General features: G+C 36.5%; 4 protein-coding genes across 6 annotated transcripts; 2 read left to right on the forward strand and 2 right to left on the reverse strand.

The window, feature by feature from the left end:
- Positions 1-2,911: 2,911 nt before the first annotated feature.
- On the forward strand, positions 2,912-34,140 carry LOC127640732 (BTB/POZ domain-containing protein 10-like). 2 transcript variants are annotated; one of them, XM_052123448.1, is made up of 9 exons: positions 2,912-3,074; positions 3,895-4,053; positions 17,718-17,920; positions 24,082-24,331; positions 24,580-24,682; positions 28,863-28,983; positions 29,375-29,572; positions 30,461-30,571; positions 32,130-34,140. In XM_052123448.1, the coding sequence occupies exons 2-9, from the start codon at positions 3,944-3,946 to the stop codon at positions 32,444-32,446; spliced, it is 1,413 nt and encodes a 470-aa protein (XP_051979408.1). In that variant the 5' UTR covers positions 2,912-3,074; positions 3,895-3,943; the 3' UTR covers positions 32,447-34,140. The 2 variants fall into 2 exon arrangements, with proteins under 2 accessions (XP_051979408.1, XP_051979407.1); XM_052123447.1 differs by lacking the exons at positions 2,912-3,074; positions 3,895-4,053 and adding an exon at positions 11,524-11,712.
- A 1,421-nt stretch (positions 34,141-35,561) lies between these two features.
- On the reverse strand, positions 35,562-51,813 carry LOC127640374 (aryl hydrocarbon receptor nuclear translocator-like protein 1). 2 transcript variants are annotated; one of them, XM_052122890.1, is made up of 19 exons: positions 51,696-51,813; positions 48,223-48,279; positions 47,946-48,093; positions 47,086-47,106; positions 46,925-46,963; positions 46,784-46,816; positions 46,538-46,695; positions 46,081-46,160; positions 45,868-45,960; positions 45,674-45,791; positions 45,220-45,369; positions 43,735-43,981; positions 43,321-43,427; positions 42,984-43,134; positions 41,370-41,458; positions 40,992-41,100; positions 40,808-40,901; positions 39,239-39,332; positions 35,563-36,802 (listed from the first exon to the last, which is right to left on the reverse strand). In XM_052122890.1, the coding sequence occupies exons 3-19, from the start codon at positions 48,083-48,085 to the stop codon at positions 36,645-36,647; spliced, it is 1,881 nt and encodes a 626-aa protein (XP_051978850.1). In that variant the 5' UTR covers positions 48,086-48,093; positions 48,223-48,279; positions 51,696-51,813; the 3' UTR covers positions 35,563-36,644. The 2 variants fall into 2 exon arrangements, with proteins under 2 accessions (XP_051978852.1, XP_051978850.1); XM_052122892.1 differs by lacking the exon at positions 46,784-46,816 and having other exon boundaries at positions 35,562-36,802.
- A 3,332-nt stretch (positions 51,814-55,145) lies between these two features.
- LOC127640648 (BLOC-1-related complex subunit 5) lies at positions 55,146-57,710 on the forward strand. Its single transcript, XM_052123331.1, has 5 exons — positions 55,146-55,372; positions 55,481-55,570; positions 55,709-55,852; positions 55,989-56,146; positions 56,229-57,710. The coding sequence occupies exons 2-5, from the start codon at positions 55,513-55,515 to the stop codon at positions 56,454-56,456; spliced, it is 588 nt and encodes a 195-aa protein (XP_051979291.1). The 5' UTR covers positions 55,146-55,372; positions 55,481-55,512; the 3' UTR covers positions 56,457-57,710.
- Positions 57,711-62,874: 5,164 nt separating this feature from the next.
- Positions 62,875-102,400, reverse strand: LOC127640453 (centrosomal protein of 290 kDa). Its single transcript, XM_052123037.1, has 53 exons — positions 102,364-102,400; positions 101,795-101,926; positions 101,161-101,238; positions 99,820-99,889; positions 99,145-99,191; positions 98,566-98,709; positions 98,152-98,205; positions 95,869-96,015; positions 93,875-94,057; positions 92,048-92,137; positions 90,369-90,491; positions 86,805-86,928; positions 85,576-85,748; positions 83,835-83,997; positions 83,545-83,645; positions 83,372-83,438; positions 82,932-83,044; positions 82,548-82,632; positions 82,331-82,464; positions 80,844-81,008; positions 80,601-80,750; positions 80,350-80,465; positions 80,159-80,261; positions 79,444-79,674; positions 78,990-79,163; positions 78,797-78,908; positions 78,433-78,638; positions 77,869-78,020; positions 77,276-77,387; positions 75,268-75,723; positions 74,624-74,788; positions 74,401-74,508; positions 74,038-74,172; positions 72,474-72,737; positions 72,239-72,346; positions 71,811-72,010; positions 71,476-71,689; positions 71,240-71,377; positions 69,889-70,110; positions 68,853-68,981; positions 68,497-68,642; positions 68,205-68,360; positions 67,907-68,030; positions 65,429-65,563; positions 65,233-65,319; positions 64,985-65,149; positions 64,698-64,820; positions 64,420-64,592; positions 64,156-64,297; positions 63,925-63,998; positions 63,737-63,831; positions 63,566-63,624; positions 62,875-63,478 (listed from the first exon to the last, which is right to left on the reverse strand). The coding sequence occupies exons 2-53, from the start codon at positions 101,888-101,890 to the stop codon at positions 63,290-63,292; spliced, it is 7,320 nt and encodes a 2,439-aa protein (XP_051978997.1). The 5' UTR covers positions 101,891-101,926; positions 102,364-102,400; the 3' UTR covers positions 62,875-63,289.
- Between the last annotated feature and the right edge of the window lie 1,243 nt (positions 102,401-103,643).

The raw sequence follows: 103,643 nt of genomic DNA on the forward strand, positions 1-103,643 counted from the left end.
TACATCCCTGCACGTTGCTGGTTATTGCATTAAAACTCAGATATTGAGGTACAATCTCTAATTTACACACTGATGGGTTGTTTATTCCCTCATATATCATCAGACTGCCTGCTCCCTGTCGTCATACCCCTTTTTTCTCTTGTCAGAAGCAGCAGGCATACTCAAAGCTGGGAGAGAAACCCTAACCACACCACAAGGAAAGATCTATGGATCTATATAACATGTTAGGGTACTCAAACACACTCTCTGTGTCATGACATGGGCCATTCCTGGGCTACATTTAGAAAACTTCGCTCATAGTTACCTAATCTGTCATCCAGTGCCCATAAAAGTGGGACAGGGTCCTCCACCTCCCCGGGTGCCCCTTTGGACACCTGTGACTGCTGGAGCAGGTCTTTGGCTCACAGACTAATGGAGAAGACATGTAACACATGATCTTACAATCTGTACATTTCTGATTTGTGAGGAAATTTGGAAAGCATTTTATTGGTTTTAGTGCACACATTTTTATTTCAGAGAAGGATAGTGTTATTGTATTATTATATTTATGTGTGTGTGCGTATTTGCATTTGTGTGTGTGTGTGACGTGTGTGTGTGTGTGTGTGTGTGTGTGTGTGTGTTATTGTAAATGTTATAATATTTGTTTTACAATGTCATTGCATTGCTGTACTCATTTGAGTTGATTCTTGTGAGTTGTTAATTGACAATCTAAAAAGCCAAAAGTAGGCCTGTAGATATTTTTTTGAAAGCAGCCTAACAGCAACAAGCACATTACATAAACAAAACACAAATGTAAGACTTAAACAGCATTGAGAACTAAAGCTGAACTAAGAGTTATAAGCAAAAATCTAATTTTGTTGACAACTATTTAGGATAAAAATAGTATGCTATTATCTCTGACTCTCAATTACCTATTTTTGAGCATAATATATGGCAATTTATTGACACAAGAATTATGTAATTTTTAAGAAATAGCATATGTTGCTACTTGATTTCTATGTCTGCACACTTCTGAAGGGTTGGTAGTGGTTTTCTACTAAAAGACTAAAAAACACAACTTCGGAGTATTGCTGAATATAATTGCTTGTGTAATTATTGGTGGAGGTGATTAAGAAAATCAAAGGCTCTAATTTACTGTTCAGAAGTTCAAATTTAGGGACGAATAAGTTAAGGTGACGAGAGCTACATTGTAGAAGTGTCACCCGCATGCTTCATCAAGGGAAGGTGGTGACATCATCACCAATAATGAAGGCGGCTCATCAATGGACAGAGAGCTATAAAAGGATCTCAGAGTGAACAACCCTATGTGAACTGATGCACCAAACTCTGTAATACACTACCCGACCAGCAGTGGTGAGTATATTTCATTAAATTTGCTCTTATTTCGTGTTGAAATAAACTATTGTAAAATCTATTCTTATTTGGCTATCATTAATTAAATATTATTTTGCCACAAAGAAATACTATTAGACTAGAATTGTAAAATCAACATGACACATGCCAAGTTAGTTTAATTTATATGTTAATTTTATTTATGTTAAAAGTTATATATATATATATATATATATATATATATATATATATATATATATATATATATATATATATATATATATATATTATTATTATTTTAATATATACATGTAAATATATATACAAATTATTCACAGGTTCAAAATGGTTTTCATCACTCTTGGACTTTTGGAGAAAACAGCTGTATATTTCTCCATCTGTATATTATTATATGCAACAAATGCAGAGAGCAAGCCATTGAGGTTAGTAATTAATTCATATATTTATATATATCTTTTAATTTCTATCTATAAATTATATTTATGTAGTTTATAATTAGATTTTTCGTTTTAATAAAAAAGCAAAAGAGCTATCAATGAAGTTCAGCTTATGCACAACCTTGGGGTGCACAAACACGTGGAGCTGAGGCAAGACTGGCTTCAGATGAAACTGCGGGACATTCACACAGCCTCAATCAAGATCGATACGGAGAGGACAAGACTCCTTTCAGAGATTATTCCCAACACCAAAGACCTAAATCCAAGAGAAGCTGATGACATCATTACTGTTCTGGAAAAACTTATGAACCCACAGTGAACAGAAATGTGTGTAAATGTACTGATGTAAAGCCACACTGTTCAACATTTATAAGCTATTTATTATCCTATTAACCATATTTATTTTCTACAGAGTATTTCTATTTCTATTTTTATCTAGCGTAGTTTTCATATTTTAGCGGCATCAAAGCTCAACGCTCTTATCTAAGCTATTTATGAGTTATTTGATCATGAAGCTTATTTGCTGAAGCAAAAACAATATATTAACGAGTTGGACCAAAATGTTCCTTAGAGAATAATAGAGAATGGCGTTTTTATTTATTTTTCTCATAGTGACAGTTTAAATTAAGCAATAAATACTGTTTTTTTACCCACTTGTCTGAACATTGTATGTGTTATAGCCTAAAATTTGCTGTTTTAATGTTATCAAAAGCAATGTATATCTGAATGTTATCATAATCGGTCTTCTAATGTAGGCTGTTCATAATTCATTATGTAGGATTGCGAACTGTACTATTAGGGAGGTTACATTTATTTTAACATGCTGTTATATTAATTAATTACTGTCTTTTTCATTTTATTGACACTAATAATGAATAGCTAAACATTATAAAGAATCGATAAGGGCGTTATTCTTTTCAGTAGTTAGACATTTTACAGCTACGCCTATAAACGAAATATTATTTATAAAACCATAGAAAAATATTCTCCCCATTCTGTTTGCTACAACGCAATGTATCAAGCCTTTTATGGAATACATTTCAAATGCTGCGCTATCAACAGTTGGCTGTTGCTATGGAGACATCCGCGTGTTCTCGCGATATTTGCTGCTTGGTAAGCCATGTAGCTTGGGCAAATCTGTTACAGTCCTATATCCTAGACTAGAGATGATGAGCAACAAGCTGAAGTAGATTCATGGAAGTAAATAACCTGCCAGATATGAACATTTGTAAGAGAGTTCACGTGTATACCTTGTGGCAAACATTCAGCGTTAACCAGAGACAGGTGAGAGATCGTCACTGTACCAAGCTAGCTAGCAAGCTAACTGATTAGCTAGAGTGAACTTGTTAAAATGTGGTAAAACATTTGGTGTAACTGTCCAGAGAGAGTTCTCAGTCATTCTCAATAAAAGCTGGAATTCTTGAGGAAAAAAAATGGACATGAATAGTGCAGAATACTTTTTATTTTTGTTATATTTCTTAAAAAAAAAAAAAAAAAGGAGTGAAACAATGGTGTTTTGAAATATTATTAATATTTGAAACCTTTTTGTCCACCAAATCAAAGTCATGTGGTATAATCAACATGTAGGTATCCATTGTGTTGTTTATATGGACAAAAATCATAAAAGAGAGAAGACCCATTTAGACCAATGACAAACAAATGACTGTTTGATTAAAAAAAGTATATAAATATGATTATTTTGAAATTTTTATGATAAGGCACATTTTGTTCCGGTGATTTGGTATAATCCTAAGAAATCATTGAAATTAATGATTAAGTTGTATAAACACATGTATTGAAGGTGAAAGACAAGTACTTCAATACCTTTTACTTCATGTAAAAATATATATAAAAAATATATCAAACCAAATTGGACACAAAGGTTACATTTCTATGAACTTGACACATGTTTCTAAACTAGATTTAAAAGGTTTGATCATTTTATCACCCTGGACAACCTTATGTCCTTAATCCAAAATAAAAAGCAAACATTGTTTTAAATGAATAATGTGAAGCAGCAATTGGAAAAAGTTAACAAATACAAAGTAACATGTCACAGTATCAAACATAAAAACACATTTGACGCTTTATTTTGCTCTGTTAGGATATGAAATCTGAAGTCCTTTAAATACTGTAATATCAACTTGGTTGAGATGGCAGCACGCCCCATCTCTCATGACAGCCTGCACTTGAGTGACTCTGAAATTGAAAATTGGAATCAAAGGACAACTTGTCAGTCAAGGAGAGTTTGCAGATACTCAAGGTAAGACAGGTTGATAAAAAATTTTCTAGTCATGGGAGTGTGGCTAGCTGTATAAGTTTTAGTTTAGTTTGCCTCAACCCTAGGTTGTAGGTACCAGGAAAGTTGGTCGGCTTTTAGCGGTTTCATGGTCATAGCAACTTACGCTACATGGCTAACCTGCTCCATAGCAGGTTTTGTTTTGGATTACAGATCGCTAACAGATGCTGAACCAATCAGCTGTGAGTAAAATAGCATCTCCGACAATCATCACTCCCCTGTGTCTCTTAAAGCACACTTTACAAATAAAATCTTAGAAATCCACAAAATCTCTTGTGATAAATTATTTATTTGAGAATCTACATTTTCAGCAGATAGAGTGTTATATTTTATTTAAAATGTAATTGCTTTTCATTTTTCCACTTTAGCGATAACAAAAAATATCTTAACCAATCAGTGAAAATACAAACGTAATATATTAGGCTATCTATAAAACAACCATTAATATGGATTAATATGATACCTGCAGAAAATAATCGTTTTTAATATATTAAAAGCTCAAGATTACTATGGAAAGGGGTGAACGCCACCCAAAACCCTTCTTTCTTTCATGGACTCGAGATGAACATACAGTATTTTACTATAAGTTATAATAATTTAAGCAATAAGCAATATAAGCAGTACCAAAAATATGTCTTTTATAAAAAGAACAAATACGTCTTATTATTGCATACCAATTTTTTTGCATACAGTATTCCAAGTGCTCACTTTGTAATTGATCAATAGCAACCTTGTTTATGCTATTTATTTGTGTATAGTGTTTTTGTATTTTTTTAAATTTTTTTACTTAAGACAATGTACAAATTGTACATCAAGAAAGAGAAATAAAAAACACTGTTATTTTTATAACATATCAAATAACCATTCACAACATATTCTATAAATAACTTGTGTAATTAATTTACATGTTATATTTTATTTCAAATAAAGTGGAAAATAAGTTCAGGCATCACCTCCATTTTTTGTAAATATTAAATGAGATGGGACATCATACCTCATATTTTAACTAATTTTGTTCAAAAATCAAGAATGTGAAGGAAACAATCTATCAGAATTAATTTATATTATTTTTAAACAAATTCTGTTTATGTTCACATTCCAGACTTGTATTATTTATTTTAAATGTTACTTTGTCCATTTGGTATATTTCCAAAATAATTTCTCTTCATCTTTGAAATTGTGAGTGTTCTGGGTTAAGCCAGTTTTTTGTAATCTGTTTCAAAGTTGCTTTTCTGATTACCCTAATTATATTTTGTTCAGTTTTATTTCTTAAGTACAATGGCATTTTACCCAAAACAAGTAATACTAAAGTAAATAAATAAGGATGAAAATACTATTGTGTAGTTAACCTGTCTTCTCATTTCATTCCTATAAGTTGTCAATTTAGAGCACTCCTATAGAATTGGACTGTAATGAGCCTTTTTTTTTCTCCTCAATTTCTCAAACAATCCCCTTTCATCATGGTATTGTATTTACTTTGAATAACAGGTGTTATAAAAATGTTTTTATTGATATTATTGATCATAAGTCAATCATTGGCATACAGTTCACAGTAATCCATTTCACAAGTGAATTTGTCAATCAGTTGGAGATTTATTATGAGAGCTTATTTAAGGACCCGTCAGACATTTTATTTTATTTTTTTATTAATGCTTACAAAACATTTACATCAAGAGCCAAGAGGTATATTAAAACAAACAACAACAAAAATGAAAATAAATGTATCAAATTGTTTACATATTTCAATACACTTCACAGCTTTCTTGTTACTCAAATTGGAAATTGTTTTTAGGTATTGCTGAACCTCTGAATTAAAAATTAAAACTAATGGTTTATAACCACCATACTTACATTTATGAATACTGAACTTGCCAACAAAAGCAGAACATTAATCAAAAAATATTCATTATGAAGAGACATGTCATAACTAAAAAAAAAACAGGAATTAAACATTTTCAAAACAAAGTTGAAAGCTGGGAATAATATGATCTCTAACAATCTTGCAGAAATCAGACCAAAAACAAGTCGAGTCGGGACAACTCCAAAATAAATGAAAAAAAATGTTTCCTCCTGCAGACCACAAAATGTACAGAATATATCGACATCACAATTAAATCTCTCGACAAGTAAATAATTAGTGAGGTAGTACTTATAAATAAGTTTGAAGGAAATTTCTTTGATTTTATTCGTGATTAAATATTTATGGGTAATTTCCAAATCTTGCACCATCTCAGCGTCGAGACACTACATGCTTGTGTAGCGTCTCGGGTGCGTTGCATCATAAACATAAAATGTTTAGGTCACTGTGTCAAGTTAAATATAGTTTAATACTCAATCTTTAAGGACATCTTGAGATCCCTTAGTTCGCATTTGCGCTCCTTCAAGTGTTTTGAACGCAAGAACATAACGCATGTTTGTGTTGTTCTGCCTACTGAAGTGTTTTCTTCACTGAATAAACTGTGCGTTGCTCATACAGCTGAAATTTCATTTACTGCCCTCTGGAATAAACAGGTGGTACTATAAGCTTGCATTTTCAGGACTCTTCCTTATTATGGTCTGGGGGAAGTGAGATTATTTGCGTTAATTTTTTAACGTGTTATTTTTTGTAAAATTAATCACACTGAATTAACGCATTAAATCGACAGCTCTAGTTTGAATTTGTCAACCTGAAACCAATCTTGAAACCCTGAGTTTGTTCAGTGATCTTCATGGTACAGGTGTCTGCTGACATATTCCTGCCAACATTTTCTGTAGTCTTCCTGGGGGTTTAGTTAATGTGCCTGTGCACATGAGTGAGTGACGTGAGCAAGGAACGGCCAATCCCGTGAAAGACAGAGAAAGAGTGCGATTCATGTTCACTTCTCGCGAGAGAGACAACGGGATTTAAATCTGAAGGCGGCTCATTATGAAAATATGAAGAATTCAAATACATTTAAACAGCACAAGATATTGTTATGATTTACACAGCACAAGGGATCAATGTACAATTATGAAGTAATTAATGACATTTACACCTCAATATGAAACACTGTGGCTGCTGCGAGAGCTTAAGAGGACTGTTGGTAACAAATTCTAAATGTGAAAAACATATTAAACAGCTGATATGCTTAAGTGCATTCATATATCATAACCAGAACACATGTTTATTAATTTTAAAAGCATAAAAACATTATTTAAAAACATAATTTTAATTGAAAGCTTAATATAATGTTATACAGTTACAAATGAATAAGCTACTTTTGACTAGGTAAATTAAAAACAATTATAGTGTATTTAAATAAAATACAAGACTTGATCTGCCAAAAAAACTATATATATATATATATATATATATATATATATATATATATATATAATTTATCATAAAGTGTCGATTCTGTGGATTTTTAAAAAGTTTTATTTTTTAATGCACTTTAAGACACACGGGGGAGTGACTTAATTGCGTCAGAGATGCCACTTTACTCCCAGCTGATTGGTTCAGTAGCTGTAAGTGATCTGAAGAACAAAACCTGCTATGGAAGAGGTTAGCCGTGTAGCGTAAGTTACTATGGTGATGAAGCCGACCCACCTTCATGGTACCTAAAACCCAAGGTTGACGCAAACTAAACTGAAACTTACCTGGCTAGCCACCTAAACCAGCTTCATGGTACAGGGCCCTGATGTCTCCGAAACCCTGAATCATCAAATGATTCAGATTCCTGAGAAGTGCACAACATAACCAAATTAACAAAGCAAAATAAAAGCAGAAACACAACCAAAATAAGCCACAACGCAGTGAAAGAAAGCCACAATACAATGAATTAAAGCCCCAACAAAACAGAAAAGCCACAGCACAACAGAAATAAGCCACAACACAGCATAATTAACAAAAAATAAAAAATTTTAAGCTCTGTATTTTAAGTCATGTGGCAGTCTAGATCATGAGGCTTCTCGTCACACTGCGAGTCACTACAAGAGTTCCCTGGTCAACACGTAACAAAAGAGTGTTGACCTGGGATCTGAGCATTTCACCTGAATGCTTTGCTGTCTGAGCGGGGGCTACAGACTGAATATAGCCAATTTTCGTGAAATCAGGACACCTTACAAAACCTGCCGGTACGCAAGAATAGCTGCAGTTACTGTGACTTCATTGCCCGGTACAGATTCTAGCAATGTTGATGAAGTTAAGTGCATTAAAGGAATAGTTCATCCAAAAAATTTAAATTCTCTCATTATTCACTGACCCTGATACCATCCTGGAAGTGTATGACTGTCTGTCTTCAGCAGAACACAAATAAAGTTTTTTCAGGTCCTTTATAATGCAAGTGGATGCAAGCACTTTGACGGTCCAAAAGTCACAATTAGGCAGCATAAAAGTAATCCATGCGACTTCAGACAATCAGTGAATGTCTTCTGAAGTGAGTTGATACGTTTATGTAAAAAACAAGTTGATAATTAAAACATATTTAACTTTAAATTGGTGCTTCCGTCCAGGGCTCTGATGCTGTTTGAAATGGCTGAATTCTCACATGACGTTCATTCTTCTGTTGTAAATAAGCGCCGCTTCCAGATTCTCGTGTGAACTCGCTGACGTGCTTACGTCACAGAACAGCTACATGTTGCATCAACTGCTGGCAGGAAGCACATTTTAAAAGTTAATAACTTTTTAATTATCTATTTATTTTTTTACACAAACGTATAGATTTGCTTCAGAAGTCATTAATTGATGGACTGGAGTCGTGTGGATTACTTTTATGCTGCCTAAATGTGTCTTTTGGACCGTCAAAGTGCTGGCACCCATTTACTTGCATTATAAAGACCTGACAGAGCTCTTCTAAAAATCTTTATTTGTTTTCTGATGAAGAAAGACAGTCATACACATCTGGGATAGCATCAGGGTGAGTGAATAATGAGAGAATTAAAGTTTTTGGGTGAACTATTCCTTAAAGAGATCTGGAAAGTCTAACCAGGTATTGGCCAGGGCACTTAAAGGATAGTTAACTGAAAAATGAAAATTCTTTCATTTATTCACCCTCGTGCCATCCCAGATGTGTATGACTTTCTGTCATCTACGGAACTGAAATTAAGAATTTTAGAAGAATATTTCAGCTCTGTAGGTCCATACAATGCAAATAATGGGTGCCAAAATGTTGACGCCCCAATAAGGGGCTTCAGTGTTTTAATCCATATTTTCAGAAGCAATATTATAGGTGTGGGTGAGAAACAGATACATATTAAAGTCCTTTTTTGATAGGAATTATTTTCCCTGCCCAGTAGGAGGCGTTATGCATGAAGAATTTGAATCACCAAAAACACAAGAAAAAGAATAATGTGAAAGTGGTCTGTTTCTCACCCACACCTATCATATCGCTTCTGAAGATATTGATTTAACCACTGGAGTCTTATAGATTGCTTTTATGCTGATTTATGTGATTTTTGGAGCTTCAAAATTTTGGCACCCATTCACTTGGATTGTATGGACCCACAGAGCTGAAATATTCTTCTAATAAAATCTTAATTTGTGTTCTGCAGAAGAAAGTAAGTCATACACATCCAGGATGGCATGAGGGTGAGAAAATGAGAGAATTTTCAATTTTGGGTGAACTGCCCTTTATGTACAGCTATTTTTTTCTGATAATATTTTAGTTTTGTGTCTTATCAATTTTGTCATGTTGTAGATTCATTGTGTTTGTTGTAGCTTATTTTAATAGTGCTGTGGCTTTTCCACTGTGTTTTCAGCTTTTATTTGCTTTGCTAATTTAGTTGTTTTGTGCTCCCCTCGGCCACCATACATTTAGCATTGAACAGATGATCTGCTATGAATTGCATATAATATTGATCTTTTACTGCAATTTTCACTGCAGTTCAATCAAGTCAACCCATTTCTTAGATATATTTATTTGCCTTCATATTTTATGGGTTCCTTTGGTGGTTTTTGCTCTGTTCTAATGGATATATTTGTTTCCAGGGATTTTTGTAAATGTGTTGTAAAGAAAATTGCTGTCTTTACTCTCTTGTAAATTTGACTGTGTTTAGTATTGAAGCTGTTGGGGAAGAGTTTTCTTCCTTCAACTTGTGTGGTGTGTCAAGTTTTGTTTTTTCACCTCCCATGGTCATGGAAAGCATCGAAATATCAGTTAATTTTTAAATTGTGATTTCAAGACCTGGATAAGTAATTGGGTCTTTTGTAGTGGAGATGCATTGTTCTAGTTATAATATTTTGTTATCTAGAAAATGTGTGCGTGAAAACATGTAAAGTATAATATGTAAATTGAGTTTTAAAAATCCTTATCCAATTATAATGAACGAATAAAACAGTCATTGGGACAAAAGTTGTGGGAACCCTGTAACTTACAGTCCAGTATGTCTTTGTGGACAACTGCGCCACCTGCTGGCCCTTAAAAAGTATATAGTTTTAAGGATGTTGTCGGAAACCATGGCATTAAAGCCTCATGTTTATGAATGAAAGGAATGGTTAAGGAAAGCAGATGGGAGGCACTGTCAGTATCATGGTAAAGGAGCGATCGTTTAGAGGAAATAAAAAGTACGTTTCGCAAATTACTGGAGTAAAATATGAAAGAAAAACGGGATATCACTGTTCTTTATCTGGTTTTATTCCAGGACGCCCTTCATAGTCACAGGGATGCGTAAATGGTAGTCATTATAAAGGGATACATTGATAATTGATTTCGATCGAATATATCGTCTGACTCAATTCAAATCAAATCCCTTTATTGTCACTCAACCATATAGACAAGTGCAACAGGGTGAAAGTCTTGGCTGCAGTTCCGAGCAACATAGCAGTATGACAGTGATGAGACATACCAATCTACAATAAACATCTGATTTACACAACACAATTGACATATTTTACATATCTAATATACACATAATTACACACAACACACTATACAAATAATAATATACAATATACAATACAAACAGTATAGAATACACAGTATACAATACAAATCGTATATAAAAATATACAGTAGGTTGTATATCTTGAAAATCATGACAGGTATGAATTGAAATCATGACAGGTTTTGCATTACCGCAAATACCTTACATTTGCATCACGATCGGAATAAGAGGTCATAAAAGTCGATCTTCGTCTAGTACAGCACTGTAAACTTTCTTGCCATTGATGCACATGCACTTTAAAATGTCAATGTGAATCAAGGACATTTTCTATTGGCCTCACTTCCATGCTCCATCCCTCGTCTCCTCCATCAGCCCTTTGTGTCATCAAGCATCAGAGAATCTACAGTATCAGGAGATGTTAGAAAGGGTCGGGCTACGTCATCAAGGCAGCCTCCGCGTGCCACAGTAGCGGAAAAAGCGACCAGCCATTCATGCGAGCGTCTCCGTCAGGTTACTATGCTACCGTCCTTCCGTGAGTCGCGCCGATGCTACCTGAGGGCGTCCTTTATTTCGGGAGAGCACAGTTTTGAGGCTGTGTTCATAGCGAACAAGTTTCACAGGAGTCCTCGAATTATGCTGAAGTTTGAAAGTAATGCCCGAGGATGCTAAGTCGGCTGGCAAGCCCCCCTTGTCCGAAGGAGCGCGCGTCCTTTGTGCTTTCATTCCTCAGTTGCTGCCGTGCTGCTTTGTCTTCAATTTAAAGCCGCGCGAGACAAGCGGGTACGTACCCGCGATTCATTTGTGAATGAGACTTAAAAGAAACAAAGTATTGAGATTGAAATAAATGACATTACACCTTTCTGTTTTTTTAAGAGACGTATATTACTATTTAGTAAGCTGTTCTCTTATCAAATATTCTATCGCTTAAAAAAATATTGGAACCTATCAGTTTGTTTAACGCATGTCTGGATGCTTTGTGCTTCGGAAACGCATTGTCCTGCTGTTTAACATTAGCAGAGCGGCGTCAGCACTGCAATGAAATTTTGATGCTACTTTCTCTGTAAGTAACAGAACGCTTTGTGCGCCCTTTGTTACTTGGAAAAAAAAAATTAAGTTATGCACAGGTCTTTCTTTTCTATTTTCTTCTTTTTTTTTCTCCTTTTTTCTCCATGCATCTCCAATTGTCTTGTCCTGTCAAGAGGATGATCTTGTCCCTCGGGGTTTCGGAGAAACCACAGACATGCCATCATTCTAATTCTTAGTGAGCCTTTTCTGCCTGTCATATTTCTGGGCTGATGCAATAGAGAAGCAAAAAAGTATCTTGACGTCTAATTCTAGTATAGCTTTATGAATTTGTATATTTTTTCAGGTGGATCTATGAAATTGTCTATATATAGTACAACATTCAACACCAGACATCATTTTGTGTGCTGAATGAATTTCTGTAGGCTGCCAAGGAGTCATCAGACTGTTGAGATGTTACTGAAGGGTGCTGCTGAAGTTCAGTTTCACCATTTCTAATGGCTTTGATCTTGGCTGCTTAATTATCAAACAAAAACTGAGACTGAAGAAGCTTAGTATGAAGGTTTGCATAGAGAATAGAAATATCCACAAATATATATGTATATTTTTTATTTATTTTACAGCTGGTACAGATTATTTGTTACTTGGTAATGCTCAGTAACTGATGTGCAGAACCAATTTAGATATTTGTCTGCAATAAAAATTTAATAATAATTGAACTACAACAATACAATATTTTATTAATAATAAAAGTCCTATATTAATAATTAACTAACATATAATTATTATAATTTTTACCATCAGATTTCGGCAATTTGTTTTGTAAGATCAAAATGCAACTCGTTTCTTACAAGAGTGAATGACTATTATGTAAACAGGAATTATGCAAACAATACATAAGTTACTTTACCTGTGAATACCATTGTTGCCTGTCAAAGGAATATTCCAGGTTCCATACAAGTTCAGCTCACTTAATAGAATTTGTGGCATAATGATGATTTCCACCAAAAAATGATTTGACTTGTCCCTCCTTTAAAAAAATAAATAAAAGAGTGAATATGGTTACAGTGAGACACTTACAACGGAAGTGAATGGCCAGCTAGTCCAAATGCTAAATAGTTTCAAATGTATAGCCACACCGGTGTAAATATTATACATGTTAACATGATTTTGTGTTCTAAACTTAAATTGACCCTGATTTTATCTTATTTAAATGTTGTGTGCTTGCTCTGCAGCATGTGGAATAATTTAACTTATAGCAAAACAGATGCAGCACTTATTGAACTTATCGAATTTGTCACTGTTGTTGAGTATGGTGGTGCCGTGGGCTTTGGTCATGCTCGGGTTGGTTAATGGGGTCACATAGCTTGTGGCTGGTGCAATCTAGAGAGCCAAAATAAATCGAGGAGTCCAGATTTGACAGCACTTTCACTCAGATAAAACAAGCCCTATTTCCAGCCTATTCATCATTTATTCAAACAGAATATTCTGCACGCTTGAATGGACCATTTTTCCTTTATTCTTTAGTGCAGGGGAAGAAAAAGGCACATCAGTTCTGTAAGAAAAACAGAAAGGTCTGCACTGCTCTCCATTCTCCTCTATTCAAGGGCATCTGCTTTGTAATGATCCTGTTTCCGCCCCCTGGGGAATGAGTATTATTGCCAGAAAATATTAACAGCACCTGGTCTTTACCGAGACTGTCTGGAGGTTCATTTTAAATTAGCTATTTAAGATGCGAGTTCAGAAATCAATTCTGTGTACATGAAGGATTTATATGAAATGTTCTATATGAAACATCCATTTGAGTTCATACAATTCACAGACTAAATGAAATACAGTGTGGTTCAAAAGTCTGACTCCACATTGAACATCTGGGATTCAAAATGTTACTAATTTAAAGGGATAGTTCACTAAAAAATGAAAATTCTATCATTTACTCACCCTCATGCCATCCCAGATGTGTATGACTTTCTTTCTTCATCAGAACACAAACAAAGACATTTTTAGGACACTCTCTGCTCAGTGTTGCATTGTATGTCCATACAATGCAATTGAATGTTGATCAGAGCTTTGGAGCTCCAAAAAGCATATAATGGCAGCATAAAAGTAATCCATAAGACTTCGGTGTATATAAATCCATATATTCAGAAGCAAGAATATTAGAGGTTGCCCGATATTGGGTTTTGCCGATACTAATAACTAAGGTGGGTAAAACAGGCCGATAGCCGATTAATTGGCTGATAGATTTTAAAATGTATAATTGGAATACAATTTTTGCACTCAATGTACAATAGTGCTGATCTTTAGTATTACTTTCCATGGCAACACTTTAATACATTTCTCCCACAATGGTACCTTCTTCAAAGCCTTTGCCATCTGAAATTAATTAAATATTACAGGTCAAATGTTTTTGTTGTTCAGTAGTAACATAAAACACTGCCTTACAAAGCCAAACTACTGACAATGTTTATTGTTTTGTTTTATTGTGGTTTTAGATCCTTAAATGATGTACAAGAAAGGGAGACAAAAAGGGACAGAAATCTTTTTTAATTCAAGTCTTGTCTTTTTAAAGGTAATTAATTTTAGAATGGCCTTGTCTGTATTATATATCCATGTGCCCTCACATGAACACATTGTGTTATATAATAATGTTCTCTCTCATGAATATCACATTTATTTCAGATGGATATATTTTACCATGCTCTAAGTTTTTTGTACATAACTACATCATAAAATTTGGAAGTTTAGACAAGTTAATTTTGTCAGAATGGAGAAAAAACAACATTAAACAAACTTTATAGTCAAACGGCAAACTATAAAACTGTTCCTGTCACTTTCATTCACACAATAAACCGTGCTCATGCTTTGTCTTCTGAAGCAAACTAACGACTGAGCAAAACAAAATATATATATATATATATATATATATATATATATATATATATATATATATATATATATAATTGAAGCAAAAAAAGTTATCCAGCTCCTATTTCACCCATGTGAAAAACAAACTGCCCCGTTAAACTTAATAGCTGGTTGTGCCACTTTTAGCGGCAACCAAAAGTTTCCGAAAACTGGAGATCAGTCTTCCACAACGCGAATGGTGGAATTTTGTCCTGTTTTAGGTCCTGCCACAGCATCTCAATTGGGTTCAAGTCAGGACTTTGACTAGCCTGCTCCGAAACTTTAATTTAGCTTATTTTGAGCCATTCAGAGCTGAACTTACTCCTATGCTTTGGATCATTGTCTTGCTGCATAATCCAGTTGCGCTTGAGCTTCAATTCACGGACTGATGACTGGGTGTTCTCCTTTAGGTTTTTTTAGCAGAGAGCAGAATTCATGTTTCCCTCAATTATTGCAAGTCGGCCCTGAAGCTTACAAAGCATCCCCACACATCACACTACCACCACCATGCTTGACCATAGGTATGATGTTCTTTTTGTGGAATTCTTTGTTTTATTTACGGCAGAAGTAACAGGACCCCTGTCGTCCAAACAGTTCCACTTTCTACTCATCATTCCACAGAACATTCCCTCAATAGTTTAGATCATCAAGGTGTGTTTTGGCAAAATTCAGATGAGGCTTAATGTTCTTCTGGGTTAGCAGTGGGTTTTTGCCTCGCCATTCTTCTATGGATGATATTTTTGGCCAGTATCTTTCTGCTAGTGGAGTAATGAAACGCCCTCAGGCGTTTAGTGAAATAGAGGACGCCCTCAGGTAACATCGGTGCAAGAGAGGCCTGCAGTTCCTTGGATGTTGTCCTTGGTTTTTTTGTGACTTCCTGGATGAGTCTTCGCTGTGCTCTTAGAGGAATTTTGGAAGGTCGGCCACTTCTGGGAAGGTTCACTACTGTGCCAAGTTTTCTCCATTTGGAGATAATGGCTCTAACTGTAGTTCTTTGGATTCCCAGAGCCTTTAAAATAGCTTTGTAACCCTTCCCAGACTGATGTATTTCAGTCACTTTTTTCCTCATAATTTCTTGAATTTCTATATGTACAAAAAGTCTATATTTTGATATGTGAACAGATCCAGAGGGAGTGTATGTAGTCGTCTATTGTATTATAACAGTATGAACATGTATTAGGGTTAATAAAGCCCATATGGTAAAGCTTGTTTTTGGTTATGTGTACCCGGTGTAATATTTTGTATTGTAATAACTGAATCTTGGTATTGCATGACATTTAAAAATGTATCTTTGTTACATTTCAGGAGATCATGATCTGTATATTAAGAATTTAGGTCCTAATTCCATTTATCTGTAGGTAATGAGATTGTTGGGTTTTGGGAAGCAAGGATGTTGTACATTTGCTACTGTTAGTTTAGTGGAATGTAGAAGGTAATTTTTTCATAGAGTGGAGAGTTGTGGCTCTTAAAAGTGCTACTGTTTACTTTTTCTTTTCTGGCTTCCTTTAATTGTATGTACTGGTAGCGACTGACCATGTTAACCACTTGAACGCACCTCTATGCCTTATCTTAAATGACTGGAAATGTCAGATTTATTTGCTTCCTTTGAAACACACAAGATTCTTAAATCATCCTGGGATAACATGGATCATCATGTTTTACAGAAAATGTGCCTGCAAATTAATAACTTGGTTTCAGAATTAAATTGTAAAAAGAATTAAAATTTTAAAGGTGCTCTCAGTAACGTTTTGCTCATATCATCTTGGACTGACACCTAGTGGTGTGGATGCAGCATCATTCAAAATCAATAGTTTTCTTTTCAGTTACAGATGCCATTACAGAAATTCACTCTTCACAATCAGCCATGATTAATTTAATACAAGAGTGAAAGTGTCCAATAGCAAGATGGTTACTGAGATTAAGCGAGTAGTTTTCAGCTGGTCATGTGATTCTAAAATGGCAGCCCCCATGAGGAAGCCCCTGCCCCTGTAGAATAAAACTTTTATAAGATTATGGACATGACTTGAGTCCTCTTCTCATGTGAGTAGTCATGATTTTATATATATGTTTCAAAATTACAGTTAGTTTCTTTAGGATTAAATGTCCTTGTAAGAAAGTTTTTTGGATGGGTGCAAGGAGGAAGCAGGAGACTGCGAAATTCAACAAATGGTACTTTTATTTTTATGCTTTTCAGTATTTAACACACTCAGTGTTTGCTTTTCAACAGAACTGGTTTCTGGTTCACACACGCTGTAAGCTCAGCTCTCTCTCTACCGGGACTGGCATCTGGCTCGCTCTTACTGCAGTGAAAAACAGCTGTTAGACACAATCATTGCCAGGTGATGATCCCTATCATTCTCATCTCCTATTCTCACTCTCCATTCACAAACCAGTGCTTAAACACGCCCCCACAACCACACTCTTTTAATGGGGAAAAAAATACGGAGTGTACCTTTTAATATAGGCCGTTTCCTAAAAGAATTAACTTAAAATTAAATCTCAGTCACACTTTTACAAGCAAACCATGCGTGGTGAATGAAATGGAGACAAAAGGGAATGAATCATCTGTGATTACAAAGGTAAATACTGCAGACAGATTAGGCTTCACTAAAAAGCAAACCTGCCCTGCTGTGCTTTTTTTTTTCATGCAGCAGGTATTCAGTGAACGGTGAGAAATTGTGCTTTGCTGTCTCTGCACTTCTTGCTCTCAGGAAAGAGAGCACATCTCTTATAGAGCCCAGAGTTCATCCAAGTTTATTGCAGGTGTTCACTGTGTTCCTCACGTTGTGGAGATGCACTCAGACCAGCTGACTGCTCACGTGTGTATCTTACTGTGTCTTCTCTCTTCCTGCCAGTGGTCAGCCACGTGGAGATCAGCTAGACGAAGAGTTGGTGAAAATGAGCCTGCATGGAGCCAGTGGAGGAGGACCCCTGGATCATACCAGAGAGAGACAGCGGTCTGGAGATCGCTCCAGGGACTCTTCACATGAGAGGGGTGAAGGACAGCTGACCCCATGCATCAGGAACGTCACTTCACCCATAGGCCAGCATCTAAGTGGTAGGTTTTTGTTTCTGATTAACTCGGAAACCAGTTTATCTGTTGATTTAAAAAGACATATTTTAATTTAAATGTAATTTTCATTGGGCCCTATTTTAAGAGTGCTGTGCCTTAAGGCAAAGTCTCACTTGCAAGTGAGTTGGCCATCTTTGGAACACTCTCGGAAGGCTATTTTCAGTCATGCATCTCGTATCTACTTGAATGGGGGAAAACCGAAATCTCAAATATGGTTGGAACATTTCAAATCAACAATAAAATCTGACAATACTGGTATCATAAATTGTGGTTCTTTAACTCAAATTATGCTAATACACACAATTTTCTTGTATAGCTAATGTGCATTCACTTTGAGTTGATTGACAGGTGATGTCTGTATCTAAAAGGTGATTGGCTCTTTTACCTGTAATGCGGGACTTCCTTTCTACATCCGATGACCTTTGGGTGCTAGAGCTCCTTGGTTGGGCATTCCAATTTCTCCTATTCATTTAAATAGAAGTGGCCAATCTCGCTATTTGATACATCATACGTGGGCATCAGATGACATATGCAAAGTCAGTGGGCATATTCAGAGTAAAATAATCTGAAATTAATGAATTTGTTTGTACCACTGCTACAGGGTGTCTATAAAGCAACTTAATCCAAACAATAAATGTACTCCCGAACCCATACATTTCCAAAATCTTAAAAAGATAATCCCATTCTACCACATCAAATGACTTTTCAGCATCAAGTGAGATGGCAGCATCCGGAAACTGATTATTTTGGCTCATTTTGGGTGGCTGTGGCTCAGTTGGTAGAGCGGGTCGGCCACTAATCACAGGATTGGTGGTTCGAATCCCGGCCCACATGACTCCACATGCCAAAGTGTCCTTGGGCAAGACACTGAACCCCAACTTGCTCCCAATGGCAGGCTAGCACCTTACATAGCAGCTCTGCCGCCATTGGTGTATGAATGTGTGTGTGAATGGGTGAACGAGTCAACAGTGTAAAGTGCTTTGAATACCGAAAAGGTTAAAAAGGCGCTATATAAGTGCAGACCATTTACCATTTACCATTCGCTACTGACCTCATTATATTACTCACATGAAACGCCTAGTGTTATCAGAAGAGCTACGGCCCCGAATAAACCCCACCTGATCTATATGTATAAGAGATGACATAACTTTACTTAATCGGCTAGACAAAATTTTTTACAAAATTTTAACATCTAGCTGAATCTGGGAAATTGGTAATTTTTACACTCGCTTGGATCTTTGTCCTTTTTATGAATCAGACTGATCTGGGCTTGTGTCATGGTTGGCGTAAGCTTTCCATTTTTTAATGATTCCATATAAACTTCTAACGATAGTGGGGCCAACTCTGTAGCATAAGATCTAAAAAATTAAGCGGCAAAACCACCTGGCCCCGCAGCCTTGCCTGTAGGTAAGGCCTTAATCCCCTCTTCAAGCTCCTCCAAGGTTATCTCAGAATCAAGATTTTGTTTTTTTTGCTCAGTCGTCAATTTAGGGAGTTCTAATGGTTCCAGAAATTTCGTAATATCTTATCTATAGAGATCAAGATAGAACTCTTTAAAGACATTATTAATATCAATGGCCGAGGTAAGCAGATTTCACTGAGGGAATGGTAGAAAGACTCTCTCTGCTTTGTATATCTAGCCAAAAGCTTCCCTGCTCTGTCCCCCAACTCAAAGTATGACTGTCTTGCCCTGAATAACCAAAACTCCACTTTCCGTGACAAAATAGTATTATATCTGTGTAAAGTGATCAATGGAAAGGAGGAGGCGAGAACCGGCTTTTCAACATAAATAATATTTTAATAATAAACTGAAACAAAGGGCAAACACACACATGATGGACATGTCCGTAAACAATCTCTCTCTCCCACACGATCCTCTGCAATCAACCTTTATCCCTCACGGAGGCTTGATTAGCTTAATATGGGACCGGGTGTGTAGGATCACGACCCGGCCCCACCCTCCGCCCTGCTACAATCTGTATTTTAATCGAGTCAATTCTCTGAGGCCATCAGATGACATTCTGCGCTTCAGCTCTGCTTGGGCTCTTTTAATATTCTCTGAGTTCTCGGGTTTTGGAGGCATGAATGAGGCATATTGTATGATCCGACTCCTAAGAACCGCCTTAAGTGCCTTCCAAGCCTAGCACACAGAAGATGCTGAGGACCAGTTGATCTTCATATAAACATTGATTCTGGTCTTTAACATTTGTTGGAAATCAGGATTTTGCAAAGGGATACACTAAAGCGCCAACTCTCTGTATGTGGCAACACCTCTAAACTCACCAGGGCCTGATCTGAGACTAAGATATTTCCAATTGAGCAATCAACAACAGATTAGGGCAGTGGTGGCTCATCGGTTAAGGCTCTGGGTTACTGACCAGAAGGTCAGGGGTTTGAGCCCCAACACCACCAAGACACCCCTGTTGGGCCCTTGAGCAAGGCCCTTGAACCTATCTGCTCCAGGGGCCGTATCATGGCTGACCCTGCACTCTGACCCCAGCTTAGCTGGGATATGTGAAAAATAAATAATTTCACCATGTATATGCAGAAATGTATGTATAATGTGTGACAATTGATCAATTTATTTAGATGAAATGAGAGACTTAAATATATATATATATCTTATGAACTGATGAAAAGAATGTATAGTCCCACTCAGATGGGTTCAAAAGTCACCTAATATCCGCTAGACCAAGATTTTTACACATCCTGTGAAGCATCAATGTTGCTCTAGGGGTCTTACACTCTCTTGCTTCACTATGATCAAGGACTGAGTCCATCAAAAGATTAAAGTCTCCTCCCAATAATATATCCCTTCAAGATCAATAAAAAAGCCCTGATCATCAGCGTTAGGTGCGTAAAAATGAGCCAAAATCAACCTTTGCCCCTGAATTTCTGCTAAACCAATAATGACTCTTCCTAATTTATCTTTAATCTATTTGAGATATTGGAATTGTAGATGTTTATTTAACAATATAATGACTCCCCTGCTTTTATTGAGCCAGCAGTAAAGACATGTCCACCCCATATCTTACCAAATTTTTCAGCTTCCTGTGGTGAAAGATGTATTTCTTGAAGAAACACAATATCATATTTCTTACGCTTAAGAAAATTAATAACCTTCCTTCTTTTTATGGGGTGACCCAACCCATTCACATTCCATGTGGAGAGAGATAATCCACTCATATTAACATTTGACATTTTGACATATTAGAAAAAATGTATTTTGTGTCAAAAACAAGATTATACTGACCACATACTCCATTTGTGCAACAATCAAACCCCGAACTTCCCCCCCGACCAAACAGAAAAAAGAAAAACGTGCGCATTAACCCTGTGCATGACAGCGCCAAACAGCGTCAATCCCTCTAAACTCAAAAGGTGCATGTATGCCTACGAGAACCCCCATGACAACTTTGCCATCGGATTTCTCGAAAATTCTTTCTCACAAATTAGAGAGGCAAACAGAAAATACTTTGTAAAACAAACCCAGCCAATAGCCAGAATAAACACACAGAACTTGTAGGTTCATTCTTGAAATTCCAACCGATATAAAGCTGTTCAATTTCCTCGGACAGACAAACAAGTGTTCAGTGAGCCGGCTGTCCATGAGCGCAGCAGATTACGCAATCATTCATATGTCTCGCAAAAATACTCCACAAATCAAACTCCATCCATCAGGAGGCATAAGCACAAGGAACGATTCATCCCCAACTGTCTCGAAGCAGTGTATTCCACAAAACAAACTCCAGCTGCTAGGCGGAACCAACACAAAAAGAAACAAAACAGGCGTCCTGGTTCCTTGGATGGTCAAGAGTCAAATTCTGCATAAAAATAAATAAATAAAATAAAAAATACACCATGACTTACTCAGTCCATCCACTTTATAAAAGACATCCTTTGTGTGGACATGTATATATTTTGCGTTCATCCATAGTGTCTATTTACAATCTGGCCGAGAACATCAGTGTAAAAGCAATCTTCCATCAATGCAAATATTTTATCAAGGAAAAGTGTTATTCCACAAAACAAACTCCAGCTGCTAGGTGGAGTCAACGCAAGAAGAAACTAAAATGGCGCCCAGCTTCCTCCCGACAATAGATTCAATGTACAGTGAGTCAATCCACTTACATGAGAAACATCCAATGGTTTACTCACCCATTGTTTGTATAAAAGACAGTGCTTGTTTGGGACATGTAAATACTTTGCAACCATCCTTCACATCTATTCTCAGTCTGGCCGGAAACATCAGTGCAAAAGAGATCTTCCGTTGATGCAACAGTTTCTGGCATTCCTTGAACTGATCGTGTTTCACTCTTGTCGAATTCGCAGAATTCCGAGAGTCCGAGAATAAGAAAATATTGTAATTCTTCCAAGAAAGCTTGCCTTTGCTCCTTGCCTGGAGTAACACAAGATCTTTAACAGATGATCTCAGATATTTGGCCATAATTGAAATGAGGCCTTTCTCCCTCGGCTAATCTGCGAGCCTGGACTCTGTGAGCTCGCTCGATTTCCAGTTTATGCCCTGTTATGTCGAGCAGACACTGGAAGAGCTCGTCCAGGAATTTCACCCTATCTCTGCTTTCTTCATGCTCAGGAATTCCAACAATCGGTACGTTGTTCCTTCGGCTCCTATTTTCCAAAACGCTTTCCACATCTATTTTGGTAACGGGGAGATTAACGGGTAATCCCCTTTCTGATGACTCCAGATAAGAATCCAGATTTTCTCGATCCATTTCTCAACATCTGCCACTCTTGTAACCAACTCAGAGAATTTTATTTCCATTACCGTAATCAATCGACGTATTACAGCGAGATCCTCCAAGTTAGCAACAACCTTCGTTAGCATCACCGATATGTTGGACAGTTGACGCTGAATTTCCCCGGCTGCACCATCCAAATCGAGTCCCTGGTCTGCAGTCCTGTCAGAGCTTTCATCTTGAACATTTGTGTCTTTTAATGTCTCCGAAGCCCGAGGATTTTGACTTTTTTGCCATGATTAGCTCAAAGAGCAAATGTGTAGCTATCGAATTTCACCGGAATATAGCATGGAAACAATTAAAAAATTAGCAAAGTGCGCAGAGCTGCCGCTCACGCGTCTGCTTCTCGAATGGCGTCCTGTACCTCCCCCGTTACAGCACCTTCTGAGTCCTATTATATATTCTATTTCTTGTCAAGCAATGTTGCTATAAAAACTGCCTATAGACTGCCTATTAGAATTTGGTAGTGTAAATGGGCTGTATGCAATACATCACCTGCTGTGTGACTACATTGTCACATGTACTGCTCCAGACCGTGATATATGTTCTCTATCTGCCTCTCTGGGTCTATTGGCTTTCTTCTTGCTCGCCCGTGTCTCACATGCTTGAAATATGTTTTTCTTCTCTCCCATTGTTCATTGTTTTGTAATATATATTTGTTCAAGGTTTCGATGTTTAATGTTTAATTTCTGTACAGCATCCTTGAGTTTGGAAAGGTGCTATATAAAATAAACTTATACTAATAGTTATATTAATAGTCACATTTATCTACAAACAGACAAATCATGTGATTGATAGCTCTTTAATATCATCTGCTGATGGAATCCCCAAACGGCAAATTTAAGAACTGATTTGAGACTTTTCACAGAGATTAGAAGTGGTTCTCAAAAAACGCAATTACTTATTTCTCAGGAAAATAGCAATTTGCACTTTGCGCCACTACAGTGCTATACAATATGCCCACAGTTTGCACACATTCACCATCAGATAGCACAAACACTCCCACCCACACCAACTTGCAGTTTGTGCTGGCACAAAAATTGTGCTTAGAATTAGTGACCTCACGAAAATGTATTAAGACGAAGTGTACGCTCTTTCCTCAGTCAGGAATATAGAGCCCTTTCAATTTCACGCTAAGTGTTGCTGATTTTCATGAATTGGTTGCACAGATTGTTGGAGTGGAAATCTTTAGACACCTTATGATTTGATTCTATTTATATTCAGGGAGTCATAATTCCCTTTAAATGATGCAAAACACTAGTTGGTTTTTATGCTTGAAAATACCCCTACCGTATTGGCTTTTAGCACTAAAAGATGCACAAGTCTGCACTGAGCATGTTTACTTAATGATATTACTGATATTTTACGCCCTTGTCGATTTCATAGACCGCGAACGGGAGTCTGGTTACACATCACGCTCCACGAGTCCCAGGCCTCAGAAAGCATGCACCTCCAGCTTGTTCTATGGCAACTCCTTTGGCAAAACCCAAAGCTCACCTGACATGATCTACATGTGCGAAAAGGAGGGCCCTCGCAGTTTGAGGACAGCCGAGAGAGTTACACTGATTGTGGATAACACACGTTTTGTTATCGACCCATCCATCTTCACTGCCCAACCCAACACCATGCTCGGCAGGTAGGATAAAGCTTAATTTTGAATCTAATATGAACAGAGCAATGTTTTGAAAGCACCACAGAGACTAATTGTTTCCAATTTTGGGGGTAATCAACCTACAAATGGCTGTCCTGGTTGTCTGCATATTAATGTGGGATAGGACAAAGTATCTAACACAATAAATGTTTTACACATGTCACTTATAAGTTTGACTTATTGTATTGATTGTTGACTTAATAATACATGACTGGTGTGTTTTGTTTTTTAAGGATGTTCGGATCTGGAAGGGAACATAACTTCACGCGTCCTAATGAAAAAGGCGAGTATGAGGTTGCAGAGGGAATCAGCTCCACTGTGTTCAGAGCTATTTTGGTGAGTGTACTAGGGATGGGCGATATCTTATCGTTTGCGATATATCGTTGAAAATTCTCCTCACGATAAAAATGTGTATCCTCACGATAATAACGATAAGTCTAGTTGATGACGTAGTTTTGTGTAGGCCATGCGATTCACTGTTCACGTCGCGGACATTCTCTGTGCGGAGTGAAAACAAGCATGGCGGAAGGCGGACGTGAGGCTGAGGAGGAGCTTGTTGTTAGCTGAGAGCTACCTCCACGTGGGCCACTTGCAGATGGTGAAAGCAATCCCTTTACGTGGTGGAAGGTACATGAGGTGAATTTCCCTAACATCAGTCGTTTGGTGAAAAAGTACTTGTGCATCCCGCCACTAGTACACACTCAGAGAGGGTGTTCAGCTGCTGGAAATGTAGTGACATGCCAAAGGTCTCTTCTGAAACCAGCTACAGTGAATATGTTGGTCTTCTTGACCAAAAATCTTAAGGTGTGAGCCCTGTTCTCTTTTTGAAAGCTACTGAATCACACTAGTATGTGTGTTATGCAACTTGCACTACCAGACATGTTCATGTCAGCCTCATTTCTATATTTTGCAAGAGTATATCAGTGTTTACAGTTTAATTACACTTTTATTTAAATTTAATTTATTGATTTGTTTTTTAATTTATCATCTTGTTTTGCACTATTTTGTAAACTATCTGAAGACATAGTTGGGATCATTACTTTTTGATACAGTGTTTGCACTATTTTTACAATTTGTTCCATGGGACAAGAGTGTTGATAATTTAACTACCTAATTGGTGTTAGCATGTTCCACTTACGTATTATATTTACATTCTAAGAGTGTGTTTCACTCTGAACTTCTTTACTTTATCAGGATTTATTTGCAGTTGTACTCTGTTGTAATTTTGAAACACAACTGAAGACATGGTTGGTTATTGTTACTTTTGCTGTTTGCTTTGCACTATTTTTCCACAATGAGAGTATAAATAAATAAAGAATCTGTGTTTACATTTTAAACTTGTAATTGATTTGAATTATTATTATTGTGTAATTGTTGTTGTGTGATGTTTTTCAGCACAGTCACTGGAACACAACTTAAACATAACATAATCTGATATTTTACAGAAGAAAATAATTTATCGTCATTTGTATCGTTATCGCAATAAATCCCTGAAATTATCGTGATACATTTTTTATGCCATATCGCCCATTATTAGAGTGTACTATGCTTTAAAAGCTTTTTTGGGGTTTTAAATATCTCTTTGGCTTAGTTTACCGTGTATTGATTGTGCTGGATTAGTCTGCAGTATCAAAACCTGCATGACTTCAGCACAAAACGCTACTGTTTTGTTCCACCTAAATGCACATATGTCTCACATATAAAAATGTCAAATCTGCACAATATTTTCTCCACTGTCTCGATTCTTTTGTCTCCTCTATCTTCAAAGTCTGTCCCAGCACTTTTTTTCCAGCCATGTCTGGACTGATCACTGCACTGACCTTGAGATAGAATTATTTATAGATTTTATAAAATGGATAGTTCTGGTTCTGGATGCTGATTATTCATTTCAATATTCCTGTGATTCTAAAGTTCACAATATATTTAAAGGAATATTCCAGGTTCAATACAAGTTAAGCTCAATTGACAGCATTTGTGGCATAATGTTGATTACTACAAAAATGTATTTCGACTCATCCCTACTTTTCAAAAAAAAAAAAAAAAAGAATTTAGGTTACAGTGAAGAAATTACAATGGGAGTGAATGTGGCCAATTTTTGGAGGGTTTAAAGGCAGACATATGAAGTTTATAATTTCATAAAATCACTTACATTAATTCTTCTGTTAAAACTCATGTGTTATTTTAGCTGTAAAGTTGTTTAAATTTTACAGTCATTTAATATAACTTTAACATAACATATAAAGATAACTTTATACAGAAAAGGTTAATAAGCGATTTCATCACACTCAAATCATGTTTACATGCATATTGTTTGTCTTGTGGCTATACTTTTGAAAAAGTGATTTTTTTGTATTTGTAATTGTTGTTTGATTTTTAGAGTTAAAGACATTTTCTTGACTGGTTTAGTGAGAATATTCTAGCAAAAGCTTGACGCTTTGAATTAACTTTTTAATAAATGTTAATGTGTTAATGAAAATATGTGCCTTCCATATTCACTCACATTATGCACTGTATATTCTCTTAAAAATCCTTCATTTGGAGAGTAGAATGTGATTAGAATTTCAAGTGCTCAATAATCGCAGTTTCAACAAGTGATCACGATCAGGTGATATAATCATCGCAACAGGCCTCATTTGTGTTTTTTGTTTTTATTGTTGGTCTACAATTTTAAACTTAAAGTTAACTTGTCTAAGGCAGAATATGTAAATATAAAAATAATTAAGGGTCTTTCATAATTTTGAGACCAAAACAGAGCAGAAGAGCGGCATAGTTTTTTCCTGTGGCTGTCAAATTCAGCAGTGGCACAATGGCGCCCTTAACTGACAAACATTATGAATCATAACCTCAAAGTCTACAGCTGTCACGGAGACTGGTGAGATGTCTCCGGACACTTAATTCATTAATATCTTTAAGGGAGTAGGAACATTTTTTGCATACTTTTCTATGACAAAATCACTTAAAGGAATGTTCCGAGTTCAATGCAAGTTAAGCTCAATCGACAGCATTTGTGGCATTATGTTATTTACTACAACAATTTATTTAAATTTGTTCCTCCTTTCATTTAAAAAAAAGCAAAAATCAAGGTTACAGTGAGGCACATATAATGGAAGTAAATGAGGCCAATTTTTGAATGTTAAAATACCGTTTCAAAAGTATAGCCACAAGACATAAAGGATATGCATATAAACACAATTAAAGTGTGATAAAATCACTTTCAAACCTTTTCTGTGTTAAGTTATAGCCAATTTTACACCTTTGTTACCATGACGATGTAACTTTACAGCTCAAATAATACAAGTTTTAAAGGAAGAATTAAGCAAGTGCTTTTAGAAAATGATAAGCTTCACATTTTTGTTTAAACCCTCCAAATATTGGCCACATTCACTTCCATTGTAAGTGCCTCACTTTTATTTAAATGAGGAATGAGTCAAAATAAATATTTGTGGTAATCAACATTATACCACAAATGCTGTTGATTGAGCTTAACTTGTACTGCACCCGGAATATTCATTTAAATGTATTGTATTTTTGCATGTAGACTCTTCATAATTTTTAACAGCATCTTCAGTTGTTATGCAGCAAAATAATTCTAGGCAATTGCACTTATACTGTCATTGACACAAAGTATACTATGATATTTCACTGCAAAATAACAATTCAGTTATTTTGGCCTGCAATAGTCACGAAACAAACACGTTGAAATCCTGGGGGGAATGATGCTGATGCATTTACCAATATGACAATGACATTTTATTGAGCTCTGTGTATGTTTTGAACATTGCGTGGAACACTTTCAAAATCTTGTGATTATTCGCAATTAAATATTTTAATTGACTGACAGCACTATTATAAGTATATTAGATTTAGCCCCTTGCAGTGTGTAATGGTGTTTTCCGGAAGTGAAGAACCGTGCTACATATAATTTGTGTTGTGTTGCGCATTACGGCTTTACAAATTGCGAATACTAATGCAGCACATGCAAGCGCTATGATTTTTACACTCGTGCTCTACTGCAGTCCAAAGTAAACTATAGCAAACATAACAGGAAGTTAATCATGCATATAATAATAATAATAATAATAATAATAATACAAAATACATACATGGTCAACTGTCTGTAACAAAGTAAATATTTCCTTATTATTATTAGTATTAGTCATACTCTGTGGTATTGAAATGGTTAAGCTTCTACCACATGAGGCTCCACTCAGTGGAAAAATCAGGACAGCGCACATTACAGAGCACTACAGAAATAACAACCATTTTGAAATGGTTTTTATTTTCTTTTTTGGGGGGGGGCAATTCGGTCTCTTGATGCTATGTGTATAGCGGAGCTCTTTCCATGTCTGGCTGGCATTAAATGGATCTGCATGTGAGGAGAAGGAAAAGCAGGGGGGAGTGAGTGTGTATGTGTTTGTTTTGCATCAGAGCCATTTGCTTCTGTTTGGAATAAGTTCTGCTTCAGTAATGGCCGCCTGTATGTTTTTCCTCTGCGTTTCTCCCTTTTTAACGGCAGGATTACTACAAATCAGGGTTAATCCGCTGCCCTGATGGGATCTCCATCCCGGAGCTGAGAGAGGCATGTGACTATCTTTGCATCGCCTTCGACTACAGCACCATCAAGTGCAGAGACCTCAGTGAGTATTCATTAACATGACAAATGCACTGCAAGGATTTGGATTTTTGTGCTGGAAAACCCACTGATCGCCATGGCAACTGGTAAAATGAATGATATTCTGAGGGGTTTGGATGACTGAGGACGGAAGATGCGAGAGATAGCGAGTGAAAGTGAAAAGTGCAGAAGTAGGTCAGTGGCGAATCCGATGCGATGGCCAGATATGGGTCACTGGACGCTATCATTGGGGCCTCTTTACATCACGATCGTGCTTTTTATTTCAGAGATAGCTGTTTGAAGTAAATTCAAATTATTTACTTGAATCGTTCATCTATGAATTGCTCATCTATGAGTCAGTGGGGAATGAATCCTAATGAGCCTGTTTGAATAACACTGGAACATGTCGACTACAGGTGCACTCATGCACGAGCTGTCTAACGATGGTGCCCGGCGGCAGTTTGACTTTTATCTGGAGGAGATGGTGCTGCCTCTGATGGTGGCCAGCGCTCAGAATGGAGAGAGGGAGTGTCACGTGGTCGTGCTGACCGACGATGATGTGGTGGATTGGGATGAAGAGTATCCACCGCAGATGGGAGAGGAATACTCACAAAGTCAGTTTACTTCCACTGATAATTACCTGCATCTCAATTATCTATTACCTACATGTCAGTAGCATTATGGGTTATTTCTCAAGGGTCTTATGAGAACTGATCATTTGTGGTCATTTGTTGTACTTGCTAAGGCACTATTATTCTGGGTTCAAATACAAATTAAGCCCAATTGACAGCATTTGTGGCATAATGATTACCACAACAAACAATTACTACTCGTACTTTAAAAAATGCAAATATCGAGGTTACAGTGAGGCACTTACAATGGATGTGAATGGGGCCAATTTTTGGAGAGTTTAAAGACAGAAATGTCAAACTTATAATTTTATAAAAGCACTTCCATTCATTCCCCAGTTAAAACATGTATTGTTTGAGCTTTTAAATGGTTAAATAATTGTGTTTGCAGTCGTTTTAAGGTTAAGAGCATTACATCGTCATGGCAATGAAGTTGTAAAGTTAGCGTTAACTTTACACAGGAAAGGTTAGTAAGATTTTATTACACTAAAATCATGTTAGCGTGAATATTTTTTTACATCTTGCGACTATACTATTGATTCAGTGAGTATTTTAACGTTTACAGATTGGCCCCTTTGACTTTCATTTTAAGTGCCTCAGTATAACCCTTTTTGTTTTTTTGGAGGGGAAGATTAAATTCATTTTTGTGGTAATCAACATTATGCCTCAGATGCTGTTGACTGAGTCTAACGTGGATTGAACCCAGATTTTTCCTCTGACCAGCAACATATTGCAATGCAATAAAAACAACCCAAAACTTCTTAGCAACTATTATACTAAATGTTTCCCATGGAAATTAAGCTTGGTGGTTTAGTTTATAGGAAATGTAGGTAATGTGTTTTTTCTCTTTTTCTCTGTCTTTGTGGGATGCAGTTATATACAGCACAAAACTATACCGGTTCTTTAAATACATTGAAAACCGAGATGTTGCCAAGTCAGTTCTGAAGGAAAGAGGACTGAAGAAAATTCGATTAGGCATTGAAGGTAAGAGATTGAATTACCGGATGTGGATAAAGATGGGATTTCTCTCAGCTGCTTTCGGATAAACCTAAATTGAATTAGCTCGTTGACACATTTACGCTTATTTACTTTTTCATGTTTTTTATTTGTGGAATTTGTTTATCATGTGTTGTGATACCTCTTTATCCAGCACTCCATTAACTAGTTATATATGCCTACAGTACCTGCAAAAAAGTATTTGGAAACATTGGAGCTAAATTTAAATATGTATGAATGTCATCTGATTAAAATAAATATAAAACCATGTAGCATTTATTTTTATTTTTTTTAAAAAGAAAACACAAGTAAATTTGTATGCCAATCATTTTATGCAAAACATTTCACAAGAAGTAGTTTGTTCAGTTCTGTGTTATAAAGCTAAAGATACAATGTTCAAAATTAAGACAAGTATTTGGACACTTTCTGATTGTAACTTCAAGAAACATGTTCATAGTAATGTGATGATTTATACCTGTGGTTACTCTGCTAGGACGCCTGTTCGAATATGAGGTGAATTTAAGGGGTACTTTTTTGGCAGGGAAATCTACCAAAATGACTGTAAAACCAGTTTGTTCAGATTATTTTTTTTTTATTGATTCTCATAAATGAACACAGAAAAACAAAACATGTATAAACAGAATCAATTTTAACCCCCACTATTACCCCTCCCAATCCCCAACCCCACCCTTGCCCCAACAACATTCCAGTGGTCACAAATTATATAGACACACAGACACAGTAAAATAAATACAATTAAAATAAAAAAATAAATGAAGAATATAATAAAGATAATCACCCATCCATAAATAATATATATCCTGCCCATTTCTCCACTAACCTGTTGTATTTCCCCGTTCTTCTTTACGACCCCTACTCAAAGGCCGCTACCCTTCCCATCTTAAAGCAGCACTCCTGAAAGGAGTGCCCATCCTGCACCAACAGTCATGCCATGCTCCAAATTACTGAGATCAAAATTTTCCCCTTTCTGATGGTTGATGTGAATATTAACTGAAGCTCCTGACCCATATCTGCTCTATTTGTTGCACTGCTGCCACACGATTGGCTGATAAGTTCATGGCATGGATGATTGTTGGTCAAGATGGGCTGGTTTGAGTATTTCTGTAACTGCTGATCTCCTGGGATTATCACACACAACGTACTTTAGATTTTTCTCAGAATGGTGCTAAAAACAAAAAACATCAAGTGAGCGGCAGTTCTGCGGATGGAAATGCCTTGTTGATAAGAGAGGTCAACAGAGAATAGCCAGACTGGTTCGAACTGACAAAGCTGCTTTGAAACGATGTGTGTTGTGAAAGGCGCTATACAAATAAAATTGACTTGACTTGACTTGAAAGTCTACGGTAACTCAGATAACCGCTCTGTTCAATTGTGGTGAGAAGAATAATAGGTTGGTGCTGTTTTGGTAGCACGAAGGGGGCCTACACAATATTAGGCAGGTGGTTTTAATGTTGTGGCTCACTGGTGTATGTGTAATTAATTATAAGTGAATTTTTATTAATGGTGTGCTCATGTTTGAACTCAGGATATCCCACTTACAAAGAAAAAGTAAAGAAGCGACCTGGTGGGCGTCCAGAAGTCATTTATAACTACGTCCAGAGACCCTTCATCCGAATGTCCTGGGAGAAAGAGGAGGGCAAAAGCCGACATGTGGACTTCCAATGTGTGAAAAGCAAGTCCATCACCAACCTCGCCGCAGCCGCTGCCGATATTCCTCAGGACCAGCTCGTTGTCATGCACCCTGGGCCTCAGGTGGATGAACTGGACATCCTCCCTAACCACCACCCTCAGCACGGCAATCATTACGACCCTGATCCAGATGCCTCATCCCCGGCCATCTGACCCAAACACACAAACCCGCTAACCACCACCTCAGTCCCGCTGCCAAGACCGCATTGCCTTTCTTAAAGTCCTCTCCAGCCTTACAAGTCATAAAGACCTGATTGCTGCGGCAGTAGAAATGTGAAATGCCCTTTGTACACTATGCCTTTCTTTCCCCCATAGAACTCAACCAAAGGAGTTGTTTTTATTTAATTAGGGACACAGAATGAATAAAAGAAACTCTGTCATTAATCGCTCCTTTGGTTAGCACTAAAAGTGTTTGATTGTACTATGTGGTGCTGTGTGGGTACTACTGTTTGACTTGGCAATAAACGGGAGCACACAAAACCCATGTCTACATTGTAAGCATGTAGGGCTTGGCGATATATTGAGTTTTAGCAATGCTTGTGCTAGAGATATGAAATTAAGCAACATTGTGAATATTTTGATCATTTTAATTGGTCATTAAGTTTTCCAAAGACGTCGTCATTTGTTTCACAATCATTTGTCTCGCAACATGCAAATATGAAAGAGTTAAAGCTGAAGTTACTTTTTCGGTGATGAAATCCTTTCTCCTATCCCAGCTTAATATGCATAGATGACTATAATTAAGCCATTCATAGGTTAATTTTCTTGAAAACTGTGAACACTGTGGTGCTATGAAAATACCTCTGACCTGTCTTTTGAGACACAACAACATTGACTCGACAAATGGCGTGTGTTGGGGGTGGACTATGTGTTTGTTTGATCAACTGCAGACGGGGGGCGTTTTTAAGCTGTTGTTATAAAAATGCTTATTTTTGCAATTCCGTTTGGTGGTGCAGATATTACACAGTTCAACTTTTAAGATGAAGATATTTTAATTGTGTTTAGAATTCAGCAAACTCTAGTAAACTTGACAATATAGTTGTAAGTTTGATTCATTTCTTTGAATCAGTCCAAACCATCGATTTGATTAAAAATTAAGATATAATGATTTGTTTTTGTGAATCAGTTCAAACTGTCCATTTCAATGAATTCATTCAAATCTCTGATTCAACGATTGTTGGCATAAAGCATTTCAAAGTGTCCATTTTCATGAATTGATTCAAATATCTGATTTATCAGTTTTGTTGAATAATTTCAAACTGTTCATTTCAGTGAATTGATTTAAAACTGATACAATGATTCATTTGCGTCAATCATGCAATAACATTCATGGAAGTCTCTGCATGACATTTTTAGTCAATTCAGTGTTTTAGTAATAACATGAAGGTAAATATTGTTGTTTCATAACTAGACATATATATATATATATATATATATATAATTACCTATATAGCCCAGCCCTACAAGCAAGCAAGTGAAATGACTTGACAAAGTTAGAATGGCCATTATAATCAATCCAGCTGCCTACATTGCAGGTGTGCAAAGATACACATCCATTATTATCAACAAGCTGTCTACACTGCAAGACCACAAAGTCCTTTTTTATAATGGGAATACTTCAGTTTTATCACGTTGCGCACTGCGTAGATGGGGTGTAATGGAGCAGCCATGGAGCCTCACTGTGATGCATGGCCTTTGAATAAGTTCAACTGAAGTGATGTCACTGTCATATTGTACTTTTCATTTTATTGTTATTTGTAGCTGGTGTGCTGCTAAAGACACTATTTTGACAAGTACCTCTTGTGTACTGCTTGAAAATTTTTATTTTAATAAACATGATTAAATCAGTTTGGTTCATTAGTGTGGTGTTTGATTAGAATATCTATATAGATTGGCAGCCAAAAGTTTGGAATAATGTACATATTTTGCTGTTTTGAAAGGAAATTGTTACCTTATTTCACCAAATTGTCATTCAACTGATCACAAAGTATAGTTTGAAAAAAGTCATATTTGATCAAATCTAGACAGGCCCCATTTCCAGCAGCCATCACCCCCAACACATTATCCTTGAGTAACCATGTTAAATTCCTAATTTGGTACTAGAAAAATACTTTATTTTTTATACCATTATATCAAACACAGTTGAAAGCTATTTGGTTCATTAAATGAAGCTTAACCTTGTCTTGATTTTTGAGTTACCACAGTATGCAATAGACTGGCATGTGTTAAGGTAAATATTAGGTTAAAAATAGCAAAAAGGAAACAGCTTTCTCTAGAAACTCTTCAGTCAATCATTGTTTTGAGGAATGAAGGCTACACAACGCTTGAAACTGCCAAAAAAAAAAAGGTGTACACTACAGTCTTCAAAGACAAATTACTACTTGCTCTAAAAAGGACAGAAATAGATGTGAAAGACCAGATGTACAACTAAACAAGAGGATAAGTACATCAGAGTCTCCAGTTTGAGAAACAGATGCATCACATGTCCTCAGCTGACAGCTTCATTGAATTCTACCCGCTCAACATCAGTTTCATGTACAACAGTAAAGAGAAGACTCAGGGGTGCAGGCCTTGGGAAGAATGGCAAAAAAAAAAAGTCACTTTTGAAACAGAAAAACAAAAAGAAAAGTTTAAGAGTGGGCAAAGAAACACAGACACTGGACAACAGATAATTGGAAAAGAGTGTTATGGATCTGAACCCCATTGAGCTTTTGTGAGATCAGCTAAACTAAGGTGCGTGAGAAGTGCCCGACATTTATGGCAAGTGCTACAGGAAGTGTGGGGTGAAATGTCACCGGAGTATCAAAGATCTGCAAAGCTGTCATTGCTGCATGTGGAGGATTTTTTATGAGAAATCTTTGAATTAGTTTATGTTTTTTCACATTTTAATAGTATTTTTTTATGTTATTAATGTCCTGACTATACATTGTGATCAGATGAATGCCAATTTGATAAATAAAAGTACCAATTTCTTTCCATAAGAGCAAAATCAGTAAATTATTCCAAACTTTTGGCCACCAGTGTATATATTCCATAATGGTCCTACAAATCTGCTTTTTTTTATTTCAATTTTATTGCATAGACAATACATTTTATAATAAATAAAAAAAAACTAACATTCTTACTGTAATGTGAAAAAAAAACCCTCTTTATTTCTCTCACATAAACTATATACAACATATACTACCATTATGTATATATCATAATTTTAATATCTTATTCCTTGTATTACAGTAATGATAGTATTATTATTTGCATTATAGTGGTGAGTTTGGAGAAATGTCAATGCAAAAACATACTGGTCCTAAAAATAGGCTTAATTTCCTTTGTGCAATTTTCTTTTGTTCATGTCTTTTATTTTAAGTTAATAAAAATATATGCATATATTTGGAAAAAAAAGAAAGATTTGAATGCTCTATCATGAACATTCCATGCATTTGACATTTTAAAGTAATTCACAAGAGATCTAATTAAGCTTATAATAGAAAAATTTATCATTTCATCATTTGCAAAGCCATCCTCTCCACTTCCCTGCCAATGCATTTCATTTCCTCAAAGAATTTGCCACTGGATGGCAACACAGAACAAAAATATCACAGACGTGGACCAATCAAAAGCCAGCGTAAGACACATCAGCCGAAACAGGCATGAGAAGACATGCTTACATTACACTATGAATAATAAAACGAAGGAAAAAGCTCCTCTACATCAATATGACAAAGGGCATCTTTAATCTGACAGCCAGCATGTCGATTTACCAATATCAAAATATATTGCACGTATTAATGCTATGTTGTACAAATTCAAATGTAAAAAGTGCTAGAAAAAAAAAAAATCAGTAATGTTGAAGACAGGATTTTTTATTTTATTTAAAAAATATCCACTGTTGATACGTTACACTTTTCCCATATATAATTTGCATAAAGAATTCTTCCATAACAGAATTACAATATTAGTTACAATCGGCATATGTAATATTTAACATTTAAACAACTTTTGTAGTGTAAAAACATTAAAACAAACAAAAATGTATATATTTATATATGTATAAAGATTATGTTTGCTGATGGATACCATAAGGATAATACAGGCCGATATCTACAGAGAATCAGGCAGGTCAGGACACTGTGTGAGACGAGAAATGCAGAATCTCAATTCAGAAGGGGAGGTGGAAGTGTGGAGCTGAACCATTACAGTATGTGTGTGCTTGAAAGTAGGACGTCCGATTTCTAACGACAGTAGTCTTGTTAGTCCTCCACAAACAACCGCACATGAGCTGTGGTGATGACCTGAAGTTAGACCTGTTTAGCCTTGGACCCAAAACACATCCTTGAGGTACTCCGCTGTGGTTTCACAAAGGCCAGGGTAGGTCGCTGAAATCCACAGGTCCGCCCAGGCCAGCATCAGCTTCAAGGAGGCTCATGATAACGGCCATGGCTGCCTCGTCATTGCTGGGACTGCTGGATCCGGGTTCTTCCATGATGTCAATACTAAGATGGGAGTTATCACCTGCAGTGGAAGATTTGTGTATTTAGAGTACATGTATGAGAACGTTACAAATCCGATCTTGCGTTAGATGTATATACAGCATTCAACTGATCACAAGTATAGTCAGGACATTACTGATGTAAAAAACAGCACCATCACTATTTGAAAAAAGTCACTTTTGATGACAGCAGCAATCACTCCAACAATGTATCCTCGAGTAATCATGTTAAATTGCTAATTTGGTACAAGGAAAAAACTTGCCATTATATTAAACACAGCTGAAAACTATTTGGTTTGTTAAATGAAGCTTAACATTGTGTTTGTGTTTGTTTATGAGTTGCCACAGTATGCAATAGACTGGCATGTCTTAAGGTCAATATTAGGTCAAAAATGGCAAAAAAGAAACCGCTTTCTCTAGAAACTCTTCAGTCAATCATTGTTTTGAGGAATGGAGGCTATTTAATGCTTATAATTGCCAAACAAACTGAAGATTTCATACAAAGATGGCTCTAACAAGGACAGAAAGAGATGTGGAAGGCCCAGATGTACAGATGTGGCCAAAAGTATTGGCAGTGACATAAATGTGTTTCGCAAAGTTTTCTGCTTCAGTTGTTGTGGTGTTGACTCACATTGTTTCTAGATTATTGTACAGAGTGATCAGATGCATTTTAAATAATTGAAAAAAACTTAATTGGCCAAAAAACAAACAAACAAATGTCACTGTTTTTTGGCCCTGGCACAAAATGACCAGCTAACATCATTTCACTAATCATATGGCAGCACCTGGGAAATTGTGAACGAGTACTAGTCAGGTGAAATCACTCTATCATTCTGATTGTTATAAAAGGAGGGAAGAAGTGCTTCCAATCATTGTGTTATTGTTAGCAATAGTTACCTCTATAGAAAGACGTGCAGCAATCACCAATTTGCATCAAAATGGCCTCACATGCAAGGAAATTGCTGCAAAGAATATTTCACCTAAAAGAAACATTTTCCGGATCATCAAGAACTTCAAGGAGAGAGGTTCAACTGCAGTGAAGAAGGCTTAAGGACGTCCCAGACTGTCCAGCAAGTGGCAGGACCATCTCCTCCTGAGAAGTCAGATATGGAATCGTGTCACCACCGGTGCAGAGCTTTCTCAATATTGGCAGCAGGTTGGCGTGAGTGCATCTGCACGCACAGTGAGGCGAAGACTTTTGGACAATGGCCTGGTGTCAAGAAAGGCAGCAAAGAAGCCACTTCTCTCCAAGAAAAACATCAAGGACAGACTGAAATTCTGCAGGAAGTACAAGGATTGGACAGCAGAAGACTGGTGCAAATTTATTTTCTCTGATGAAGCCCCTTCCAACTGTTTGGGACATCTGGAAAATCAATAGTCCAGAGAAGAAAAGGTGAACACTACCATGAGTCCTGTGTCATGCCAACAGTGAAGCATCCTGAGACCATCCATGTTTGGGGTTGCTTTTCATCCAAGGGAGTGGGCTCTCTTACAGTTCTGCCCAAAAACACTGCCATGAATAAAGAATGGTATCAAAACATCCTGCAAAAGCAACTTCTACCTTCTATCCAGGAGCAATTTGGTGATGATCCGTGCGTTTTCCAGCATGATGGAGCACCATGTCACAATGCAAGAGTGATAATGAAGTGGCTCTTTTTTTTTTCTTTGCATATATTGAATGTTTTTGCCAATAAAAGCCTTTCAAACTTATGAAATGCTTATCATTGTTTTCCAGTATACCATAGAAACATGTGAAAAAATGATCTACCAATACTGAAGCAGCAAACTTTGCAAAACACAAAATGTATGTCACTACCAATACTTTTGGCCACAGCTGTGCAACTAAACAAGAGGATAAGTACATCAGAGTCTCTAGTTTGAAAAATAGACGCCTCACACGTCCTCAGCCGCTAGCTTAATTTAATTCTATCCGCTCAACACCAGTTTCATGTACAACAGTAAAGAGCAGATTCAGGGGTGCAAGACTTGCAAAGAAAAAGTCACTTTTGAAACAGAAAAACAAAAAGAAAATGTTAGAGTGGGCAAAGAAACACAGACACTGGACAACAGATAATTGGAAAAGAGTGTTATGGATCTGAACCCCATTGAGCTTTTGTGGGATCAGCTAGACTGTTAGACAGCCACATCTATGGCAAGTGCTACAGGTAGTGTGGGGTGAAATGTCACCGGAGTATCTGGACAAACTGACAGCTAGAATGGCAAGGATCTGCAAAGCTGTCATTGCTGCATGTGGAGGATTTTTGATGAGAAATCTTTGAATTAGTTTAAGAAAAATTCAAATTCGAATAGTAATTTTTCACGTTATTAATATCCTGACTATACATTGTGATCAGTTGAATGCCACTTTGGTAAATAAAAGTAACAATTTCTTTCCATAAGAGCAAAATCTGTACATTATTCACATTTTTTGGCCACCAGTGTATATACAGTGTACTTACTCATTAATGAATTATTTGAATATGGGTATCCTATTGAATCAGGCCCAGGCACAAATCCCACTGAAGGCAGATCTGGAGTCCCACCATTCTGAATCTATATATAAAAGAAACAACCAATTTTAATTTAGACATTATTAACCAAATTCATTAAGTGCCTTCATTCCACTAGAAGTCTTTCTAATTCACAAAAAAATGTAGCAACATTTGTGCACAGTATTTTAACACAAAACCCTGCGTCTTTTTTACTAACTACGCGCAAACTAGTTTAACTGCTCCTTGTGTATTTAAATAATGCATGAAGAAATAGTTTACCCAAAATGTATAATTCTCATCATTTACTCACCCTTACATTGTCTCCAACTGGTATGATTTTCTTTCTTCCACGGAACACAAATGAAGACATTTTGATAAGAGTTATTTCTGTTTGTCCATATAATCCAATGAATGGTGACAAAATGTTTAAGCTCCAAAAAGGACATAAAGGCAGCATACAGGTAATCATTAAAGACTCTAGTGTCTCTATTTTAAGAGTGCTAGTGCTAAGCACACTATCCATAAATCATAAGAGCAAAGTCAATGGCCATAAAGTTGTTGTAAGCGCAAAGATTTGATGAAATTGCGTAAGCAAAACGCTAATGGATTGGGTCAAGTGCAGGTTCTTCTCTTGTTATTGTTATTGCATCATCTGCGTCCTATTATATAGTCCATCCCTGTCAAGCACCAGTGATATAAACAAAGACAGCAGATTCATAAGAAGTTGGTAGCGTCAATTAATTCTGTATGCAATGAATTAGAAGAATAGAAATATAGACTTTGGTTCTTTTGTGCACCAACCTTGTTGAATGTCAGGCATATTTCATATGCATGGAAAATGTGGCGCTCATCAGGATTTGGTTAAGTAGTGCTGCGTTTAGCATGCTCATGAAAATAGAGCCCTAGTGGTTTAATCAATGTCTTCTAAAAGCGATCCAATTGATTTTCCATGAGAATAGACCAAAAAGTTACAAAAATGTCACTGTTCATCTTGTCTTTGCAGTCTCTAGGCACAATCATGATTTCAAGCTTGATTACACTTCCTTGTGCTCAAAGTGTAATAGGGTTTGAAATCATGATCGCCAAGATAACTTGGTGAGATTTATAGTGAAAAAGGACTTATAAAAGGAGTTTTGGTCTGTTCTCAACCAAAATCGATATCTTAAGAAGGCATGGTTTAAACCACTGGAATCTTATGGATCATTTTTATGCTTCCTTTATGTCCTTTTTGGAGCTTGAAAATGTTATCATCATTCACTTGCATTGTATGGACAAACAGACATCATATCTCTATTAAAATATCTTTGTTTGAGTTCCACGTAAGAAAGAAAGTCATATGAGTTTAAATAAGGGTGAATAAATTATGAGAGAATTATCATTTTGGGTGAACTATTCCTTTAAATAATGCTGATAAGCCAAGAATGTGTGTTACAATTATTTTACCATGGTTAAAAGGTCATGCTTCCACGATGGTAAAATCACTGTAACGCACACACATGTGGCTGACTGATTGAAAGATTTATGTGGACGTCTCACCTTCTTGCCCCCTGGAGAGCAGGTGTCAGGTGGAGGAGTGGCGGTGATATTCAAAGGACTGGAGCCACAGCTGGAGGGGGAGGAGCCTCGAATCCTGAGAAGTGGGATCAATAATTAGAGCTTTAAAAACACTCTTCTGAGAACGATTTCAGCACAACCTAAATATGCTGGCTGCTTCTTGTACCTCTGAATCTCCATGACTTCCTCTGCGATCATGCGTCCAATCTTCCCAGCTCCCGCTCTTGTGCCTCCTGGTAGACCAGGAACAGTCTGAAAAGCACGCTTCCCTCCACCTGTAAAAACACAAACTAATGAAATTATTATTGTGATTAAGAATGATTAAAAACTCTATTGTTTAACAGAGTTCTGCAAAAATTGTCTAAATATTAAAAGAAAATTTAAACCAAGAGATAAAACATTTCTCTAGGAGTGTGAAATAATAAAAAAAAAACATTCATTCCCATAACAGTACAAATGCAGCAACAAAGCCAGTTTCAGCCAAGAATTACCGCTCTCTGGCTGGAAAACTAATCATTCAAGGGAAAGTGGAAAGTGATCTCACCGTCACCTGATGTTAGAACACTGTCCATGCTCTGGGGGGAGGAGGCCGATTGTGAATAACTAGGGTCTGCTCCTTCAAGCATACTGCCCCTAAAACAACACAAAGTGCCTTTCATTACACTTCAATAGTGATCAAAACAGAAAACTAACTATACATTTCAGAATAGGAACATGTTTTGATTATAACAAAGGTCATAATGTATTTAGCTGAACATTTTTATTCTGCATCAAAGGTTAAAAACCACAGAAATACTGTAATTGTAACACACTAAACATTGAACAAGTGTAAACCTGTTTAAGTCTGGTATTAAGATGTGTCTCTGTCCGATCACATGTGGTCAGAGTAAAACACGGGAGAACACAGGGTGCGTTTTATGCTCGAATCACAAAAACCACATACGAAGCCAGGTAGTCAAAAAAGCATATGACCACATCGCATTTGAGGTTTAAACACTAATCTGTCTTGTATGAGTCCCAGCTGCAGCAAAGTGCCGCCCCTCATCGGTCAATCAACTGCTGCACTAAAACAAGAGTTTAAACTTTACTGTTATGTGCAGCATTAAAAAGCAAATAACAGTCTGATCGGAAAATTTAAAAAAGCAGATACATGCGCAAGAACACGGAGCTTCTTCGTGGTGTCTGATATCAACACAGATGAGAAGCACGAACATCTGAAGCTCCATTAATACAGACACTCCATTAAAATAACAGATAACTCTACTTTACTAAAATTCTGCATTTGTGCTTAGATTAAATTTCAACTGCATTTGACAGTGTGATGGTTTTATTCGCACTTTCTTTGCCTTTAAATACTTTGTTTGCAGTGTATTATCATGCAGTAACACACAGACATGGTGATTGATGCATGTTGTCATGAAATTAGAGACCCTACCCTCAAAAAAACACAAGTGCTTACTGGAGACACATTTAGGCAACCAGGTGTAAACAGGGATGCGTCTCATCTGACCACATGTGATTGGATCACCGAGACGCATTTTAATACCAGGTGTAAACAGGGTATAAAAAATATTGTAGGGCAGGACTTGATTGTATCATCTAGATTATGATTGGTTGTTAGACTATGGTATTCTTGGTTAATATTTTTTTTGTCCCCGTCCACACACTGGTTACTTCAGATGAACATGTACTGATAAATTGTGCATAATAAATCAAAGGACATTTATCGAGAAAGTAAATTCAAAATTGATGACCCTGTTTTCTAAGTATGTTATTCATTATAATGTATATTTTTCCACTTATAATGAAAGTAATGTAAGTTTTGTGCAGTCATTTAGTTTTTAGGACTATTTTCCACCCTCTTTCTGACCCTTACAATCAAATGGGCCAACATGTGGGCGGTCATGTGCTCACAGATTCAAATGTATTCATATGTCTGATGTCAGAAAATTGCAGAAATAAGGAATTCGCTTTTTAAGCAGCTACGTTTCTAAATGGTCTTATTTCAGTAATGAGAAATCAACATTATGAAAGTTACAGTATGTTTTCATCTCAATATATCAATAAAAATATTATTCATATTTTGACCTCATTAAACTTCTGATTAAAACAAAAAATTCCTGACAGCAAACTATGAAAGTTTTGATGTGACACTTACGAAACCACAGTGTTTGTAGAGACTATATATTCCACCTCTTTGGTCCAGGGGTTCATGAAGCTGAACCAGCGGCTTCTCAGAGTGATGAAAGAGCCATCCTTTATCTTGAACTTGTAACAGTTTGTGTTGATCTTTTCTCTCATTTGTAGCACTAAAAGACAAAAATCAAGAGAGCATTTATTACAAATCTTTTTTATACTGGCATTATTACAGTCATGGTAACATTAGTGGATAACGTATTTCAGAAGAAACTACTTTTTACTTTTCTATTGTTTTTAACTAAACTAACTAGTTAAAAACAATAGAATGAGACCAATAAAGTAAATAAAACAGAAACCTTGTCTGTGGCACTCAGCGAGGTGACCGATGTCATCCTGATGAAAATACTCATAAAATGACGTTCCTAGAAGCTCCTGGGGCAAGTATGCCAGGATGGCTGTCGCCCTAATCGGAAACAATGAATTCAAATCAGACACTATTTGACTGACATAACCTCAAATCAGTACAACTAAAACCCTTGAGCTTTCTATGAATTCAAATCCCATTTTAGTGAGTAATCATATCTGTTCATGGGTGATTGTGGCCTTCACCTCAGGCATTACCAGTTCTCAGAGGCTTATTGAAAAACCATTTCTGCCTTTGAAGTGCATATTACAGTTTTGTTATTCCCCTGGGGCTATAATGTACTTGGCAATCTATTAGTCATCTATGAAAGTCTTGTCAAAAAATAAAGTTGAACAGGTCTTCTCACCTCTGATCCACGAAAACGAACTTGCCATCTATGGCGTGGCGGGACACGTATTCTGTGGGTTTAACACGGATGTCACTGTTCATTGGTTGGAGGACGATATGTGGATGCAGGCGGCCAATGGCTACCAGACAGCTGAGGTTGCAGCCCTCGTTATCGGGTTCGTTGTCCTCATCCAAGCCCATCTTGGTAGGTGGCCAGCTTTTCAGGTAGCCAGTGCTATGGATAGTGCAAAAACTCTTGCGGTCTGCTGCAGAAAGAAAGAATATTTGATTTACCCATCAGCCATCAGCAATAAAAAAAAACTAATCTCAGACACCAAAAAATAAAGGAAAAACAAAACAACATTTATTCAACTACCATTTCAATGTCACTCGAGTCAAAAAAGACAAAAAATTACCCTGATATTTAAAAATCCTCCAGTAGTAACTACTGATATATTTTGTAATGTTGATTTGATGTATTATTATTAAATAGACACCACTAGTGTTTTTAAATGGCTAGAAAATAAAACTGTCCACAAAAAAGGTACAAATGCCCATTGAATTAAATTAAATACAAGGAGGCAACAATTGCCTCTTTATAAATAAGTTTATTTCTGACACTGAAGTCACTGATCCCTGGTTTAAAGGGATAGTTCACTCAAAAAGGAAAATTATCTCCTCATATACTCACCCTCATGCCATCCCAGATGTGTATGACTTTCTTTTTTCAGCAGAACACAAACAAAGATGTTTAGATGAATATTTCAGCTCTGTAGGTCTGTACAATGCAAGTGAATGGTGACCAAATCTTTCAAGCTCCAAAAAGCACATAAAGGCAGCATAAAAGTAATCAATATGACTCCAGTGGTTATATCCATATCTTCAGAAGTGACATAATAGGTGTGGGTGAGAAACAGATCAATATTGAAGTAATTTTCTTTACTATAAACTTTCATATTCTTTTGTTTTTTATGATTCACATTCTTCATACATATCTCCACCTACTGGGCAGGAAGGAGAATTTATTGTAAAAAAGGACTTAAATATGAATCTGTTTCTCACCCACACTTATCGTATCACTTCTGAAGTTATAGATTTAACTAGTGGAGTCACATGGATTACTTTTACGCTGCCTTCATAAGCTTTTTGGAGCTTCAAAGTTTTGGTCACCATTCACTTGCATTGTATAGACCTACAGAGCTGAAATATTCTTCTAAAACTCTTCATTTGTGTTCTGCTGAAGAAAGAAAGTCATACACATCTGGGATGGAATGAAGGTGAGTAAATCTTGAGAGAATTTTTATTTTTGGGTGAACAAGCCCTTTAAGTCAATCTGGTACGTCACTTATTTGAATAAGTATATAAATAACGGCAACAATCTGCTGAAAGCTAGAATTTTTGAGAAAGTAATTCCATTTCAAATGCCATTTACCTAATACAATTGAAAGTACCATATAAGCAAATATTCAGCTCAGCTTTACTATGCATCAGAAAAAAAAGATACCTTTCTTTTTGGAGCATGTTGAGGGGAAGTCCTTGTCCTCCATTTTGACAGAGGGCCGGTTACATTTCATTCTGCAGAAGAAGGATCGACGGGCCCCTGAACACAGCCTTGAAGGCCCAGGAGTGATGTCAGTCTTCACTGGTAGACCAGCTTAAGAGAGAATCAAACATCAGTCAATTAGTCTTTTAAAAGATTATGCTTAAAAATGTACAAGATTACAGCTAATTGTCTTTTGGGGTGGCAACAACTAATTTATAATGTCTAAATCAATCACTAAAAGAAGTAGTTGACAACGACTGTCACTTTAGTGAAGTGAAAACCTATTGTATGGCTCAATTGGTCTTTTATTATCTTATTGACAGAAGAAATAACTGACAGATGAAATGATTATCAAGAGTTGTTAGTTGCACCCCCTACATTTCTTTAACATTTTAATAAAATAAAAATAAAATACTTTTGGCATCAATGAGTCGTTCCCGTGGTGCTGTATCTGACGATGACAGCTGCTCTTTCACTTTGGCAATATCTTTCGGATGCAGATAGTCGAATAAACTCTGGCCAATCAGATCATTCTGAAAACAAAACAGTTTTCTTTAACTCCAAAAACTTCACTGTGACACAGTAAGATATAATCTGAAGCAAGCATACCTGAGAGTAATTAAGAATTTTGTAGACAGACTCTGAGACAAAAAGAATCTTTCCACGATCACAACCAACTACAAAGAGAAAGCCATCAGCAGCCTGAGAACAGAGAGGAAAGAACGAAAGGTCGAGTTTTAAAACAGATCCATTCACCAGTTTTCTACATGATAAAATCTTCAACACTGACTAAAAGCCTTGGAGTGGATATTTAAAACACACCCTCAAAATCAAGTGCTTTAACTCGTCATCTGACAAGAATGCTGGTTTATAATTTGCTTCTGTGTATGGGTTACTGGCTCCTATAAGAAAAAGAAAAAGCACGCTTTCAAAACTTATATGGACATTGCATTAAGGGACATATCACCCAAAAAGGAAAAATCTGTTATAATTTACTCATCCTCATGTTGATCCAAACCCATTTGACTTTCTTTCTTCTTGGAACACAAAAGGAGATGTTAGTCAGAATGAGACTCTCAGTCACCATTCACTTTCATTGCATCTTATTTCCATACAAAGAATGTGAATGGTGACCGAGACTAACATTCTGCCTATCATCTCCTTTTGTGTTTGACAGATGAAAAAGTCAAACAGGTTTTGAACAAGGTAAAGGTGAGTAAATGATAACAGAATTGTAATTGTTGTGTATTTTGACCATGCAATGGCAGAAATCTCTCACCTCGTAATGTTTTCATGTGTTGAACAGCCATGCGGAGTACAGTCAGTTTGTCCAGCTTTCGAGACATGGCATTGCAAGTGGGGACTAATGCTGCCAACTCATCTATAAAACTGTTCATCTTATCTCTGCGTCTCTTCTCTATCTGACTGTGAGCCTCCCTAAAAAACAACATATTCACTCATTTACAGATGGCATGTCAGGAGGAGAAAAAAGACAGCATTCACTTGGTGGTCATCTATACTATACCTGGCATTTTTAATCCGGCCCTGCTGGTCATCCCTGGATTCAGGAGAAAAGATTTACATAGTATCTACCAATACACATTAATTATCCAACATTTCTTCATCTCTATATACTGTATGTTGCATATAATACATATCAATTTACCTTCCAAGTGTCTTATCTTTGTCAGTGTCCATGCCATCGCTATAAAATAAAAATAAATAAATTGTGACAAAAATGTACATACATCTATAGCAAAATCATGAATATAAATTATTCTTATTTTTAAAATCTCATCAGTAGGAAAATTACTACAAGATACTCACTCAAATGAAAAGCCGTCAATTCTGAAAAAAAAAAGAAGAAAGAAAAATGTTCACCTTTTTTGAACACCAAGCAATACGAACACACATGATAGTAATAAAAACATTATTATTAGTATACTTAAGACATATTATTATTAGGTTGAGCCTATGCTAACTGCTAACTGAGGAAACATTAAAAAAACAGTTTAAATAGTACTACATTTGTCAGCATTATTCTTCCAGACAATTTGTAAACAAAAATCTTTAAACAGAAAATAGATAAAAAGTTATTTTCCATACCATTGCTTTGAAATTAAAAAGTACAAAGTAGCTTAAAAGCTATAAAACAACAACAACAACAACAAAAACAGACATTAAATCTTCTGCTAAAACTTAAAATTAATTGTACAAGATAATTTATAAATAATCAAGCTAATAATTATACAATATTTTCAGGTTGTTTTTTGTTGTTGTTTTAGCAACAACAAAAAAAAAACAGTCCTGTAAAACTGAAAATGTAACAAGTAAATGACTCCAAATGTATGGCTGTAGACAGTTATGTTATCTTTAGACAACAGAAGCCTTATAATACAATCTTTTAATTATATATTAATATTTGTATATTTAAATATTTGTAATTATCAAATAATTTTAATTAATATTATGTTATCAAATGAATAATATTTTTGATAATATCTTTATATTTATTAAGCAGATTACTCAATTAATACATTCAAACATGATTTACTCTAAAGCTGCTTTGAAATGACTGTGAAGCCCTTGACTTGAATATTTTCATTACATTTATGAAATGTGGCATTACTTATGGTAGGGTGACCCATAAATGTGACAGTATTAGGTGTTGGCCAACGTTCACTCACTGATATTCGGTGGTGCTGCCCTTCCTCTTTCGGCTGTACTCCATGCCCGTGGTGCCGATGGAACTGCTGATGAGGTCCGCAGAACTCTGGGACATGAACTCATTCATCGTGGAGGAAATGTCCATTCTTTGGTCTGCCATTAGATCATCTTTAAACCAACAGAACAAAAAACTATTAATTCAAAGAACATTAAAGTCACACCAACAACAGCTCTTCAAAAGCAATAATCCACTGCATTATGTGCATAGTATGTGTATATAGGGCACAAGACACTCACCGCACAGATTCTATCAAGCAGCTGTTCAAAGCATGTCCTTTCACCTGTGGCAGGATCCTGTCACCAGAGAGAAGAATGCAGAATCCAGATGTGTTTACAATATTCAAATGGATACCCACTGAGAACAAACTCCTTATTTCACTGAAAATTTACTTAAATTCTGGGTTATTTTTCAGCAGTACCTATCGTATGCCTTCTGGTGACTTGTAACATGGTGCATAGATGCATAGACTACTTTTATGATACTTTTGGGTCCTTTTTTAAGTTTTAAAGTGAGGCACTTTCCACTGCCATTGAATTGAACAGAACTGATGGACCGAGAAATTAATTAAAACGTTTCCTTTTGTGTTTCGCATAAGAAAGAATGTCATATAGGTTTGGAATGACAGGAGGGAGAAAAAGTTTTGACAGAATTGTCATTTTTGGGTGAACTATTCCTTTAATTGTTGGCAACGGCAACTCTTTCATTCTCAAACGAACACTCACATATACACAACAAAGAGAACGGGTGAGCTTCATCAATGACCTGTTCTGGTTGCCAGGAAACACTTGGAAAGCATACAATCAAGGTTACAGAAATGCAACTGACAGAAAGACCCATTTCCTCAAATGAAACAGGAGTCCCTGCTGCTCAAAGAGAATTTTCTGCTGAACTGAACAAAGTGACTTCCAATCAGGCTGGTTTAAAAGCCCACGCTGGATGACGAGTTTTAGTGCACTATCCATTTTGAAAGTGCATCTCGAACTAAAATTTTCCCAGTGTAAACAAAGGTGTAACAACCATCTATGGTTTTATTCTGTCTTTAGGTAAAACATACTGCAATCACTACACCCGTCTCTAAATAATCTAGGCTATTCTTGAAAGCGTGGGCTTGCATTCACAGCTTGAACTGCCAAAGACAGAAAAAAGAGAGGAAGAAAGCAGCAAGCAAAAAGCACAAAAGTAGGTCAGTTTTTTCCATTAAAGAAAAAAAATGCACATTAAAGGAATATACCAAGTTCAATATATGTTAAGGTTAATCAATAGCATTTGTGGCATACTGTCGAGTACCCAAAAAAAATCTTGTCCCCATCTTGTCCCTTTTTTATTTAATAAAATAAGCAAAAATCTGGGTCACAGTTAGGCACTCACAATGTGATTGAATGGGGCCAATACATAAACGTTAAAATACTCACTGTTTCAAAAGTAAAGCCACAACACGTAATCAGTATGTACTAGCCTTTTTTTGTGTAGATTTATCCAATATTACAACTATGTTGCCATGAGGACGTAATGCCGGAAACCCTAACACTGACTATTTTTCACATTTCTGCTTTTAAGTCTCCAAAAACTGACTCCTTTCACTTCCATTGTAAGTGTCTTACTGTAACCTTGATATTTGCTTTTTTTTTTTTTTTTAAGAAAAGTGTGAGATGAGTCATAAATTATTATTTTTTTTGTAATCAACATCATGCTACAAATGCTGTTGATTGAGCTAAACTTGCATTTAACCTGAAACATTACTTTAAACCTAATTTGTATTCAGCAGAAACTGCAATATAGAGTCAAATATATATATTGTGTGAGTTTAGGTCATTTAGGAAAAAAATAGTGAACCCCACATTTTGGAAGTAATAATGCATGTTTGATGGACTTTAGGAATGCAGTTAATTCAACTACACACTACACACCCACCTTACAATATATATATATATTTATATCTTATAATTTACTCACTTTCATGTCATTGCAGATGTGTTTGACTTTCTTTCTACAAACAAAGATTTTTAGAAGATTATTTCAGCTCTGTAGGTTCATACAATGCAAGTGAATGGTGACCAAAACTTTGAAGCTCCAAAAAGCCCATAAAGGCAGCATAAAAGCAATCCATATGACTCCAGATATTAAAGCCATATCTTCTGGAGTTCACCAATTGGTTTTGGGTGAAAACAGTAAGAATTTTACCTTTTTCACTGTTAATCTTGCCATAGCAGTCTCTAGGCCTGATTATGATTTCAAGCTTGATTAAACTTCATAGTGTTTAATGGAAGATGGTGCTAGGACGTCTAATCGAGCTTGAAATCATGATTGCCAAGGAGACTGCTGATGCCAAGATTTGTAGTAAAAAATGAGTTATATTTTGGTCTGTTCCCACCAAAAATCGATTGGATCACTTCAGAAGATATGGGTTTAACCACCAGAGTCATATGTGCTTTCTGGAGCTTCAAAGTTTTGGTCACGATTCACTTGCATTGTATGGACCTACAGAGCTGAGATATTCTTCAAAAAATCTTAATTTGTGCTCTGCAGAAGAAAGTCATACACATATCTGGGATGGCATGAGGGTGAGAAAATTATGAGAAAATTTTCATTTTCATATCATATATAGTATACAGTGGGGTACAACTATTTAAGACCACATTGAAAATCCAGGAAACAAAATCAAATTTAAACCTGAAAATAAACAGTTTTAGGATTTGGAAAATGTAAAACAAAAACATGTTTTGATGTAAAATGAAAAAGAAATAAGCCAAATTCGGAACTTCTAAATCACCAATAAAATAAGCAATTATTTTACATTGAACATATTAACCCCTTTTTACAAAAGGTCAAATTATCCTTGTTTAGATTGAAGCACACAAGATGCTCTTTGGAACATTCTTAGGTCATACAGGAATAACATGGATCAAAAGGTTTTGCCCAAACTTGTAGAGCTGTTAGCAAGAAAAATGGGGACATACCAAATATAATAACTAGTTGTCTTTTGGACCTCACAGTACATAACCCAGTTGTAACTGGCTAGTGCTGAGTACAAACGCTAAAATAAGCAGCATTTGGATGGTAACAAGTCTCACGCCCATGAGCTGCTACCTGAAACTGGCCTCTTCTCTCCTTATAGTAACAAAATGGACAAGCATCAACCGCAATGGGAGCCATAATGATTCCATTGATTAATATATGTAATAGGTAATCAGTAACAGTCCTGTCTCAGAACACAATGAGCTGCATTCCTAGACAGTATCGAAGTATCAATGATGCCAAAAATACTGTCTAGGTAGCCAGCCCATTAGGTTTTAAGACACATTCACAATGCAGAAGACAAACAACATGCATGTAATCCATGTCTAAAACATTAAAGCAACCACCTTTTAAAGTGACCAACCCACATAAGAGACTGAATCACACTTACAGTCGCTCTTTTCATCCATCTTAAAGGGGACGCAACCATTAACCTCATATCTATGATGGGTGTTGGTTTGTGGCTAGCCAAACCAAAACCCATATTCTCCTACGATGTGTTACTTCTTTTTTAATCAGTCAGAACACAATTGTTTTGTTGTGGAGGCAGCTAGGTATTCAACCTGATAAATGTCACTGATGCCCCTACTATTGAAATCAATATGCGGGCGGACAAAAAACCCAAATACAATTTACCGATAAACGATACGCGATGGTTAGAGATAACATTCAAACGTAAGTTCGTCATACCTACCGGAGGAATAGCTCAACATCACAGTTTATTTCGGTTATTTGACGGGTAGTCCGCGAGGAACTGTGACATAAATGGAATCAGTCTCTGACCTACTTTTTCTTCCCTTCGTGACAACCTCGGACCACTAACCTATATTTTTCCGCCAATGAGCACTTTGGATAAATATTTGCGCTTGTTGCGGCCTATCAGTGTAGCGGTTACAAATAACGACGGAATGATTGACGCGCACAGTAGCCAATCTGATGATCCCAGTAAGGGGTGGCTCTCAATGCCGCCAGTTGCATGTTGCTGCATTGTGTTATGGAGCTTTGTTCCTTGGAGAAATTGATGATATTATTGGGAATCTAGGGCTTTTATTATTTTCAGAGGGTGATGATATATATATATATAAACATAATTTTAAACTATTCTTATACCCACAACGTCATCTATGTCATAACAATAAATATACATTATTTCCCTCCCTTTTTGTTGTTTTATTTATATATTTAGTCCGTTATTGTCTCCGCTTGACTACCTAATATATATATATATATATATTGCCAAGTCGATGTAGAGACAACTGATCATCTTTTCTTTTTCTGTGTGCACTCAAATATTTTCTGGAATTATTTTTTCAATTGGCTGGAAACAAAGGACCTATCGCTACTTACACCCTCAAGAAATCACATTGTATTTTGAGTGTTCTTGGAGGACAATAAGGTAGAATTTTGTATTAATGTAATGTTTGTCTTCTGTAAAGAAATGTATTCATAAATGCAAGTGTAGACAAAAATTACTTTTCACGCTTTAAAATATATTTTATTTGTGCCTATAAGTAAACAATCCTGAACATTTCTCAAAATTAAACAAGACTTTAATTTGTTAGAAAATTTGTAAGAAGACCACTCTATTTTCTCATTATAGTTTTATTAATACCTTTGTGTTGTCGTTTTATGTTTTATAATATGTGCCTTGTTTTATTGTTTATTCGTTCACATTTGAAATACCATGTTTAAATGTATATTTCTATTGTTCAAATACAAATAAATAAATAAAAAGTTAATGGTCACATGTAAACAATCCTACGTCATAGTGATGGGCATTTCGACTCTTTTCAGTGAGCCGGCTCTTTTGGCTCCCAAACGGCTCTTTAAAAAAATATATGTTTTGTATTTTTTCAAGTCAAACAGTTTGTGATAGTTTGACTATAATTGGTGTTAAAACAATTCTAATTAAACTATTAAATGAAATCATACTCTACCTTAACCACACTATATTTAAAAATGCATTGGTTTGTTATGAAAAAAGAATGCTATTAAACAATTACATTTAAAGTATAACTTGAAGGTGGGGGAGGGGTGGTTGTTTCGTGTGATATCAAAGAAAAATAAATCACAATTTACAAAACTGCAAACCCCACAAATTGAAATAAATGTAAAAAGAAGGATGCTATTTCACATGTGGATTTAAAGTATTACTTTTTGACGTATATAAACAAAGTGCATATACATTTAACAATTCAAAACTAATACAATCTGAACAACATAATAAGTTGTCTCTGCCCTCCCTCACGCATCTTTGGTTCATTGGTTGACACTGCGTGTCTGATTGACAGGAACAACAGGTGAGGCTGTTAGTCTGAGCAGACAGCCAGAGCGAATGTGTGTGCGCTTGAGCATTTAGGCCTATATTATTTTAGTTCTATTTCATTCTTTGAATTAGTTAATTCTATTCATTTAAACATTTTAATTATTAATACATTAATTTTGTATACAGGTGAAACTCCAAAAATTAGAATATTGTGCAAAAGTTCATTAATTTCAGTAATTCAACTTAAAAGGTGAAACAAATATATTATATAGACTCATTACAAGCAAAGTAAGATATTTCAAGCCTTTATTTGATATAATTTTGATGATTATGGCTTACAGCTTATGAAAACCCCAAAGTCAGAATCTCAGAAAATTAGAATATTGTGAAAAGGTTTAGTATTGTAGGCTCAAAGTGTCACACTCTAATCAGCTAAACACCTGCAAAGGGTTCCTGAGCCGTTAAATGGTCTCTCAGTCTGGCTCAGTTGAATTCACAATCATGGGGAAGACTGCTGACCTGACAGTTGTGCAGAAAACCATCATTGACACCCTCCACAAGGAGGGAAAGCCTCAAAAGATAATTGCAAAAGAAGTTGGATGTTCTCAAAGTGCTGTATCAAAGCACATTAATAGAAAGTTAAGTGGAAAGGAAAAGTGTGGAAGAAAAAGGTGCACAAGCAGCAGGGATGACCGTAGCCTGGAGAGGATTGTCAGGAAAAGGCCATTCAAATGTGTGGGGAGCTTCACAAGGAGTGGACTGAGGCTGGAGTTACTGCATCAAGAGCCACCACACACAGACGGGTCCTGGACATGGGCTTCAAATGTCAAACGTCTTACCTGGGCTAAAGAAAAAAAGAACTGGTCTGTTGCTCAGTGGTCCAAAGTCCTCTTTTCTGATGAGAGCAAATTTTGCATCTCATTTGGAAACCAAGGTCCCAGAGTCTGGAGGAAGAATGGAGAGGCACACAATCCAAGATGCTTGAAGTCCAGTGTGAAGTTTCCACAGTCTGTGTTGGTTTGGGGAGCCATGTCATCGGCTGGTGTTGGTCCACTGTGCTTTATTAAGTCCAGAGTCAACGCAGCCGTCTACCGGGACATTTTAGAGCACTTCATGCTTCCTTCAGCAGACAAGCTTTATGGAGATGCTGACTTCATTTTCCAGCAGAACTTGGCACCTGCCCACACTGCCAAAAGTACCAAAACCTGGTTCAATGACCATGGTATTACTGTGCTTGATTGGCCAGCAAACTCGCCTGACCTGAACCCCATAGAGAATCTATGGGGCATTGCTAAGAGAAAGATGAGAGACATGAGACCAAACAATGCAGAAGAGCTGAAGGCCGCTATTGAAGCATCTTGGTCTTCCAAAACACCTCAGCAGTGCCACAGGCTGATAGCATCCATGCCACGCCGCATTGAGGCAGTAATTAATGCAAAGGGGCCCAAACCAAGTACTGAGTACATATGCATGATTATACTTTTCAGAGGGCCGACATTTCTGTATTTAAAATCCTTTTTTTATTGATTTCATGTAATATTCTAATTTTCTGAGATTCTGAATTTGGGGTTTTCATAAGCTGTAAGCCATAATCATCAAAATTATATCAAATAAAGGCTTGAAATATCTTACTTTGCTTGTAATGAGTCTATATAATATATTAGTTTAACCTTTTAAGTTGAATTACTGAAATTAATGAACTTTTGCACGATATTCTAATTTTTCGAGTTTCACCTGTATATTTGTATTAATAGATCCGGCTCTTCTTATATGCGAGCTGGCTCCCAACGTTCACCTACAAGAGACGACTCTTAGAGCCGACTCGTTCGCGAACGACCCATAACTATCATCATTGACGTCATCATTGTGCGTCCCCTGTCACCAGACCGGATGTTTTATCTTTACCTTCAGTGATTATATCGTATTTGCGAGAAATACTAGTTTATAAGCACTCACGATTATGATTTAACATGTCGCTCTGCGTATAAGTTACAATGTAAGACGTTATTCAGCTTTCCATTCAGCATTTCCTTCTTTAACCAACTAAATGGTCAACCGAAAAAAATCGGAACAGCAGTCAAACAGCTAAATAAAACAAAATCAAAGTAAGTAAATCATACATGTTTGCACATTTATGTAGTAAAGGCATCAATTAGTTTAGATTACGCATATTTTTATTTTACAAATGTGTGTTTTGTTTGCTATTTGTTCAGCGCTTGTGTTGACAGCAGAGATAAAGTGCACAATGGGTGCTGAACAGAGTGGAGATGCTGAACATAAACATTCAGACTTTAGTGCTTCAGGTACAGAACATTTGATCTGTGCTTTAGGATACTGTGTTGTGTTATATGTTAAACATGGATGGTGATCATTATACTCTGTCATATTCTGTGTGTCCTCATCATTGTCCATCTGTAAATTCCACCTTATTGTTGTTGCAGTTGTACCCTCTCCAGCCAAGCAAAAAGCGAAAATGGATGACATAGTAGTCGTTGCCCAAGGAACTCAGTCATTACGGAACATCCATAATGATCCAGATGTCATAAAGCTACAAGAAATTCCCACCTTCCAACCTCTTCTTAAAGGTACAGAGCAGTTCACAGGCCAACTAACTACTGGACACGGACAGATAGTATTGTATTCTCCTAATTGATTTGAAGTCATTAAGTTGCTAATCAGGTAACTTAAAATTATATCCTAAAATTGCTGTCATCTTCTCAGGTGTGCTCAGTGGTCAGACCTCCCCCAGCACTGTCTGTCTGGAGAAGTTGGATTCTGCACAGGTACTGCAGCTGTGTGTCCGATACCAGGATCATCTGCACCAGTGTGCAGAGGCTGTAGCTTTTGACCAGACTGCTCTGGTTAAGAGGATAAAAGAGGTATTCCCCATTCCTTTCTACTGAATGTGTCTGTTTCTCTAGGCCAACTGTAAAATGTATTTTTTGGTTATTCCATGGCTAGATGGATCTGTCAGTGGAGGCGCTATTCAGCATCATGCAGGAGAGGCAAAAGCGTTACGCCAAGTATGCCGAGCAGATCCAAAAGGTCAATGAGATGTCTATGATTCTGAGACGAATTCAGATGGGCATTGACCAGACGATACCACTGATGGAGCGTCTCAATAACCTACTGCCTGAGAATGAGCGTCTGGAACCCTTCAGCATGAAGCCTGATGGAGACATCAAATAGAGCTCAGCATTAGATGAAGAGCAGAGATAGTTGTGGGGTCACGCCACTACATAGTGGGTTTATAGGACTGGTGCTTTGTAGAGACCCACTTTAAGTCACCTGTTGTTGGTACCTTTGGAGCTTTTCATTCTGCACTCTGAAAGGCTTACTGCCTGTCTGGATCTGGTGTAATTTGGCCACAAAACAAGTAAAATGGCACAAAATGGAAAACTATAATGCCAAAATGGTAAATGCTTGTGTATAAATTTACCTAAGTCTAATTGAGTGCTTTTAAAGGGCATGATGAAAAAGAACTTCTGCCTATGTAAATGAAATGTTATTTAATGAGAAATAATGTCATTAATGCATATGATTCTCTTCCACTTAAAAGGCTATTCATAGGTTGGTGTCACTGAATTTATTGGCATTAAATTGTTTATAAACGTTTTCAGGAGAGATGTATTATTTTCAAAGTATTATATATAATATTACATTATATTTTATTTAAATATTACTTTTGAAGAGGATTTTTTACAGCATTTTTTTTTTGTTATGAGATCATAAACCTCTCAGAGGACATTTGCTTAATATTTTAATTCATAAAATTTTAGCATTGAAGTATCATCACATAAATCTAACATTGGTCTCACTACAATCATTGTAAAATTCTAAGTGTTACTATTTTATTGTTTACTTTATTTGTACATTTAAAACTATTGGCAACATAAATGCAATCATTATTAACAGGGGTGTAGAAACAATAAGAAAATTCTGTTGTATTGAAGCTGTATTTTCTTCGATTATTTATCTTTATCTTATTTATGTATACATCTGTGTTGGCTTATATGTTGTTGTTTTTTTGGTTTGTTATTTATTTTCCTTCACCTGTGTTTCTTGTCTTTATGACTCAGTGATTGTATTCATACATTGTTGGATCTGTGTCATTTTGTACATCTTACTGAACAGTTCTGTTTTTCAGTAAAAACAATCCACCGTTTTAGCGCAATATGTGGACTTTTCAGACGGTCCCTTACCACACCCTGAACAGTTTTAGCGTGGACTTTTCAGACTACCCCTTACCCACTATATACACATTTTCAACTTATTTCAAGGTTAAATTATAGATACAGAACGATTTCTGACCATCTTAGGGGACAAATCGCGTCCCGTATTGATTCGATATAGAACGTATCATTTCATATTTAAATTAGGGACAATCCCATATGAGCGAAGTGTTGATGCAGAAAATCGTCATTTAATGGGGAGAAATTGTAAATCGGGAGTACAGCGTGAGGAGGGGTGGTAAACCTGGAAAAACCTGATCAAATCGGGAGTTTTTGCTGGTATGTATTGAAACTTCTGTCTTCCTATCTTTTTTCTCTGTTCAAAAAAAAAAAAAATTTTTTCTCTTCCAAAATAGTTTTTTTTTTCTCAAAAATGTTTTTCTCTCTTCAAAATAAATGCATGTGGTACCAACCTTGGCCACCAGGTGGCACTATCTGTAAACCTGTAAATGCTTTTAATGCTGCTGCTGCTATATAGTTGAATAATACATGTATTATTTATTTAAGGGTTTGCAAACCTTAATCAAGAAAAAATCAGGTTACGTATGTTTGATATGGCATTAGTTGTCGTGTAATAACGAGTTATTTTTTTGGTCTCTAAACACTCGTACGCCGTTTGCTCAGTGTTACATGGTAGAAGCGAAGGAATGTATTGAGTAAACAGGAAACATGGGGAAATTATTATTATGTCTGTTCTTTTGAAGTGTTAGGGGTACATCTGGTAATGTTAATATTGTTGTAAGCAATCTAATTTCTAAACAAAAATATGATTTATAAATTAAATCCTCGGGACTGGACGGGGATATCATGTGCAGACAGACGTTCATGGTGGAATTTCATTATAATATATTTTAATATAATACATTGTCTATGCTTTTGAAACACGCTGTCTATATCGTTGACATATGTGACACCTGGAATTATTTTTTATTTTGAAATGTTTGATCTGTCTAAACATATGCTAGACAGTTACGCCGATGAAAAATGCTACAAAAAACAAAATGGTGAGGGATGAGGAATCACCTATAGGCCTGTCGCTCCCCGGGTTCCGCCAGGGGGAAGATTTGAATTATAATATTTGATACAGTTATGATCTAATTTTTAATTAGTTTAGTAACATGAATCATTCGCACAAGAAATTACCTCAATACAATATGTAATTGTGCAATGTGTATACATCTTATTTATTTCACCTTAAACATTTCATTTTGATAAACTGGGCGTAAAATGTGATGATACAATTATATTTAAAAACGTATTTTCTTAAAAGTCTCAATCCCTGAAATTATCTCTCGTTATATCTCCATTGCAGTCGTCCGGTTGAATGTGCGCTTCTACTCACTCATGCATTAACATTACCAAATGAACCCCAAACATCTGAGAATGAATCAAGTTGCTAAACGACTAATAGCGTTAACATATTTAACCATTAAAAGCACAAGATTACATGTTTATTGATATGTAAAATGAAGCATTTTTTGGAAGAGAGACATTTTTTTTATAGTTTTTTTTTTCTCTCTTCAAAAATGTTCTCTCTCTCTCTCAATTCAATTCAATGGGCTTTATTGGCATGAAAGTTTCAAAAACCATGTTGCCAAAGCATCATATAGAATAAATAATATAAAAGCAAAATACATTTTGTCCAATAACTTGGACAGTATATAATATAATTATTAGTAATATATAAATAACAGCAATATATACATTATTATTATTTATTTGACCATATCACATCACATCACATTGTCTGTGTGTGTTTGTCCAGATCTTTCACTGTCCCTCAGGTTGTGGCATGTTGATACATATTGGGCAGCAAGATGTGCCCTGTCTCCTTCTCCGAGGGGTATTTGTAATTTGAGAGGTCATTTAGGTTTTTAAAGTCTGAAGTTTCAGAGTTAAACTTGTTTAAGTAAACATTCCTTATTTCTCTGAAAGTTTCACATTTTAAGAGGGAGTGCATTTCTGTCTCGACCTCACCTGTCCAACAGTGAGCACATATTCTGTTTTCTTTTGGTTGCCATGATTTTTTGTGTCTTCCTGTTTCAATTGCCAATGTGTGGTCACTGAGCCTGTATTTGGTTAGGATCTGTCTCTGTTTTCTATCTCTGACAGTAGAGATATTTTGCCAACTCATAATCTCTGTTTAGGGCCAGATAACATTCTAATCGACTTTGGCTTTTAGTTTCTTCTTTCCAATGTTCCAAATAGGTTTCTTTGCATTGCGTTATAATTTGGTTTACTTTGATTGGTGTTTGGAGAACAGTGTTGATGTGAGACTGGTCAAAGTGTGTTTGAGGGGGGACGATTAGTCTCAGCACCAACTAGGGGACTCTTTTCTGGGCTCAGCTCTTGGATATGGAGGGCTTTGGATTGAAGGGTGTCTCGGGGGCTAGATTTAAGGAGACTAAAGAATTTAAGTGCTCTCTTTTGAATGCTAATTATCAGTGGGTATCTGCCTAATTCTGCTCTACATGCATTTGTTGGTGTATTTCTGTGTACATGTACGATGTATCTGCAGAATTCTGCATGTAAAGATTCTGTTGGTTGTTTATCCCAACGTGTATAGCCATGATGACTGAGTGGACCCCAAGCTTCACTACCATACAGCACAATAGGCTGGTTGACACTATCAAATATTTTCAGCCAGATTTTAATTGGAATTTGGAGATTACAAAATTTTCTCTTAATTGCATTTAGGGCTCTTCAAGCTTTTTCTTTGAGTGTATTCACTGCCATGTTGAAACTCCCTGATGCTGTTATACCAAGGTAGGTATAACTCATGCTATGTTCAATTATATGATTATTCATAGTAAACTGGTATTTGTTTTCTTGAAACTTGGGCCTTTTTAAAAAAATCATGCCATTAGTTTTCTTCATGTTTACTGCTAGAGCCCAGTTTTGACAGTATTTTTGACATGTTTGTTAATTAAAGTGTGAATAGTATATACATGGTCGGTGGTGCAGTAATTTGGAAGGAAGCCAATTAGATTTTTACACAAGATGGCGTGTTTGTCAGGGAAATTAAGTATTCTTTTGTTAAGAATACTGCCGAATAGCTTAACTAGACAACTGCTGACACAGTTCTCTCTCTCTCTCTCTCGCTGTATATATATATTATATATATATATATTCTAATATCGGCTATGGTGTTTGAGCCCCACCTGTTTTGGCACGAAACTGTCCTCTATAAAAACAGATGCACAGACACCATTTCCTCAGAATTTCTTCATTCAAGACAGCGATCATCTCTTATCTAGAAGCCCTCTACCTTTGCCGTCGATATACACGAGTCAGCAGGCGGAATCTTCACGGCAGGGAGAAGACTCTCCACTCCCCTGCAGTGCTCCGCCTTAAATTTCTCCGCCTCGCGTGTGTAAATACCAGGAGATCAGCAGTTACAGAAATACTCAAACCAGCCCGTCTGGCACCAATAATCATGTCAAACTACAAATCACTAAGATCATATTTTCCCCATTCTGATGGTTGATGTGAACATTAACTTAAGCTCCTGACCCATGTCTGCATGATTTTATGCACTGCACTGCTGCCACACGATTGGCTGATTAGATAAACGCATGGATGATTGTTGGTGCCACACAGGCTGGTTTGAGTATTTCTGTAACTGCTGATCTCATCCGGTGAGCATGGGTGGACTGGCCATAGGGAGAACTGGGACTTTCCCCGGTGGGAATGGGCCACAATAAACTGAAACGGCATGATGGGGGCCTACATAATATTAGGCAGGTGGTTTTAATGTTGTGGCTGAATATAGGGATTTTATATATTATTTTCATCCATTGAAAGAGTTTAGGAGTTTGGAATGAACGGATGAAGCGCCACACAAAAATAATGATGCATTTGTGAAAGGATTGCTATCAGGTTAGATACTTTGCTCATGTACTCGTTCTCGCTAAAATGTCCCAAAACCACAACGCATCATGCAACTGAGTAGAGGTTTTGTTGTATGGAATGAATAGCAAGATTTCAGAAAAGTGCGAGAGTCCAGTATGAGAACCATCCAGTGCCGTATGAAAACGGACACATCCCAGGTGAGTTGGTGTCTAACCTCTCCTTCCTCTCAGACATCTCTGTGCAAGTTAAACTGCACTGAGGAAAAATAAAGGATGCTAATAGCAAATTATATTTTTTGACAGGGTGGGTTCCAGTTGATTACATCAACAAATATTACTGATGGCACGCCTCTGTGGTCAACTGTAATGCTGGAACTGCACATGTCTTGAGGACACATGAAGGATTTCTTGAAATCGTCAGCGTTCCTCTTGCAGACCTCATGGAGCAAACCCTAGAGCTTATCAGGACCAATGTTAATGGAAATCCATATGGCAAGTTTTATAAAACGAACGGTATAGAAGAAACTAGATAGGTAAAGTTGTCAAGACAAACTTTGATGATGGCTTGAAAAAGCCTTGTCTGAAAGTTTAATCTATTTAAAATTTTTTGAAGTTTGATGGATAAACAGATATTACAGTAAGACAAACTGCCATCAAGATAGATATTCAGACAGACTGTCAGTTAGTAAGATAAACCGTCAGAGAGAGAGCAACTTAGTTAAAGGCCTTGTGTGGGTTTGTTTAAATTAGAATTTTTGACATTTCGAGTTAATGTGTTTTCCATTTGCCTATTTGATTATTCAGTCAATGTAAGTCTGTAGTATTTCTTTCTGATATTTTATCATCAGAAAAAATTTGGAATTCTATAGGTTTGGTAAGGAACTGATGTGGAATACTGTAGATTATGGAAGTAAGAGACTGATGGGAATTTTATAAATTTGGGAAATACGTAACTGATGTGGAATTCTGTACATTTGGGATGTAACTGATGTAGAATTCTGTAGGTTTGGGAAGTAATTAATTGATGTGGAATTCTGTAGATTTGGGAAGTAAGTAACTGATGTGGAATTCTGTAGATTTGGGAAGTAAGTAACTGATGTGGAATTCTGTAGGTTTGGGAAGTAACTTATGTAGAATTCTGTAGGTTTGGGAAGTAATTAACTGATGTGGAATTCTGTAGGTTTGGGAAGTAAGTAACTGATGTGGAATTCTGTAGATTTGGAAAGAAAGTAACTGATATGGAATTCTGTAGGTTTGGGAAGTATGTTAACTGATGTTGAATTCTATACATTTGGGATATAACTGATGTAGGATTCTGTAGGTTTGGTAAGTTACTGAGTTGGAATTCTGTAGATTTGGGAAGTAACTACTGTAGGATTTTATAGGTTTGGGAAGTGAGTAACTGATGTGGAATTCTGAAGATTTGGGAGTACATGACAGTCTATTTTGAGTTATTGCTTCAATATCTTGTGCTTTTAGATAGTGAGAGTGTTTCTTTTTAATTCTTTTTTTTTTAATGTTCAAGTATGTTCCAGAAAACTGTTAAACAATATGTAAATAAATACAATGGAAAACCAAAAATCCCAAAGTAAATAGTAACACAGCCATGAAGTTAAAAGCAATGCTTTGACGATGCTTTATGTTTAAAAAAATGTGACAACGCAAACTCTGCAGTTAATGTGAATAAATTGCTAGAAAGGCCATAAAACTAAAATATTCTAAGACTTAACTTTATACGAAAATGTATAAATAAATATATTGTACAAAAAATAACTAAGCAACCATTTAAAAAAACAAAAAACAAAAAAAAACACTAACTTATATAAAGCTATGCAAGTTCCCACATTATCAGTGTACATATTTGGTTCTAATTGAGTAGTAACAATAATATTTACAACTTAAGTCATCTTGTCCTTTACTTTAAATTAATTGATGTCTGTTAGCTGATAGATACGTCTACTGGAATTTCAACCACCACTCCAAACTGATCCGACAGTTTCTTCAACTGTTCCTCAAGGACAATGTTTTTCTTCACCTCCAGATTGTAATTGAACTTCAGATCTTCAAGCTCCTCGAAAAATGTTGGGTCAAAGTTTTCCAGCTCTCGGGTCAGCTTTCTCACTTCATCCTTCAAAAATAAAAGCAGCCATTTATGAAGTTAGACTGGAGATTTTAAAAACATCAGATAATTTTAAATGTTTTCAAGCAGAGATACCTGTAATTTCTTCCTTTCATTATTTGCTGTCTTAATTTGTTCCTGTAGCTCACTGTATCCTAGAAAGAAAAAATAGTCTTTTTACAAAATTACAGATTGTTCCATGTTTTACGTAATCTAACAACCCTGTCAAGAACAATATGATTTAGTCAAAAATATGAATGATCTTACCTGGCCCTGCTTTGCTGGTGCCAAACAGCTCATCGTATCTTTGGATCTGGTGAAGAAGTTGTGCTTTCTCCCTCTCAAGTTGTTTATTGGCCAATCTAAATAGGTCAAATTTGGTGAAGAACGAGATAAGTTGTCTTCTGTGAAAACATTTCATATTTTGGTAGGCTTTTCCCTCTTAAACACTTTACCTTACTGACTGATACTCTTTAGCAAGGCCTTCATCAGTTGTTGCTTCTATTGGGATGTTTTTTAGGAGCTCCACCTGCTGACACATATTAGCTAATTAGATCTCTATGGAAAAGCAAAGGTGCCCCATCATATTCTATTTTTGTACACATTCTAGTGAAGGAACAATGTGAGTTTAATGATTGATTGATTGATTGATTGACTGAATAATAATAGAGAGTTCAGAGTCTTACTTGCTTCTTTAACTGGCTGACATTGAGATGTGCATTGTGCTGCTTCTCATTTGCCTCATTTAGTTGCTCTTTCAGCTCTGATATGCTGGAGTTTTTCTTGGAGATTTCACTTTCAAGTACTTTCATCTTGTTTTCAAATAATCTTATGGAAGAAAAATAGAAAACTGATCTTAAGATGATTATACACACATATTAAATCAGTACTGCAATGCTCTGAATGAGTGTGTGTTTAAAACAGATTAGGGATTCAAATAAATATACTACCTAGTCACAACAGAAGATTTCCAGGTCTTGCTGTCTGCACCCTCTAAAGATGGCCCCTTAGACAGGGCTAATAAAAGTCTCTGGTTGGTCTCCTCAAACTCTGCCCGCAGCTTCTCATTAGTTAATTCAAGACTGGCCTTTGCAACCCTCAGCTTTTCTGCAGCCTCTGCTTCCTGCAAGTTGGCAAAATATATTTTGACACCTACTATCATAGACCATATTCATAAATGTTTTCTTAGCATAGAGGTAATGAATTAAAGTGATTAAAAAAGGAAAACCTTCTTAATATCTTTACGCAAGCGTTCGTTTTCCATCATGATTTTCTCAATGCCTTTAGTTTTTGACTCAAGTCTTGCGTTTAGCTGTTCCTCTAATTTTCCTTTCATCTTTTCATATTCTGACTGTAACAAAAAGGAAAGAATTTGCACATTATGACGGATTACTGTAGAATAGCATTTCTTCCAAACCAATGGCAAAGCTACATTCCTCAGTCCATTGTGGTTATACTTATAAAGAGAACACATTCGTATTCATATCATCTTTTCAATTCGTTCTCAACATGCACCTTAAGTTTCCCATGGTCCCGTTCCAATGTGGTTAGCTGCTCTTGAACGTTGCCCTCTGATGTCTTTTTTAAGCTCTCGTTCTCTCTCTGAACTTTCTCAACTACCTTCTTCATCAGCCCAATGGTCTTCTCCAGCTCAGGTATGGATTTCCCACTTCGCCCAGACTGCACAAGAAGGAGCATAAGACATGAATGTGGAGATGAGAAGCCAAGGTCTGTTTTAAGGCTGCACAGATGTTGGCACTTACCCCTCGGACATGACTGAGCGTCTTCTCCACTTCAGCTTTCTCTTTCTTCAGAACATTACACATCTCTTTGAGGTCAGACACCTGATCCTTCATATAAAGAGAGAGAGAAATAAAAAAAGAGTACAGCAATCCCAATAAGTAGACCAGACAGAATAAAGTAAACATGCAGGTGTAATAACTTAGACTTGTACTGTACTTTTAGTCGCGGTAAGTCCTTGTTTGCTTGTTCCAGTTGAAAGCGAATCTCCAGGTTTTCTGTGGACAACTTGAGATTCTCTTTTTGGAGCTCATGTTCTCTTTGTGATGGGGTACCAGAACCTCTGCCAGATGTCTGCAAAAACAATAAAGAGATGCTGATGTCATAAACAATAGCCAACTAAATGATACACACTAATGCACACTATCTCGCATTCCTTGATATGCTTTTCCAGGAGAGGGATGCAGATTTTTACATCTAAAAAAACTTTTTTCTAATAAAGGTAGGTAATTCATTTTTAAATCTAGTTGCAGGATGGAAAGTGTGCAATACAAAGATAAAGCTGCTATGGCACAAACTAGAGGTGGACCGATATATCGGTTTCACAGATTAATCGGTGCAGATAGTTTCTGTTTGACACTAAAGGTTTTCGGCAAAAATCAATGCAGATAGTTTTTTTTCTTCTCTTTTCTCCTCAATTTGGAATACCCAATTCCCAATACGCTCTTAAATCCTCGTGGTGGCGTAGTGACTCAATCCGGGTGGCGGAGGATGAATCTCAGTTGCCTAAGCGTCTGAAACCGTCAATCTGCACATCTTATCACGTGTCTTATAGCGCGTTACCGTGAAGACCTAGCGCGTGTGGAGGCTTCACGCTATTCTCCGTGGCATCCACGCACAACTCACCACGTGCCCCACCAAGAGCGAGAACCACATTATAGTGACCACGAGTAGGTTAACCCAACGTGACCCTACCCACCCTAGCAACCGGGCCAATTGGCTGCTTAGGAAGCCTGACTGGAATCACTCAGCACGCCCTGGATTCGAATTTGCGACTCCAGGTGTGGTAGTCAGCGTCTTTACTTGCTGAGCTACCCAGGCCCCCCTATGCAGATGGTTTAATTTATTCCTTCTTAGCCAGCACTGAGTTAGAACAACTTGGTTCTATGGTAAAATAAAAACTCTGACTGACAATATTCATCCTTATTTTATTCCTCACTTCAATGAAAATTCTGTAATTTTTCAAAATCAAGTGTTCTAAATTACAGCGAGTGCATGAAAGGAAAAATGCAACTATATGGAAACTTGATTTTCGTTGCACAATAAACTGCATCAAGGATATTATTCATTTTGAGCTCTTGAAGCTTCTATGTCTGAGCCTGTCATAGTTAGAAAAGGCTAAGAAAAGGTTTCAATATTAAATAAATCAATTTTTAAAACTATTGGCTGATTAATCAGTTATAGGTCTTTTCCACCATCTTAGTTATAATTATTGCCAAAATACACTATCGGTCAACCTCTAGCACAAATGCAGACACAAATCCATAAAATCACAAGCTGAAAACCAGCACAACTATAGTGTGGGCAACTGGAAACTTTACAGAAGCATTTAGCTGGGAAATCCTATGGACCACTGCGTAAGGTACCTTGTGAGATTTTCAAACTTTCATTTTGCTATTCTTTGTCTGTTCTTTGTAACAATGGAATGTAGCTTCTGATTCTAATGGCCCAAGAATGCTGTCGGTCACATCAAGTTCATTCTTAGTCAAATCTGTGTTTAGTTCCTTAGTAAGGGAACCTTAAAAGTCTGCACTTAAAATAGCGCTTGGATCGACAAAGGATCTGGCTCTGTGACAAAGGACTTGGTTTTCTCCTCGGCCATTGGTTCCTCAGACGTCTGTTTTGAATTAGAGGTCTTCTCCCTGGTGAGAGCTTTTTCATTTTCTTGGCACTTTTCAGGTGCTGCAGATGTTTTCAAATCCTATTTCGGTTCACATTCAGATTTGAATGTCTGAGCATGGTGTTCTTCAGATTCATCATGTTCTTGTTCCTTCTCTCCCTCTTGTTGGTAATCCTCAAAATGTTTTGTCATCTCTGGCTCTGTCTGACTGCTACCTTCTAGTTTATCATCTCCTGAAGCCTTGTCCATCATCTCCTCACCAACAATCTTGAGTTCAGCTGCTATATACTCTTGACACAGAGACTCATCTGGTATTTCTTTATCAACAGATCCATCTTTATGATTTGCTTCTTCTCGTTCACTTTTGTCAGTGTTCAACAAATCTTCTGCTACATTTTCAGCACTCTTCCCTACAGTCACTGATTTGTCTTCATTTTCCTCTGCTCTGCTTTCTTCAGTTGCACTTAGATCTATTGTTCTGAAGTAAGTTTGAGTTTCTTTGTCTGCCATTTTCCTTTCAGTTACTCTGTCTTTTGATTCAGAGATTTTGTTTGTTAATAAAGAGGACTGAGTTTGTTCGGATTCACTGACATCGAAAGTCATAGGACAAACAACGTTTAAGGACAAACCAAGATGAGATGGTGATGCCACATGTTTGTCCTTCATTATCAGAGGAGGAAAGGAGATATGGAGAAAGAAAGAGGGTTAAAAGGAAGTGTGAGAGTGAATTTAGTGAACAGAGATGGGTGACATTTATTGGCAAGATGTTTAATTGCAATTTAGGAAGTTGCACCTACAGAAGGTCTGGATGGGGGCTCCTTGGACAGTTGGTTCTCCAAGGAGTGAAGTTTCTCCTCAAGATAACGGTTCCGGATGGTGATGTCCTCCATTGCAGCATCACGCGGTAAAGCCTGCTGCTGCCTAAACCACCAACCGGACACATTCAAATTACTTAAAAATAACTACATTTTTCAATTCCAATCAACAAAAAAGCAAATTTTTATGAAGTAAACACTATTGACAATGATGAACACAATGAAAGTTGATGGCTTTTGAAGAGTTTTAGGGATGGAAACCAAAAATAGCAGATCATACTTTATGAATTTGATTTTCTGCTCCAATTCAGCATTTCTTGTTTTCAGTTCCTCAACCTCCCTGTCCACCTCGAGGGTCCGTGCACCAACAACCTGGTCTGCCGTCACTCCTCTAGTCTTGAGTTTCTTCTGCAGGCTCACTTTCTCCTGCTCCAATCTTCATGAACATCAGAAAACATACAGTAAATAAGTGATCGGAAATCTTTCTTTTAATCCCACTACTCTACTAAATATTAAAGTCCAATGTTAACATTTATCAAACAAATTTAAGTACTAAGTATCATGGCACTGACCTGCCATAAAGTTCTTTGACGGTTGCTAATTGTTTGGACAGACAATCCGTTTCCTTTTCCTTCTCCTTGAGAACATTACGCACCTTCTCCATCCTGGCTTGCCACTTTTTACCCTCCTCCCACCTCACAATTTCTTCTTTAGAGGACTGCAAATACAAAAACAGTCTATAAATGCAATGCATGAAAATTCATACCTGTTTCATACCTCTATGTCTCAGGTTTTTGACAGTCAAAACAGAAATGATAACATATTCTCTAACAAGCACAAATAAAAACTTTTGAAAAGATGTAGTGACCCTTATGAAGGAGAGGTCTTTTTCTGTAACATTGATGTATACAGTAAGATTGTTGTTCACCTTGTCTTCCTTCAGTACAGTCCTTTTGTCTGTGGGCTCTGAGACACTCTTCCTGTCCATTTCCTGCTCTAACTTACGGATCTTTTTCTGCAGAGCTTCTACAGTGGGACCATCACTCTCAACCTGAGCCTACACATACACACCAAATAAACATGCATAAAACAGAGACACATTTAAGAAACATATCCTTATAACACTTATTTTTATTGTCATGTATTATTTGTTATTATATATTTAGCAATATCTCAAATAAAATAAATAAATAAAAAATAAATAAAGAATGAGTAAGTGACCCTAAACTTATGAACCTGTAGTGTAATTCTAATGAACAGTGTACTTAAAGTGCAAATATTTTGTGGAGCTGCATGTAATGACACAATGTTATTGTGAAAATTCCATGCAAACATCACTGCTGCATGCATGAGTGGAGCAAATGTGTAATTAAGCCTCTGTTTATGTTCTCCTAGGGGACACAAATACTGATTAGAGCAAGGAGCTGCACAATGGTGTCTAGACGCATTCACTGCCATAATAGAAGTGCTCCATTCATACAGACACTGTGAAAAAGCCCTTAGTTTCCAGAGAAAAGGCTGCTGACTCACTGTCCATGTGTTTTTGAGCCACTTTGGTACAAACACAAAGACCGTAAAGGGTCAGTTCAGCCAAAAATGAAAATTCTGTTATCATTTACTCTAATGTTGTTCAAGTAATCACAAGTATCACAAAGCAGTTCTAGTGGGCATATGTCGAACCCGTCCATAATCGCTCTCAATCAAAAAGTATACTTTGAAAGGCAACGCAGTCAACCGGGTGCAATCCGATACCAAATGCAGAAAAACTTAAAGTATAGCTGGGCCTTCAGTCATCCACTTTCATTTTATGGAAAATCAAGTATGGAACAAGATGAGGGTGCATAAATAATTACGGAATTTTTATTTTTGGCTGAACTATCATGGCGCTGGACAGATACAAACCACACTAATAATAATAATAATAATAATAACAACAACATAAAAAAACATATTAACGGTCTGACCTGTAGGCCATTGCTGAGCCTCTCAACCTTCTTTTTGAGCTCAATCAGCTGGTCCTCCAGGGCCTCTTTTTCACCCTGCAGTTTGTTCTGAGTCTTCTGGCTCCTCTGAAGATCTTTGTTCAAGCTCTCCAGTTCTTCTCTCAGGGAGTTTTCTCTGGCTTTTGCTGCTCGTACACCCTCCTTAGCTCCCTGAAGCTCTTCATTGAGGTCCCTCACACATGCCTGAAAAGAAACACAGGGATATTATATTTTTATAAACAAAGTTTGTAGGTTAGGGTTAGAGACACTGTCTACACCTGGAATTAAGATGCGTGAAGAGGTGATCTGAGAACGAATGGTCAGATGAGACACATCGCTGTTTACACCTGATCGCTAATGCATTTAATGTAATTTCTTTTGTTCAGATTTCAAGCAGAGGGTCTTAGTTTCATGACGACATCAATCAATATGTCTGCATGATAATAAACCGCAAAAAAAATCATAAAAGACAAAAAAGTGTGAATAAAACCGGCTTGCTGTTTCTCGCAGGTGCATCTAAGCAAAAACACAACAAATCTCTGTACTTTTAGTGAAGTACCTATATTAAAGGAGCTTCAGATGTTCATGCATTTCATTTGTGTCCCTGTATGACTTTGATATCAGAAAAGACCTGTGAAGTTCAAACCACTGTGTATGTATTTGCTTTTTCAAATTTTCAGATCACAATTATTTTTTTCCTTTTAAAGCCTCTAGTAACTGGCAAAGTTTAAACCCTTATTTAAGCACAGCGGTTGATTGACATGTGAGGGGTTTACACCTTTTTTGGGGGGGTTTACACCTCAAATGCAACGTGATTACATGCGTTTTTGACTACCTCCATATGTGGTTTTTGTGATCCGATCACAAAATGTTTTAGACCCCATTTAGACCTGTATTTAGTGCTGACTTTAGTGGTCTTAGGGTCTCAAGAGTTTTGGGTTAAGGTAAGAGTTTAGAATAGAATCTTTAGGTTAGGTTTTGGGGTCAGCTTAAGGGCCAGTTCATGCAGGACCCTCTCTTGTACTATTTCTTTATTGTCAGTCTATGTAAACATGCTAGATGGACATCTGAGACCTTTTTTTCAGCATCTAGCTCCATAGGAGCTGCATATTTAAGACGTTTTGTCAAGTGACAAGAAGTAAACTTCAAATGTGTCTCATACTACTGTGTTCTATTCCATTCTGCAGCAATGTGTCTAACTGTTTTTAAACCAAGAATGTGTTGTGTGTCAAAGGCCCCTTATGTACAGGTTTAGGATTAGTGTAAGGATTTTGTGTTTTACGGTTATCTTTGTCATCCATGGAAAAGTCATTACTGCTTTTAAATGGTTTACCCTCAGCTCTTTGGTTTGCTTGTCGACAATCTGCTGAACATTGAGGGCCTCTTCCTTCTGAGCAGCACTGGCAATGATCTGCTGTTCTGCTTGAGATGTCAACTCTGCGCGCAGTTCCAAGAGAGCTTTACTGAGAGCCTGCGGATGAGGAATCAAACACTGATCTTAGTCATGGTCACATGCAAACCATCAATAAAAACATCCAGAAAAATTCCACTTAATCCACTGTATGGTACCTTTAGCTGTTTCTCTTTGATGGTCAGCTGAGTCTTTAGATGCTCCACAAGGTTCTTCATGGTGTTGGATGGTGACCTGACGTTTGCCTCTTTCTGGGCCTCAAGCTCAGTGTGGAGATAATGGAGTTCTTTTTCCATCTGCGTGAGCTGTGCTCTCAGCTCTTCAGCCTCCTGTGACAGGCGTTTCATTTGGACAGCATGTCTTTCCTCCAGTCTTTGAATTAAAAGAACATAAATTGATCAAACAAATCAATATTTTTCTCAGATTTTTTGTTCTATGTAAAACTAAATTTGGTTAGCCTCTATTTAATTAGAGATTGCATTATCTGATTTACCTGGCTGTTTCTGCTGCATGTTCCATGGCATGTGCAGCTGTCAACTGTCTCTGTTGGTCCAGTTCTGCATTGACGATCTTTAGCTTGTGTGTCAGAGAGGAGAGGGAATTGTCTTGCTCAGCCACCATCTGTTCCATTTCTGCCAACCGCACCAGGTGCTTAGAGGTCGGTACAGTGATGGTGGGTTTCTTCATTAGCTCCTAATGAAGGATAAAGCCAATGCAAGTTGAGCACGATTTCACTGAAGTTAAAGGGAAATTATAGGTTTTATAAGACTGTAGCACTAAGTCTATCTAGTGGATCCACGAACACATCTTACAAAGTCATCACTTTTATATTTAAGATGTGGCTTCCTGAGCACAGGAGACCATTTCAGACATGCTATCTGGTATTGTAGTTTTACAAAGAACACTCTTTATAAAATTTACCAGTGCAGTCTGTTTGAAGCTGTCCAGTGATGTGTCCATGTAAATGTCCAGTTTCTGATGCAGGGTCCTGACATCCTCCTCATGCCTTTTGGCCATCTCCTCCTGCTCCTGTTAGAGGAACAGAAAGAAAATAATTATAATATTTGCTCACATTTGGCTACATTGTGTAATTCCAAACAATTATCCCTCATATGGTAAGTAATATTAAAAGCTAACTGAAAAAGTCATTAAGCACCTGTCGGGCCTTTGCTAACAGGTTCCGGTACTTCTTGAGAACTTCCTCTTTCTGATCCAGGCGGCCCTGCAGGTTGTTGATGGTCTGGTGGGCGACCTTCAGGGCAGGCTGGCTCTCGGAGTCCTCCTGGTTGCTCAGGTCAGCCAGGAGCTTCTCTCTCTCTGCAGCGGCTGGTAGGCGGAGCCTCAGTTCATTGATCACTTTGTCTCGGGATAAGATGTTCTGTTCTGCCGTCCACAAGGCTGCATCTTTTTCCTTCAGCTTCTACTCAAACATCACGATATGGTAATGCAAACTTTTCTTTGCTGAACAACCAAAGGCATTATGGAAAAATTGCATTGTTTTGATCATTCAATAGTTTTGTGAGCCTCTTTAATGCATTAGTTTGGTCTTGAGTGACCCGAGACCTCATTCCACACCCTGTACCTCATCCATTTTTTTGAGTTATACCAACACATATTTTGTATTCCTAAATCTTTCTCTATTGAATGGTGTAAAAAAACAAATTGCAACAATAAAGTAAAATATATTTTTTAAAACAAATAATTTACAAAAAGTATAAACGGTCATTAAAGGCCCTAGATATGTAATGGTGTCACTTTTTTTGCACTTCCACAAAACATATGTTTATTATTATTATTTCATATATAAATTACTATCACAGGATATATATTTCTTAGTTTATTACATGATAAATGAGTACTATATTAAAACAAATGAGCACTATATCAAGTTGATTTTCTGTGTGACAATGTTAAATGATCAGTATTCCACATACATATTATTTATGCTATACATGCTATTTATTACTCAAGGTGGTGCTGTTGTTTCAATGATTGGCTTGATTTACATTTGATGTTGCTATTTGATGAAGCAGCAAAGTGGAAGTATAGCAAGTGTAACAAGTGAAATGTATGATATGTTTATTGTCATTTGTGAGGACTACTGAGATTATGCAAGTTGTGCTTTATCTGTTTAGACTCATGTGTAGTTTATGTGTTATGTGCTCCTCAATATGTATTTGACAGCCAGTTGCGTCTCATGAAATTTCAGTTTGAAAGTAATGAATCCTGTTCTAGATGTGTTGTGTCATCTCTTTGATATATGAAAAACTACACATCAAAATATATCAGAATATATTCTATTCTATTATTTTCTAATTTTCATGAATTTTATTTGAAAATGTGACACTATATGTAGATCCATATGTGCTGGGTCGCTAAAGACCCGAGTATGTAATAATGTTTGGTGAAACACCAATGCATTTAAGGGTTATAAACGAAATGGGTAATATAATAAAGTAGCAATATAATAAATATTCATCAATGTTAGAGATTTTTTTTTTTTATTATCACCATTGTTCTGATTGGAAGCCAACAAGTGGAGGGCTAATTTTATATATTAAAAACATAATGTTCCTTTTCTATCTGTAGGGTTTAAGGGTTTAAATTTAATTTTAAACATGCACTTCATGATTGATGTATTGGTATCACTTTAAATTCATCTAATGACTTATGTAGAATATCACATGATCAAACTATGATGAGCAGAGAAGAGGAAGTACCTCTTCCAGAACTTTGTAAGTGGCTTTTGTCTCAAGGATGATACGAACATGCTCCTTGATTTTCCCAAGAGCGTAGTCTAACTGGTGGGCCAAGGGCTGATTTGGATCTGGAAGAGAGCCGGTGGCTTCTTCAAACTAAATCCGGATAAAAGCACAAATTAAAGCACAAATTAAAAGGAGTTAAACTGCATTTTAGTTGCCCATTTAACAGAGTACAGTAATACACTCTGAACAAAGAACAATCATCTGGGGTTGTGAAATTAAAAGTATGCTTGTGTACAAATTATAATAAAAGATCTCTAAAAAATATTTGCTTCCTGTATTTGACATACAAATCAGAGCTGATGGAAATATTTAAGGCACCTTCTGAGCTGTGTTTAGGATTTTATTCTGCTGTTTCTCATAGGTATCGAGTTGGCGCTCCAATTCCACCTCCCTCTGATCCCAGATCATCTGCTGCTCCTCAAGTAACTGACCCAAGAAAAACGAACAATTAAATATCACTGCAGAAATTATGTATGAATGTAAATTCTATGGAAAGACTAAGGCAAAATATCTATATGATGCTTGTAGAAGGAGGTCTTACATTATTCTGTTGCACCAGCTCCTCTTCCAGGCCACTGATGGTGCGTTCCTGTTCTGCCGCAATGTTCTTCAGGTACTTGATCTCTTCTCTCTGGGCACCGAGCTCTCTGCACTGCCTCATTTCCACAAGACGAAAATCTTCTAGCTTCTTATGCCACTCACTTACCTACAGGAGTTGACACATTTTAAACTTTGTCACTGAGTGTACAAATTTCCTTCAGATAAGTAACTTGATTTAAATGTGAATACTTTCCAGTGCATTTTAGTAGGAAAAACACAAGCAAGTTCATTAAAATATCAAGACAGGAAGGATCAAGCTCATTATTTTGCATTAACCAAAGTGAAAAAAGATTTTAGGGGGAAAGAAAAGGTATTTGTACAGACTTTTCAAGCTAAACATTTCACAAAAAGATGTCTGATCATTCCAAGTCACTGGAAAAATGACTCAGAAAAGTGCAGCTTGTTTTGAGAAAATGTCTAGCACCATTTATTTACAGATGCCACTTGGTATGATATTTTCTACATAATGCACTGACATTCAGACAAGTGTCCAAAAGAGTTCATGTTCTTATTTGGGGCCACTGCAAAATCCTGAATTAATTTAAATCTCATCATCAAACTCATTACCACAATCAGTCAACCTACTTTCTGAGCTCCTCTGGCATCCTTCAGTGTTGCTATAAGCTCTTCCAACCCCTTCAGCTTGAGCTCCAGTTCTTGTGCTTTCCCCTCTGCTCTCCTCCTTTCCTCCTCTGCCTTCTGTGCCTCCTCCCTGGCTCTTGCCCTGTCCTCCTGCAGGTGCAGCATTGTGCTGGAAAACTTCTCTTGTTGGGCCAGTGGCAGGGCTCCGGAGAACTGTCTGCGGAGGGCCTGGATGGTGTGGCGTAGATGTCTGGCTCGTTGGTGACCCTCCTGTCTCGCGTGCCACAGCGCCTGCTGCTGGGCATCAAGCTGCTGTTCAGCCCGAAGCTTTTGCGCCTCAAGTTTCTGCAGGCGCACAGTAGCAGCCTCTAGTCGGCTGATGGCAGTGGTCTCGCTCAGCTGGATGGCAACGATGTGCTGGTGGAGTTTGGCGATGAGGGCTTTCTCATCAGACTGAGCCTGATAAAGGGATGTGCAATTAGGATATTCTCATATTTTAATAATAGGATATATTATCATATTGGTCACATTGTAGCTGAATTTAAAATTGCAAATATTATTTTAATTATTATTATTGTTGCCTCCGTGTCTGAGACCGTCAACCCGCACATCTTATCACGTGGCTTGTTGAGCATGTTACCGCAGAGACATAGCGCGTGTGGAGGGTTCACGCTATTCTCCGCAGCATCCACTCACAACTCACCACGCGTGAACCACACTATAGCGATCACAAGGAGATTACCCCATGTGACCCTACCCTCCCTAGCAACCGGGTCAATTTGATTGCTTAGGAGACCTGGCTGGAGTCACTCAGCACGCCCTGGATTTAAACTCGCGACTTCAGGGGTGGTAAACAGCGTCTTTACTCGCTGAGCTACCCAGGCCCCCTGAAATTGCAAATATAAAAAATGTTGTTACATGTTTATTGTTTACGTGCATAAAATAGTAACATACTATTTACAAATATTTACATTTGATATTTTGAGTCTCTTTAAGACTACCACATCAGCCAGTGAGCGCATATTTATGTGAGTGGTCTTTACAACTTTTACATACATGCTATGTGTAATTAGAATTAAATGTTTCTTTTTTTGTGTGCTTTTAATCAACAACTGACAGGTGATCTCAACTGAGGGTATTAAACAAAATACATAATCCAAGGACATACAGATTGTGGGGATTTCATCTTTGGACACACAGAACGAGTCAAACCGAACTTTTACTCTTAACAGGCAGTGAAAGGATCATGATGCTAAACTTCTTTGTCATTATACTACCCAACCATGGGTGAGTGAGATTTGAAAGTTTTAACAGCCAGTGGCTAATCACAGATATTTTAGTCGCAAAGCAGAAATTTGGTTGCATATCCAAGTGTTTTACTTGCATTGTAGATGGTAGAGGGACCTACAGACTTGAGATATTCTTCTAAAAATCTTTGTTTGTGTTCAGCAGAAGGGAGAAAGTCATACATATCTGGGATGGCATGAGGGTGAGTTAATAATGAGACAATTTTCATTTTTGGGTGAACAAGCCCTTTAAGAATCGAGAACGTTCAAAGGAAGATCGCAATGCATCGAAAAATCTATATTTTTAATCCAGTCCTAATGAAGAGGCTACCCAAGTGAAAATTGCTCTTTGAATAAAGAAACAAATTATATTTGAGTGCTACATCTTAGGGAAAGATTAGCAGTGATTAAGGACTTTTTTTATATTTCTCAAATAAAGCTATTGTGTGGCTTCTGATGACTTTGAATATAGCGCAAAAGTCATGTGGACAACTTTGATAGTACTTTTGCGGTGCATTCTTGGAGCCTGATAGCCTCAGGTCACTGTCTGCTTTCTTTGAATGGAAAATAACTGCACAAATATTCTTCACCTTTTATGCTTCATAGAAGAAAATAAGTCATATGGGTTAGGAATAATATGAGTGGGAGTGCTTTTTTTTTTTTTTTTTTTGGATGAACCACAATATACCTTTTATGTTTATTTCTTACAAAGAATAAAATCATACCTGGTAGTCTAAGACCTGTCTCCTCAGGCTCTCTACCTCTTTCTCTCTTGATTGCTGTCTGGCTTCCAGAGTGCACACCTGCATTTTCGCCACATCCGATACCTCTCGCAATCTGCAGATACAGAATTTTGTTTCAGTATAATTTTTTTAATTTTTATCCCCTTTTCTCCCCAATTTGGAATGCCCAATTCCCTCTACTTAATAGGTCCTCGTGGTGGCACGGTTACTCACTTCTGTCTGGGTGGCGAAGGACAAGTCTCAGTTGCCTCCACTTCTGAGACTGTCAATCCGTGCATCTTATCATGAGTCTCGCTGTGTTTGACACCACGGAGACTCTGCACGTAGAGGCTTATGCAATTCTCCAAGATCCATGCACAACTTTCATGCACCCATCTGAGAGCGAGAACCACTAATCGCGACCACGAGGAGGTTACCCCGTATGACTCTACCCTCCCTACCAACCGGGCCAATTTGGTTGCTTAGGAGACCTGGCTAGAGTGTATTTTGCAAATATAATGTTACAGAGTCTTGATTCCTGCACAGAATACACTGTGGGATACACACTTTACATGTGTATGTGTGATCACACTTACTTGGATGCTTCGATCCGCAGTTCAGCCTCTGTTTTCTCCAGTTCGGTGATTCGCTTCCGATCTGCGTTGCTGATGTGTTTACTGACGCTGTCAGCCAGCTCATCCCTGAGCTCACACTCCATTCGCTGAGCCTCCAGGTTTATCTTTGTGAGCTAAACCCAGAAACAAATAAGCACTAAAAATGTGTTTATGACAAAGCGTTAGCATATTATGCTTTAGCATAAATGTAATAATGGTATAGACAGCATTTACAGTTGTGGTGACAAATAAAATGTGTATTTATCCGTTATTGTTTCCCCAGTGACAGTAAACAAATAAAATATGCTAACATATTTGTGCATACGCTTACAAAAACCTACACACATGTATTTTTTTTACAGGTAAAAACATAGGAATTTGTTAAAATGTAATTAAATTAAGTTTAATTAATTAATTAATGTTCTGTACATTTAAATTTGGGTTATATTTGACCCAACGGATCATGTAGGGACACTTTTCTTCAGATAATAAGAGGAACTGGTCTCTAGATTCTGAAGCAACAGCCCTGGTCTCTTTCAGTCCCACCTCAGCAAACTTGGTTTCCAGCTCAAAGTTGCGCTCTTCCACCAGTTTGAGGGAGTTCCTCAGGTGCTCGTACATCATCTGAGCGTGCTCGGCTCTCTGTCGTTCATTCAGCTCCTTCATCTCCAGTGTAGTGATGCGTCTGGACACGGATATGATCTCACTATTGGCCAGGGCTTTGGCTGCTTTGTCCATACTGTTCTCACCACCTGTGGGGACCAGACGTTCAACGTCAACAAAAATTATCAAAGCTCCTATAAATGCATAAGGTCATGGGCAACAGGTCAACCTGAGAACATTATAGCAATTCCATACACAACCCTAATTATGACCTATATTAATGTAATTAATTAATAGAGAAGTTTACCACTTGTGCTGATGTTTTCCCAGGCCTGCTCCAAAGTGTGAAGCTTTTCCTTGGTGATCTCAAGCTCTTTATTGTTGGAACTAATGCGCTCATATAAAGAGACATTCTCTTTCTGAAATCAAAGGAGAGTATGGTAAAGAAAAAATTAATAAATAGGCCTCGTGTTTCTTAATCAAACTTGCAGAAGATTTACCTCAAGATGCTCCAGGGTGGTTGTCTTCTGAACGAGGTGATTGTCTTTCTGCAGGAGGTTTCGATACTTGATAGTGAGCTCAGTGTATTGTTTGTTGGCTCTCTCCAGCTCTGAGGCAGGAACACTATTATCAAGGGATTTCTGCAGGGCTGCCATTTTGAAAGCTGCCATTTCCTGAGGGCAAAGCAAGTTTACATTAAGAAATTGCCATATATTTGGAATAATTTTGTGTAACCTTGCATAACCATTGAAAACTAAATAATTGTTTTGTTATTGGCATTGATGATGCTGATATGGGAAGCTGATAATATAATTCTATCAATAAACCCTATATTTCCTTTGTCTGTAAATTGCATGTTATCCACATTATGAATTATAATCTTTTTGCCATGTCTTGACTTTTGGTACATAAAGAATTAAGCTACTTGAAGGTGATGTACCAAGGCTGCTATACCTTGAATCTCTGCAGGTAGCCAATCCTTTCTGTGACTGCAGACTCCATTTGGGTTAAGTCATCCTTCAGTTTGTCATTCTCCTTTCTCAAGTGCTGCTCTAGCTCCAGCAGAGTTGTATAACGTCTCGTCAGACACTTCTCGTTCACCCTGAGAACCATCATCTTTCGTGCCATTTCAGACAGCTCCTGTCTGATCTCTCTCGGGTCCTTTTCAAGAGCCTCTATCCACTGCTGAGAATCAGCACATAATAAGACGAGTGAGAATGACGTGTGGATGTGTGGACAAATTAGAATCTTCTTAAACTCTAGATCTGATGGTACTTTATGTGGTCAGTAGACATGCAAAAACCAAACTGTAGCTGATAACCTTTAAAAAACGAAATGGGTAATATAATAAAGTAGCAATATAATAAATATTCATCAATGTTAGAGATTTGTTTTTTTTATTATCACCATTGTTCTGATAGGAAGCCAACAAGTGGAGGGCTAATTTTATATATTAAAAACGTAATGTTCCTTTTCTATCTGTATGTTGGTTATTTTGAATAGTTATACAATTTAATAATTGAAGAAAGCAAGTCATATGGGTTTAGAACAACATGAGGGCTAAAAAATTATGACCGTGTTTTAATTTTTTGGGTGAACTATTCCTTTATCACACATATCTCCATTCTCATTTGGTGCATCCATAAAATGAATAACTCCAGAGACTTACATTGTACTCCTTGATTTTAACAGCATCCACCTCCCTTTGTTCTTCCAGTTTAGATTTCAGCTCTGCAAAAGAGTCTCTCTCTTTCTGCCAAGACTCCCTTTCACTGAAGCAAAGCAAACAAGGTGAAAAAATATAATGCTTTTATTTATTATGGAACTTGTCCCCCCACACAATTTGTTGGCCTGACATACCTTTGGTACTCCTTGTACAATAGTCCTTGTTGATGGCGGATCACGGCAAATTTCCTTTTATACTCTTCCAAAGCCGAGTCAAGCTGCTGGATGGAGTCATCCTTGTTTTTGATCTCCTAAATATCCATATTTGAAGTCTCAATATTATGTACTTTACAGAAACTCTTGATTATTATATAAGGTTTCTGTTTGTATAACACAATGTACTTTACTGTTTTAAAATGAAATACATTAACTTCACTGACACACACCTGTAGGAGTTGTACCATATACTGATTCAAAGCATTGATGACCTCAGCACTAGATGGCATCATCTCTTCAGGTAAGGATAATGTCTTGTGAGGGATGGAACTACCAGATGATTTGCTCATTGATTCAACTTCCCTTTCCAAGTGAGCAATCTAGCCAAATAATAACACAAACATTGATTCAAAAATGTTTGAACTAAAAATGTAAATGTTTGAATTTTTTGCACTATTATTTTGGGTTACTACCTTCTCATTAGCTTTCGTCAGCTGATTGAGAATGTTTGCAGCTTCTTCTCTAGCTGCCTTCATCTCCTGTCGTAACTCGTCGTTACGGCCGGTCAGCTGATCTACCTGAGTTCTATGGTGCAGGTTTGCATCAAACTTCCCCTCCGAGTACTTCATCTCCAAAGCCTTGAGAAAAATATTATCATTAACAGAGTTAGACCGATATATCAGTTTTACTGATTAATCGTTGACAAAAGTCTTTATTGACTTTTGTCAACGATTAATTCTTTATTAGCAAAAATCTATACTGATAGTTGCAGATAGTTTATTTTATTCCTCCTTAGCTGGCACTGGAGGATTCTACGGTTAGAAAAAATGTGTTTATTTTGATTAGATAAATCAAGTGTTCTAAAGTAAAGCAAGGACATGAAAAGAAAATCCCAACTATATGGAAATGTGCCCCGTCACCACATACATTGTATCTCCAACTTCGTATCTTGTGAGTAATAATAGAAAATCTTGTCTGGTGATATATACAGTCTATATAAATACAAAATCCTTAATCTGGACAATATATAGGCTATTAAAAGCTTAATTTGGTAAATACCAAGTCCTGTCACTTCAAAACAAAAGTCCAGAAATAAGTAAGTGTATTTCAGGCTTGTTCATAGTCCTGTGTTATGCTACAAATCTTTAACTTTTTGGGGGGTTTTTGGATATTATTGAATGGTTGCACAATAAATTGCATCTGGGATTTTATTCATTTTGGACAATTGTACCTCTATGTCTATGTCTGTGCCTGTTATAGTTAGAAATGTCTAAGAAAGTGTTTTAACATTTTATAAATCAGTTTTAAAAACTATCAGACAATTAATCAGTTAACTGACTTTTCCACCACCTTAGTTACCAGTATCTTCAAAATCCACCATCAGCCTCTAATTATTACACAGAATATCCTTAAGAATGCAAGACTGATAAAGTTATATAAAATGTTCTCATAACAATTCAGTTCATAAGTAATTGCTAGGTCCACACAACATTTAAGATTTCACAGAAAACACCTGTCACTCAGAAAATAAAATATACAGTATCCCCCACCGGTTTTATCTTTTCTGAATGAACATTTTTTTAAGTCCTGTGTGGGATAAAATAATATATAAAAGTGCAAATAATTTGATAGAATTGTAAAGAAGTAGTTTAAATTGAAGAATAGCATGTCACACTGTAGGACACTGCTGTAACTGCTTGAAATTTCACATCAACTACTCAATTCCATTTTTTTAAATACATGTTTTTAAATGAGATTTAAATCTAAAAGAAATAAAAAAAAGTTTTTTTTTTTAGAATGGTTCAAGTTACCAATAAGAGTTTATTACTCTCTCAGCTTCGTTTACACGTTTTGTCAGATTTACAAAATCTATGCAGAATTCCAAAGATTTTCTCCCCAAAATGTTCTCCGATTCACCAGTGTAATTCAATAAAGAGCACAATGCTCCAGGTGAACATACATTGACGAGTCTCTCCAGGCTTGGAATGTTGACTCTTGTTGTTGAGGGCATTTTCTTCTGAGTGTCCTGGATGGCCTGCAGGATCTCCTTCATACCCTGCTCCAGCTGTTTATTCTCATTCAACATTTCATTCACTGCGGGAGAGAAAGTAATATTCTTGGCATGAAATTCCACATGGAATTTTAAACGTTCAAGTTTAGGTAGTGATAAAGCTCACATTTGGCTTTGAACTGTGCAGATTCCATTCTCTTGAGCTCCAGTTCTTTCTCTTTGTTGCTCAGCTCTTTCTGTAGCCGCTCGTTCTGAGAAACAAACAGGTCGTTAGCTTAGCTTTAATGATTCAAATGTTCAGAAAGCTGGTAACACTTTATTTTACAGTGTTCTTGTTATACATATTACATGTAATATCTTTATTAATAACAGTAAATTATGCATATTTACAAGAAACTAACACTAAACCTAACCCTAAACCTATAGTAATTACATGTTGTTAATTAATATTACTCAGTATTTATGTATTTAATTACACTATAAAAAGGACACTGTAAAATAAAGTTTAACCAGAAAGCTATTAAGTTTTTATTCTCTGATGTTGGCTTACTTTGATTTTGATTTCCTCATCAGTAGATCTAGAATTGGGACTCTCTCTTAAAGATCTGCTGGGTCTTTCATCAGCATCCGCATCAAGCAATGAACAACTGACTACTGAGATGCCTGAAATTAAGAAAATATGGTGTCAGTATTACAAATGATAAAACAGCTAGTTCTAGTCCTCTGATTGGACAAGCGGAGTGCTGATATTTAGTATAACAGCACTGGTACATCACAGTTCGTTTCACTCCACTTTTGGAACTATTTTCATTAGAGAAGCAAAAATAGACAAAACAACTAGCCATATTGTGTCTAAAATGCAAGTTACTCAAAATTAAATTCTTGTTTATAGATCTAAAACCAATATCATACAAGTTCATGTGATATCGCAAAATGTGTCACAAAAGACAGAATTTTAGACTTGTTATGGTGAAATCATCTTGGTCTCACCTTTGTCCTTGACCAGGGCACGGACGCGTTGTTTAAGCTCAAGTCTTTCCTCCTCGAGACGCTCAATCTAAGGAGTCACACATGTCCAGAGAAAATTTACCATGAACAACTGTCCAAAGCCAGACCATTCTGGTCGCAAGACCATCAAGATCACCTGAATCTGTCTTCATTACCTCTTTCAGGAGAACCTGATTCTCTGCTTTGTACTGTCTCTGTTTTAAAACCTTTGATCTCCGGAATTCAGTCAAATCCAGTTCTTCCTTTGGATTTAATCCTGGAGCGGGAAGATGATCCCATGTGGATTATAACACATATATATTTAGCAAAATCAATATGGGATGTGAATTTTTTTTTTTTTTTGTAGGTATAAGTAAAATGAGAAGGAATTGAGACTTTGGAATTGAGAGCACAAAATGCCATCCTTATGGAATTCCTATGGAGTAAAAAAAATATTGAAGCTTACCAAGTCTTTCCCTCAGATCTTCATTCTCATCCATTAAGTTGTTGATTTTCAGCTCTAGCTGGTTTATCTCTTTGATCATGGTCTCTATCTCATGGTCTTGGACTCTAATCTGGTTTTTACATTCTTTGATCTCAGTGATAGCAGCTTCCAAGCCATCCGTCCCCTGAAATTTACAATACAGTGGAGTATTTTACCTTGCTAAATAAGGGGACATATTTCAAGGCCAAATCAACCTTTAAGGATGTATAACATAATATTTTATTAGTGGAGAGGGACTTGCACAATGAATACTTTAGAAAATATTTTCATTGGAATATTGGATTCAATTGATCAATCACGGCATTCTGTGGTCAAATATTTTTGTATAATGACCACTAAACTTTATAATTGACCGTTGTCCCAGGCAACCAATATCCTACATGTCTTTGGTAAATGTATGTCTTTCATATCAATCTACATTCTTTATCTTATAACATAATAAAATAATTTAAACTCAAATCAATATTTCATGCCCATTTACCATAAATAAATGGGATAATGTACAGTCAGTTTAACATTATCTAAAAATAAACCACTTTAGGGTGATGCAAGACCTGTTACAATTTCTGATCAGCCTTTAAGGGTAAATTTTGTGATATTGACCGGCTGGCTGTACATTGTCCCTTTACAAACTACATTTACGTTTATAAATGTTGTATTATCAAAAATGTTTGGTAACGCTTTCTACAAAACTCATATTTATAATGCATTGTAAAGGCATTATACATGCATTATACTGCATTCATAATGCATCATAATACATCTTATAATAAGTTATAACTTTTCATAAATAATTATAACTACAGTTGTAATACATTTTGACTTCCCCTATTCATAGTTATACTTAAGTGTATAATGCATTATAACACAAGCAACATAAAATTTTAGCGCAGCAGAAGCTAATAAAGTTAATCGTATATGTGCTGTCATGCAAAAGCAGCAAAACACTCAAAAGGCTTGATGACGTGATCATATTATAAGTGGTCTTTGCCTGCTTTAAGTTACAAAAGCAATATCTTCTTATAAAAAGTCATAACATAAACTTGCAACATACATTACAAGTCAAACTTATACAATGGAAGTTATTTATAAAATAACAAATAAGATTCACAAACTTTAAATTTATTAAATAGAATCCAGTATAGAATCAGATTGATTTTTATTTTATTCTTGGGTTCAAATCTACATTGAATAGGCTATTTCGTATTTTGTGTAGGTGTAATGTATGTAATTTCCAGCATGAGTTGTAATGTCTTATAAAAACGTAAAAATATATTTTGGATGTTTATAAGAAGATATTGTTTTTGCCACTTTACTTAAAGCATACCTATTATATAACAAATACATATGATACATGATAACTTTTGCAGATAAAATTGGATGTTGCTTGTTTTATAATGCATTATACTCTAAGGTATAAATATGAATATGCAAGTATTACAATGTATTATGATTGTGGTTACAAGTACCTATGAAAAGTTATAAAATATTATAAGGTGTATTATGAGACATTACTAATGCATTATAATGACTTTACAAGGATTATAAAAATGGGCTTCATAGAGAGTGTTACCCCATAGGCCACTATCAATATGAGACTGAGAGTAGATTGTAAACTATAATTAAAAGTAAACTGTACCTCTACACTAGTGGCTGCAGTAGTGAGTACTAAGGGATTTATTAACATGCTTAATAGACTCACAGACTCATAGAGACGAATACGGCTATGTGTGTCATTGAGCTCTTTGTCTTTATCCCTGGCGTCCATCTCTGCCAGTTGGGCGGCACGCTCGGCCTCCAGAGCTCTTCTCTCAGCTGCCTGGAGATTAGCACTCAACTCTTCCAGATTACGCTGCTGCATGCTTGATGTGAGGCCTGCCAATTTAAGAAATAAAAAAATAAAAAAATGTACAAAGCAAAGATTACTGGTCGATTTGTGAAGTGAATGGGGCCAGTATTGCAGACAACAATTCCAGAGAGATTTACAACCATACGGCATTCATTTAAAAAAATATGTGAAACAGTGGGATAGTTGTTTAGACTTGCCCCATAGACTGTCATTTTAAGTGCATTACTGTAAATGTGAATTTTTCTTGATTTTACAAACATAGGGATGAGTCGAAATTATTGAAACAAATTATTGGTGAGGCCTTATGCCCTAGATTACTATCAATAAAGCTTCAAGTGTATTTAACCAGGAATATTTCTTTAAATCCAGTGGATTTTCCATGCCGTTCCAGATGTGTATGACTATTTTTCTTCTTCAGAACATAAACAAAGATTTTTAAAAGAATATTTCAGCTCTGTAGGTCTGTACAGTGCAAGTGAATGGTGACCAGAATTATGAAGGTCTACAAGGCAGTATAAATGTAATCCACAAGACTCCAGTGGTTAAATCCATTGCTTCTGAAACAATCTGATATGTGTGGGTGAGAAACAGATCAATATTTAAGTCCTTTTTTAACTGTCTACACTTTGACTTTAATTTCACATTCTGTCACCTAGTGTTTGGGGCTGGTCAAAGGTGGACATTGATAGTAAAAAGGCCTTAAATATTGATGTTTCTCATCCACACCTATAACATTGTTCAGAATATATAGATTTATCCTCTTATGGATTACTTTTTTGCCTCCTTTATGTCATTTTTGGACCTTCAAAGTTCTGGTAACTATTCAATTGCATTGTGAGGACCTACAGAGCTGAACATTCTTCTAAAAATCTTAATAAGTGTTCTACAGAAGAAAGAAAGTCATACACACACATCTGGGATGGCATGAGGTTGAGTAAATGATTAGAGAATTTAATTTTTTTGGTGAATTATCCTTTTAACCTCTGTACTGTACCACAAATGATTAAATATGTCTGCAGTATTTCTAAAGGTAACACCACCACTCTGAATTTATGCACTGGCAGACACAAATAGAAACAGACCTTTATCTTTCTTTAAAGGCTTTTTCAGCTCCTCAATAAGCATAGCGTTCTTTTCCATTTCTGTAGTGTACTGCTCCACTTGTTCTGACAGCATCTTGATCTGGTTGTCCCTCTCTTGCACGGCCTTTTGAAGTCAAACACAAAGTCAGTGACTTCCTTAAAGCCCCATTGGGATACAATAAGATGAACAAATATGATGAAAGTCTTGGCAAAAGATAGATGAAGAGAGACAGATGTAAAACGCTAATGCAGACAGAGAAATGAGAAACAGATATACTCACGCCACAAAGTTCATAAATGACCTGACCCGCACAAGACATAAACAAGAGAGCAAGAATGGGAAAAAAACATTTGGAAGACAATGAGGTAGTTGAAATGAAGCATGAGTGTCAAAAGAAAACAACAAAAGAAACATCAAACAAATACACAACAGAGAAAGACTTGAAAAAGAACACATACTGGCAATGCATTGGCAATGGATCTGAGAATTAGATCTTAGGTCATGATTAATAGCACCGCTCAACAATAAGAATGGCCCATTGACCCTTTTTTGCACGAGAGAGAGAGAGAGAGAGAGAGAGAGAGAGAGAGAGAGAGAGAGAGAGTTTCAGGCCAGGCCATTGCTGTGAAGTCAATAAATCTTACATTTATTGATCAAATACTTTACATGTGTTTTTATGCCTTGCAAATGGATACATTTTGTATTGAAATTGGATTGGACATTATATAAAAATGTGTAATATTTAAATAGTTGGCAAGATAGCTAACATAGATGAGGTTTTGTCAAAATTGCAAGAATGATCTGTGATAGTCTTAGAAATTTCAATTAGAATGGGTTAAACATTTTTTCTGATTAACATTTTTTAGTGATTCACACAGATAACAAAGAAAAGCAAAACATAAATACACAAATGCACACACACGAGCGCGCACATAATAATAATCACACACATTTAAATCTTTTTACTTTTCTCTCCACTACCCCTCCCCGAGAGACCTCCAAAAACATAAAATAGCTGCCCCATTTCCCATCAAATGAATCCCAGATCCCAGCCTTCTACGTAACACTTCCTTGAAAGCCGCCACCCTCCCCATCTCCATGCACCACTCTTGAAATGAGGGTGCTCCAGCCGACTTCCATCCCCTTAAAACAATTTTCCTGCCAATCATAACACTAGTTAGGACCCCATTTCTTATGTGTTTATCCCCTATATTGATGACCACCCCTTGGCCATACAGAGTCTGGGGCAAAATTAAATTTGATTGCCCAATACGTCACACATAAAACTCTTTTGATTGGCATCACCAGCAGGTGGTCCATATGGCACTGTTTTAAAGCAAAAGTTGATTTATGAATTCATAGCAGCCTGTGGATTTTATAACTGTTTAATGTCCAGGTACTATTGCACATTTAAAACATATTTATTTTGTAAATAAATCTTAGTATATAAAAATAAAAATTATTAATATATTTTTAGATATTATTTTAGCATTTTTTGTGGTGGGGCCAGAACAAATATTGGTAGGGCATGTTCAAATCTAGACTTCATGCCTGACAGGGCTAGCAGAAAAAAAAATATCTGCATTTGTTGAGGCCTTAAAAAGCTTAAAAATCAAAATAGATTAAAATGTGAGAGAGCGTAAAATTCGAATTTACAGTTAAACACATGTCAAGCTGCCTCGTTAATTATCAATGTTTCACCTTCATATGGTATGTTGTTCAAAAATGTTTCTCAGTCCCACAGCTATTATCGTAAAATTAAAAAGTTTGTTTTTGTTTTTTTTTTATAAAGAAAATGTAATATTTAATGAATATATACAGTGAGGGAAAAAAGTATTTGATCCCCTGCTGATTTTGTACGTTTGCCCACTGACAAAGAAATTTCAGACTATAATTTTAATGGTAGGTTAATTTGAACAATGAGACACAGAATAACAACAAAAAAATCCAGAAAAAGGCATGTCAAAAATGTTATAAATTGAATTGCATTTTAATGAGGGAAATAAGTATTCAACCCCCTCTCAATCAGAGATTTCTGGATCCCAGGTGTCATTTATACAGGTAACGAGCTGAGATTAGGGGCACACTCTTAAAGGGAGTGCTCCTAATCTCAGTTTGTTACCTGTATAAAAGACACCTGTTCACAGAAGCAATAAATCAAACAGATTCCAAACTCTCCACCATGGCCAAGACCAAAGAGCTGTCCAAGGATGTCAGGGACAAGACTGTAGAAGGCTGGAATGGGCTACAAGACCATCGCCAAACAGTTTGGTGAGAAGGTGACAACAGTTGGTGCGATTATTCGCAAATGGAAGAAACACAAAAGAACTGTCAATCTCCCTCGGTCTGGGGCTCTATGCAAGATCTCACCATGTGGAGTTGCAATGATCATGAGAACGGTGAGGAATCAGCCAAGAACTACACGGGAGGATCTTGTCAATGATCTCAAGGCAGCTGGGACCATAGCCACCAAGAAAACAATTGGTAACACACTACGCCGTGAAGGATTGAAATCCTGCAGCGCCCGCAAGGTCCCCCTGCTCAAGAAAGCACATGTACAGGCCCGTCTGAAGTTTGCCAATGAACATCTGAATGATTCAGAGGAGAACTGGGTGAAAGTGTTGTGGTCAGATGAGACCAAAATCGAGCTCTTTGGGATCAACTCAACTCGCCGTGTTTGGAGGAGGAGGAATGCTGACTATGACCCCAAGAACACCATCCCCACATACAAACATTATGCTTTGGGGTGTTTTTCTGCTAAGGGGACAGGACAACTTCACCGCATCAAAGGGACGATGGATGGGGCCATGTACCGTCAAATCTTGGGTGAGAACCTCCTTCCCTCAGCCAGGGCATTGAAAATTGGTCATAGATGTGTATTCCAGCATGACAATGACCCAAAACACACAGCCAAGGCAACAAAGGAGTGGCTCAAGAAGAAGCACATTAAGGTCCTGGAGTGGCCTAGCCAGTCTCCAGACCTTAATCCCATAGAAAATCTGTAGAGGGATCTGAAGGTTTGAGTTGCCAAACGTCAGCCTCGAAACCTTAATGACTTGGAGAAGATCTGCAAAGAGGAGTGGGACAAAATCCCTCCTGAGATGTGTGCAAACCTGGTGGCCAACTACAAGAAAGGTCTGACCTCTGTGATTGCCAACAAGGGTTTTGCCACCAAGTACTTAGTCATGTTTTGCAGAGGGGTCGAATACTTATTTCCCTCATTAAAATGCAATTCAATTTATATCATTTTTGACATTTTATATAACTTTTTTGTTGTTATTTGGTCTCTCACTGTTCAACTTAACCTACCATTAAAATTATAGACTGATCATTTGTTTGTCAGTGGGCAAACTTACAATATCAGCAGGGGATCAAATACTTTTTTCCCTTGAACTTGCAGGGCAAGTTCAAATCTAGAATACTGACCCAACCTGGACTAGCAGAAAAAATGAAAAAATGACCATAAAATTAAAGTGTACAGTTAAATGTATGCCAATACGTCTTGTTTCACTTTTCTTACAGTAGGTAGCTCAGAATGTCTAGGTGTATAACATTTGACTGACCTGTTGCAGTGCGATGATGTTGCTTTTGTCTGAGTCCATCTGAGCAGATCGAAGCTTCTCCCTTAAATCTCTGATCATCTGCTGATACTCCAAGATTGCCATTTCTTTCCCTGATAAAACACTCTGAAAGGCACACACACACACAGCAGATAGAGCTAATGGAACATCCTCAATAAATAACCACCAATGACACTGAATTCAGAGAGCTCAGATCTATCATTTAATATCATCCACAAATTCCACCCCTCTACAACTAGGCCCAATAGCAGCAATATTAGCCCATAGCCTGATTATCCAATCATTTTCCAGCACTGTTTTAAATGGTATCATACTGCTTAGCTATGAGACAGTTCTGTTGGTTGCTAAGGTGTGCTCTACATTCTGCAAGTTAGACATTTGGCGCCAATTTTCACTTCTTAGAGGCTTTTACTAAGATTACAGGGCATTTCAAATTACGTGGAAATTTTAGAAACTCTAGCTTTCCACATTTTTTGACCTTTTTCATCAGTTAGATTGACATGGTTAATTCTTTTTTGCTAGGTATGTTTTTAATTGACGGTTGTCTGGGTGCGTTTTGTGTTGACTTGTTCGGAGTCGTAACAACATAATTATGTTAAATGTGATCCTTGTTTGTAAATTTGATATTCCTTTAAAGCTGTAATGTGTATTGGATTTGTATACATGCAACAGAAATGCTGAAAATAGTGCTGTCATTGCTGTCAAAGTTGTGAACTTCATTTTTACCTGATGCTTGTTTTTATCTGATAAAAATAGTTTTAGATATTAGAACAGAATAGAAACAATGTGTCTGATTGGTATTTTTTTATGTAAAAAATAAATGATAACTGTAAGGAAAGTGTTTTCTCTTCCATTTTAAAAGTTGATAAGCGTATTCATTATGTTATCCTAGCTATGCATGATTATATGGTTTGCATTTTATTTTTTGCATTTAGCATTGTTTTTTCACCAGCTATACTTTGACCCAATTAGAACAGACCTTCAACCTATTTTGGGGTTGCGATCTATTAATTGAGCACCAATGTTGTAATATTCAGAAATTAGATTTACAGTAGACATAATAAAGCTCAATGCATTATACAGCCATGGCCAAAAGTATTGGCAGTGATATACATTTTGTGTTTTTTTCCCAGGTGCTGCTGATATGATTAGTGAAATGATGTTAGCTGGTCATTTTGTGCCAGGGCCATTTTAGCTTTTTGCAATTATTTAAAATGCATCTGATAACTCAGCACAATAATCTAGAAACAATGTGTGTCAACACCACAACAACTGAAGCAGAAAACGTTGCGAAACACAAAATTTATGTCACTACCAATACTTTTGGCCTTGGCTCTAGATGCGTGCTAGCAATGCTTAACAAATATGTTGTCTGTTCCCACAGTTAGTAAAGCTAAATAAAAGTTTGATGTCATCACTTACTCATATTACAATATTATTGTTGTTGTTTGACCAAGGCTGGCACAAAAACAAAGCATTCTATTCTTCAGAAATAACTCCTTAAGACATTCACTTCAGACCGGTTAAACCACATACAATCAAACTGAGAAAACCAGTCACTACCTGTAATACTGAGAAATGAGGAAAGTTCAAAGAAATAAATCTAATTTGCTTGTAAGATTTTATTACTATGTGTCACAGCTGGGATGGAGGGGGTTCACCTTCCACTCCTCCACTTTAGCATTAATAGCAGCCATAACCGGGTCATCCTCTTCAGCTCGAGTCTGGATCTGTTCTGTCAGCTCTCTGACCTTTAAAAAGACATTATTAATAATGTCAATAAATCAATTTTTTAAGCAATTAAGCAGAAGATTTTATTGTTTTATTATCAATATAAAAATAAGCTAAATGTTACTGATATCGCACCTTTCCCAAGATTAAAGGGATAGTTCACCCAAGAATGAAAATTCTCTCACGATTTACTCACCCTCCTGGCATCCCAGATGTGTATGACTTTATTTCTTCTGCAGAACACAAATTATGATTTTTAGAAGAATATCTCAGCTCTTTAGGTCCATACAATGCAAATAAATGGGTGCCAAAAATGTTAAGCTCCATAATCCACATAAAGGAAGCATAATAGTAATCCATATGACTCCAGTGGTTAAATTCATGTGTTCAGACATATGAAAGTTTTGGGTGAGAAAGTCATTTTTTATCATTAATTCTCCTCCCTGCCCATTAGAGGCGATGTGCATGAAGAATGTGAATCACAAAAAACAGAGGAAGGAGAATGTGAAAGTTAAGGTGGAGATTGACTGAGCAGTGAGGAGAATTAATAATAAAAAAGGACTTAAATATTGTTCTGTTTCTCACCCTCACCTGTCATATTGCTTCTGAAGATATGAATTTAACCACTGTCATCTGGAGTACTTTTCTGTTGCCCTTATGTGGATTTTGTAGCTTTAACATAGATATTCTTCTAAAAATATTTGTTTGTGTTCAGCAGTTGAAAGAAAGTCATACACATCTGGGATGGCATGAGGGTGAGTAAATGATGATTATTCTGAGATAATGAATCAAAATGTATAAAAAAGGAATTTAAAACTTGAAAGTGAGTAAATTGGAGATATTAAAGTCTATAAGTTAGTGAGTTCCATAGCTTAGGAGCAACAACACAGAAAGACCGATCATACAAGGAAGACAGTTAGGGGTCATATGCACAGTGCAGTCATGCAGACTTCTCAGATTAATGGCAGACTCAACCCTCAGCTACCAATTTAAAAAACAATGAGGCCTTGAATATTATTGCAATTGGATATCCACTGTTTAGTCTCTGTTCACAGACAGTCTGGTGCTTATTGCAAACAAAAAATGAAATCACGAGTTCGAGTCTGACTGGCTGGCTGCTACACAGTATACCTGGAAACAAAGTCGTGTTAACAGGTTACCGGGTTGATATACAGTATGAGAACTTTTGAGGAAGAACTACAAGATTCTGAATTACAAGATCACTGAATTTGCCAAAGTTTGCCAAGTTAGTAGCATCAAACCATTTAAAGATCCTCAAGAGTTTTGTTTCATAAACTTAGTATCAAGGAAACTAGATAATTCCACAACAGAACTGAATCCTTTGCTTTGTTTCTGAATTATGTAAATGAAATAATGTCTATGTATTATTTTGGATGGTAAAAATGTCTGAATACAAAGTCTACGCAAAGTTTTCTGTAAAGAGTTTCAAAGACTGAGACTGCTGTGATATTATTAGATTTATATATGTTTTTTTTACCTCAGCCTATCATCCGTCAACTATTTCTGCTACACACGCCTCTAAACGACAAGTTAAAACAAAACAAACTGTGGTTGGTTGCTTTACGTGTCAATCATACAGTGTCTTTCTGTCTAAGTGTGCAGATCTTGGCCAGAATATGCTACAAATTGGACCAGACTTTGCCAATAGTCAAATGACTGGCTGTAGACTACAGCCTTAAAGTGTCACTATCAACAAAAGGAGACAAACAAGTGAGTTTCATGAACAATTACAGCACCTGGATCTTGGCGTGGTCTCTCTCTTTTCTCAGCTGATCCATGATGGCATCTGTCTGCTGGACTGCGATCTTCATCTTGTTGTACTCATCCGTCATCTTCTCCATCTCCTTCACAGACTCCTCTAGATTGTTCTGCAGGTGCTCATTTTCGCTCTTTAATTTGGCAGCCATATCCTCAGCATGCTGGCAATATGGAGAATATGTTAAAGGGATAGTTCACCCAAAAATGAAAAGGCTCTTATTATTTACTCACCCTCATGTCATTCCAGATGTGTATGAATTTCTTTCTTCTGCAATCACAAATGAATATTTTTAGAAGAATATCTCGGCTCTGTAGGTCAATACTAAGCAAGTAAATGGTGGCCAGAAATGTAAATGTCCAAATATCACATAAAGGCATCATAAAAGTAATCTATATGACTCCAGTGGCCATGTCTTCTGAAGCAATCCAATTGGTTTTAGGTGAGAACAGACCAAAATGTAACTCTTTCTTAACAATACATCTTGCCATTGCAGTCTCCATGCATGATAATAATTTTAAGCTTGATTACACTTCCTAGTGCTTGACACATACTCAGAGCTGCTAGATGCAGATTGTGCTATAGGAAGTGTAATCGAGCTTGAAATCATGATTGCCAAAGAGACAGCTGAAGTCAAGATTTGAAGTGAAAAAGGAGTTACATTTTGGTCTGTTCTCACCCAAAACCAACTGGAGCACTTCAGATGACATGGATAAACCACTGGAGTCATTTTGGATTACATTTATGCTGCCTTTTGTGATATTCGTACAGAGTAATGCGTACGGAGTTCTGGCCACCATTCACTTGCATTGTCTTGACATACAGAGCTGAAATATTCTTCTAAAAATCTTGATTTGTGTTCAGCAGAAGAAAGAAAGTCATACACATCATGTCATGAGGGTGAGTAAATGATGAGAGAATTTTCCTTTATGGTTGAACTATTCCTTTAACTACAAAGATGACACATCTTTGGTAATCACAAGTGGGCATATTATGGAAAACAGTATTTTCATACTGTTAAAATAAAAGAGTTTGATCAAAGTCATTTTAGCAAGTCAGTCCACTGGGCAACAATCTTTGGAATGCTCCCATGCAGCTAAATTTCTATGTAAACAAGCAGCATCCAAGTACAGCTCTTATCAACTTGAATGGGGAAAGACCGAAACCTCCAAAAAAGTTGGTCAAGATTACGATCAAAGAGCATATTTCAAATCAGCAGTAAAAATCTGACAACACTAGTATCATAAAATTTGCTCTTTACCTAATTAAAGGTTTACACTAAAAAAACTACATTTTCCAGGCTTGTATAGCTAATGCACAAACATTCTCTTGATTGACAGGTGATGTCTGTATCTAAAAGGTGATTGGCTCTTTTACCTGTAAGGCGGGACTTCCTTTTCTACATCCGTTTACAGTTGGGTATCCCAATTTCTCGCATTCATTTTAATAGTGGCCCGTCTCTGCTAAATAGTCTCTGGTTTGATAATTTTCACAGGAAGGGATCCCAGCCCACCCAGACAGACCATTTATAAAAATGTTATAGAAGAAATCCATTTTCAGAAAAATCCATCCAGAAAATGTCACAACCATGAGCCAATTAACATGACTGATATGCCTATTTAATATGATCAGTTGAAAGACTACTGTTCGCTAGTAGTTTTCAAACACAAAGAGGTTTTCCAATCATAACAGAGGTCATATACATATAGAAATCTACAAGGTACAGTAGTAAAAAAACACCATTTTAATTCAAACAGCAGAGCATGGAAAATGGTCATGTAATTTTTTTATTTTTATGAATCTGCCTTCAGATATTTGTCCTTTAAAAAACATGATATGTTCTTACATATGATATTCGATATCAGATTCGATAGTCAAGATCTTTCAAAACCAACCCTGTAACTTGTGGTCCATCCTGTGACCACAGCTGCTTTAAATTTCACATGTGGGAGGTTAAAAATGATTGTGGTTTACCTGGAGATCCTCCAGGCACTGGTAAAGTTGTTGGTTGGCTTTGGTAAGTCTCTTCTGAATCTCATTGCTCTCTTCTTTGGTCTGAAGAAGATCTTTCTTATCCGATTCCTTTTTGTAGAACTCAACATCCTGTTGCAGCTGTTCATTCTGCATTATGGGAAAAATACATTACTTTATCATCAAGCATATGATAAATAGAGGTGAATGAGTGGAAATCTTAGCCAGATTATTTCCAAAACTTTACAAAGCTTCAAATTAACAGAACTTTAATATTACGAGCAATCTCATAATTATATAAACATCCTTGTGAGATCCCGCATCCACATGTGTGGACAAAAAATTAATTAATGTTCTCAGTTCAGGAGACTCTAGGTTGTCATTAAAGGTTTAAACTTTCACCGAGTCATGTGACAAAACAACATGGTGCCAAACTCAGCCGAGTTTGTCTTTCTGAAAAACGGCAACAAAACTATATCTGGTAAGAAACTAGGGGTGTAAAAATCCATCTACCTGGATTGATGCATCGATCATTTAACCAACGATGCGATGTCATTGATACAACATCTAAAGTTCGATGTTTATCTTTTTTTTAAAGATGTATTAACTGAAGTACCTTATGTTGTTGTGGATGTCCCAATGTGGATAATGGATTTGCACTTTTGACATAATAAATGTAATTGATTGTGTAAAACAGGCAAATAATCGTAATCTTGCAGGCCCCAAAATCTAATCGTAACGATCACGGCAGACTTTGAGGTATCTGCAAACATCGGATCGCTGGCTAAGAGTATCGATACAAGATCATATAGAGATAAAACTTGCGATTTGAACCCCTTAAAGAAACCAGCTTAAGTTTTCACATTAAAACCTGTTTGTCAAAAGAGAAAACACTAATACTTTATTTTCATCTGATATGCCATTTAAAAAATTGCACTGATTTATCACGAAACAGCACGCTGTTAAACACAATGTCACAATAACTTTCCATAAAAATACGACATTCACTGTGCATTCACTGTGCATTATCTCATTAATAATCAATGGATGTATCCAAAAGCTGGAAAATTTTGCTTTCAGAAGCTGTGTTGCTATGGAGTTAGGATGAAAATAAGGTGCATTTCAAACTGTTCTAAACCAGTGAAGACAGGCAGCACACTGGAAGTTAAGTCATTCACTAATTAGGGAGCAAGGGAGCCTCCTAAAGCTTTTCTGTGCAGAATACTGTATTCACGTCTAACATCTGGTCAAAAGTTGAGTTTCATGCTGCAGATGATATTTGGACCACTCAACATGTTTGTCAGACATGGGATAATGATAATCAGTACATAGATTCAGAATTTTATGATGTAAATTTTTATTTTAACATGGTTGGCAGTGATTTGATGAATGAATGAACGAATTCATGTTATATTTATATAGCGCTTTTTTGATCCTACACTCAAAGTGCTTTACACAGTGAACAGGGGTATCTCCTCAACTCAAAAACATGCATAACCAACACTCCTGGACACAATAATTTATTTGATCAAAAAAATCTGACATTCTATAGCTTGAAATTACTTAAAATGGTACAACTTAGTCCTGTTGTCCACATATGTGGACATACATTTTTAGGAAAACGATTTGCTCTAGAATTATATATTGTTTGCTTGTTTTGCTAGCGCTACTAGTTACAAATCAAAAAGGGAAATGGGAAATGCACACAGCAGTCATTCGGGGGGTCTCAGGAGGATATAGCTGATTCTTTTTTTTAATCAAAAGTATTATTATATTATTAAATATTATACTCATTACAAGGACCATCTCACTGGAGCAACCTGGGCTTCAGTGCTTTGATTAAGGGCATCATAGTTAGATCAAATAGAAAATATTTGTGGACTTTAAACCTGTAAACTTTCGGTTACAGCCCAGCCTCTTCTCTCCTTAACATACACGCTGTACTTAAACAAAAAAACACACACAATGCAGTTCCATTTGACGTAAGCATGTTTCTAATAAATATACTGCCTTTTCTAATTCTTCCTAATCTGGGGATTTACCTTCTGCTTAAGCTGCTTTACCTTGTGGGGGCATTGCCAAGAGATGAGAGCAAAGAAAGACAAAGATAAACAAGCATGCATGAAAGTAAAATGAAATGGTCAGACAGGTACCTAACATAAATCCATGAGAATGAAGTCTGAATATGATTTTTGAGAGGAGCACAGATTTTGAGAAATAATAAAAGCAAAAGAAAGTAGGAACGATGTCTCTGTTTGCAGGCCTACAAAAGGGGGGTGGGCTTACCTCTCTTTTCAGTTTCCTGTTCTTCTCTTCCACCTCTTCAGCACGGAGAGCAAGCTATTAAATGCAAAAGATGCAATCAATGCATTAGTTGTTCTCAATCCTACACCTGCCGCTTGCATCAAAGTTATTATTTTATTTTTATGGGTTTTTAACGGAAAGTAAGAGCATGGGGAATCAGATCGGGCCAGGACGGAGGTCGGATTCGAACCTGTGATCCCATAAACACAACAGCTCTTGCATGTGTCAAACATATGCACTACCCCATGTAACACAGCTCCAACAGCACTTAGACTGTTATCAATATATTAATAAATAAATAGCATAATCAAAAATACAAATTCATTAAACAGCTGCACCACTTTTGAAAGTGGTATTTTAGCACTAAACCCTGAAACTCTGGAAATTCAGTCATACCTCTTCATTGGCTTTCCTTTCTTTCCCCATTTCCTTCTCCAGTTGAGTCACTTCTCTCTCTTTGCGCTCCAGGTGACTCTCCAGTTGGTCAATCTCATCCCGGAGGAAACGGGTGTCCGCCCCTCCCATCACGCGCTGTGCCATCTGGAAAGGAAGTGAGGCAGATCTGAATAAGGCTTAAACATAGAGCCATAGTCCCAAAACATTTAATCTACTGTATGTAGCCTGTGTGTGTTGCTGATGCAGTCAAGCTGTGCAGCTCAATGTCATCTCATATCTTTTCACGATAATGAATATATTAAGTTTGTTAAATCAAATTAAGTTTAATGTTTAGAATTGACATGTTTACAAATGACAGCAACACACATGGCTCATAATCTTCTTAACACTGTCCATGTACACAGACTGCTCACAAACATCATATCAATTACTGCATTTCATTGGCTCTGTACTTGTATTTTGCACAATGACAATAAAGTTGAATCTAATCTAATCTAAAAATACTGATAAAATGAGCAAACTTGTGGTAATGTTAGATACAGTGCTATTGGTTTAGTCGCAGCGATCATCATTCCTTACCTCCAACTCACTTTCCAGCTTCAGTACTTCAGCTTTGAGTTCATTTTCTGCAATTAATCCATCAAACCAGCATAAATGCATTAATAAATAAATAATCTGCACTGCAATGTTAAAACAATGCATAAAAACACATGTCTCATTAGTAACTTAAATTAATCAATAACATACTGTTTTGTATGTTTGTATGAAACATGTTTGTAATGTGCTAGCAAGGCTGGAACAGTTTAAATGTACAGACTCTATTCAAACTTTGTTTTGTATATAATTTCAGTCTTAGTTTTGCTACAGTATGTATATTTGTTCATTTTAAACATTATAATTTTTAAAGAAATTTAAGATCACAGTTTTGCAATCTCTGATTGGCTTACACTGTAAGAATGTTCAGAATTCAAAATCAGAAGACTGCCAGTAAAGATGCCACTGTATGCTGATTCTGATTGGACTAAAACTAATAAAATAATAAAAATACATGGTTTATTAATGGAAGTGAAACATAACTGGAGAGTCTCAATCAATCTCTTCCTCTCTAGATATAATTATGTTTAATTTTCCAACTATAATTTCATCTAAAACATTAACAGTATTCTTTTGCTGCCTTGCAAGCACTAGTATTTCCTGCATTCAATGCAAATCTAGTTGATTATTAGGACAGACAATAAGAATTACTGGACTTACCAATTCTTGCTTGGTCTGCACCTGCGATGTCGACAACCTCATAGGCACATTTAATTTCCTCTAGTTTCATCTGAGGATCAATAAGATATCAAATATAATATACAGACTTGCCTACCTGACTCTATTAAAATTACATCAACAGTAACTGCTTTTTTAAGATCTCAATGAAGAGAAAATACATAAACCACATTATAGTGATACATGTAATAGCAATGCAAGTCTTAAGCCAGTGGTTCTGGTTTTGATTCAGTACCCAGATTTTGCTTTGAACATCACGTAGCAACCCATCTCAGTGTCAACAATAACCCCTATTTAATAGTCTGAGTTGTATTTTTTTTTTTTACTAATATTTCAGCCAAAATCATCTCTCATCATTTATTCACCCTCAGGCCATAACAGATGTGTAGGACTTCCTTTCTTCTGCAGAAAACAAACAATCCATACAATTCCAGTGGTTAAATCCATGTCTTCAAAAGTGATATGATAGGAATGGGTGAGGAACAGATCAATATTTAATTCCTTTTTACTATAATCTCCACTTTCATTCTCACTTCCACATTTTTCTTCTATTGTTTTTTTGTGATTCACATTCTTTGTGCATATCACCACCTACTGGTTGGGGCTGGTTAAAGTTGGAGATTTATAGTAAAAAAGAAATTGATCTTTTTCTCACCCACACCTATCATATTACTTCTGAAGACATGGATTTAATCACTGCAGCCATATGGATAACTTTTATATTGCCTATATGTTCTTTTTGGAGCTTCAAAGTTCTGCCACCATTCACTTGCATTGTATGGAGCTACAAAGCTGAGATATTAATCTAAAAATCTGTTTGTGTTCTGCAGAAGAAAGTCATACACATCTGGGATGAAATAGGGTAAATGATGAGAGAATTAATTAATTTATAGGTGAAGTATACTTTTAACTTGGATTGTTTTGTTCATAGTTTGGTTTTCAAGGTTGAGGGCTTGTCACACAACCTGTAAATGTTGGCACTTGCCTAATTTTGGTATGAAGTGACAGATAAAATATAATAGAGTTTGATTAGACACACAGCCTTTGATGGCAGCAACAAAATATATGGGAAGCGTTTTCTCAACCCTTTTAAAACATTACTTATTTAAAACTACTTATTTTTATTTTCTAACTTTAACATTATTGTGCACATTTTATTATTTGATAAGAGTTCTGCAACTAATTTTTAAGTTGTGATCCACCAATTGAGAATAACTGTCTAAAGTGACAATGATTTTTAAGCACTCGCATAGGAATTCCACTTCAAAGCCTGGAGAACAAAAGAGGCAGATGTGTATGGACTGTGTTGTGTTGTGGTCTTACCCTCAAGAGTGTTTGTGAGATTCTAAAGATCTGAATCATTTTCTCTGATTCATTCTCTTTCAGATCCTGTGGTTTGACCTACAGGGAAAGGACAAGCATTTTGAATTTACAGAAGCAATAAAGCACCTTCAGTTTAGCATTTCAAAAAGAATTTAAAGCATAAGGCAATTTCTCTGTTTATTCTGCCTTAACAATAAACACAATACCTGACCCATTTTAACTTAGTTACTGAAATTTGTTACATTTTTTTTTTTTTTTTTTTGCAATTAGGGGATAGTTCACCCAAAAATAAATCTTTCTCCCTCATGTTATTCCAAATCTCTTTGACACCAAATAGAAGTTTAGCAGAATGTATATGCTACTATCTACCATACAATGAAAAAGAATGTGGACATGGGACTGTCATTTCCAAAAGAGGACAAAAAAGCATCATAAAAGCATAAGCCTTTAAGCTGCTATTCACTCATGTTGGACATTCATGGTCACATTCACTTAGATTGTATATAAAAAAAGAGCATCTTTGGCATTTATAATATAAATACGCCACACCAGGTTTGAAACAACATGACAGTGAGTAATGGTTAAATAATTTGTATTCTATGGTGAACTATCCATTTAAAAATGAAACACTTACCATCAAAATTATATCACCGATTTTCTCATCATCATCATCTCCCAGATCTTCAGGGTCAACCCCCATGAGCAGCTTCCAGTCTGCGGCTGAAGGCATCTTTCTGCTGCTGTCTAAATGACCCACTGTGCTAAACTGAACCACAATTCAACCTGTTCAATTATTTAATAATTTAACCGTTTGCGTTTCAACATAACCTCTGCGTCAGCTTTTCAGACTTACAGCAAAAATGTAATGTTAATGCATTCGTATGGTTATTTACATTATTCATATAAACTCCACACAGGGCATTAGTAAATATACCCTATCCATTCATATAGTGACACAAATACAATACATGAAGTGCCTAAAGGTAAGCTTTTCCATTGCTAGATATTATTTAGATATCATAATGAAAAAGCCAAGATTAGCTTTGTATGGAACTGATCATCTTTGTTCGTTAGCATATATTATTATAAAACATGACATATGAAGGTTAATGTTAAAATACGCTTCACAATGTACGTGTAAAGAGTCAACAATATATTTGTTATCACATATTCATAAAAGAAAAAGACATGTAAATAACGGACCTAATAGCCAAAACAGCATAGCCATCTTGTGTTTCTCTTGCTCTGCTGCTTGGCAACCAGGAAAACAGTCGTAAAGCGATGTGTTGTAAAGTTGTATCCCGGAGTTTTTCTTTTTTCGTCACTTTTGTAAAAATTGCGCCTTCTCGAGTAATTTAATCAATGGATTGCAGAGAAAATATTTGATAAATCTATATTTATATAGATATTTGTAGATATTGAGTTGAATTGTGGAAAAATACTTTAATTTAACCCGTTTATTTTAATATATTGCTTTTATTATGACGAGTTATGTGAACCGGAAGTACTGTTTTGGTCTCTGTTAATCCAATGCCGTTCAAAATCGAATTTGTTACTCCAGCCGAAACACGCAGTCTTTTTTCATGTAGTTTCCCCAAAATATGACAACGTCAGTGGTAGATTAGGTCTGATTGTAAAAGCGTATAAAATGAGAGCAGGCTAATGGAATTGCTTGAGAAACTTGTATTTTTAACCCAGCTTCTTTCCGTGATGATTGTATTTATTTTATTTATTTGAAATGGATGTTGCTTGGATATTTATAGCATGACTGTTGTGCCCGATTTTGTTTATTTATCTCAATGAAAACAATTACTTACTGATCATTAAAATTACAAAATGGGATGGTGTTGATTTTCTCTGTTCTGCTCAATCCACCAGGAATATTGGATTATTATATATTTTGCATTATTTATTCATTAGATAATTTTATTTGAAGTGGTTCAATGAGCTTGTTTTTAACCACTTCCAATGGCAACTAAACCCTTTTATTGGTAAAACTGAAGTAAACTCTTAATCTGAATAATTTTGTCTGCTATACACCTCATTTTATTACAAAAATGAATTCACAAACCTCTTTATATTAGCTATACTTTCAACAACACTCATCTCTGAGACAGTGAAGGCAGATTCAACGTTTGCAGGGACACTGCAGGAAAAGTTCACATTGCAGGAAAAATCTGATTTTTCCTCAAATCCGATTTTTGTGAGTGACTGTTCAAACTATAAGTTGTATGTGGCCTGATCAGATTTTTTCTGTTCATACTACAGTCGCTTTTGCTATCACGTCCACATTATTTGTCATGGCCGTAATGCAGAAAACATCCCGGTTATGGAAGAGGAAGGGAACGAGACAATATGCTAAAGCATATGGGGAGTTGTCCTTCCACACAACCTAGTTGAAACTTGTCTACAATAACACCAATTTTCTAATATTGGATATGGTTTTGAATCTGTTTGCTATAAAATCAGATGCACAAACACCA

This window comes from Xyrauchen texanus, chromosome 49 (genome assembly GCF_025860055.1).
Source record: "Xyrauchen texanus isolate HMW12.3.18 chromosome 49, RBS_HiC_50CHRs, whole genome shotgun sequence".
Lineage (NCBI taxonomy): Eukaryota > Metazoa > Chordata > Actinopteri > Cypriniformes > Catostomidae > Xyrauchen > Xyrauchen texanus.

Coding starts and splice junctions, on each gene's coding strand:
- LOC127640374 (XM_052122890.1), bottom strand. CDS start 48,085: ATGGCAGACCAAAGAATGGACATTTCCTCCACGATGAATGAGTTCATG. Junction 46,161..46,537: donor ACACATGAAAACATTACGAG/GTGAGAGATTTC, acceptor TTTTTCTTATAG/GAGCCAGTAACCCATACACA. Junction 41,101..41,369: donor TGTTCTAACATCAGGTGACG/GTGAGATCACTT, acceptor GTGTTTTTACAG/GTGGAGGGAAGCGTGCTTTT.
- LOC127640453 (XM_052123037.1), bottom strand. CDS start 101,890: ATGCCTTCAGCCGCAGACTGGAAGCTGCTCATGGGGGTTGACCCTGAA. Junction 101,239..101,794: donor TCGGTGATATAATTTTGATG/GTAAGTGTTTCA, acceptor CTTTCCCTGTAG/GTCAAACCACAGGATCTGAA. Junction 68,982..69,888: donor GGCTCAGCAATGGCCTACAG/GTCAGACCGTTA, acceptor GTGTATGTGTAG/GCTCAGGTTGAGAGTGATGG.
- LOC127640732 (XM_052123447.1), top strand. CDS start 11,585: ATGCCCGAGGATGCTAAGTCGGCTGGCAAGCCCCCCTTGTCCGAAGGA. Junction 28,984..29,374: donor CATCAAGTGCAGAGACCTCA/GTGAGTATTCAT, acceptor TGTCGACTACAG/GTGCACTCATGCACGAGCTG. Junction 30,572..32,129: donor AATTCGATTAGGCATTGAAG/GTAAGAGATTGA, acceptor GTTTGAACTCAG/GATATCCCACTTACAAAGAA.
- LOC127640648 (XM_052123331.1), top strand. CDS start 55,513: ATGGGTGCTGAACAGAGTGGAGATGCTGAACATAAACATTCAGACTTT. Junction 55,853..55,988: donor CTTCCAACCTCTTCTTAAAG/GTACAGAGCAGT, acceptor TCATCTTCTCAG/GTGTGCTCAGTGGTCAGACC. Junction 56,147..56,228: donor TGGTTAAGAGGATAAAAGAG/GTATTCCCCATT, acceptor TTCCATGGCTAG/ATGGATCTGTCAGTGGAGGC.